The sequence below is a fragment of the Podarcis pityusensis genome, assembly GCF_964106645.2.
Source record: "Podarcis pityusensis genome assembly, chromosome: 6".
NCBI classification, from domain to species: domain Eukaryota; kingdom Metazoa; phylum Chordata; class Lepidosauria; order Squamata; family Lacertidae; genus Podarcis; species Podarcis pityusensis.
Window position 1 is genome coordinate 77,015,819 of NC_138030.1, and position 112,033 is coordinate 77,127,851.

At 42.7% G+C, this 112,033-nt stretch overlaps 2 protein-coding genes across 8 annotated transcripts; both read right to left on the reverse strand.

Moving 5' to 3' along the window:
* Positions 1-9,170: 9,170 nt before the first annotated feature.
* On the reverse strand, positions 9,171-104,541 carry CDC14A (cell division cycle 14A). Of its 7 annotated transcripts, none has more exons than XM_081008650.1 (16): positions 104,309-104,536; positions 103,669-103,759; positions 92,717-92,792; positions 90,854-90,946; positions 85,855-85,934; positions 75,658-75,724; positions 73,414-73,476; positions 70,981-71,068; positions 68,561-68,791; positions 66,796-66,934; positions 62,122-62,284; positions 60,550-60,665; positions 59,678-59,725; positions 56,143-56,274; positions 55,214-55,538; positions 9,171-9,347 (listed from the first exon to the last, which is right to left on the reverse strand). In XM_081008650.1, exons 1-16 carry the CDS (start codon positions 104,421-104,423, stop codon positions 9,315-9,317), a joined length of 1,860 nt encoding a protein of 619 aa, XP_080864776.1. In that variant the 5' UTR covers positions 104,424-104,536; the 3' UTR covers positions 9,171-9,314. The 7 variants fall into 7 exon arrangements, with proteins under 7 accessions (XP_080864776.1, XP_080864779.1, XP_080864778.1 ...); XM_081008653.1 differs by lacking the exon at positions 104,309-104,536 and adding an exon at positions 103,942-104,240; XM_081008651.1 differs by lacking the exon at positions 9,171-9,347 and adding an exon at positions 48,155-50,378 and having other exon boundaries at positions 104,309-104,535.
* On the reverse strand, positions 35,555-41,890 carry GPR88 (G protein-coupled receptor 88). Its single transcript, XM_081008764.1, has 2 exons — positions 41,269-41,890; positions 35,555-40,760 (listed from the first exon to the last, which is right to left on the reverse strand). The coding sequence occupies exon 2, from the start codon at positions 39,757-39,759 to the stop codon at positions 38,644-38,646; it is 1,116 nt and encodes a 371-aa protein (XP_080864890.1). The 5' UTR covers positions 39,760-40,760; positions 41,269-41,890; the 3' UTR covers positions 35,555-38,643.
* Positions 104,542-112,033: the final 7,492 nt, after the last annotated feature.

Sequence of the window (112,033 nt, forward strand, 5' to 3'; positions counted from 1 at the left end):
TAGCCAACTGCCCTCCTTGCGGAGAGCTGTGTATTTGTGCCTGCAGCATGATGCTGTAATAAAAGGACTAGAAATCTTTCAACCACTCGTTAATTCTTATCTGTGAAGTTACCAAAGGGAGGGAAGGACTCTCCACACCTGACACTGTGGCCCTCATGTGTGTGGGGTGTGTGTGTGAAGAGGCAAAGAGGTGGTGGTGGTGGGGAAGGCCCGAGTGAGAGGGTCCTCCATCGAGGAGCCCAGCCATGTCCTGATTTTCACCTTTCCTTGAAACAGTGGTTCTTCTTTGGATGAAACGAAACCTTATCTATGAGCTGTAACAAGAAAAAATGACAACCAGAAAAAAGGAAAGTAAGGAAATGCGCTGTTGTTGTTGGCACCAAATGCACGTTGTGGAAATCCCAAATTTAAAATGTGAAAATGGGCATGAATCTCGTTAACAATGCTCTCTCTAATATCAGACCTTCTGTCCGCATCCTGTTTTCAAATAAACTTGGCTAGCAGAAACGTCGTTTCAAGCAAAAGAAGTCTTTGAGAGGAAAACATTTAATGGGTTTAGATGCCTTCACCTCCATTTCTTCTGTTCCAGCCCTTTGACTTCCATAAATCTATCACTAAAGCGCTATAATGGCATCAATGACATGTTGCAGAATACACTTGCACAAATACACCAGCCTGGAGCAACCTGAAGTTAACCACTAGCTTAGATGTGTATCTGATTTGTATAAAATAAAAACCCTCTTATGTCACTCAAAGTACAATTTGGCTGAAAACCAGGGTCTTGAGAGCACATTGATGCATTGAGAAATTTTCATAGGTAAGGGATTAAATGAGTCACTTCGCTCAATTGAAATATTCTTCAAAATCATGCAGCACCCAGCCAGACAGCGTATGCCAGGATTTCACACGCACATCACATTATTTTAAAAAGAAAACTTGCTTCTTTATCTCCAAAGAGCACTCACTCTGCGCTCTGATAGAGGGTGACACAGTCATGCAAAACATTTTCCTTCAAATATGTATATCTGAATACAAGGACTGCCGTCTTTGATGCCCAGCCAAACCAGCCTCTTGAAAGGGAAGCTCAATCTCAGCAGCTCATGTCGCCATTCACTTGGCTTGTCTGCAAGATGGGGCTGCGTATATTTCTTATCAGGCTACGAGCTGCTCATACTTGAACACATTTCTGCCTCTTTTGCTATGTACACTAAAGGGAACCGATCCTAAAAATACTCTTTCCAGATAAAAGTACCTGTAAGAAGAACTGTTGGACAGTGGGAGAGTCTACCAACAGAGATTATTGAGTTCCCAAGGCTGGAATTCTATGCAGAAGCACTTGGGAATTTTGCTTTTATTCATTTATTATGGCATTTATTTCCCAACTTTTCTGCAGAGAGCTTGGGGTGGCGTCTGCCCTTCTTGCCCCCTCCATTCTTATTCTCATAACGACCCTGTGAGGTGGGCTAGGCTGAGAGGGAGTGACTGGCCCAAGGTCACCCAGCTGAGTGGGGATTTGAACCTTGGTCTCCGAGGTGCAACACTCTAACCATTACACCACACTGCCCTAGTAGGGATAAACATTCACTTCCAATCAAACATTGTCCATCTTGATCACTGAGTTCTTCTGATGGGACACTTTGGGTGGTCCCCAGTGGCCCTGAGTTTTGGCTGGCCTTCGCCAGGGACCAGTTGTTGCTGCTGCTGTTATGTATTGAATATATATCCTTCTCTTTCTTCCAAAGGAGGCCAAGGCACCAAGCAAACCCATACTTAAAAAACATTGAAAAGCCTTCTAAAATAGTTAAACATTCTAAAAACAGCTACAGTTCAACAACAACAACAACATGTGCCCTCTGGAACGCCATGCCAGTGGGAGTCTGCCGGAAGACATCCCTGCTTTCTCTAGGGGTCTTTTAAAAACTGTACCTATGGCTTCGAATGACGACCTTTTCATCAACAGGTTTACTGGCACGCTACTGATGTTTTTCTTGATATTCTTGCAGCGCTGTGTGTTTTTATGCTGTACACCACCTAGTGATATTTTCTATGAAAGTGCCATTTATAAATATTTAAACAAACAGTCAAACAAAGAAATGTTCTTTAAAATCTCTGCGGCAGGTATTTTCGATGGAACAGGCCCAATTGCGGGGGCACTGTGTTCTCGACAAAATGATTTCGATTAAAACCTCGGCTCTTTGGTCTAAAATTGTAAGATGGTTTTCTTTCTGGCTGCTTGCTCAAAAATCATAGCCTCCATTTCACAGAATTTAGCTGGACCATCAAATCATCACTATTATTATTATTATTATTATTATCATTATTATTATTACCACATTAATTGCAAGTTCTTAGATATTCCTGCCAGGTAAGAACTTGGGCCCTTACTGTCTGCCAAGGCATAGAGGGTTTTCAAAGGGCTAAATAAATTTCCCTTGCAAATGAAACATTCTTAGCATTAATAAGTTGGAACAGCAAAGTCCGCAGGCCTACGAAGATGGGGGTGATTTGCAAACGTCAAAGCTGATGTTTGGATTATCCAAGGGATCAAATATTTCATATCATGTGACTAAGACAAAATATCATGTTATTACTAGCTAGCTGCCCACCAAATGATGGGAATTTGTAAGGAAATGTAGCCATAGGCTACTACCACATGGGAGGTGGGTTAACGCCAGCATAAACATCCTTTTCCTGTCCTCTCCTGTGTTTGGGCTGGCTTTCATTCCCCCGTGAATACAGCATTTGGGGCCTTTGAGTTTAGAGAAAATGCGAGCAAGAGGAGACACGATGGAAGCATGTAAAATTATGCATGGTGAAAGTGATGGTGGCTGAGTTATTAACCTAACATGAGCAGGGAGATGGGCAAAGAACAAAGCAGTTTGCCCTGAATAGCAGAGGGGTGTGAGCTCCTACGTACTCTAGTGAAGTAGGAGATAAAAGGGCAGCGTTTTTAGGATAGCAGTTGGTAGCGATTTGCTGGCAAAAACTGCAACAGGCTGCAGAAAGAAATCAGAGAGCATGGCTGATTTCTGTTTTGGATCCAATCGTGTTGTGCCTATGGGAGAAGTAAGAGACCTTACTGGAGTGTATGGCCGTGAACCCCTCCACATCACATGCTCAGGTTGCATATATGTGTAAATAAACCATACATCCTAAAGACACCACAGTCTCCGCTTTGCCTCATTCTCAAAGGGCAAGTGCCTTGATCCCTGGATCTCGTACTGCTGTGGAGATTAGGGTGGTGTGGAATAATATTTAAGGATTCTTAGCCACGCTAGCTTATAGACCAGGCTTCCTCAAACTCGGCCCTCCAGATGTTTTTGGCCTACAACTCCATGATCCCAGCTAGCAGGACCAGTGGTCAGGGATGATGGGAATCGTAGTCTCAAAACATCTGGAGGGCCGAGTTTGAGGAAGCCTGTTCTAGACCAATCCTTAGGCATATATTGGATGGGAGATTTCACTTCGTATTTCAACATCACCCACCATCACTTCTAAACATTTGTAGGGGGCATTTTGTTTTTCCAAATTCTGCACCGTGTCATGCATTCTTCTCACCGGAGTTGCTTTCAGAATCGAATTATCACGCAGGGCACACACAGAACAGAGGCAGGATGTCCAAGCAAAACAGACAAGAGGAGATGCTGCAACTATAAATTACCAACCGAATTACTGACATCCACAAGATTTCCATTGTTATCTTTCCTCTTACCATCAGATCACTGACCTTCCTCGCTTCGTTTGACTTCTTTGTTTTGCATTTTCATCTTGACCATTATTTTGACCCATGTGCTGCCATGGCAAAGGTAAATAGCCCTCGAAGGAAGCCCTCATCCTCCTGTTGTCCCTGCAGATTTCCTCCAAGGGCTGTTGAAAAGAACATTGGTGCGCTGACTTGGCTGGAGTTGGCTGTCTGGATAAAAGTGTGCACTCAAATTGGTGTTAGTTGGCTTTGGGGTGAGAGAAACCCCGGCTCTTATGCTGGAAGATATTTTCATTCGTCAGCAAGACCACTTTATGATCCAGTATCCTGCCTATGACAATGCTGAGCACCTGGTGCCATTTCAGGAGGAAAGCGATGGCCCTGAAGATTGGGTTTTGTCTGTTATTTTAAGCTATGCACGTCTTTCTCTTCCACAAAGTCCAAGGGAGTTTTAGGGACTTTCTTTAAGCTAGCCACCTTCCAACTCTTGTGGGGCATTTTGGGGGTAGGAAAAGAAGGGTCATCCACACTCCTGGGACTTCCATAATCATCCTTTTCCCAGTCCAAGCAAACAACAATAGCCACATTTGTCTTCTTAGGGTGTTTGTGTATGCGTATTTGCCACTTCAGGACCGCAACATCAACTGATGAATTGCCATGTGAAACAGGAAGTGCACTTTAAGCACCACCAACAAGACTCTCTGTCACTTCCAATGAAGGCCCAATATTTTATGGCACATAGGTGTATAAATTGCCTGTAAGAGACTGAGCGTATTCTGGTGTACAGACCCAAAAACCATTCTCTGCTCCAGGAAAAGTTGGGAGTGCAAAGGTCTGATCTTAAAACTTGAAGATACCTATAGATATTGGTATACAGTGGTACCTCAGGTGACAGATGCTTCAGGTTACAGACTCCTCTAACCCAGAAATAGTACCTTGAGTTAAGAACTTTGCTTCAGGAAGAGAACAGAAATCGTGCTCTGGCGGTGTGGTGGCAGCGGGAGGCCCCATTAGCTAAAGTGGTACCTCAGGTTAAGAACAGTTTCAGGTTAAGAATGGACCTCCGGAACGAATTAAGTTCTTAACCAGAGGTACCATTTTACTATACTATACTATACTATACTATACTATACTATACTATACTATACTATACTCAGTGCTTTTTTTTCTATTAAAAATGTTTAAGAGTACTCTCATTTATATTGAAATACTGCCCTTCAATGAGGCCAAATTTGGATTCGCAAAATGTTTAGGGGTATGCGTACACCTGCATCCCCCCTGAAAAAAGCACTGACTAGACTAGAGTAGACTATCAGACTCATACCCAGTGCTTCTTGGGAATTCTAGGAAACAAAAGAAATCAGTGCAGTTTTGAAAGGTTCAGTCCAGTTGTACCCAGACATGGATGGAAACAATATTCTTGATTTCAGGAACCATAATGCAGGTAGTAGCTTTATTGACTGTACCACAACAGATTATGAGTGAGAAGAATGCTTCGCTGTGTTCACCAACAAACAAAGGCAAAGCTGGTTTTGGACTACAACTCCCATCTTCCCTAGCTATCAGCATCAGTGGCCAGGGATGATGGGAATTGTAGTACCAAAAAAACAGTTGGCGACCCAAGTTTGGGAAACCCTGATGTAAGTTAAGCTCTCATGGGAAATGGATGCTATTAAAGAGAGAGAAACCTTTGCTCATTAGTCTGTTTGGATTATTTCATATTTTCTAAGATGCTGAGCCTGTGCTGGGCAGCACAAGACATTGTATGGATATTTTTGGATGTAACTTTGATGCTTATGTTCTGTTTTTGAAGGCTTCTGCAAGTAAAAGTTTGAATAGTACTTTTATGGGCCTGGACAACAATTTCTTCCAAAAGGAGTCAGTTCTTACGCTTCCAGTCGCTTCAAACTGCACAATATTAATATCTGCAACACAGAATGCTGTTGCTTCTTCCTCTGTGAGAGTGGGCAGGTCTCTTCCCAAATCAATCAAGAGATAATCCCAGGAACAGTCATTTGTTAAGAATGATGGGAAATGGAAGTGTCTAAACTACAAGTTGCCAAGATAAAGTTACCATGACTGTTAAAAGGACAGAACTGTGCTTCGAATGGGTGGCCTGGGTGGGACTTGATGAAAGTTATTTCTGAACTATTAACCAGCAATCTGACAAAAGATAAAAGGTTTGGCCGCCACCATAACAAGAAAACTGAAATGACTCACAGCTGCATATTTCCCAATGGGAAGGCAATTAAACAGATTAACAATGCACAGGGTGATTCACTGTTTGCAATAAATATATTAGGAAAACAAGGAGACAAGAGCTGTCTTAGGCTGTGTACACATGCCTGTTTACTTTGGCTCCAATGTGCTCCTACATCTGAAGTTAGAAGCCAAATACCTATCTCCTTAGCCACAATCTATAAATATCTATCCTGGAGCGAAAAGGTTATAAACCCCTGCCTCGTGTGACAGATGCAAAAGAAGCTCCAAGCATGAGCAATTTTAATGTAGCTGTAAAGCAGGGTATTACTGCAAGACAGGCTCTGGCAGATTGAGTGGACGCGACCCAAAATGAGTCCAATGGTCAAGAAGGTGGTCTCTGCACGTGTTGTGGAGGGAAGTGAGGGCCAGATAAGGCTTGTCAATCTGGGAAGGTAGCCCATTGGGAAGAAGGAAAACACAGACCTTAAATCTCTGCTGCCTTCCTACAGTGGTACCTTGGTTCTCGAATGGCTTTGTTGTCAAACAAATTGGCTCCCAAATGCCGCAATCCCGGAAGTAAGTACTCCGGTTTGTGAACATTTTCTGGAAGCCAAACGTCCAACGTGGCTTCCACTTGAGTGCAGGAAGCGTCTGCAACTGATCGGAAGCCGAGCCTTGGTTTTCGAACAGTTTCGGAAGTCAAACTGACCCCCAGAACAGATTAAGTTCGAGAACCAAGGTACCACTGTATACTCATTTGTAAGAAAGGCTTTGGGAGCAAACCCCGAGGAAAACCCTGAACCCACTGCCTTGCGGGACATATTTGGGAGCAGAAATTGGGTCCTCCCTTAAAGAGGGCACGTATTATGGTGAGGCCTGGGCAACCGACACCCTGTGTTGTGGGTGGGTACAATTGGTAAGCCACAACACCCGATTGGTGGGTCCCTCAAAGGTGGGTATAATTTGGCCAATGGGACGCAGTCCAAAAGGTTCAAGGGACCTATTTATGCCCATGCACATGACCCAGAGCTTCCTCTTTTGGCGCATGCATTCAGAACACCCGACCACCTCTCCCTACTTTTAGGTCTTTTGTGCTTGACCTTGCTATGCCGTCGTGTGTCGTCTGTCGTTGGGACAGGGGCACGGCAGAAATTTCCCCCACTTGGCTGATTGGCTGTTGCCATTTGGGTTTTGCCTGCCGCATAGCAAATCATCACAACTTGGTAAGGTTGTGGACAGGCTCTGGTTCAGGTGATTGGGATGGGAGAACGCTCTCGGCATCCCTATGTGAAGGGTATTCCGTTAAAGGAATCCAGGGACTCGATGGTTTGGTCAACCCTTGAGAGGGGGTTGTGCCCGTGCCTGAGTCCAGGGGGACATTTGGGTGGCAAAGTTAGCGCGCTCCCAGCTTTCCAATTATCCAGGTGTTCACCCTTGGCTTACCTATGCTGGTGCCCTGGGTCAGCACTACCTGTGTGGCAGGAAGCTAGTCGAACCAGAGCCTATGCAACCAGTCTCTTTCTGCAATCAATAAAGTTGTGGCCTCAATTCAAAAACCAAATCAAAATTTAGGTCAAGTGTGAATTTATTTAGGGGGGAGGTTTCTGGGTCTGAACACGCAAAAGGCGACGGAGTAAACACGACACAAATCTAGAGCGGTGTCCTTAAGATGGTTGGATGGCGCCTTGAACACCTCTTTCTGGCAACTCCTGCAGCCAAGCTGGTGACAAACATATTGCTCTGCTTTCATTTAGACCACATCAGTGAGGCCAAGAGGTCTTGTTGTCTGGGCAGCCCAGGACAGTGGCAGACTTTGGGCTTCCAAATTCCAGTGGTGCCCTGTGCAAGGCCAAAATTCGGTGCCCCCCGCCTCTCGCTTTTCATTCTAAGTCATTGCTGGGGTGCCCCTGCCGCGCTTTCTTGGCTCGATGCCTAGTGTGGCCAAACAACTTGTGCTCCCCTAAATCTACCTCTACCCAGGACCTCCAAACACACTGCCCAGGCTTGTGCCCTGAATATTTTTTTTTCTAATGGTGCACTCTTCCATTGTCTCTTGAGACAGAAGGGTGCCAACAAAAGGGGACAGGAGGAGCTCCATCCATGGCAAGAATGTCACCTGCCCAAAAAATGGAAAGAAGAAGAAGTCCTGACAAAAGAAGAAAGGATACAAAAACTTATGGAATACACAGAAATGGTGAAACTTACCGTACCAGAAAAATAAGAAATCAAGATAACAAACATTTTTAAATATAAAAGAATGGAAATGGTTTATTGAATATTTGCAAACAAATCGTAAACAGAACATTGGCAGGATGATTGCCATAACCTCCAGTTTTATAAGCGTATATATTTAAAGTAGACGAATAAATGAGTAAGTTAAGTTAATTTGGAATATGCAGAAAATATAAAAAATAAATTTAAGGGACCACAGAAAGAGGGCAAAGGAAGTAGAGTTTCGAAATGTAAAAATGATTGTAAAATTATTGAAATGTATAAAATTGAAAATCGTAAATATATACTTTTTTTAAAAGAGTCCCACCCTCCTCCAGTGCCCACCTTCCAGTGCCCCCTGCCAGTTCAAGGCAGTGCTATACTGATTGAGGAATGCTTTTACAGAGTAATCTTCTTTATGTCTTCTCGGAGGCCCTCCAGACTGGCATTTATTTCGTGGGTGTGTTCTGTAATACGTCACTGATGCAATAATAGTGAATTAGAGGTGGATTTATACTGGACCTTCGGCATATCATCCTTACTGCATTATGGGATCATTTGTGGTATGAAAAGTTAAAGGATCTCAGTGTGAAGTTTAGGGACGTGCACTGATAGGAAACGAAGCACTATGTCTGCCCCCAAGCTGCAAACAGTGTGGGAAAAGGTGGTAGATCCACCTCAGATACCATCATGAGCACAAATAATTCACCACAAGCTCACTGCAAAAATGACGTTCTGGGAAAGGGTTCACAGCAGCAAGTCTCACTGATACAGTGGTACCTCAGGTTAAGTACTTAATTTGTTCCGGAGGTCCGTACTTAACCTGAAACTGTTCTTACCCTTAAGCACCACTTTAGCCGGAGCCCGATTTCTGTTCTCATCCTGAAGCAAAGTTCTTAACCTGAGGTACTATTTCTGGGTTAGTGGAGTCTGTAACCTGAAGCATATGTAACCTGAATCGTATGTAACCTGAGGTACCACTGTAAATTGATGAGATTCAGGACTGCGGCCTGACTCTCCGTTATTTAAAAGGAAGCCGATTCAATGCGCTAGGTTTGTTTTCAGATTTAATTTAATGAAATTTAGTCTTCTGCTTTCGTACAGGTTCCTGTCCCCACTAACTGCAGCAGTCCGAGTCTCTCCTCTCTTCTGAACTGTCTCTCATCTTGTAATCTTCGGCAGCGTCCCGTTATTCTTTTCAAGTTGGGTGGCACTCTTCATTCCAACCATCCTAAGGTGGGGAGAAAAAGATGTAATCATTGCCCTCTGCACACACAATGGACATAAAATGTGACCAATGGCCAAAATAATGCACTAACTGCAGGTGTCCTGCCTCCTTCCAGCTTGCATGTCCTACTGCTAATAACCAGTGCCAGATTTGTGTATAAGCTAAACAAGCTATAGCTTAGGGCTCCACTCTCTTGGGGGCCCTAAAGAAATTTAAAGGGGAAAAAACTTGATGTACATTTCCAAAATACAGTGGTACCTCAGGTTAAGAACTGGAGGACTGTTCTTAACCTGAGGTACCACTTTAGTTAATGGGGCCTCCTGCTGCCACCGCACAATTTCTGTTCTCATCCTGAAGCAAAGTTCTTAACCCGAAGTACTATTTCTGGGTTAGCGGAGTCTGTAACCTGAAGCATCTGTAACCTGAAGTGTCTGTAACCCGAGGTATCACTGTATAAGATCAAAAACAAATAAAATAAAACCTACATACAACAACAGTGATTTGTGTTGTGTAGGCTCCTATGATGTACCGTACATATTTTGTTATGTGCAAATGGCTTTAGATACCTATTAGGTCCATTAATTACCATATAGCATATATTCAACACAAAAAATAGTGACAATTTGTTGTTGACAAAGAACAGCTGGACATATAAAGGGCCCCATTACCTTCAGTAGCTTAAAAGGTAAAGGTAAAGGACCCCTGATAGTTAAGTCCAGTCGCAGACGACTCGGGTTGTGGCGTCATCTCGCTTTACACGCCGAGGGAGCCGGCGTTTGTCTGCAGAAAGTTTTTCTGGGTCATGTGGCCAGCATGACTAAGCCGCTTCTGGCAAAACCAGAGCAGCGCACGGAAACGCTGTTTACCTTCCCGCCGGAGCGGTACCTATTTATCTACTTGCACTTTGACATGCTTTCAAACTGCTAGGTTGGCAGGAGCAGGGACCGAGCAACAGGAGCTCACCCCGTCGCGGGGATTCAAACTGCTGACCTTCTGATCAGCAAGCCCAAGAGGCTCAGTGGTTTAGACCACTTAGCTTAGGGCCTCATCAAACCTAAATCTGGCCCTGTCAATAACATGCCAAGTTTGGAAGATGGGGAATACAATACAAAGGCGGATTCTCTTTTGACATTATATAAAAGCTATTTACGGGGAGGATGGGGGCAAATCTCTGAAATACGATGTGAACCCCACCAGTGGCAGATTTGCCATAAAGTACTTGCATTATTCCTGTGCATGTATATTAGACCAGAATAATACTTAGGTTCCAATTCTATACCCACTTACCTGGGAGCAAGTCCTATTGAAGTCAATGTGACTTACTTCTGAGTAGATTTGCACAGGATTGTGCTGTTACAGTGTTGCTGTTTTTCAATGATTCTCTCACACACAAGCTCAGTAAATCTTTGCAAACCCTATTTTAAAAACCCTGTGTTACATATTTTTAATCCTGAATTGCATGTGGGAGGCTCATGTTGGGAGCTAGCCGCTGAAGTGAAATCTAAAATGGAGATTTCACCCCTCACAGCTTATTCTCCTGGCGATAATGTTTCTGTCTTCCTTAACAACACCCAGGGTCTGGAGCAGTCATTTATTTATTTTTTCTTTTATACTAAGAAATTATCAGTTTGAAATTTCCCAAAAGGAAGCTGTCGCAAGTGACTGTCATTTCTTGGCTGGGCTGCAACGTTTACTGATACTCCCCTGGGCAGCTTTTCATCTTACAGGATGCATGGTTCTTTTTTTAAAGCATGTATTTCCAATACCAAGAACCTGGCAACATTACAAAAAAACAAATCTGTGTCACCTTTAATATTCTTGTGTTGACCTCTCAGATCTTGAACAATAGAGGATAGACTACATTCACTTCTGATCAACACTGGCGGCTGCCTATTATGGGGTGGGGTTCATCTTTTCCTAAATGTTTATGGTTCAATTATCAGAAGTACTGAAAGCCTCCTTATTGATTAGAAGGGGCAAATTAGTTAAGATCTTCTCGTTAAACTGCTGATTTACCATTTATTAGCACCTGGGTTTTCTAGAACAGAAGACACCTATCACAGCAGGCAGGGACACAGCGCTCTGGATAACCTGTTTTATTCAGCATTTGTCTGGATCTGCCTGCACAAAATTACACTGTCATTAGGCCTACGCCCAGCTGTTATTGCGCAATTTATTCTGATTTGTTTAGGGGGCAGTTATATGGCAACAAGCATTCGTCCTGATCTGCTTGCAGGGTGCTTACACCTCTTCCCGGTAAGAATTTATTTATTACTGATTTCTAAAAATATTTATATACCAGTGCATCATAAAACATGTATCACAGCGGTTTACAAGAATATGAAAAAAACACACAAAAGCAAACAATAAAATCATGAAAAGCTAAAAGCAAGTTAAAAGTAAAAAGAAACCAAAAGCTCCATAGTATAATTATGCAAATCTATGAAGGACTTCCTTTTCTGTCTCTCCTGGATCTTCTAACATTCAGCTTTATTGACTGGCCCTGGCTTCTAATTTTATGAGAATAATAGAGAATCACAGAATAGGAATGGACCCTGAGGATCAACAAGGGTTTCCCAAACTTTGGCCTCCAGCTGTTTTTGTACTACAGTTCCCATCATCCCTGATTACTGACCCTGCTAGCTGGGGATAATGGGAGTTGTAGTCCAAAAACAGCTGGAGACCTAAGTTTGGGAAACTCCCTGCAATGCAGGAATATGCAGCTGTCCCTTATGGGGATCAAACCTACAACCTTGGCATGATCAACACCATGTTCTAACTGAGCTATTCCTGAGAGAGGGAGAATAACAGAATCTGGAATTTCTTTTTGTTAAATTTTGTTTAACGCTTGTTTAAATTTCATTCCATAACTGCACAAAACGATATTTACACAAAATGCAAACGTTAAATTACATAATTCACTAATGACACATCCAGTATGTTCCTACCAACACTTTTTACATTCTCTCAAGAGATGAAAATGATTCCTTTCTCTTTCACGTAATCCTTTCTCTTTCATTTATGGTTTGCAATCGGGGCCAACTCCAGCTTCCTCCTCTGAATGGGAAATCATTCAAGGAGTCAGGCATAAGTTTAGAAGTTGACTCATTTCAATGTACATGAGCCTCTGATCAGCAACATGAAGAGATAGCCTTTGAAGAATGGGGCTGAGTCATGCGTGATATTAGTCACAAAGGCTGAGATGGGGGTGGGGAATCTATGTGAGCTGAAAACAAGGATTTGGGTGGAATTTTTTTTTAAAAGCACCTTTGAGAGAGGAGACGTTGATACCATATCACATTACCACAGTTTGAATTTGAAAGAAAAAGTAGGCTTAGTAACTTTGACTGTTATTATATACTCCAGGCTTCCTCAACCTCGGCCCTCCAGATGTTTTTGGCCTACAACTCCCATGATCCCTAGCTAGCAGTACCAGTGGTCACGGATGATGGGAATTGTAGTCTCAAAACATCTGGAGGGCCGAGATTGAGGAAGCCTGATATACTGTATTTTTCGCTCTATAAAACACACCAGACCACAAGACGCACCTAGTTTTTGGAGGAGGAAAACAAAAAAAAAAATATTCTGAATCTCAGAAGCCAGAACAGCAAGAGCGATTGCTGCGCAGTGAAAGCAGCAATCCCTCTTGCTGTTCTGGCTTCTGTGATAGCTGTGCCCCCTGCATTCGCTCCATAAGACGCACACACATTTCCCCTTACTTTTTAGGAGTGAGTCTTATAGAGCAAAAAATACGGTACTCTGTTCTCTCTCTCTTTCTCTTTCAAATGACTTAGATTTGATTATGGCTTTATTATTATTTATTAAATTCGTATACTGTCCTTCAACCAAAGATCTCAGGGTGGTTCACAACATAAAAATACAATAAAAGAAACACAAAACACATAATAAATATAAGAACAAAAGCAAACTAATAATCCCGCTCCCCAACACATTTAAAAGGATTTCAGGTGTTAATCGGCCAAAGATCTGGTTGAAGAGGAACGTTTTTGCCGGGCGCCTAAAGATGTATAATGAAGGCACCAGTTGAACATTCCTGGGAAGGGCATTCCATAAACAGGGAGCCACCACAGAAAAGGCCCTTTCTCGTGTTGCCACCCTCCGGATCTCGCATGGAGGAGGCACACAAAGGAGGACTTCAAATGATGAGGGCAGAATCTGGGTCCTTGAGGTATTGCGGTCCTAAGCCATTTATCTGATTTGTTTCCTTTTGCCTGTCAGCCACACTGAGAGCATTTATTTATTTATTTATTTATTTATCAGTCAATCATCTTGTGTACCAACCTTCATTGCAAAGCAATAACTTTTGCTTTTGGGCAGCATAGACAGCTTGTAAATAAATGATGGAAATAAATGTGTTTTCTAAAATTTCTTTTGCTTTGACTTTACCATGTCAAATGATGCTGTTAGCCACCTAGGGTGTTATGCGTGGAAATGGAGCATCTAAATTTAATAAATACACGAAAGAGAGAGGGAATCTCTCCGATACCTAATGATGAAACACAAATATTAATCTGGCGGTAATCCTAAACACACTAATAAATATAGCTAGCCTATTGAGTTTGATGAAACTTCTGAGTAAACATGCTTAGAACTGCACTTATTATATAGTACATAGAACAGATTCCAAACTGGCTCTGTAAATTTAGACCTGACAGCGAGGAATAATGGTCAAGAAAACATATGAGCCCTGGTCTAAGAAGAAAGGCAGGGTATGAATTTAAAAATAAAATATAGTGGATCTGACTCAGAACAAATCAGCTTCCTGTGTCCTTTTGCTGGACCAGGACTACAGTCAGTTTCTATGTTTTTTGGCTGACTTTTAGCAATTCACTGACTCTCTCTCTAACCCACCTCTTGTAAAGATAAAATTGGGGAATGGTCTATATGTGTACTTTCCTCTCATCCTTTAGTGGAAGGGCTTAATAAAAATATGATAATTAACTTTTAAAAATGTGTTTGTATGCATACTGTTAGTGGGGGAAACATTGTCCTTAACAGTAGGAGAATAATTTATTTTCTGGTACAGCTGCCTTCAAGGAAGGAAATCCTAGGACCATTAGGCTTTCCTTGTACATAGTGCATACTTTACTGAACATATGGCATAAACTGAAAAGAGCTGAAAATAAACCGGTGCAACTTGCAAAAGACCTATGGCTCAGTGCACTGACATTCTTTATTTCACCGTTAGTAGAAAACATTTGCCAAACTGTTCAGAAAAAAACATGCCGTGTTTGTATTATGATGGAACGCTTCGTTTTCAGTATGGACACGATCCAAGCTAAGCACCTTTAACGTTCCAATGATTTCAATGGGAAATATATTAAAACATGGACTTAATTCTTCCACTGAGGGCAACGGTGCTTAATAGTGATATATATGAGGATGGAGGAACCTTGCAGGAAGAATGGGATATAAATGTGATTTTAATGTGAGGTGTGCCTATGAAAATATTCAGGCACTAATAGTAAACATACTTTCAGCCCCATATAGTAGCTTATTTCTTTTACATTGTCTATAACGGCGTTATTTTTTTGGGTGTCATGTTATCCAGGGCTGGGCAATGTTCCCAAAATCAACATGACACAGGAACAGTGGAATTTCCCAGCCTTTTGTGCTGGTAGCCATCTTAATACAAAATATTTTTAAGCTCCTGTTTACTTAGATATTTTTTGAATGGTCTACGAAGCCGTGGAAATACCCTAGCCTAGCAAAAAAGAGGAAATGCGAAGGCGTAAACCTGATCTTTAAAAGTGGGAAAGAAAATTTCAACTCCTTTGCAGAACTGTTTATTTGAATTCACTGAATGTTTATTGAAGCCTTTCTTTAACCAGCTTTTATTTTGATCCAATCTCTCTGCTGCTAGCAATACTCCCTTTCTCCAAAGGTCCCCCACTGTGGAGCTAAGGCTTGGACTTTTGCCTCAGTTCGGTTTTTAGATACACAATAGGAAAGGGAAAAGAAAGGGGATTTTCCCTCCTTTTCTTTTCAGTCTGCTGAGTAAACATTCATCAGCAGGAATTCGGCAGGAAACACGGGAGCTCTGGGGTTTTGCGGGGTCACCTGGCTCTGAACATCTAGCACCTCTGAACATAGATAATAAATCATAGAATTGTGGGGTTGGAAGGGACGACAAGAGCCATCTAGTCCAACCCCCCTGTCATGCAGAAATGTTTTGCCCAGTGTGGGGCTCAAACCTACGACCCTAAGGTTAAGTTGGGCTCACGCTCTACCGACTGAGCTATCTGGGTGGGCAATCTCATGCTGGTGTGCTGCTGCTTATATCAGCTCAGCCGTTTGGTGTGTTGGCAATGCTGATAATCCAACCCAGGAGCTGAATGAATTGCCAGATCGCTCGCTCATAGAAAGAAAAAGGGGAAACCCAAAAGGAGCCATAAAATGGGAGAGGAAGAGAAGAAGAGTTTGGATTTGATATCCCGCCTTTCACTCCCCTTAAGGAGTCTCAAAGTGGCTGACATTCTCCTTTCCCTTCCTCGTCCACAACAAACACTCTGTGAGGTGAGTGGGGCTGAGAGACTTCAGAGAAGAGTGACTAGCCTAAGGTCACCCAGCAGATGCATGTGGACAACAGATTACGAGTCTACCGCTCTTAACCACTACACCACACTGGAGGTTTACCGAGAGGTCCTCAAGGGTCTCTCTGAAGATATGCGCCCCAGAGTCAGGCAGCAGAGGCTGTTTCTAGATGCTGAGCGCATGATCCAGGAGAAGCCAAGCGCTTTGGTTTCCATAGAAGAGTTAAGCCAAGCATCACCTCTCTCCCACAATCCTATGTGCATGTTATGTACTGAGTTGAACAGGATCCAAAATGCAGCAGTCTGATTGGTCCTAGAACAATAGGATCCAAAAGGCAGCAGTCTGATTGGTCCTAGAACAATAGGATTCAGAACGCAGCAGTCTGATTGGTCCTAGAACAATGCAGCAGTATGATTGGTCCGCAGGAGCCACCCAATGCAGCTCCAGGTGGAAGTGAATCCACAACCTGATTGGCCTACAGGAGAATCCCAGAATTAGCCAATCACGTGCAGCCCATTGTGTAAATAATGTATATAAAGCAGATATTTGGGGGAAACTTCCATTCCTCCTCACCACTATGAGCTGAATAAAGAGCATGAAATCCACTCTCGACTGAGTATATTTCAGTGCACTTTCCAAGAAGTAAGGCTCACCAAACTCAGTTCAGTTCCATTTGGACAGCTTTTCCAGAAGGTTAGGTTGAGAGGGTGACTGGCCCAAGGTCACCCAGTGAGCTTCATTTCATGGCTGAGTGGGGATTCGAACGCAGCTCTCCCAGGTCCCAGTCCAACACTCGAACCATTATGCCACACGGGCTCATGCTACGCAGCAGTGACTCAGCCAACTAAGCAACACAGCCCAACCATGGCCTCAGCTACTGACTCCAACTCCCATCATCCCTGACAACAGACCATGCTGACTGGGGCAGATGGTAGTTGTAGTCCAACAGCACTGGGAGGGCACAGGGTTGGCTAACCCTGACATGCTGGTGCCACGCTAGTTTTGCTGCATGGCATGATCACCTTGCAATCATTCCACTCTCCCTCCATAAACCCACACAAGATTCCATCAGGTTAGGGGAAACTGCTGCAGTTGCTAATTTTAAAGGCTGGGAAGCAGGGAAGGATAGGAGAAGGGGCTCAGATCTGAAGATAGAGGCTGGGGGAAGAAGCTTTTTTTATTTTAAATGTTTTAAAATATATATGGAATTTGCCATTAGTTCATCAGCGCCATCTAGTGCCACATTTGTATAATGCACTTAAAACATTATATTTGCAGCTGCATAGCTGAGTCCACAATTTGGGAATCCAAAGTCAGCACTACTGCATGTGGCACAAGTACTTCCTAAAAAAACAAACCCAAAGTTAACGCACCTGGGAAAATAGCCAGTAAGCCATATTTTATTATAGGTCAGAGCAGTTAAGGAAGATGCAAAAGGAACTTGTTTTATGAGTGGCAGCAACTGTGGAAGAAGTGAGGAGGACAGAGTGTGCACCGATGTTATTTCCTGGAAATAGGTATCAGATTTAACAAGGAAATCTTTGCATCCCTCATCACTAAATGCTGGCAGCGTCTCTTGTTTGTCTAAGGCTCAGGGAATTGTGTGTCTCCAGCCACCATGCTAGATTTAACTTGAGCCATATAGCATAAGAATGCATAGTTTATAAATATCATGGTTTTATATATATATATATATATATATATATATATATATATATATATATATATATAAAAACTCTTCCTCAAACTTCTGCACAGCAGTATCTTGGAAAGGATCCAAGGTGCTTGAGAACAGCGGGCGAGCCTAGCCTGATATGAGTTCTGCATTATTTTTTCAAGTGCTTAGTTGACAACAATTTAAATAGAAGCTTGCTCTTTGGGTCAAATAAGAACTTGGCATACAGCAAGACCAGATATTCTGCACTGAGAAGGAACTAAATAAAGGAATCACACAACACCAGGAAGATTGGATTTTGCCACAGTCAGGGCTGACACCAGACATCAGGGGACTAGTAGTAGTAGTAGTAACAACAACAACAACAACAACAGAAGATGATGATGATGATGAAGAAGAAGAAGAAGAAGAAGAAGAAGAAGAGGAAGTATTCTGTCCATCTGACTGGTTTGCCCCAGTCACTCTGGGCGGCTTCTAGCAGAATATAAAAGAGCAAATGATACATCAGACATCAAAAACTTCCCGATACAGGGCTACCTTCAGATGTCTACAGAAGTTGCATAACTGGTTATTTGTTGGACATCTGAGCAGGCCCTCTGCCTGGTTCCCTGCAACTTCGCTTCTCGCAGTGAGGGAACCTCCAGAAGGTCCACCCTCAGAGATGCTCCTTCAGATATATAGGGCCACAGCCGTTTAGGGTTACAAAGGTCAGAGCAGTGCTCCCAATGAGACGCCACCCCAACCCACGCCCCTCCACCAGTGCTGGCCCATCTTGTTTCACCACCTGAGGCACAATAAGAATGGCTCCCCTGCCCCACCACTGCACCCCTCCCCACTCCCACTGTTTGCTCCACCACTTCCACCACAACTGGAATGTGTCCCTCTCTTGTAAACTTGAGAAGGGGGCATCAAGAGAAGGGGCTTTCCGCAAGGCCTTCCACTTGTCTTCCCCGCCTCTGGAATGGCACAGAAACTCAGTAAGAATTTCGGACGTCGTTCCGGTAATCCGACGTTTCGTTGCTAAAGAACTTAGTCATCAACCTCCTTCAGGTTTAACAAACTGAAGGACATTGTTATGTACTGAAGTTCTCACCCTGGGCCAGCAGGGGGATACTGTAGATAGTTATGCAAATGACGGATCGAAAGTGACGTTCAGTGATTGGATAGTTTGTATGCAAATGAAGGATTGAAAGTGACGTTCAGTGATTGGATAGTTTTAGAAAATGGCAACAGTTACATTGTTCTGGAGCTCTATATAAGCAGGCTGACTGAGCTCCTCAGTCAGTTCTGTTCCAGCTTACAAATAAAGAGCTGCTTTGGAAGAATCGCTGTGTCGTCTGCTATGTCTACCCACAACTTAACAGACATCATCCTCTTTCTATGCTCCCCTGATGGAAACATGCAGATGGGGACAGATATACCCCTGCTTACAGTCCTTTACATACTGTTTTATCTTGCATATTATTTACTACAAAACTCGATGACTAAGATCTTTAGCGACAAAACGTCAGATTACCGGAACGACGTCCAAGCACTGAACCACTGGTATATCACAAGTGGATTCTTTATTACTGCGTTTGCAATTGTTCAAGATAAAATCTATTTTTGAAAGAGAAGAAATGAGCACTGAACCACTGGTGTATTACAAGCAAACTCTTTATTTACTGTGTTTGCTATTGTTTAAGATAAAACTGATTTGGGAAGGAAACTACTTTTGCCATTTTTAATGGATATTTATCGTTTGTTTACAGATAGCTGCCTTGGTGATATTATCTTGTGCCGATTGCAGTAGTCATCGTATCCCCACCCTGTTCATTGTTTTATTGTTAGGAGCCAGCAAGGGTCAGAATTGATGGTGGGCTCCCGGCATGCGATTTGCTGAACCGCACACCTGCCATATATAACGCAAACTGGGAGGAAGCTGCAATTTCCCTGTATAGGAAAGTTTTTAATGTTTGATGTTTTATTGTGTTTTTAATATTTTGTTGGGAGCCCAGCAAAATCATCATCACCAACAATAATAAACTGTATTAAAATAATAATTTTTCTATAAAAATATATAATATATAATAATGAAACTAATTATAATATAAGTATAATATTGCATCTGTTTCTGCCCTAAATTCAGCTGGGTGCAAAATAAGTCCTGAACGTATTGTTGTAGGTACTGCCTACTCAAATGTCAAGAGATCCAGCGGCAGATGGGGCAGACTAGGAAGAACTTGATGCCGCGGAGAGCTGTTTGACAGTGGAACGGTCTCCCTTGGGAGGTGGTGGACTCTCCTTCCTTGGAGGTTTTTAAGCAGAGGTTGGATGGCCATCTGTCATGGATGCTTTAGCTGAGACTCCTGCATTGCAGGGGGGTTGGTCTAGGGTTTCCATACGTCCAGAATTTCCCAGACATAGCCAGGATTCTGCCATCGTTAGCAGTTTCCGGGCGGGAATCTGGATGTATGGCAGCCCATGTCAGCAGTGTAGATCTTGGCGATTTCCCATTAAAAATACTGTATTTTTTGCTCTATAGGACGCACCTGACCATAGGACGCACCTTGTTTTAGAGGGGGAGAACAAGAAAAAAAATTCTCCCCCTCTCTGCGCAGCGCCCCTTCAGCGAGGCGGCAGGAGAAACAGAGCCCCTTCCATTTCTCCTCCCGCTTAGCTGAAGGGGCGCTGCGCCTTAGCTGAAGGGGCACCTACCCTTCAGCGAAAGGAATCCGAAGCCTCTGGAGTGCAGCAGGAGCTCCCATTGCACTCCAGAGGCTTCAGGCGGCTATCCCTGAAGCCTGGAGAGAGAGAGGGGTCGGTGCGCACCGACCCCTCTCGCTCTCCAGGCTTCAGCGAAAGCAACGCGAAGCCTCCAGAGCGCGGCGGGAGCGCTCCCACTGCGCTTTGGAGGCTTTGCATTGCTGTCGCTGAAGCCAAGGATCCTGCATTCGCTCCATAAGACGCACACACATTTCCCCTTAATTTTTGGAGGGGAAAATGTGCGTCTTATAGAGCAAAAAATACGGTAGCTGAAAAATGTTTTGTTTTGTTTTGTTTAGATTTGGGAGGGAAAGCTCAACAACTTTGGGCAAAACTAAGAGAAGCTCAACAACTTTTCTCCCCCCAGCAAAAAAAAAAGAGCTCAGCAACTTTGCCCAATAAAGCTCAACAACTTTTGTGTCCGGATTTTCACTTTTTGAAAGATGGCAACCCTAGGTTGGACCAATTGACCCAACTCTATGATTCTATGATAGGGTGCCTGGATTCGAAGCCGGAGGATGCAGCTATCCCTTTACATCTTTTGACACTTCTTTGCCTTTGGGGGCCAAAGGAGATAAAGCAGTTGCAGTATATAGGCCCTTCTCTCTCGGGCCCATTGCACAAGGGCTAGACTCCAGGCATGTCACACAGCAAGCGAGGGAGTTGGCAAGGACTGAGCAAGACAAGGTGTGGCTGCTTTATTTCCTCCCACATCAGGAGATTCAGTTACTTAGGGACAGCTTTCAGACTACGCTGAAAGCAAAGGGGGAAATAAGCAGGATGTTCAGGAGTCAGGAAGTCAGGGCTTCAGTGTTCTGCGTGTTGCTTAACATCCCTCACTATGATTAGCAGAAACACACACACACACGCACACACACACGGAAATATCCTTAGTTCACAAGGTCAACCTGTCTTGCCAAATTAGGGCTTCTTTGGCACAGGGTTTTGTAAAGAGATTTCATTCTCTTTAAGCTCAGAGCATACATGGTTTGTGGCCATTTCCTGGAGCCGTTAGCTTTCAATGAAGGCAGGGGTCTGTGACCTCTGCAGATCCAGGGACATATTTATCGAAGGAAAAAAACCTAAGAAACTGTTGTGCGCACCACAAAATACCCATTTCACCAACAGGGAGAAAATGGCAATGTTCAGAACGGTTTCCCCTCAACCCAGACCCAGGCAGAACACCGATAAAAATAAAATGCACAGGGTTGGTGGGTGGAATCAGACAACATCCCGCCAAAATCAAGCAACAAACAACTCCACACCCAAAGCCATTTTAAAAAAGGGGGGGGGTGCAAGACAGAAGGATGGCATCTGACATGGATGCTTTGGCCTAGATTCCAGCATTGCAGAGGGTTGAATAGATACCGTATTTTTAGCTCTATAACACGCACCCGACCATAACACGCACGTAGTTTTTAGAGGAGGAAAACAAGAAAAAAATATTCTAAACAAAACAGTGGATGTATGATTTTTGTGGTTCATGCTGTGGCCACAGACATGTGATCTGACAGTGAGTTTGGAGTAGCCCAATGCAAAAATCCTGAGGATCCATGTGGATCCGTGCTTTGTAACCACGTTTTAAGTGGGGAGGGAAGGAAAAGCACTCAAGGGACAAGGAGCACGCGTGGGGTGTGTGGAGAAGGATGCTGCTAATAATGCAGGAGAGGGGTTTAAGGGGAGAAGGAGCACGCGTGGGGTGTGTGGAGAAGGATGCTGCTAATAATGCAGGAGAGGGGTTTAAGGGGAGAAGGAGCACGCGTGGGGTGTGTGGAGAAGGATGCTGCTAATAATGCAGGAGAGGGGTTTAAGGGGAGAAGGAACACGCATGGGGTGTGTGGAGAAGCATGCTGCTAATAATGAAGAAGAGGGGTATAAGGGGAGAAGGCTCCTCTCCTCTCCCACTTTGCTACTTTAAAGCAAGCAGGATCTGCTTTTCTCCCTCCCCCCCCCTTAGCGAGCTGAAAATCTTTCCTGCTATTTCCAGCAAAGCGGGAGAAGAGCCTCTGAGTGGGGAGGAGAGAGGGACAGAGAGCCTGCTTGCTTTAAAGGAACCAACCGGACAGGAGCCACTTACACTCGTGTAAGCGGCTCCTCTCCTCTCCCGCTTTGCCCCTTTAAAGAAGCAGGCTCTCTGTCCCTCTCTCCTCCCCACTCAGCGGCTCTTCTCCCGCTTTGCTGTTTCAAAGCGAGCCACGGAGGAGGGAAGGAAGGGGAACCATGGATCCTCTGCTCACGACTGCAGCAGATCCCCCCCGCCACCCGTAGGCATTCCCTCCATAACACGCACAGACATTTCCCCTTACTTTCTAGGAGGAAAAAAGTGAGTGTTATGGTGCAAAATATACGGTAATCCTTGGGACCCCTTCTATAGGGCCTCAACAGATGCCATGGTCTGAAAGCACCATGGTACCCAGGGGCATATTTGGGACCCCAGATGTAGGAGTTGATTATCTCAGTTTGAAAAATCCCCCACAGGATAACATTGCTGGCATTATTCACAATTTCTGGGACCATGGGAACTCATTAAACTTCAATCCCAGGGACCTGTAAACTAATCTCTCCCACTCTGAGTGGGAAAATCCCTACTGATTTCCATCTCTTCTACTTTAAATCCTGTTCTTTTAAGTGCAGCCATTGTTCTGGTTACTTTAATCTTAGCAGGGATTTCCAGTGCAATGTTATATTCCCAAATAAGGTAGGAATCTGCTTGTTTTGGCTACTCAAAACTACAGGAGGTGTTTGGAGATGACTGACTGAATCTCCAGTCTAAATCTTTGTAAAAAGCAGGGGCAGGAAGGCCTGATGAGGACTGAGACTACAATGCTGGGAGAATTTTGTGGGGACCATTTTCCTGAAGAAAACCACCCCTCTGCAGCTGCTATTTGCCCTGTTAAGGGGCAGCGTACAATACAAACATGAAAGTTTTCCTCCATTGCCATAAAGTGACCCTAATCTTCCCATAGATACTTTCCCCAGACTTTTAAAGGCAAAAGAGATACACATCCATAGTTTTTCTTTTAGTATGGCTCTCAGCTCAGCTCTCTGCCGGTTAATGAAGGTAAAGTCTGAGCTTAGATTTAGGGCCTCGCAGGTAGTTGTTGTTGTTTAGTCGTTTAGTCGTGTCCGACTCTTCGTGACCCCATGGACCAGAGCATGTCAGGCACTCCTGTCTTCCACTGCCTCCCGCAGTTTGGTCAGACTCATGTTTGTAGCTTTAAGAACACCGTCCAACCATCTCGTCCTCTGTCGTCCCCTTCTCCTTGTGCCCTCAATCTTTCCCAACATCAGGGTCTTTTCCAGGGAGTCTTCTCTTCTCATGAGGTGGCCAAAGTATTGGAGCCTCAGCTTCATGATCTGTCCTTCCAGTGAGCACTCAGGGCTAATTTCCTTCAGAATGGATATGTTTGATCTTAGAATCATAGAATCATAGAATCATAGAATCATAGAGCTGGAAGAGACCACAAGGGCCATCGAGTTCAACCCTCTGCCAAGCAGGAAACACCATCAGAGCACTCCTGACATCTTCTTGCAGTCCATGGGACTCTCAAGAGTCTCCTCCAGCACCATAATTCAAAAGCATCAATTCTTCGGCGATCAGCCTTCTTGATGGTCCAGCTCTCACTTCCATACATCACTACTGGGAAAACCATGGCTTTAACTATACGGACCTTTGTTGGCAAGGTGATGTCTCTGCTTTTTAAGATACTGTCTAAGTTTGCCATCGCCTTTCTCCCAAGGAGCAGGCGTCTTTTAATTTCGTGACTGCTGTCACCATCTGCAGTGATCATGGAGCCCAAGAAAGTAAAATCTCTCACTACCTCCATTTCTTCCCCTTCTATTTGCCAGGAGATGATGGGACTAGTGGCCATGATCTTCATTTTTTTGATGTTGAGCTTCAGACCACATTTTGCGCTCTCCTCTTCCACCCTCATTAAAAGGTTCTTTAATTCCTCCTCACTTTCTGCCATCAATGTTGTGTCATCTGCATATCTGAGGTTGTTGATATTTCTTCCGGCAATGTTAATTCCAGCTTGGGATTCATCCAGCCCAGCCTTTCGCATGATGAATTCTGCATATAAGTTAAATAAGCAGGGAGACAACATACAGCCTTGCCGTACTCCTTTCCCAATTTTGAACCAATCAGTTGTTCCATATCCAGTTCTAACTGTAGCTTCTTGTCCCACATAGAGATTTCTCAGGAGACAGATGAGGTGATCCGGCACTCCCATTTCTTTAAGAACTTGCCATAGTTTGCTGTGGTCGACACAGTCAAAGGCTTTTGCATAGTCAATGAAGCAGAAGCAGATGTCTTTCTGGAACTCTCTAACTTTCTCCATAATCCAGCGCATGTTTGTAATTTGGTCTCTGGTTCCTCTGCCCCTTCGAAATCCAGCTTGCACTTCTGGGAGTTCTCGGTCCACATACTGCTTAAGCCTGCCTTGAAGAATTTTAAGCATAACCTTGCTAGTGTGTGAAATGAGTGCAATTGTGCGGTAGTTGGAGCATTCTTTGGCACTGCCCTTCTTTAGGATTGGGATGTAGACTGATCTTCTCCAATCCTCTGGCCACTGCTGAGTTTTCCAAACTTGCTGGCATATTGAGTGTAGCACCTTAACAGCATCATCTTTTAAAATTTTAAATAGTTCAGCTGGAATACCATCACTTCCACTGGCCTTGTTATTTGCAATGCTTTCTAAGGCCCATTTGACTTCACTCTCCAGGATGTCTGGCTCAAGGTCAGCAACCACACTACCTGGGGGGTACGAGACATCCATATCTTTCTGGTATAATTCCTCTGTGTATTCTTGCCACCTCTTCTTGATGCCTTCTGCTTCTGTTAGGTCCTTACCACTTTTGTCTTTTATTATGGTAATCTTTGTACGAAATGTTCATTTCATATCTCCAATTTTCTTAAACAGATCTCTGGTTTTTCCCATTCTATTGTTTTCCTCTATTTCTTTGCATTGCTTGTTTAAGAAGGCCTTCTTGTCTCTCCTTGCTATTCTTTGGAAATCTGCATTCAATTTCCTGTATCTTTCACTATCTCCCTCGTACTTTGCTTGCCTTCTCTCCCCCGCTATTTGTAAGGCCTCGTTGGACAGCCACTTTGCTTTCTTGCATTTCCTTTTCGTTGGGACGGTTTTAGTTGCTGCCTCCTGTATAATGTTACGAGCCTCTATCCATAGTTCTTCAGGCACTCTGTCTGCCAAATCTAAATCCTTAAACCTGTTCCTCACTTCCACTGTGTATTCATAAGGGATTTGACTTAGATTGTATCTTACCGGCCCAGTGGTTTTTCCTACTTTCTTCAGTTTAAGCTTGAATTTTGCTATAAGAAGCTGATGATCTGAGCCGCAGTCAGCTCCAGGTCTTGTTTTTGCTGACTGTATAGAGCTTCTCCATCTTGGGCTGCAGAGAATATAATCAATCTGATTTCGATGCTGCCCATCTGGTGATGTCCATGTGTAGAGTCGTCTCTTGTGTTGTTGGAAAAGAGTGTTTGTGATGACCAGCTTGTTCTCTTGGCAGAACTCTATTAGCCTTTGCCCTACTTCATTTTGAACTCCAAGGCCAAACTTGCCAGTTGTTCCTTTTATCTCTTGACTCCCTACTTTAGCATTCCAATCCCCTATAATGAGAAGAACATCCTTCTTTGGTGTCATTTCTATAAGGTGTTGTAAGTCTTCATAGAATTGGTCAATTTCAGTTTCTTCAGCACCAGTGGTTGGTGCATAAACTTGGATTACTGTGATGTTAAAAGGTCTGCCTTGGATTCGTATTGAGATCATTCTATCATTTTTGAGATTGCATCCCAGTACAGCTTTCGCCACTCTTTTGTTGACTATGAGGGCCACTCCATTTCTTTTACGGGATTCTTGCCCACAGTAGTAGATATGATAGTCATCTGAACTGAATTCGCCCATTCCCGTCCACTTTAGTTCACTGATGCCCAGGATGTCAATATTTATTCTTGCCATCTCATTTTTGACCACATCCAACTTACCAAGGTTCATGGTTCTTACATTCCAGGTTCCTATGCAATATTTTTCTTTACAGCATTGGACTTTCCTTTCACTTCCAGGCATATCCGCAACTGAGCGTCCTTTCGGCTTTGGCCCAGCCGCTTCATCAGCTCTGAATCTACTTGTACTTGTCCTCTGCTCTTCCTCAGTAGCATGTTGGACGCCTTCCGACCTGAGGGGCTCATTTTCCAGCGTCATAACTTTTATATGCCTGTTGCCTTTGTCCATGGAGTTTTCTTGGCAGGGATACTGGAGTGGCTTGCCGGTTCCTGCTCCAGGTGGATCACGTTTGGTCAAAACTCTCCACTATGACCTGTCCATCTTGGGTGGCCCTGCACGGCATAGCTCATAGCTTCTCTGAGCTATTCAAGCCCCTTTGCCATGGCAAGGCAGTGATCCATGATCACACATCCATAGTGTTTCCTTTAGTTTGGCTCTCAGCTCAGCTCTCTGCCAGTTAATGAAGGTAAAGTCTGAGCTTAGATTTAGGGCCTCACAGGTAGTATTTGCTAGCAATGGCTATGTCAAAAAACTACAGAAGAAAATAATATAGATTGGCCTGCACAACTTGTGAGTCCACCAGCCCCAAAGCAGCCAACCGTCCACATAACATGGCCTTCTAGGTGCATGACAGCATCCCTGGTTTTTTGTTTGTTTGTTTTTCAATTCCCAACAGGCAGCAAAACAAGGTGACTTCTAGATCCATGGTTGGTCAGGTGTGCTTGGTTTGGTGAGGAGGAGTCTTATAACTTGTGCAGACCTATCAGAAATCGTTGAAGAAAACTAAACGGACAGGCTTATACCCTGCAAGTGTCCCAGAAAAACTGGAACATCCCGTTCCCACGAGAGCATGGTGGCCATTTGGGGCACCATGATCTCACACCAAGATTTCGCCCTGAAACAGCGCTACTTTCAGGGCCGCGATCTCACACCACGCCTCAAACTGTGTGTATTTGGGGCATGTCTTTTTGGCTCTGTGATCTTGTGCGGGTCATGTGACCCGCATGGGAGCACCAACAGGAAGACATGCATCCTGGTTTTGGGACACAAAATGTTGGCGCGTATGCAGTCTGCTTGTCCTCTTCCTTGTCTGTCTTTTTTTGGAGGAGGCAAAGTTGTTGAGCCGAAAAATCAACACTTTTGATAAAGGATGCCCTAGGCCTGGATTTTCACGGACACTTTAGCCGCTATTTGATACTTTCAACCGGACGCCATTTCGACAGACTAATTCTGACAACTCTATCAGAATTCTCAAAGCCAGAAAGATTATCGACCATGCCTTCTATTTCAGTTTGTATTTATTTAGCCCCACTGCTGGAGCAGCAGCCAATGTTTCATCCATAAGCACATGTCTGTTCAAAGTTCACAGAAGTTTCCTCTTCCCTCCTCTCCTGTGCAGCCAAGCTGTACCTCCTATCCTAAGGGTCAAGGGCCCCTCCTGGGCAATGTAGGATGGGCTGCAAGAGGCTTCTGCAGGAGCAGAGAATCACCTAGTATTGGATTGGGTGAAGACTGATTTGGGGGCAATTCCCTCTTCGCCCAGCAGCCCACTGTACCTTGTTCCACACTGTCCAGTAGACCACACTGAGAAGTTTTCAATGGGCTGCAAGAGGCAGGAGGGGAACAAAACATTTCTTCCTTGAACATCTTTAACATAACTCATTTAAGGTTTCAAGCATGTGTCTCTTATAGCTCAGCTCACTCATGCCTAAGCATAAAAGGTAAAGGGACCCCTGACCATTAGGTCCAGTCGTGGCCGACTCTGGGGTTGCGGCGCTCATCTCGCTTTATTGGCTGAGGGAGCTGGCGTACAGCTTCTGGGTCTTGTGGCCAGCATGACTAAGCCGCTTCTGGCGAACCAGAGCAGTGCACGGAAACGGCGTTTACCTTCCCGCCGGAGCGGTACCTATTTATCTACTTGCACTTTGACGTGCTTTCAAACTGCTAGGTTGGCAGGAGCAGGAACCGAGCAACGGAAGCTCAACCCGTCGCGGGGATTCAAACTGCCGACCTCCTGATCGGCAAGTCCTAGGCTCTGTGGTTTAACCCACAGCGCCACCCGCGTCCCTATGCCTAAGCATAATTCATAGTAAATAAGATCTTGTGGTGCTTTAAAGACTAAGGGTTGAATCAAGACCAAGTTAACTGAATCCACAGTGCAAATATCCATAGGGCAAGTTAAAGGTAAAGGTACCCCTGCCCGTACGGGCCAGTCGTGTCCGACTCTAGGGTTGTGCGCCCATCTCACTTAAGAGGCCGAGGGCCAGCGCTGCCCAGAGACACTTCCAGGTCACGTGGCCAGCGTGACGAAGCTGCTCTGGCGAGCACACGGAAACGCCGTTTACCTTCCCGCTATAATGCAGTACCTATTTATCTACTTGCACTTAGGGGTGCTTTTGAACTGCTAGGTGGGCAGGAGCTGGGACCGAAAGACGGGAGCTCACCCCGCCGCGGGGATTCGAACCGCCGACCATACGATCGGCAAGTCTTAGGCACTGAGGTTTTACCCACAGCGCCACCCGCGTCCCCATAGGGCAAGTTAGTCGTGGCTTAATTTAAATCCCACTGATTTAAATTAACTCAGTTGCAGAAATTTACTGTGGCCTAAACTTTCAAAGAGTAAAACCGGTGCAGCAAATCTGTGGTCTTCCACCAGCAACCATTGGTCCCAGCAACCCTGGCCAATGGTCATGGATGTATTGCGTGTGTGGCTTTGTGCGTTAAGATGTGCCTGTTTGTTTGTCTGTTCTAAAAAAAGAACAGAGAAAGCAACCTCCAGAAAAATGCCAGAGACACATGACTACTCAATTTCAATGTAGCCAACCTGCTAGGCGGAATCTGCCTGAAGAACAGCACCATCTAGCTTCACTCCTTATGGATGTTGAGAAAAAGCCTCCATTGGCTCAAAGATATTTCGATCACTTAGAACTGGTTCCTATGTAAAGGGATGGGGTTATTTACTTTTTCCACTACCCAAGATCGTGTAGAGAGCACAAGGAGCTGATGGAAGGGACAAGGGCACAATCACGAGAGAACTCAGAAAAATGGGCAGGGAGTGGCAAGATGTGTTTATCGCATTTTGAAGGAAGCAAATAATACACACATTAGCGTAACTGGATTTTTAGCAGAGGAGTGTTCAAGCAAAGGCGGGAATTCATTGCCTTTCTATGTTACGCCTTGTTTCGTGTGAAAATTTAAAAACCAATTTGCAGGCTATTTTTGCTTTCAGGCAAGGGTAAAATGAAAAATCCCATGTTGGGTGAAAGCCAAGCAGCTTGTGCCTCTCTAGCCCAACTCTATGGTGTAGAGCAGACACTCTGGCCTTATCGCATTGCCCCATAATGGAAAGGATTGGATTCTGCTATCCATTGCTGCCACTACGCGAATGCAATTCATTTCTCTCTAGGCCTGTCAGTAAATGGCAGGAGTATCGGCCACCAGCCGGGTTTAGGCAGCCTAGAATCGTAGGTTATATATTAGTGGATTATCTTCCATAAAATGAAGTATAAGCCTTCTGTGTATTAACAAAAGCATCTATGATTCACATGCTACCTGAGGCCTCTACTGTACAATGAATGTGTCACCAAAGGTTCCTTCTTTGCCTCTGTTCCTCCTTACTTTTCTTTCTCATCATGTTCCTGCTGCTACTAAGCAAGCCCCGAAACCTAGTAAACTCTTATTTCTGTTCACCGTCAGCCTTCTGATGTCACGGCGGGTCTTTGTTACCCTTTTGAATGAGTCAGAAGCCCACACGCCATGCTTCCTTCCTTTCATGTCATAAAAGTTCCTAGCAAGCCTCAGGCTACAGAATTTAGCTACATGGAGAAAATGGGAAAACCAGATTCAATGCTGCATTTCCGAGGTCAATGGGCAACTTTGGGCAAAAGGACTGTAACAATTTTTGACATACACACTTTTGATCGTGCAGGATGCTTGAATGGTTCGCTGTATCGAAGCAAAAATGAGGGGAGGAGGAAATAAACGACCCCATCTGCCACCTCAGAAATGATGTTGTGCTGCAGAAATGGTGCCTATTCTAAGATTGGGTGAATCTGTTCGTTTCAGTTTCTCCCCGTTTCTAATTTTTCCAGCCTGAAATTCAGTTCACCGCATTTTCACACCAGTCTGAGTTCAGCATTTGAGTTCAAAAAATTGCAAAGCAATTTTCCCCAATATAATGCATGTTATGGTACACTTTACCCAGTATATGCATTTTTGTAAATGGCCTTTTTTTTTTTTGTAAAAGAAGCCTGCTTCCCTCAGGTCCACTCTCCAAAACCATGTCCCCCAGGCTGCTACGGACTGGCTAGTTTGAATATCAGGTTTGGCGAAGGGTGTTAAGCGGCCATTTTGTACACATTGTTTGGAGAACTGCAAAATCTGGAGAAGTGCAAATTTCAAAGAATGGCTGTGTCAGTTCACATATTCTGTGAGCCACCCTGAGATCTTATGATGAAAGGCAGTATATAAATCTGATAAAATCGATTAATAAATAAAATATTGTTCCGAAAGTGCAAATTAAGTAGATCTTCAAAGGCAAACTCAATAGAATTTCTCCCCATCTGTCATGTGTTCATATCACCATATACAACACGTGGCATATCAACACTGCATGACTATGCAAACTGGGTAAATGGAAAAGCATTGCGCTTGAGTGGACATTATGGTCTCGGTTGATAAGCAGCAAATTGTGTTGAACCATGGTTATGAATGTGCCTCTCCCCACTATGGGGGTCCCTGCGCAACTCAGACAAGCTATACCATGGCTTGCCATGTCATCTGAGCCCAAACCATAGTTCGTTTGTTTCAAACAAGTGATTGCCTATGATACAGACATAAACTTTTCTGGCTTGCCACTTGTGGCTTGTTCGAAACAAACAAACATGTCTTCGTCTAGGTTCAGATGAGCTGAGAAGCCATAATTTGGCTTATTTGAGTCATATGCGCATCACGCATCTGAGACAGGGAGAAAAGCTGTTCAGCACTCATCTCGCTTTCAGGCCGAAGGAACTGGTGTTTATCCGCAGACAGCTTTCCGGGTCATGTGTCCAGCATGACTAAACCACTTCTGGCACAATGGAACGCTGTGACAGAAGCCAGAGTGCATGAAAACGCTGCTTACCTTCCCGCTGCAGCAGTACCTATTTATCTACATGCACTTTGACATGTTTTCGAACTGCTAGGCTGGCAGGAGCTGGGACAGCAATGGGAGCTCACCCCGTCGCAGGGATTCGAACCGCCAACCATCTGATTGGCAAGTCCAAGAAGCTCAGTGGTTTAGACCACAGCGCCACCCGTGTCGGCAGGGTAGCAGTATGTTCACAATTAAACCATGGTTTAAGATAAACTGGAGTTTATAGTGACCTGGGAACCAGGCCATTGGATTCATGCAAACAAGTTATCACATAATGTTACCATCAACATGGAATAATGGAGCCGCAGTATCAGAAAAAAATGGCTTCCCACTCTGGTTCCCACCACGGCTAGGGCTGCCCCAAAATTCAACACACATCAGTTTCAATAGTTCCTGGAATGTCTGTGGGTATTAGACAAAACTGGAAATGCATGATGTATAACTACTTAACAGAGGACGAGAGCTGTCACGACTCCACTAAATATCGAGTTCTGAGCAGATGCTTGGTTGTTTACTGCCAACTTTGAAGTACGGTTACAGCTTGACATTGAAAACGGGTGAGATTTTGTTCAGGTTTCCATTTGTTTGTTTCTTTTAAAGTGCACATTCTTTAAAAGCAGCCTCCAAGAAAAAGGATGGCATTTTATAGAAAAAAATTTAAAGGCGCTCTCTCTCTCTCTCTCTCTCTCTCTCTCTCTCTCTCTCTCTCTCTCTACTTTGATTCCCAAATCCTTTTAGATGCTGTGCTGTGAAGAACAGGGACAGGAAAGGAAAACCTTTAGATGTACTGTACATTTCCCAAGGCAAGGTGAAGAATGCAGCGCCCCCAACTCTATCTGCATCTGGAGTTGCCTCCAGACTGTCAATGTTTTGCAGGAGGGATTCAGTTGCATACTGGAAATTTAAGTTTGCGCACTTGAAATGCTCTGGCGCAACAAATCAACTTCAAAAGAAGCAACACATTTCTTTTGCAGTTAGGAAAGTGACAGGGAACTATAGACTAAAAAAATGTGGGCTAACCAACCAATTATAGTCATACCTCGGAAGTCGAACAGAATCTGTTCCGGAAGTCCGTTTGACTTCCAAAACCAAGTCGCGGCTTCCGATTGGCTGCAGGAAACTCCTGCAGCCAATCGGAAGCCGCGGAACCAACATCAGGCGTTTGGGTTCCAAAGAACGTTCGCAAACCGGAACACTCACTTCTGGGTTTGCGGCCTTCAGGAATCAAAATGTTCGACTTGCAAGGTGTTTGGGATCCAAGGTACGACTGTAATGGGAAAGTGCAAAACTTCCATGCAAGCAAATCAAGATGAGTAGCCATGGTCATGTAAATACCACCCCAAAACAAATCAGAATGATTGCTCTATATAGACTGCACACAATCTAACCTCTGTGCAAGCTTTATGCAAGAAAATCTGGATGGATGCTCAAGAAAGTCACCTGGAGAAGCTTGGAAGCACCTCTTTCTGATTTATGTCAAAGTAACAGGCTATTAAAAGGCAATCATGGATATCAACACCTTTGAATATAGGTGTTGCCTCACTTACATGGCGGTTATGTTGCCCACCCCATAAATGAAATTGTGTAAAGTGGGGAGCACCCTCTGAAAAGCCTCTGAACACCCCTTTCCCCCTGCTCACTCTTTGTGCCTCTCTACAGTTCCTCTTGTACCACTGCTTACCTTGAGGGAAAACTGCTCTTTAGTGCTCAGTCGGAGCAAACGGCAATTCGGGTTTCCAATGGATTGCCGTCTGTTCCAATTTATCACTAAAGACTGGGTTTTCCCTGGGAAAGGAGCAGGACAACGGGAGAACCACTCACCCCTGTGCCTAGAAAGTGTGGATCAAGCAGAATATTTCTGAATATTTGCCTGTCCTACGCTCCATGCAACCTTAAAAAGCACCCAGAGATCCCGAGTCTCCAAATACTTTATTTGAGTGCCATGGTTTTTGAAATTGCTCTGAGATTAAGTTGGCAATTAGGTTGGAACGGCAATGCAGTAGAATGAAATGTATTAATTGCAAAATTTAGTGTTATCACTGCAATATTGCAACACAAGACAGGGTTCTCCCAAGCCTTGAAGAATCTGTGCTTCTCTGTGAAAAAAGGCAAACATTTTCAAAGGATAATATTCTTTTGAGCTATAGGGAATCTGACAACGGGGCAACATATCTCTGTGCCCACACTATGGCCAAAAGACTGATACTGCTATGTTGGGACAATAAATGTACAGCTCCATTTATTCAATGGACTCAAGGCCTGACTGCAGTTTCCACATAGAAGCGGATTGCTTATAGATGGAGACTTTTCATGACCAAGTATAATGAAATTTGGAACTCATTTATATAAAATACAGTAGGTTGAGGGGGGAGGGGGGAAATGAGAGTTATATAAGTGCATTAGAAATAATAATACATCTATTTGGATAATATCAATATTAAAGGTAATGTTAAAGGGACCCCTGACCATTAGGTCCAGTCGTGACCGACTCTGGCGTTGTGGCACTCATCTTGCTTTATTGGCCGAGGGAGCCGGCGTACAGCTTCCGGGTCATGTGGCCGGCATGACTAAGCCACTTCTGGCGAACCAGAGCAGCGCACGGAAACGCCGTTTACCTTCCCGCCGGAGCTATACCTATTTATCTACTTGCACTTTGACGTGCTTTTGAACTGCTAGGTTGGCAGGAGCAGGGACCGAGCAACGGGAGCTCACCCCGTCCCGGGGATTCGAACCACCGACCTTCTGATCGGCAAGCCCTAGGCTCTGTGGTTTAACCCACAGCGCCACCCGCTTCCCTAATATCAATATTAGGTAAGTATATATGGAATTCTAACTGTTATGGTGATATATTGTGCCCTAAAAACAAATAAAAAATAAATATGAAAACAATATATTAAAAAGCATTTTGACGACTGAAGTATATCCTATAACTGCTTTGCTTAATCACAAAGCTGGACCCTCCCAAATCCTTCCCACGGAAAGCATGGGAGCACAGCCTTGTACCCAGAGCATTAATTCTACCTTTTAGATCTGCTGCTGCAGCACAAACAATGACATGTGTTCAGTACTAGCTCACATCGTGCCCCCTTGGAGGCTTAACTTAGCAGCCTACCCACTGTCAGCTGTCATCAGCCTCTGCATTCTGGGGAGAGAGAGAGCAACGTTCAAGCGGGCTGGAAAATTCCATATTAGGAAAGATGAAACCTGCTTTTGTTCATAGGTAGAGCTGGTAAATCTGTACCTGTATAAATAGTTCTCCCACGTTATTCAACGAGATTGTTCACTGAGTCATAGGATGCAAGGGGCCAGATGGCCATCCCATCTTGGCTCAGTGCCGGGAAAAATGTTCTGTAGAAACCTGCACCAACGTATTCTATTAGGAGTAGGTAAAGGGATGTGGGTGGCGTTGTGGTCTAAACCACTGAGCCTCTTGGGCTTGCCGATCAGAAGGTCGGCAGTTTGAATCCCTGCGACGGGGTGCGCTCCCATTGCTGTGTCCCAGCTCCTGCCAACCTACCAGTTCGAAAGCACACCAGTGCAAGTAGATAAATAGGTACCGCTGTGGCGGGAAGGTAAATGGTGTTTCCGTGCACTCTGGTTTCTGTCACAGTGTTCCGTTGCGCCAGAAGAGCCAGTGTGGTGTAGTGGTTAAGAGCAGTGGACTCGTAATCTGGTGAACTAGGTTTGATTCCCCGCTCCTCCACATGCAGCTGCTGGGTGACCTTGGGCCAGTCACACTTCTTTGAAGTCTCTCAGCCCCACTCAACTCACAGAGTGTTTGTTGTGGGGGACGAAGGGAAAGGAGAATGTTAGCCGCTTTGAGACTCCTTCGGGTAGTGATAAAGCGGGATATCAAATCCAAACTCTTCTTCAGTCATGCTGGCCACATGACCCGGAAAGCTGTCTGTGGACAAACACTGGCTCCCTGAAAGGGAGATGAGCACCGCAACCCCATAGTCGCCTTTGACTGGACTTAACCGTCCAGGGGTCCTTTACCTGTTTACCTTTATTAAGAGTAGGCAATGCTGTGCTCTCCAGGTGTGGTTGGAGTACAACTCTCATTATCTTTGGTCTTTGGCCATGCTGGCTTGGGGCTGGCGGGAGCTGGAGTCCAGGAACATCTGGAGAACTTCATGTTAGCTACCACAACCAATGTAATGTAGACCAAGTTTGGTCAACGTTCATAGACTCAGCCAGAAGCCGCTCTGTTCTCTCTCTCCTGTGATCCAGGGACCAAGAGTGTATTGGCCACACAGCTCCATTCCTTCTAAGATCTCCACAAGAAAGCTAGCTAGCAGTAGGGGTTTCATCATTACTACAGCATAGGCATATTTGTGCAAGCCTGGGACTGTAACATTACAGCAGCCTTCCCCAACATGGTGGTTTCTCAATGGTTTGGATGCCCAACTCCCATCAGCCCTCGCCAGCATGGTCAGGAATAGTGAGTGCTGAAGTCTGGCAATGTTTTGGGTCAACAGCTTCAGGATATGGCAGTGCTTTAGTTTTCCTGCCCATTAAAAAACGGCTGCCGTTCCATAAAATGGCTGGAAGTGAATGACTGCATTCAGGGACATCAGGGATGAGGAAAGAGTCCATTTTGATTTTTCTCTTTCTCATTTTTTTCAATCTTGAGCAGTTCTCCACATTTCTTTTCTTTTTAGTCTTTTAAAAATATCATTTTTATTGGATTTTGTATGATTTTTACAAAGCTAAACATGAAAACATATTAGTTTGTGATTTTTTTTTTAAAAAGTCGTCATGAAAATTCACCCACGTTCTTAGAGGAATTTCTCCTAACACAAGTTTCGTATGCAATTTTATTTAATATATATACCTTTTCTGGCAAGTCCCTCTAATGTAATGATTTGGGAAGGAGATATGCCATTGTCATCAATATATGCATCTTTACGTACATTTCTCCATAATATATGCATTTTAGTACACATTATTTGCCTGGGTAACACCACTGGAGAATTCAGAGAAGTGCTTTGGTCCACTTATTGTACTGGGAAGGGTGAACGAGGGAAGCTTCGCCTTTAAATGCAAATTAGACTGAACCCCCCACCCACCCAATTCCTAGGGTTGAACCACCGCCCATGAGACTGGGAACCTTTACTTCCACTGATGGGGTCCTAGGAGAGATCCTCCTATCCTATGAACAGAACCTCTCTGTTCACTGTTGCCTTTTCCTCATGCCCTAAGGGCACCTGTCACACACACGCAAACCCTTTCAAGAGGTAGGTTAAGCTTGTAGGGGTGCGTTCAACGCTAGCCATCCTCAGCCAACCCATTGAAGTTAATAGGCATGACTCACTTCAGTTTGTTGATTCCAGTTGGGTCTATCCTAAGTAGAGTCGGATACAACCCAAAATGGCTACTTGCCCACAGGTTGCCCAGTGAGCTGTTTGGTTGGAGAATTTAGGCCCTCACAGCAGCTGCCTTAACTCCCCCCTCTGTGCTCTCTGCCGTCGTTTCTCATCATGGGGAGTTCTCAACCCTAAAAAGGGGAGATATTTGCCCTAGCTCACTTGCTTTGGATAATTATGAACTGAAGGGCAGATTACTTCTGCCTTGGGTGTGCCCCCCAAAAAAGCCCACCGTTCGTAAACCAAGCAGAAAGACAGCACCAGCGTACTTGTAAAAAACATCCCCAAATAATCATGGGAACTGTAGTTTGCCTCTCACAGAACTACATAGCCCAGCATCCTTAAGAAACCACAGTTCCCAGAAGTCTTTGGGGTGGGGGATGTATCTGCTGCATTAATGCCCAAGATTCTCTAAGGAGTGAAGCCTTGTCTGCCTCTGGTGATAGGTTTTCAATGGCTCAAACGGAGAGTCTTTCCCTCTGTTTTCCAAAATCTTTCAGATAGATCCTTTGCACCTTATCTGTGGCCACCGTGCGCTCTTTATCCATCGGCTAAGGCAATCTCTCCTTTACAAGCCAGTCTCCTCCGTTGGTAGTTTGTAAAAGCCAATAAGGAATGCAAAACATTCAGGCGAAACAGTGAACACATGGAGAGGCCAAAAATTGAGGTATATAATCAGATCTTTTCATCCGCTTGACTGCACTGAGTTTTTTCTGAAAAGCTCCACAAAGTGTGAAAGAGATTTGATACAAATATATACATTTTAAAGCTGACAAGTGTCTGTGCATTATTTTATTTTTTAAAAGCCTCTCCGTAGGGAGTGGAGTACCGTGCAGTTCAGTGAGTCATTTGGTGGGTGCTTCCAGATGGCTGCTTATTATGGGATTGCCGCTCTTCGTGCATGCAGCCTCAGTTGTATCCTCCTCCCCGCCCCCGGCCATGCCCTGTTTAATCCAGACTTCCCATTTCTGGGGGGGGGGGGGAATCTAATAAGGGAGTTCTAGACTGTTGCTATTTTCAGATGGGATTTCGTCCCGTCCAGGCAAATTCAGGTTGTACCATTAAAAATGGATATTGAGCAACTAAACCACTTGCTCTCCCAAAGGGAACTTTTTTTGCCATGAGGAAAGTGGCACCAGAAAGTTTGGCGTGACACTTGCCCAGCATGAGGTCACTTGACCTCACTGCAAACCAATCAGAATGGACGTGCAATAAATAGCTAGCATCATCTAACCTCCCTGTGGACTTTGTGCAAACGAATCAATGTAAATGATGGCAAAGCAGGTTATCTGGAAGCAACCTCTGTAAAGGACAACATCCCCACCTGCTGACAATGGCCCACATGCGATACCTGAGTCCAGGGGTCGGCAACCTAAGGCCCATGGGTCACAAGCGGCCCATGGGGGTCGTTTAATCGGCCCATGGACCCCCACCACCCACTTGGGAACCCCTGCCGCCTGCTTGGTCAGCTCCCGTGCGCCACGCTAAACTGGCGCAGAGCAGAGCAGGGACTGCCTTCCATGATGCTGGCCGGCTTCCCATTGGCTGCAGGAAGCTCCTGCAGCCAATGGGAAGCTGCGCACCCCTCCTCCGCACAGGAAGGAGTGCCGGAAATAGCATTTGAGCGTGCATGCACACGCGCACACACACACACACACACACTCCGGCCCACCGCGGCGTCTGAGGGACCGTGAACCGGCCCAAGCCACAAAAACTTTGCTGACCCCTGCCTGAGTCCAAGGCTAATGTCTCCCAACACCTTTTCACCTAAGAGCGTGCAGATTTAGGGGGGGGGGTATCAGTGAAGCACTAAGCTGCCTAGACTTTCCACCTTGGTCCCCAGCTGCGATGGCTCCTGAGAGGGAAGAGACACTGTAGGGAGGGCAGTAGTGGCCGCTGCGGCAGCTACCGCCACCGCCGGGTTTTCCCCTCCAGGTAGCACTAAGCGGGCACAGCGGCGGAACTCCTCGTTCTTCCACGTATAGAGCAGCGGGTTGAAGGCAGAGAGAGAGCAGAAGAGCAGCCAACTGGCGATCTGCAGCCCCCGGGGCATGGGCCAGAAGAAAAAGCCCAGCAAGCTGACCCACACCAGAGGCTGTGTGGCCAGGAGGAACGCGAGACAGAGGAGCAAGACGGAGATGCTGCTCAGGCGCCGGGCCCGGCGGGGAGCCGCCGGGGCTGCTGGGAAGGGGAGCTGCTGGAGCAGGTGAAAGTTGAGGACGCTGACGCGCTTGACACTGCCCCTCACCCTCCTGACAATCCCCATGTAGCAGTAGAGCAGGAGGACTGTCTGGCTGAGGACAGCCAGGGCTACCAGAAGGCCCATGTAGTTCGAGCTCTTGGTACTGGTGCCATTTCCAGACTCCTGCCGGCTGGGTTGCCACATCTGCAGTCCTGGGGGGATGGAGGCGAGGAGGAGGGCCAGCCCCCAGGACAAGCTGATCATCCAGGCCGTGTGCTTCCTCTGGTAAACAGCCTGGTACGTGATGGGCGGCTTGGTGATGAGGACATAGCGATTGAGGGCCACCAGCAGGTGGGAGAGCAGTGAGACGATGAGCCCAAGGCCCACCAGCCCAGCACGGAGCAAGCGGTACCCTTCTGACCGCACTGTTGGGGACCCGGAAGGGAGCAGTCCCTGCACCGCTTCTTGCGGCATCCAAAGGCCACAGACACTGAGGTCCGCAACGCAACCGTTGACAATGAAAGCGTTGCTGGTGGTGCGTAGTTTCCTGAAGGTGAAGACCAGGTAGATGACCATGATGTTGGATATGGTCCCGTAGATGGCTAGCAGCAAGTAGAAGAGAGACAAAGAGATCCTCGTCCCCAGGGAGTCTTCTTCACAAAGCAGCTGTTGCAAGGATCTATAGCTCCAGGAGGAGGAGGAGGAAGAAGAGGAGAAGGAGATATTGGGCATTGTGTGGCACACAAATGAGGCTCTCCAGACCAACCTCAGCACTGCTCAGTTCTGGAGAAGGCTAAGCTGAGCCAGGAAGAAATCCAGGAAAATCTCCTAGACCAGGCAGAACACAGCAGGAGCCAAAGCAGATCGTCAGAAAAGTACCAAACATACATGACGTCCCAGAATGTAGACGGTGATCTCCAAAACAGGCAAAGAGCAAGACTGGATCCCATGGAAAAACACCAACTTCTCAGATCGTGACAGGTCTCCAGAGTCAGTTGTTGGCAGAGGTGAAAGAAGGGATACGTGAGTCTTCTTCACCGTATTTCTACACAGAGGAGGCTGCAAGTATGCCAGATCACAATAGAAGAAGCTTGCCGATGGATCCAAGGCTGGTGTTTGCAAGCCAGGCAAGCAGAAGGAAGACGAAATCCAGAGCTTGCCTCCAAATCTCCATGACTGCAGCAAAGTTAGATTCTCCTGGTCGAGTGCAGCCAGCAACGAGTACCCAAAGACAGGCAGGCGAGCGAGGAAGCAAGCAAGGCAGAAAAAAAGAAGCCTCAGCTGTGGAAATACCAGGAGTCCCAGCACCCTCTGGGCAATGGCCTCAAGAGCAACAGCAGCTCATCTGAAGACCTGGAGCATCTTCTCTCGCTTTACAGCATGCACACTGTATTATCAGCCTGGGGAAATTCGGCGCTTCTCATCTTTATGAATTATTCAGCAGGTTTCAGGCTTGCGAGAGCAGGAGAGAGGGAGAGGGAGGGGAGGGGGAAAAGAAAAAGAAAGAACCCAGCTTGCACTGAAAAGCCTGCAATTACAGAGACAGATCTCTCTCCCCCTGCCTCCATCGCCACCCACTGGAGTTCTCAAATCACACCCCTCTGGTCTCTTCCTGGACCTCTCCTGTAGCACTGATTTCCAGGATGGAGAAGAAATTCCTTTGCTCACATCTACTTCCATTTCCTCCGACTCCCCTCCGTGAGGATGTGGTTGGTTTATTTCCTCCTTTTCCCCTTTTTTAAAAAAATAAAAAAAATCTAATTTTAGATCAAATCTTTAGTTGCAATATGGGGAGGGAAAAACCACGCTCTTGCTTAAAACATTCTGCTCCTTGGCAACACAGTCTTCATCATATTACTGTGCCGATTCTCTAGTGTATTTTTGCCATAGGGTTCCCCCACCTCCGGAAACCTGTCCTTGCGAACGCAAAGCATCGTGGCAACGGAGCTGAGAAAGGTACAAAATAGGAGGGATGCAGTACATGGCTTTTCCTAAGAGAGGGAGGGGGCAGGTGCTGTCCTTATATTGAAAGCTGTCGATTAACACGCAAAAAGTGATCTCCCTGCCTGAAAATGCCCAAGGTGGGTGCACCAAAATGCCCCAATCCAACAAGGTGGAAGTTTCCCATGGGCTTGGTCTGGGGGGCGGGGGATGGACAGCTGCTCCCCCTCAATCAAGTAAATAAATAAACAAAATACTTAACTAAAAGTAGGAATGATCACAATATTTGAAAGCACTCACAGAGGTCACTTGGATGATGTCGTGGCGCGTTCGAGAGATGCAACCGACAGAGCGATAGGCGTGGCTTCCGCAAACCGACCAATCGCATCGCAGGTAGCTCAGCTTCTGGAAGCTTCTCATCGTTCCTGGCCTTCTCTCCTGAGAGTACGCCCCTGCGAGGCCTGTCTAGAAACGACTGGAAATTCCCCACAGGCTATTTATACTGCGGAGAGCCCTCAGGCCCCAGTCAACGATGTTATTGTTATTATTTTTATTTAATTCCGTAGTTTTGAAACCACTGAAGATTTTGACAGGTTTTCCCCCGAGAGCTTGAGGTCAACAGAAAGTCATTTAAAACAACTGTTGGGGAGACGTTTCATTCCGAATCTGCTAGATGGAGCCAGACGGAGCATGATGACAAGTGGGTGCCCCCCCAACATAAATCCTGCTACGCCCAAGAAGTTGTCTACTAGGCTTGTAGCTGATGCAAATTCCAGACACCTTATACTTTCTGGATGTGTGTTTCAATGCACCTGGGGAGATACATACCTATTCAGAGACTGTACGGAGGACAAAATGGCCACTGGGGTCACCTTTCAAAGCCAGATCTACCCAATCCGCAGTTTCTGAAATGCAGGCACCCCCCACTTACGCGCAGCCGACTTGTGCGCAACCGCACATGCATGCGCTGCCAGGAAATAATTAAATAAATAGAACGGTACCAGGAATTACATCCAAAAAACGAAGATCATGGCCACTGGGCCCATCACCTCCTGGCAAATAGAAGGGGAAGAAATGGAGGCAGTGAGAGATTTTACCTTCTTGGGCTCCATGATCACTGCAGATGGGGACAGCAGTCACAAAATTAAAAGACGCCTGCTTCTTGGGAGAAAAGCAATGACAAACCTAGACAGCATCTTAAAAAGCAGAGACATCACCTTGCCAACAAAGGTCCGTATAGTTAAAGCTATGGTTTTCCCAGTAGTGATGTATGGAAGTGAGAGCTGGACCATAAAGAAGGCTGATCGCCAAAGAATTGATGCTTTAGAATTATGGTGTTGGAGGAGACTCTTGAGAGTCCCATGGACTGCAAGAAGATCAAACCTATCCATTCTGAAGGAAATCAGCCCTGAGTGCTCACTGGAAGGACAGATCCTGAAGCTGAGGCTCCAGTACTTTGGCCATCTCATGAGAAGAGAAGACTCCCTGGAAAAGACCCTGATGTTGGGAAAGATGGAGGGCACAAGGAGAAGGGGACAACAGAGGACGAGATGGTTGGATAGTGTTCTCGAAGCTACCAGCATGAGTTTGACCAAACTGCGGGAGGCAGTGGAAGACAGGAGTGCCTGGCGTGCTCTGGTCCATGGGGTCATGAAGAGTCAGACATGACTAAACGACTAAACAACAACAAACCAGGAAGTGGAAGGAGAGCTCTGGAGAACTCCTCAGAGGCTGGAGAAGATGTCAGCGAGGGCGGATGAAGCCCCAAAGAGACCTGAGGTACAGTGGGGCTTTGTTTAGGCTGCTCAGCTCCCCGTCTAGCAGCTGACACTCGGGGGAGCGCAGCAGTAGCTGCACAGATGCTTTACTGTGCATCATCCAGCCTCCAGCCGGCCCCAGAGCTTCGGCTCAAGTTGGAGAGGGAGTTGTGTGGAGAGAGAGCTGGACAGCAGGAAGAAACAGGTGTTTTGAGGCTTTTAAGAGGTTTTTTAGAGGGTGCTCCCCACTTTATGCGAGTTCACTTATGTGTATGGGCTCCCGGAATGTAACCCCCCACATAAATTGGGGGGGGGGGACACCTGTAATACTAAAACTGAAGCACAGCCATCCGCATTCATCCAAAAATAATAATAAATGATGCAGTTCTCCAACCAAGTACGGTTTACAAAAATGCATATTTGTAAGGTAAAAAAATACGCATAAATATGAATATATTGGAGAAAATAACATTCAAAAATGTGTTCTTTTAGGAGGAATTGCTTGCAAAAATCTGGACTCTGTAAGTCAAAGCTGCATACAAAAATGTGCTTATTGGGATAAATTGACAACAACATGCGGAAGAATTTTCACGAGGATTGCAAATTGCTGCAGAAATGTGGAGAACTGGATTTAAGATTTGAGAAGAATTGGGAACAGAGAGGGCTGAAATTGCTCTGTCTCTAATTCACAGTTACCAACACTGATTTACAACTGGATTAAAACCAAATCCTCTCTTCCCTTTCTTTCTTTCTTTCTTTCTTTCTTTCTTTCTTTCTTTCTTTTGGGTGGGGGGAGGCACAACTCATAACGCTGGTTCTTCATTGTGATGCTCCCATTATGGAAGGCCCTTCCAAGGGAGGCTCATCTATAGCGACCTGCTGCTCTTTTGCTCCCAGGCAAAGAATATGTATCCATTTGACCAGACAGAACGTGAACCCACTGGTAAGGTTTTGTCAACTCTGATTTTTTTTTTTTTAAATGCTGCTGTTCTGTTTTGTGCATATTTTACTGAGATTTTCTATTGCTCTTTTTTCCCCTTTTGCTATTCCCTCGTATGCCACTGTCATAAATAAACAAAATTATTTATTAAACTTAAAAAGACTGTACAGCTAATACAAACTTGCATCAATGGAAGGACAGCATTTTGAAAGAAAAAAAATTATTAAATAAATTAACAAAATAGTGGATAAGAATGAAATATCCCAAGAAGCAGCATTCTAAAACCAAGGCATTTTCATTCATTCATCTTCTCTTTATCTATCTATGGACAGATTTTGTGAACACTTCTGTATATTTTTGAGGACCGGCTCACACATGCAATAATAATAATAATAATAATAATAATAATAATAATAATAATAATATAATATGTATACCCCGCCCACCTAGCTAGGTTTCCCCAGTACTCTGGGTTCCCCCAGCAATGCACATCACTTGAGAACTCTATATTTGACGTCTTGCAGCATATGCAAAGCTTTGTCTGTACACACCATACATTTAAAACACATTTAAAGCACCCACCCAAGTCACTCTGGGAAGTGTAGTTCAACCCCCCCCCCGGGCTACGATTCCAAGCACACTTAACAAAAGGCAGTTCCCAGTATTTTTTTGGGGGGGGGGATGTGCTTTAAATATATTATATCAATGCAGCCTATATGAAGATCACATGCAGTAAACTGAAGCGATAAAATCTAAAGGCAGCTAAGCAGGCCATACCAGTTCAGATAGCAGGTGGGTACATACTCTTTTTCATCATCATCATCATTTTGTTATTTGTACCCCGTGCATCTGGCTGGGTTGCTCCAGCCACTATGGGTGGCGTCTAGCATATACAAAAACATAATTAAACATTAAAAACTTCCCTACACAGGGCTGCCTTCAGATGCCTGTATACTCCTGTGTGTTAAACAAGCAAACAAAATCCAAAATTGCAAAGTTGAAAACCTCTAGTACAACAGCAAGGTAGGTTTATCTCGCAGCCTTCTCTCTACCAGAAAGCAGGTTGCTTTTGTTAGAATCTTTTTTTAAAAATGCGATCCATCCCCATCTGCTGTAGATTCCCTACAAACAATCCTGTATCTGGGGGTAGGGGGGGGCATTGGAGGAGAGGAAAAAAACACTCCGCACATGCTTAAAGAAGCGCTTGCTCTGTATTACCTCACCTGTTTCAGCTACTCAAAGCATGGGAACGGCAATTTCTTCTCTCCCCCCCCCCCCGGCTTTTGGAGTTGAAAGCCACCTCCTGACGCCCCCACACTGCACTGGAATGAGGAGCATGGTTCGAACCCGCCTCTCTAAGCCAGCTCTCTTGTTCAGGCTCCTCAAGTCTGTTACTTCAAAAAGGCGGGCACAACTGCTTGATTTGTTGAGACATTTTTTTTCCTGCTGGGCCGCCTTGGAAAGATATCGAGAGCCGCAATGAGTGCAAAAGCACAGCCGCCATTGAAACTGTGAAGTGCTAGCTTGGCAATGGCAGTCTGACGTGCTACTCCCGCCACCTCTTCTTCCGTAACTTCCCCTTCCCAAGATGCCAGCCTGCACTTGGAACAAAAGACAAAACCTCGCAGAGCAATTCCTGTTCTCTGCATGTTAAAAAAAGAGAAGTGTTCCCTTTCTTAAGAGATCACTTTCAGAAAGGGTAAGAAATGCAGTTAGCAGTCATTGAAAGGCTGTGGCGCTGGGAACGTCTCGTCTTAAAGCCAGATGAGCAGCTGTCAGTCAGTGTGGACAATACTGAGATATATGCATCAGTGGTCTGACTCAGTAAGGTCATTTAGGCAGTGTGCAATCAGGTTTGTTTTTTTGGGAGGGGGTGGTGGAAATGGCATGATTATAGTATTAAATTTATATACCGTATCTTTTGCTCTGTAAGACGTGCTTTTCCCCTCCTAAAAAGTAAGGGGAAATGTGTGTGCATCTTAGGGAGCGAATGCATGCTTTGGGCGGCTATCCCTGAAGCCAGGAGAGCAAGAGGGATTGGTGCGCACCGATCCCTCTGGCTCTCCTGGCTTCAGGGATAGCCGCCCGAAGCCTCCTGAGAGCAGCGGGAGCACTCCCGCTGTGCTCCAGAGGCTTTGCATTGCTTTCGCTGAAGCCAGGAGAGCAAGAGGGATCGATCCCTCTTGCTCTCCTGTCTTCGCTGGAGAGCCGCTGCGCCACTTTCCCTCTCTGCGCAGCACCTCTTCAGCAAAGCAGGAGGAGAAACAGAGCCCTATCCGTTTCTCTTCCCACTTTGCTGGAGAGGCGCTGAGCAGAGAGGGAGAGAACTTTTTTTTCTTGTTCTCCTCCTCTAAAACTAGGTGCGTCTTATGATCGAGTGCCTCTTATATGGTCTTATATGCGTCTTGTATGGCTGAAAAATACAGTGCGTCTTGTGTGGTGCGTCTTATACGGTCGGAAAATATGGTACTGCCTTTCCTCTGAGGATCACAGTGCGGTATACAGTGGTACCTCAGGTTAAGTACTTAATTCGTTCCGGAGGTCCGTACTTAACCTGAAACTGTTCTTAACCTGAAGCATCACTTTAGCTAATGGGGGCCTCCTGCTGCTGCTGCGCTGCTAGAGCACGATTTCTGTTCTCATCCTGAAGCAAAGTTCTTAACCTGAAGCACTATTTCTGGGTTAGCGGAGTCTGTAACCTGAAGCGTATGTAACCTGAAGCGTATGTAACCTGAAGTACCATTGTACAGCGTAAAAACACTGTCATGTCACTCCAGCACATACTGCAGTTGTATGTACAGCCTCACATACCTTAGTAGATTCAAGCGGAAATCACACCAAACAAGGGAGCGACCCAGCACCAGAGACCACAAGCTCTAGTTTCTCCTGCTTCTTGCTGGATATGCCACAAGGAATTTGTGATCCCTCTGTGTGCCATTTATGGCACCTATGCTGTCAGCTGGCCACATAGGGGAGAACTGCTAAACCCAGAGATTGAAACGCCTAAATCTAGATGGTCCAACATGCAGCCCCACCCCCGAGGCCTTTTGGGGCAGCTCTCTGCAGCATTTGACACTGCCCCCAGCCCTCACGCTACCTTCCTCCTGGGAAGGCTTGGACAGGGTCTGAGAGTCTTCTGGCCTCCTTCCTCAAGACTGGATGAATTTGTTCCGAAAAGGTAATCCGAGAAGGATTGGCTGTTCATGAAACGACTTGCAGTGAAACATCTATGGAAGGATCGACATTACAGAGACCTCTTCTCAGAAAAATTGCATCCTTTTATTAGATGCATGAATAGCGCTAAACTGCAAGAAAATGTCAGGCGAGAAATCATTTCAGTGGTATAAAATGTTTTACAGGGAAAGAAAAAATGGGACTTAATTTTCACTAGAAAATGCAAAGCAGATGCTTTTAGGAGAATATCTACACCCACACCCACACAGCTCAGTGTGTTGAGAAAGCAAAAAGGACCGAGTAGAAGCAGTAAAGAGGCTTCAAGCTGCTCTCTGGGTACCCACATCATCGGGGTAAGGTAAGCCATAATATGGCTTGCCATATACTGTCATGCGAACCGGGATGCTATGAGCAGACTGAAATGGCAAGGCATTGTTTGGGAATTCCATATAAACGTGCATATACACTACAAAATGTTGCTTTTGTTCTGATTGATGTCTGTTCCGCTTCAGCAGTAAAAAGTGGAAGTGGAAATGTGTGGGAACTTCTAAAATTTCTTTATTAATTTCAGGCCAGATAGCTATTCCCCAGGCCTTGCTTATACAGTGGTACCTCGGGTTAAGTACTTAATTTGCTCCGGAGGTCTGTTCTTAACCTGAAACTGTTCTTAACCTGAAGCACCACTTTAGCTAATGGAGCCTCCTGCTGCCGCTGCACCGCTGGAGCACGATTTCTGTTCTCATCCTGAAGCAGAGTTCTTAACCTGAAGCACTATTTCTGGGTTAGTGGAGTTGGCAACCTGAAGCGTATGTAACCTGAGGTACCACTGTACAGGGTTTTCTTATTCTCTATGAAGAAACACTCTCCACTTGCTCATGGCTAGCCTCCTGGAAGGTCTGCTGAATACCTTCCAGCTAACAGAGCAAGGGGACACCTTTGTACGTGATGCTAACATGTTTTTTTAGCACAGCAAGATTGAGAGGATGGTTTAAAACAAATGTGAATGCCTTAGGAGAGATGTTGACCACGGTTGGGAAGAAATAAGCTGGCCTCAATTGCAAGACCAGGAACAGGAAGACTGCGAGGGGTCCCTAAGACAAGGTTGCCACCAGAACAAGAAAGACCAGCATTCAAGAAATGAGCAGCGAGAGGAGTGGGTAGCTGCAAGAGCGAAAGAATCCACATTGACAGCTATTGTGAAGGAAGGCTTGAATTTGAGGGAAGGAGGTTTTAGATTCTAGGGGATCCTCAAAATACATTTCACAAAACTGAAGTATTGGGTGCACCAGCACTTGATTAAAACAAAGAAATTAAGTTGTGCATAATTTTTACTTTTATTATCTATTAGCGTTTATTATTTCTACATTGCAAAAATAGTACATCTTTCTAGTAACATAAGCTAGTAACAAAATACATGTCAAACTTTATAGAGGTAGAATTACCTTAGAATCTGCCTATCGCTTACTCATATACAGTACATTTTATGTACATATGATAAAAAAATATTGAATTCAGTGATTAAACCAGCTTCAGTCAAGAAGAATTTATCCATCATAATTAGGACTATTTCCCTTCAAAATAATGATTTATTTTTAAAAAAAATCTCATTAGTAATTATCTCTCCTTGATAGGACCAAAAAATACATTCCTGGGGCGGTGGCCTGGTTTAGACAACCGTATCTTGGTTTAAATAAGAGAACTGGAAAACTATAGTTACCAGGTTTGCAACAAGCCGGGAAATTAAATCAACTTCAAACCTTGATTTAATATCCCAATTTCTTCTGAAACTATTGCTCATAAATTTTCTGGTTTGGCTGAAATAGGAAATTATGGTTAGAGGTTTCTGGGTTTGATTGTTTGCCCTGTGAAGAGATGAGCGATGGGGCTGCATATGAATGCAAAAGTTTTGTTCTTATCTTGGCCAATTAGGCTGAGATGTGATTGTTTGAACATGACCAAGGAGTGCAGAGGTTTCTTCTTCACATAATATGAATTGTAAGTGAAATAAACGTTACCATTTCACTTTCACAATTACTGCACTCTGAGCGACACTGACAATACTGCAGTTATTTCAGAACTAATTTTGAAGGGTTATGGTGAAGACCTACAATAGCATTGTTTGAAATAGTTCCGTGATTAAATTGAACTGGGAAAGAGACATGAGCGAAAAGCAACAGCATTTACCGGTATAGTAAGTAGGACAGCATGACTGAACATGGAAGGAGTAAAACACAAAGAGGGGCATAGTTTTAACAGTGAATCTGCAATCCATAGTGAAAACGTGCAACTCCTGCCTCCATGTCTAAATATGCAGCGACAAAATCTTTGCAACTATTACAAATTCAGACAGTACATGTCTTCTGTGCTATGCACACTTTGCTCACTATACATAGATGGATATTTCATCCTGGCTTTGCATTCTGATACAGTACAGTTTCTAGAACTGAATTATACAGAAAAGGAAAATACAGAAAGGCAAGGCTCTAAAGAACAGAACGTCTTTGCAGAACAAACTACTGGGCTGAAAATGTTAACAAGGTAACATACTAATTATTTATTTAAAAATTACTTTCCCTTTCCATGGAAAAGACACTTAATTAAGGATGCTAGAACAGGCCTGCTTCATAGGCATTCTATATCCCTTTGAAAAAATGTCCATTTCAAACATTAGCATTTTCAAAGCCAAAGCAATGAGGCTGATATTAACTTTCTTCCCACTATTAAAAATTATTTGTAATACTGTAGCCACAGTGCATGAAAATAAAATCAGCAAGCAGCTCTGTTCGCAACGGCCAGGTTCAAGAGATATGAACAGGAGGCTTCCAAATAGGCACATAGATTTTTTAGTTCCCCTCTTCTGACACCTTGTTGCATGCTGCAGAAGTTGAAGGGCCCTCTGAGATGCAGCAACCCACAAGGCTGAGGTGGGGGCAGGCTGCCCCTTATCAGCAAACCCATTCCCCTCCAGGTGTACACAGCAGTGGTTTTCACCCATTGCTTCCTCTGGGTGCTGGCTAATGTTTGAAATGTAAAACAAGACATTTAAAAATACACACAGTTTTGGAGGGATTAAAAAAGTGAAGCTTAAATCAAAATATAGCCTATGTTTACACAATTTATAGATATTTATATACACACAAAATATTTTCCTCAATATATATTTATATATATTTATATATATATATATACTTATATACACACATTATAATAACACTGTTATCGAGAACCATAATTACAAATATATTGCTAAAATCCATTAGAAATATTCTCCATTTTAAAATCTTGCATCTATACACAAAATTGTACTAGTCGTAAGTTTTAACTTCAGTGCGTTCGTAGTAGTCACTAACTGAAGTCTCTAGGTAATTCAGAGATTTTGGTGTCTTTAGCTCTAATCGTGTGTGAAGAGGTCTCGTCCCCTTGGGCTGGTTGTTTTCCCCTCAATATTGCTCTTCTTGAAGAGAACCGAATTTTAAGAATTGTCCAGCTTTCACCGAAGCAACAAGGCTTTAGTACTGAACATATTCAGACTGAAGGGACTGTGCAGGTGAGAAACAAAAACTAGTGTTAAGATTCAGTTAAGAGACACAGTGAGGTTCGATTAACAATCAACTTTTCCATATCAAACAAGCATGTCATTATGATTATTTTTGTTCTAAAAACAAAACAAAAACACTGACTAGAGAGATCTGGGGCATGGCCAGGAAGCAAAGTTAATACACTCACACTATGAGAAATCCAGTACAAATGGACATCTGGAGGAGTAAAAGGGAAATGGTAAAATCAGGTTTCCCAAATGTCTGCTAGCTGCGGCACACCCCTATTTAAAATGGGAGGCACGCTCGGGCCTTTACAACCAGGCAAGTTTACATTTAGAGCCGTGCTTCCCAAACTTAGGTCTCCACCTGTTTTTGGACTACAAATCAGATCATCCTAGTTAGCTGGACCAGTGGTCAGGGATGATGGGAATTGTAGTTCAGTATCCAAGTTTGGGAAACACCAATTTGGAGTGTGAAAGAGGGAGAATTACCCGCCCTCAGAGGAATCTACTTCCTGGTGTTTCTCTGCAAGAGTCTCTGATCTGGCCTTTCCTCCTTTATATCAGGAAGGAGGCGACCCCAGTAGAGAGACTCATGCAGACACACAAGGGACATTCTTCCTTGAGGACGCTAATTTTGATGTGGTTTTGTATCAGCTGCAGCCATGCAGAGACAGCAAAAATTAACAGTAAGATTGGGCTGGAAAAGCACTTCAGCTAATAGGACCTTTTAAATAAGGACTCTTTCCTGTAATGTATAGTGTGTCCCACAAAAACCAACGGAACTACTATAGCAAACTTCTTTTATGTTATGGTAATTAAAGATGAATGTTAAATTATGAGGAATAGAAATGTGTTTTTCTTTTTTCTTTTTGGCAGCTGACGAATCTTCAGAGACCCACTTTGTTCCACAGTACTCCACGTTTTCATTGTTGCTACCAATTAAGAATTCTCGCTGCCTTTTGCATTAAGTGCTTTAAAACAAAAGGCGCAGTCATAATCACCTCTAAAATTCATCTCCGTAAAGAAAGTGGCAAGATGAAATTGCAGTAATTTGTAGTTTAATCGCATTCACTTTAGCTTCAACAATGAAAAACGCCCTTCAGGTTTTAACTTTGTTCAGGAAGTGAGCGTAGCATGGCTAACTTGTGTTGAAATAGCAGCACACTTTAAAGCACAATGAAACATTTTAGCTATACATCTTAGAAAAGGGGAAGGAGCAGTAGGAAGTACAAATGAGAATGAATAGTACTGCAAGCAGCAAAGATGGATGGGGGAGAAAGTTAGCAGAGTTAAGAGCAAGCCATAAAATTGCATTCCGTAGTTAGTGTATATTGCATGCCGGTATTTGTATTAACAAAGCCCTGTGAACGCTGAGAAGAGAAAGTGGATTTCAAAGGGCCACTTTTGAAACCCTGCTCATTCTTGCAACTGGCACAAATATTATCCACGACACTGCTCATCGTTTGTCCCAAACCTAAGCTCACTTACCTGGCAGTAAGCTCCAGTGAAGTCAATGGGACTTACCTCCAGGTAAATATGTTAGAAGAAACCCTTCCAGCCACATGCCAGCTAAGACAGATAACACCGAAAAGACCTCGTTCAATTGCAGGAGTAACTTTACTAAGACATCTAAGCAGGGAGAAAGCTGTACGCAAGCCTCTGCAGGTTTATAATGGTCCATAGGTCAGTGTAGTAAGTGTCAACTATAAGAACTGTCAACTATCAATACTCGCATCCTGCTGCTCTACTGCTTCTCCCATCATTGTGTTTACTTGTTTGAATAACATTTCTGGATTAAGGTAAAAACAAAAACCCTTACACAGTAGAATATGCTCCATGTTATCAGAACAAGCCCAGATTCTTCTCTCCATTTGGTTATGCATGTGTGTATGCACCTATATAAAGAGACATGCTCCCCATCGTTCAGTAGTAATCAAAGCCGCTGGTGGAAAGTCGTATCTGTTATCACAGAAATGGCTGCTGGCAGGCTGCGTGCTGAACCCATGTAAATAACCACGTGAAGAAAATGTGCAGACACTCAATGTTTGAACCAGCCTTGACTTGTGCTGCGTATTCACAGCGCTGAAGCCAGTCTCTGCCCATTTGACAGAAGAAAAAACGAACATAGCAATACACCCAACGTGTAAATTTCTGAATACGGCACAAGCAATGAAGAATTAAAATGTCAAAGTTTTGCTTTGTGGTTTCTGTATTGGGGAAGATTTTTCTATTTTGGAACTCAAAATGCCCATCTTGCCTTCCTTATCTTCTTTGTAGCAATAATAATAAAAAAAACTTTCTACAGTGGAGCCTCAGGTTACATTGCCTCCGGCTTATGTCACCCTTGGCTTGAGACCGGCGCAAACCCGGAAGTACCGGAACGGGTTACTTCCAGGTTCGCGCCGTTTGCACATGTGCAGAAGCGCTAAATCACGCACACGCGCAGACGTGACGCTTTGGGTTGCATTGTTTTCGGGCTGTGGTGGGGCCTCCGGAACGGATCCCTGCCGTAACCCAAGGTTCCACTGTATATGCTTTTGAGATTTTTCAGAGACTTTCATAAGGATGAGCTAAGCCAGCTTTTACTCAGATGAAGGGAGCAAAAAAGGATACAGACCCCAGGAGGACTCAATTTTTGGCAGTGTATTTGTTGCATCTACACTTTCCCTCCAAATAACTTTGCTATTTCCAAGTCTAAGTGACGTTGATTAGAAGTATAGCAAGGCACTTATGATTAAAATCAACGTTTTGACACAGTACATTTGTTTTTGACTTTCTTGCCAACAGGTGCAGGCCCTAAACTGCTTCTCTAATGTTGTATTTTCCTAAAGTGTGTGCCATTCTGCCATCATGCTATCAAGCAGGCTGCTATGTACAGTCAGAACTAATCTAATCTTATGTCTGCAGATCCCCCAATATGAAATGTAATCTACCTATTATAGCCCGCTGTGCAACAAAAGGGAAGAGCTATTAAGATACATTCCTGGCTATATAATCAATTTGCATTAAACAAGAGATGTTTCTGAGCAAGATAAATAAAAGCCAAGAACTGTCATTAAATATAAAAAGCAATATGTATGGCCTACAGCCCAATTCAGTATTAAATGCATTCAGTATGGCCTGCAGCCCAATTCAAACCTATCTCTTCCCCCTCCCCATCCAATTCTTAACTTTCTTTTGTCTCAATCTGCACTTAGTGGCAGACAGAGAGTGGAGGATGAATGTACCTAACAGGGCTACCATGATTTTGAGTAGCCACAACTGTATTGTTTTTCAGTAACATGGCAGCTATAGAGACCCTACCAGATTTCTTTGCACACCATTATTCATGGGAATCATACTGTAAGTAAACTGTGACAAATTAGTTGTCCGATCCACTCTTGTTTGTTAAGAATCACTGGCAATGCATATATCAGCTCTCATCCTTTGCACAAAAGGATGCAATATATATATATATATATATATATATATATATATATATATTCCCTTCCACCTTTCTACCAAACTCAAACATTCAGGAGATTTAGCACAAGCCTCTGCTACAGAATAATATTCCAAAATGTAATTTAGAACACCTGCAGCTTAAGGTAGTATATGCCAGGAAAAAAGCACTGAGAAATGGTCTGCTTCAGCCATGGTGCCTTCCTTTTATAACACCTTAAAACTGCTGACATTTTAGGGTGTTTTATACAATGTTCTGACACAAGAAACTAAATTAAAAACAAATGCACTTTTTTATATTAAACTGCCACAGACACTTCTTGCAATAAACTTCTGGGATTACAATATTATTTCCAAAGAGAAAAAAATTACAGGTTTTTTATCCCTAAGTGAAGCAAGACGCTGGATGCTCTCAAGAGCACCGTCACAAATTTTCAGGAACAAATTAATATGAAGAAACCCAATTCTCAGTTCTGGGAAGCAGGTTTCCACACTAACCTCAAATGACCTTTATGACAGATAATTCATGCCAAAGCAGCTGAAGGTGCTGGTTTTGGCTTCAGATACTGCGGTATTCACTAATAGTCGCAATAATTCTGCAGCCTGATCCTAGGCACTGCTGGGCTGGACCATTAAACAGTATTCAAAGAAGTCAAGGGGGGAGTTAAAGAAAGGGTTTTAAAAATAAAAATAAAAATTGCAGCACATACAATTTGAGGTAGATTATGGAATGTAAAAGAAACACATATTGGCTTTTCTTTCTGAAACCTTCAAAAATATAATGAAAGTATGTCAAATACTATACATTAATAGTATGTACTTAAGTTATCTGCACATTTCATTCACACATAGGAAAAAGGCACCATAAAGATGAAAAGTTTTAGAAGATATAAAAATAGGGAAGCTTGTTTTTAGGGCAAGTAAAAGACTTCCATTGTTTTAGTCCATTACATCGTTTTACAAATTGGGCCGATTCTTTTATAATGGTGAGAACGCTACGCCCTATTTAACTTTGTTTATGCTACCTTTAAATACATCTAATGACTCAGGAAGACCTCACACTGTCAGGTGAGGTTCAGGTTTTCAGAGTTTTACTATGAATGATTTGAAATGGATAGATTAATGCAAGAATGATACACTCATGGAAGACGTTAGAGAGTTAAAAGAATCTGCTTTTTAGAGCAAACGTTGAAGAAGCAGAAGTACAGAGCAGCTTATCGGTTTGGCTTAGAGGAAATGGCAAAGGTGAAAAGATCTGCATGTCCTAGGTAAGAAAAAAAGACCAGAAACAGAGATCTAGAATGGTTAGAAACCCTTTTGAGAGAGAGAGAGCTCAGGCTTAAGGGAGATTCTGCCGGGTTCCTGGGAGGGCTGCTTTGGCTGTGAACTTACAGGAATTGAGCGACTCAGGTATCTTGCCGGAGAAGCAGCGAGCCCCGTAAAGGATCTGTAGGTGCTGTACTCGTCTGTCAGGACGCTGGGAGAATTGGCATAGCTGTTGAGGTTGGTAGCGCTACTGCCGCTCCTGTTGTACATGTTGTTGTTCTGCTCATGGTAATTTCTGGCAGGCAGGTGCGCGCTGCCATTCAAGTGACTGCAGATTTGGTTTACAGAATAACCTGTCCTAGAGGACGATGATGTCAATTTGCTCTCGGCATCATCTGAAGCGGCATACAGGTTCCCTAGAGAACTGGCTAGCCTGGAGTTTATGGAAATGCTGAACGGAAAACACATGCGGGGTAAAAACACACACACACACAAAATGTACATAACGTGATGGTTAATGCAAGGCATATTTATAAAAGGTACTAAGGGGGAGGAAACAACAAAAGAACCTTTGTCACAAAATTAAGTGATGGTGATACACAGCTTCATTCTCTCCTGTAAGGCAAGTGATGAAGCAACCATCAAAAAGGCCTGGAATTGTAAGTGAAGACCATCCCCAAAGCCATGCGTAAGAGATGACCATGGATATTTGGAATTTCCAAGCTCCTGGCTGATTCATTTGCCATTTATCTATTTCTTGGTTCTATAAACAGCTGAAAAGTGCTGGGTGGGGGGGGGGGACTCTGTAGAAACCCCTGCATGTGGATATTTTAATACAGGGCCCTCTCAGTATCACAGCCACAGTTGCATTAGTACTCAAGGCCACTTGTTCAGACTATCAGACTAATTTACCACAATCAGGAGTCCAATCACAAAGACCAAGATGCGAATCTATGAAACTGAGATCCATTTCCCCCTCCAAAAAAACTTGATATTGCCCTTCCTTTATACCTCCCCACCCCGCAAAGGAAAAGATAGACTAGAGTAAGGCATACCTTTTAAAATTTGGGCTTGAGGAGGAGTGAGAACTTCTGCTTATTCTCTTCGCTGCAGGTGATGTAGCAGCGGCCACTTTGGAGGACTTCAAAGGAGATACAGATCCCTGAGAGATAGATGCGGTATTCAGTCTAAAAGAAGAAAAAGAAGAACAACAAAAGTATGTTTTAATCATTTAGACAGAAGCATCTCGCATCTCTAACATTTTGAGAAACGCAATCTTAATACTTAGGCTACCTATTGGTAGGATTGAAACTACTGAGGACGTCATCTGGGGATTTGGGATATAGTGACCCCAGTATATTGATAAGATGCAGATTATCTTTTCCCAGAGTTCCATCAAATCCCAGGGAGGCAGTGGAAACACCACTCTAGTCGTCTGAGGTTAGCGATGGTCAGCAAACAAACAAACTAGCCTGGTGAGATGGAAACACTGAAGACTGTTATATGCATGCCTATTCATGCAAAGTGCTGTGCCCTGAATACTCAGGTCTCCAGTCTGGATGTACTCTTAGATGCTGTGCATTTTTGGATGTCTGGGTGGCAACAGTGACCAGAAATGAATTTCACCAGCTTTGTGTGACTGGCAAGCCATGACATCAAAATGGTAAGAGTGGTAATGAGCTCTCCATGAGGCTGCCTTTAAGATGGCTTGGAAACTACAGATGGGTTTCACAGAATGAAGCTGCCAGGATGTTAATGTGGGCAGATTGCTGGTTCTTACCTACTATCTTCCTAGAGAAGTCTGGCTTGCTCTTGCTCTTTTCAGAGCCAGAAAAAAGAGGTACTTTTCTGGTGGGCATTTGATGCTGCCTAGCCACCAGGTTTCAATTGTGCGGCACTTGCTGTTATTCACCTGAGTTTCCGCTGTGCTTTCACATTTTTTTTAACACTGTTTATTTTATTGTTTCAATTTTTTATGCAAAATTGTAATTTTCCCCAGTGCTTTTGTTGAATTGAAAAAAAGGGGGGTATAAAATATTTCTATACAGAAATAAAACAAAAATAAACTTTTTGGGATGAAGGGGCACACAGAATTCATGTAGCATGCATCCATGGAAATTCAACCCCATCCCTAATTTTCAGGATGTTGGGTTTTTTCATTATCTAACTGTAAAGGAAACTGCTCACAGAGATAATCTGAATCATGAAGAGCCACCCAAGTGAATACAGTGGTGCCCCGCAAGACCAATGCCTCGCAAGACGAAAAACTCGCTAGACGAAAGGGTTTTCCGTTTTTTGAGCTGCTTCGCAAGACGAATTTCCCTATGGGCTTGCTTCGCAAGACGAAAACGTCTTGCAAGTTTGTTTCCTTTTTCGTAAAACCATTAATACCCGGGGTGCATTGCTTGAAGAGGTGCAGTTGCGACTTGACTTCGAGGAGCAACTCATAGCACGCGGTGTGGTAGCCTTTTTTGCGGTTTTTGAAGACTTTGGTGATTTTTGAAGCTTTTCCAAAACTTCTTTTGCAGCCATTTGGTAAGTTAAACTTTTAAAACTTTTTTGGGGGTTTTTGGATTTTGGGTTGGGGTGTTTGGAATTCAAGGACTTGGTGTTGGGGAGGGGTTTGCAAGAATCTGGAAGCTTGTGTGTTTTTTTCTGAATTTTTATGATTTTCTGTGACCATTGGGCCACTCTGCTGTTTTTTAAAAAAAAAATCTGGATTTGAATTTCTGTGTGGTGGGTGGCTGGGGGAACAGTTGAGGAGGGGTTTGCAAGAATCTGGAAGCTTGTGTGGTTTTTTTCTGAATATTTATGATTTTCTGTGACCATTGGGCCACTCTGCTGTTTTTTTAAAAAAATTCTGGATTTGAATTTCTGTGTGGTGGTTGGCTGGGGGAACAGTTGAGGAGGGGTTTGCAAGAATCTGGAAGCTTGTGTGGTTTTTTCTGAATGTTTATGATTTTCTGTGACCATTGGGCCACTCTGCTGTTTTTTTTAAAAAAATTCTGGATTTGAATTTCTGTGTGGTGGGTGGCTGGGGGAACAGTTGAGGAGGGGGTTCTTCAGCAAGAAGCAAAGAGTGGAAGAGGAACCTTCTTCGAGTTGTCCCCCAGAGTTTTAGAAAATGTACTGTACACTTTGTTGATTTTTAAATGTTTTTCTGTCATGTTTAGAAACTTAATTTATTGTTCCTTCAATTTTTGTAATGCTCTTTACAGTATGTGTGACTTTAAAGAGCACTTAGTAAACTCTTGTTGTACCAAATTTGGCTTTGTTTGGACTTTTTTTGACCATAGGAACGCATTAATTGAATTTCAATGCATTCCTATAGGATTTCGTGCTTCGCAAGACGAAAAATTCGCTAGACGAAAAAACTCGCAGAACGAATTAATTTCGTCTTGCGAGGCACCACTGTATATTACAATGTATGGAGCAGGCTTCAGAGCTGGGGTGGGAAACCTCTGGCATTCCAGATGTTGCTGCATTCCCAACTCTCAGCCCCAGCCAGCATGGCCAGGGATCAGGGATACTGTGGTACCTCGGGTTAAGAACTTAATTCGTTCTGGAGGTCTGTTCTTAACCTGAAACTGTTCTCCCCCCCCCCCTTTTATTGATTTTCCCAAAAAGTTTTTTTGACAAACAAACAAACAAACATAAATCTCAACCGTATTTAAGCCAAACTTAATAACATTGTTAAGTGACTTCCTCGTATCCCCCTGATTGGATTTCATTGTATATCATTTTAAGAGTTTTCCAAAACCAATATTCTTATAAAATTAACTTCATCACTTAACATCTTTCTTTCTTTACAATTCAACATTAAACATATTAATTCATCACATTAACCTGAAACTGTTCTTAACCAGAAGCACCACTTTAGCTAATGGGGCCTCCTGCTGCCACTGTGCTGCCGCTGCACGATTTCTGTTCTCATCCTGAAGCAAAGTTCTTAACCCGAGGTAATATTTCTGGGTTAGCGGAGTCTGTAACCTGAAGCGTATGTAACCCGAGGTACCACTGTAATGGGAATTGTATTCCAGTAATAAGTGGAGGGCCACGGATTAGCGAACCCTGCTTTAGAGATTTGGTTTCAATTACCACATCACTGCAAAGACTCACATTCAGAAGTCCACACTTATCTGTGTGGAGGAATGCATTTAAAGCCATTAAGCAGATGAGTCAGGGCAGCTTTCTGAATACACATTTTGCTCGCTGGAATGATGCTCAAAGTCACTTTCAGTGTGGGATAATTTTAAGAGAACGAAAAGTTTATATACATATTTACTTGTGAGTCAGACACAAGAATGGATAAGCGACATTCCCGACATTTAACATACCCACGGCAGGCTCACAAGGAGAAGTAGGTATAAAATATGTCCCACTACAAAAGGCTGTTAACGGGAGCGAATTCCAACAACAGTTCTCTGAGCAAGAATCGTGTTATGAGAAGCGGCTCTAACACACACAACTTACAGGGACAATCACTTTTAAGTGAGAGGGCGAGGGAGAAACGGGACGTTTCAAGATCTGCCAAAAAGTCAGTGAAAATATAATCCAAATTGCTTCTCTGTGAACTATGGAAATAAGTACCTGAAAGGCTGGGACCTGGATCTGGAGTGCAGTTTCATATCCTCAAGCCTAGAAAATCAATGGCATTTTAAATCAAACGTATTCCCACTATACAGCCAAACCTAAAATCCTTAAAATATATACAGTATAACTAATTAAAGAACCAACAAGAATACTACATATTGATGAAATAGGAGTTTACTAATATACAAAGTACCAGGCTGTTCACCACATTTCTCTCTCAATCCGGAAACTGATTCCCAAAAAGGAAAGGAAATGAAAAACAATTTTACCCATGCTCAGGAAGATTGGGATCTTGTCCAATGTCCCTGAGGAGGGAGCTCAACAGGGCATGTGTCTGCACTAAGAAGGCCCTCAATCTCATGCTGTACCCCTCAGATAGTGACCACCCAAAGCAGGGCCTCCTTCAACAGTCTTAAGGCACAGAGAGCCACATTCGGAAGGAAGACACAGCCTTTCATGGACAAGGTCCGAGGTTCAGTCCCTGGCATCTCAAGTAAAAACAAAAGGATCAGGTAGCAGGTGATTAGACGCCTCTTCCTGAATCCTAGATAGATGTTGCAGAGTAAGAATGTGGGTGGGCCACATTCATACACGAAGTTACATTTCTTCAGGTAACTCAGAATCTGACTTCTATGAAATGTTTTAAGCCTCTTTTCCCATTAAAACTAACATCTTTAGACAAAGAGCTGTCCCCTGCCTCTTGCCCCACGTCCTGGGAATGTTGTTGTCAAAGTCTAGATAGGCGTCGTTGTCCAAAGTAACAAATCTTTTAGTGCCAGACCTGTGAAATTAGGTGTTTTAAAGTATTGGTGGAATACCACCTGCTAATCTAGATAGCTCCCCGAACATGAGAACTGTGAATGGGTCACCTAAGAGTTCCCGTTGTAGCTGAACGTGGCTGCCTCCGAAGTTTTAAGGCACGAAGTTTGTCCCCCTGTGTCATGCCATTCTTGATTTCCTGCTCTGAAGTGTCTTCCAATTCATTCTGGAAAATAGGTACAGTTCAACAAAATTAAGGAGATTCAAAATAGGATTGTGTTTTTTTGTTTTACTTTACCTGGGGCCCAATCCTTTGAAGGCAATTTACCTTTCCTTCTTCTGCCATATTGTTTTGGGCCCATTATCAACTACACAGATAACCCACAGGCTCAAGTTGCCATTTCCCACAAAGCCCTCCCAGGGTGCGCTGTCCACAACAGAGATATTTCACACATAAGCAGCTGAGTGCATCTTATCTAACAGGTTGGAATTTAAAAGTTGATGACCAGTGGTTTGAGAGGAGATATTCTAGCTCAGGCACAGTCAAACTCAGCTCTCCAGATGTTTTGGGACTACAATTCCCATCATCCCTGACCACTGGTCCTGTTAGCTAGGGATCACGGGAGTTGTAGTCCCAAAATATCTGGAGGGCCGAGTTTGCCTATGCCTGCTCTAGCTCAAATTATAAAAGCAAAGCTACACGTGCCCTCAGGCAACTTTGGATTTATCCTGTTCCAGGTTCTAAGATGGACAAAGGCCAAAAGCACAATGTAGTGCCGTCACGTCAGTTAGCACAAGCAAGGTTGGACATAAGGTTGCCACATCCGCATTTTGCTTTCTCTCCATTCCAACATACCTTGCGTTGTTGGGGGGGGGGGGCATTAGCTTGCAATTAACCTGAATGCCAACCAATGTGCTAACACTGAAACACATTTGGACAATCGTTCCTGGCTTCATAAGTTGTAGTTCCCAAGCTGGGGCCAGGTGCTCTTCCATGCTGGCTTCACAATGAACATCTTGGCTTGTATTCCAGTTATGACTGAGCCTGGAAACTTGAACTTACTGTCAGTGAGAGACCAGGATATAATGTGAGGGCACTGAAGGTGGTATCTAATGTTTGCCATACTCAGAGTAGACCTGTTGAAATAGTTTGGGTCTGTTAATCCCAATGAGCCTACTCTGAGTAAAGCTTTGTTGGCTGCAATCCTTAGCATATATATCATGGAGTAACATAATAGTTAAGAGGCCTACTCCAGGATGTAGTTTGGGGAAAGAATGCTGGGACCCATGACACTTGGGCTGCTGGGGTCCTCAGGAAACTGTTGTCTCCCACACTATTTCATTTCAATATGAGGGCACCGGAGAGGTCAGTTGGGGATTTACGGTTAATTGTCAGTGTACACTGATGATGTTCATCTATTCTAAGAACTAGTCTTAGACATGCTCTCTCTCAGTCTTCTTGCACATACCTCCCCCGGTGTACTATAGCAATAATAATACTCAACAGTTTTTACAGGAGTAAAATATATGAAGTTATTTGAGAACCTGTGAAGTGCTTTGAACACACAAGAGTGAGATAGATGGATAAAAGACATATATCAAGCATTATTATATTTCAAAAACTACTCCATTGCAGATTTTCTACTTGGGATATTAAGGAGATAATTCCAGTGAAATTTTACCTCTACATATTTATCCAAATTACTTTCTATTTTATTCAAAGTCCCACTGATGGAAATGTCATCCAAGCCAGACAGAATTCTGCTCATGCTGTCTTCATCTACTAATCTTGGTTTCTGTTTGGATCGGAAGAGGTCACCTTGGAGCCATAACATCGACTGCTTTCTATTTAACAGTGAAAAAAGGGCAAAATTAGTTCCAGCAAAATGCATGTCAGAGTCACAGTATAAACAACTATTAATTTCTAAAAATATTTAAGACTTCTTTGCAGAGTAGCCCCAGGGTAGAGTACAGTAAAATAGGACTTTCAACTTGGTTACACATACTGTAGCATTGGAAATCATTCATTATAGTATACATAACTTTATTTTAAATAATTTTATCTGGAAGTCTCTTTTGGGTGTTCTTGCTTTTTCAGACGTTTGATTGGGAAAGTTTATCATAACCAGGAAAAAAAATCAATTCTAATATACTGCATTACAAAATTGTGAAAATTTTATTTTATTGTGTTGTTAAATGTTCATTTTAAATAAGCTTTTAAATATTTTCATGAAATGAACTGATGAAAATATAAATATGTTCAATTGATGCACATATAAACAGGATGCATCTAAAAAAAGTAGTTACTTTGTGTGACCATTGCCTTTTTCTTCACTTATGAAAAATAATGTAGCTGGGTGTTGCTGGTTGTTTTTTTTAACTTTGTTATGCTAAATTTTACTGATTTCCTCCACAAGCAATTTCCCCCCCTGCAGTTTTGCTTAGTAGAACGAAGTGTGACAACTCTGGAAGTGAGCCAAAAGAAATAGCATTATCCACATACTTTGACTCAGAGAAAAGCTCCCACAGGGAGGTTACATAACTGGTGAATAGGTCAGGATTAGAAAGATGGGGTGGGGGGGGAGTTATTTCTGCTTAGAGTGAGGAAGTCGATATCCAGTATAATTAAGTGTGATCTGAGATTATACTGCTGATGATGAAAGCCATTAACTCTTGAAATAACATGCTGGGAATCTGTGTCACATATGAACAAAGATTAAGAGGTGAAATATATGTTATCCTTTCTCCTAAGTATCAAGGAAGCTTTTGTTTCTCCTTTAGATTATCTTATTCATACATTGCAAAGTGCATGTGAACAACTGTTTACAATTATTTCCCAGCATTTATTTGTTAGGAGGCTAACTGTCCAGAAGTAACGCTTGGAGTATTTTGGGCAACTGAAAAACACAATCTAAAAGAACAGAGACCCTGAACAGTTCAAGCTCCTTTGCACCCTGCTTCTGCAATGACATCCTTTTTACTCTAAACAGCACAGTTCTTACAGGGAAGGTTAGGACTCCAGTCTAGCAATTTGCATGTTCATTGATGAGCTTCGATATCAACACAGAGCTTCATGCAAGGAAAGAATTTTGTGTTCTTCTCAGATGTACAGGACACAATTGAAAAAAAGAATGCAAGGAAGTTTTCTTGACACTAATGAGAAAACATGGGTTCTTCACCTGGACCTGAACATTATTGTTCAGGCTTTCCTACTGAAAACTAAAATATGTTCTAGCAGGTTTCAAATGCTTTCGAGTGCTATTCTTCTGTCTCACATAGGGATCCAGGGACTGCAAAGGTGAGAAAGTTATCACTACAAAAAGAACTGGGACTCAATGCGTTTAACCTTTTAAATCCCAAAGTTAGGGAATATGTGCCTTTTGGAACAGCCAGGAATACAGAACTCCCTGTGTCAAAAGCATTATTTTCTATAAACTACAAAACAGTGGCAGTATGAATTAGGAGCATCGTTCACTGTTGTTTTATGATGTTTGTTCTAGATAGTTATTTGTGTCAAAGCATTAAAAACGGAACTTTTTTTTAATAAAAAAACCTCCCTGAAAAGAGCCAAAATTCCAACAGTGAATCATCGCTTTGTGAGAAAGCAACTTTTGTTCATCTCTGGCATTTAAACTTGCGACCTTTAGCAAAGAGGATAAACTCTGAAACCTCTTTCTCAGACGATTTGCCAATGTGCTCATGTGGTCATTCTCGGATGTTAAAACGCCTACATTATGTCTTGCTAATATCAATATGCCCTCAGCTTTCCTAGCTCTGCACCTTTCAGTAACCAGTACATTTCCGAGCACAATTCAAAGTGTTGGTGCTGACCTTTAAAGCCCTAAACAGCACTCGGCACAGTATACCTGAAGGAGAGTCTCCACTGGACACTGAAGTCCAGCTCCAAGGGCCTTCTGGCGGTTCCCTGCCTGCGAGAAGTGAAGTTACAGGGAATCGGGCAGAGGGCCTTCTCGGTAGTGGCGCCCACCTTGTGGAACGCCCTCCCATCAGATGTCAAGGAGATAAAGAACAATCTGACTTTTAGAAGACATCTGAAGGCAGCCCTGTTTAGGGAGGTTTTTAATGTTTGATCTTTTATCGTATTTTTAATCTTCTGTTCGAAGCCACCCAGAGTGGCTGGGGAAACCCAGCAAGATGGGCGGAGTATTAATAATGATAATAATTTGTTGTTGTTGTTGTTGTTGTTGTTATATAATCAGAGGTGGGATTAATCCTGTCAGATAACTGGATACCACATAACAATATCTAGCATATTCTGCTTAATTACTGTTGGGCTGTAAATAGTGACTTATTCCCAGGGGAAATGGCCATAAAAATGCTGGTGGTAAACTTTTCTCAGCCAAAGGGCTGCTTCATCCCCTCATGGGCAAACTTCTGGGGCTACATACCAGTGATATGCGGGGCCAGATGTAAAGGTGGGCAGATCAATGGATGTGACTCTTTCCTTTTGTACAACAGGTTACATTCCAGCCATGTGAAAGTTGGAGGTTGACATATACCTAGACTACCAAAGTCTCCTTCCTCCTTTCTGGGCAAGCAAGGGAAATGATCACAGTTCAAGGACACATTCCAGCCAGGCAAATGTACCGGGGGCAAGAGAAGAGTCCAGAGGGCCAAACTGAGAGAGTCAAGGAATGGCCACATTTGGCCTGGGGTTGCCCACCGTCACATTAAGCTGCATCTTGCAAATGAGTGCCTAGCTAATGTAGGGGGCCTATATATGCATTAGTCAAGTGAAGCAGATTCAAGACAAGGCTAAGATAATTGTCAACGGTTCCATGAATGGGAGGTGGGGCTGAAAAGTCCTCTCACAGCTAATCAGTTGTTGTAACAAGGTTACACAGACTAGGAATGGGAGGCAACGCCATTACATCTTCCAATTGCGCTGTCTGTGCAAGCCAGACGGAATGATACCCCCTTCTCCGCCCTCCATGTACTCTTATGGCGGTTCTCCCAATTCCACAGATCCAATTTCAGGGAGCATATGGGGAGGGGAGGGAGGGAGGGAGGGAGGGAGCCCCATGGAGCAAGCAGAAGTTGTTGTGCAGGGTTCAGCCCTTGGAGCTAGTTAGGTGAGTCCTACCCCTTATGTATGGGGCCGCAGGGCAAGAGACTCGTCATAGAGGACAAGTTCAGATTGTTTCTCAACTTTAAGCTAGAGCGAGTGAGAGAGGGGCTTCAGGTGACTGCGCCACCCCCAGAAATGCAACCTCAATGCCACTGATGCCACAGAGAAGGGTAAGGGGACATTCCATATACATACAAATTAGTTTTCTTTGGAGAGTTAGAGACTGTGTAGCACCTATTTATTTAAAAGATGTGTAGATTACCCTTCGGAAAACAAAATGCAGCATGCAGCATTAAAACACGAATACATTTTTTAAAAAAATATAGCTCTGTGTTAACCTTTACCCTTGGGCGATGCATTGCAGTGTGTGTGTGTTTTAGCATGTGTGGGTTTCATCAGTAATGTGGCATGTATGTGTGAGGGATAAATACAATGATGGAGAATGTGTGGCATGGAATCAGAACCTTGCTGACACATTTCCCTGACCAGCTACAATATTTAGCGCCACTACGACTTCATTACCAAATGCATCACTATCACAACTACAAATCCCCTAAGGCAACTCAGATGGCCAATCTATCATCTGAAGTGGGTAGCCCTACTACTTCTTGTTGGTTTTCTTTTCTATGGGTACTACGGCTTGAGTGCATCCAGAAAATATATTTTAGATCTTTCCTCCCTCTTCAAGAACACATAGGAGAAAAGGGCCAGTATTCCACTTTGAAAGAAGTTACGTGCATTCATGACAGAATTGTAAGTACATCCTGATACCTTAATTCATACAATTCATACGAATTGTAGAGTTGGAAGGGACCATGAGGGTCATGTAGTCCAACCCCCTGCAATGCATGAATCTTTTGCCCGATGCGGGACTCGAACCCATGACCCGAAGATTAAGAGTCTCATGTTCTACCGACTGAGCTGTCTGTGGTTATCAACAAAGATATCACATTACAAATGCACACAAAATACTGACTCACTATGCTCAGCCAAAAAGTCACGCAGGAGGATTAAAGTACTTTACAACTTCTTAACCCATGCCCTGAAGCTACAATAGCCATCATACTCTGCGTAACACAATAAATCGGAGCTGTAATAAATTAGAGTACAGAGCAGGAATCGTACTCGCAATTTCAGCCGAGAGAATTCTAAGAAAGTCACTGAATAATCTGGCATTCATGCAGCAGACTTGCTAAGCTCTACAGAGAGGGGAAAGTGTCTGGTGTGGAACAGCAAATTATATGATTAACAGAGGTGTCATACTTACTCTTCAAGGAAGTGCTGCTGGGGTCCAATAATAGAACCTGGCCTGCACATTCGTATCCAGGCAATGGCTTCAGAATGTGTGAATCTATAGTGCTTCATTATATAACAGGCTATCAGTGTTCCTGTTCTTCCTAGCCCAGCTACAGTGAGAACATGGGGTGGGAAAGAGACATAAAATTGATGTTAGGTACAGAACTACACGCGTTTAAGAATATCAACGAATTCCTCTAAATGTGTGATATTTCATAAAACTTGTTTCCTTGTACCATGTGCTAATGTTTTACAAAAGAACATTACTGAAGTCTATTTTAAACATCAGGAATCCATCGTAGTACAAACATCCTGCTAGATCCCACAGAGCCCTGCTAATTCCTGTCTTAACCTCCACTGCCCTTTCTATTCCTGCTCTGGGTAAATCTACTGAACAAAGGTATACTGCTTTGCTGCGCAAGTCAAACTGAAGGCGTATGCAAAAAGTGAAACTATATGTGATGTTTGCCACAGAGGCGTCACACAAAAAGGTATTACCTTGTCAAGGTCTCCCTTCCCTTTTAATGGGAAAGACCATTTATTTACATGGTGTGAAGATTTTGGGACATGGGAGTATTTCTGTCACACATCATTAGCTGCCACTACTGTGGCTGCTCATAGCTGGAGGATGCCACAGTACAGGGTGACACTGAATCTGCATTTATTCCGCTACATTTCTGATTCATTCTCAGTGTACCTCCATCCTAAGCATTCTTTTTTTTTTTTTAATGGTTTATTAGAGCTGCCCCACCCCATCCCACCCCAAACATGTTTAGTGCAAGATTTACTAGGATTTCAGCACCTAATGAAAAAGCCACCAACACAGCTGATCTTCATCGCCTCAGCTAGCAGTTTATGATTTCCTGGGGATGCATTTATATCCAGAATGTGTTTTTTAGGGTTGTGAATTCAGGATCATGAGAATTGCACAGGCACATGCTGCAATGAAGAAGCCAAGGTAATCTTCAGCTAACAGAGCACTGCAACAATTGGTGTCCAGTGCTGTTACCTCTCCAGGTACTTTCATTAGCTTAGTATATGGCTCCTGTGAAATGTATTTTATTAGTTTTAACCCTGGTCAGCCTGAGAGGCTGAGACAGAAATAGTTTTGTTCTGGAATAGTTTGTTCCAGTTCAAAAGAAACACTGATATTTTCCCTTCAGAAGACAGTAGGGAAAATGAATCTCTAGGATGGTTGTGGGCCCAAGAACAGAAGCTGACTGGCTTTTTAAAAGAAAATGAACAAAAGCCAAAAAAGCACCTTGCCCTCTGCTTTCAGCTAATTAATAAGAAAGAAGGAGCACAGAGAGAGGAAAGGGCAACACTATACTTTTACATCCCTGCTTTCCAAATAAAAATCGTTTCAGCTGAGCAGAGCACAGCACACCATAGACAAATGGCGAAATTTATCACTGCTATCCCAACAGCATAAGAACAGTAATTTCTATGTCTACAAGATAATTTTTAAAAATATTGAAAAGACACGCTTCACTAAAAAGAGAGGCAATAGCATCACTCAGTGGAATAAAATAGGGTCTGCATTAAAAACAGTGGGAACCATTATGAAATTTCTGCTCAAAATCACAATCGAAGCTTTTCATAATTTAGACTATTTTACCCAACACAGCATTTTTAAAATTAAGATCGGAGGATGCTATTTTCAAACCTGGTTATTTATTCCTCTTCGTGCCAGAATACAATACCACTGAATTGCTTTTCCTTTTGGAAGAACTCACCTTTACAATGCACAGCTATGGCACCTTCTGCTTCCTCAGAGATGGTCAAGAACTGCTGCAATATACTGTCACTCGGCGTGCTTCCGTCTATGAAGAACAGGTCGTAGTGGTCAAACCCACCATCTGTGAAACGCTTTGCCTCATAAATCTTCTTGTTGAGTCTTATGACAGTTGTTATGTTGTGCTTCCTGAAATATGGGAAATAGGCTTCCGGTGCGTGGAGAGGGTAGCCTGTAACATGAAGAGCGAGAATGCCTGGCTGTTTGTATACGACCTCCAAAAACTTCCTAGTGGTACAGACAACAACTACAACACCAGACTTTAAACACTTATTGTTTAAAAATGAACATTACTAATGTAATCAGCATAGTGTAAAAAGAAAGCAAACGTTACTAAGAAAATATGTGCAAATATACAAAGTTGAGTGGCCTAAAATTGTAGTCAATAAACTTTCAGTCACAGAACCTTTGTCTGCACAACGCATTAAACCAAATATAGCTTAGTGAGACTGTGCAAATGTTCACTGCTTTGGTCTTTCCTTGGAGATAGATATACGTAGATATAGATATATAGATATAATCTGCTGTGTTGCCATAGTCAAGGTTGCCCTAGCATGTTGGTGTTATGCACTCTCACCTAACTATGAGGTGTAGCCATGAACAAATCTTGGTTTATAGCTCATGGTTGGTGTGTAGACAGCCATGAGTCTTTGCTCAGATGTCATGCTAAGCCAAACCTTGGCCTATCTTCATGAAGCAGAAAATACCGAGGAGGAGCAAAGAATCTACAAGCTCATTCCTGGGAGCCTGCACAGTATTGCTAAGCCTGTAACAGTGACATGTGAACAAGGAACAAACTAATGATATTAGCTAACGTTGCAAGAAGCTGAACAACTAACAGGGTAGAAGAATGAGTGCAAAAACCCCTTCTTCAATTAGATGTAGACCAGAATGCAGCATTCTTGCATCTTCCTCATCACCATGAAAATGACTTGATTAAAGCAAGCATTAACACAAAACTCTCCAGGTATCTGTATATTAGAGTAGAACATTTACAGCTGTGTGGGATACAACAACTAATGTATTTTCTATTTCTTCCCTCAGCTAACTCAGCAAGTCAGCAACACATTGAAATATGCATGCTCTTCCTTTCTGTGCTGCCCCCCACAGTTTCCTTTTTATATAGCTTTTGAAGATATGCTTTATAGTTCAGTAGCTACCAAACTGATAAGAGCTATGGCTTGTTTAAAGAAAGCAGAACAAATTTAAGGCTAGATACAAGAGTCTGAGATACAAGAATATCCTAGGGCAATTCTTAATAGCAAGATGTTCCCTGTGCTTAAATCGGGCATCAAAAGGAAAACGATTTACAACAAAAAAAGTGCCCAGCCACTTGAGTTTGGATTTTTGCTTTTTTTGCTTTTAGGAATAAAACATTCATTCTGAACAGGAGAATAGAAAACCAGCATATTGGTCTAAAAGAAGTGAGTATTATTTTAGCCAGTACAGTATCTAAAACAGGGAATAATGCCACTGTATAGGTTTCACTCTAGATTAGAATCATAGGGTATGTATTCATGAAGTCCTCAGTCTGCCATACTGTATGCCTGGACTCCACTGGCAGAGACCTCATAGGAAGGCCGATCATTCTGCCCCAGAATCTGCCTCATTGGCAATAAAGAATTCATATTTTATGTAGCGTGTTCAAACATAACCTTAGGAATCCTTACAACTATCTAAGTCCATTATCTAGGTATTATAGATGCTGGGCTAGTCCCTCCAACCGTCCTGCCTTCATTTTCAACTCTTATGTTTAATAGTCCTCATAGGCAGTGCCTGTCTTCTCCCCAGATGTTAGCTTTGTAGGTCGTTTTTAATTAAACTTGTAGTTCATGCAAATTGCCAGTTTTAAGAATGAAAGAAGGAAGGTTCATCGTCTTCCCCACTTATAAGCTATTTTCATCTAAAGATAATTATATTTTTTTAAAAAATGCAGACATGAAACAATGTTCATTTGGCCTCTATGGGTACTTCCAGACAACAGCTCAATAGCACAAATGGGTCTCTGGCAACAGGTTGGGTTTTTAAAAAACGTATTTGATCTTCCACAGAAAAGGTTAAATAAGGAGGGTCAATACTGATACTAACGGCAGCATGTAGTTGCTGTAAAAAGCTTGTGCACATGAGCTTACATTAAACACCCATTTGGACGCACCCTTGTAGCTTTTTAACACATCCACACAACTATTGTTTCCACAAACAGCATGGTGTTCTCCAAAGGGGTGCATACAATGTTCCTGTGCATACAGCAAGGTCACAATATCTACTTTTCACACATGTGAATCAATGGATCACAGTCAATTTACTAGTCATGCAAAATACAGACAATTCTACAAAAAAAAGACAGGGAAAAACAGATACCATTTTCTATTTTGGTCTTTGGATGTGGTCCACTAAATGCCAAAAATTTCCCCGGGACGATCCAGTTGAAGTCACCATTTTCAACTCGCTAGTGAAAACAAAAGCAGAGACTTAGAAAAATATTTATCTTCACAATAGTTTTTGAACAACATCCTCTTCTGCAAAGCTTTTGAAAATTCATTTGTTGTCTGCTCATAAGAGAGAGCTGTATTGACATTGTACAGTTTACCTGCTTGCAATATCTACTTGGAAAGATTTGTCAGTTTGCTCAAATTTTACCCAAAGCACTTCTTCCAGGACCAAAGAAGTGTATCAATCTCTTTTCCTCCAGTTAAGAGCGGCAATTGAAGTCTGTGACATGATTAAGACTTTCAAAACTAATCTTTAAGGGAAGACAAATTAAGGCCAATTAGCTTTGTTTTGTTTTTTTAATGTGGTAAATACAAGCTTCTTGCCAACTATCACTTTCATGCTTCAGCCTCTTATTATGCCAAGTGTGAAGCAGAGATGAAGATGAGGTGTGTGTCAGCTGAAGTCATCAGGTAGGATACAAATGGAACAAGCATGCTGGATACCGTTCATCCCCAATAGCTTCCATTTTAAACCTAGATGTTGAGAGTACCACAATAATGTATGAAAGCCACTTCATGTTCCTTTTTAAAGTGCACACTTAATAAAATCTTAATTTTACAGGTATACTTGCAACAGAGACAGGGTTGGCTGTGGTAGTTCACTGCTGTGTATTTTGTAAAACACTCCTCTATTTTACATACACACAAACAGAATTCCAAGGTCATCAATAGGCCTAGGCATATTTAATTGGGTGCAGACGGCAGATTTAAGGGAAGTGAGTAACAGGGTCCAGGATCCAAGGAACTGCATGTGGAACTAGGTTCATGAGCCCACTGTGGCTTTAAGACTTGCTTTTCTAGCAACTGCAAGCACCTATGCTGAATAGCAAGTTATTTTTGAAAGAGAGGATGTCATAGGGCATGCAAAATTAAAAAGAATTCCAGAACTCAGCTAGGTGTGTCCAAGCCCCCTCTTGTAAGGCCTTAAGCAGCTCTTTTGTTTTAGTGTTATTATGCATTTTTGTATTCTCATTTTTTATTTTTCTGTTGCTAACCGCCCTGAGATCTTCAGCTGAAGAGCGGCACACACATTTTATAATTATTATTATTAATTCTTTAGATCCTGGCCAGTGTGTTTGCTTAGATACAGCATGAAGCTAAATCTCTGTAAGCATTAAAAATAAGTGACACTGTCATTCTTAGCAATTTGTATTGAGATGAAATGAAGGCAGCAAATTTTAAATGAAAAAGTTTATATAGAAAGGATTCAAAATTAATTTTTTTTGAAGGACAAGAGGTGGTGCTTCTGGAAGCATCAGGTTTTTTTAAAAAAACTTAACCCCAAAGTTAATATTTAACAAGTAGTGCAAGCATTTCACAATACGACCATTGGTTAATCCACCTACCTACTCTTCCTGTTGGAAAAACTTGACCAGACATGTTCTAAATACACATTCTCAAGTACGCTCTTCAAACAACAATGTTTCAGACTTAGAACACATAAAATACTGTGCAAGGCAAATAGAAGTGACATTACTTGCCCAGTAATATGACGCAGCAGTAAACTTGAGGCATGCAATAGCCATTACTCACGACTCCACAAGCTAAAAACCAGGTAGACATAAGTAGCATTTAACACTGGTCAACTACCCTAAGAATACATTTCCCTCTTCGGATTAAGTGAAGAGAAAACGAGAAGAGGAGGAGTCCCCCCCCCCCCTTTATATTGAGAATTCATTTTTTTAAAGGATGGCATTTGCACAGTACCATGCAATAGAGACCCTCTAATTCAGGAGTGGGCAACCTAAGGCCCGGGGGCCAGATGCGGCCCAATCACCTTCTAAATCTGGCCCGGGGACAGTCCAGGAATCAGCATGTTTTTACATGAGTAGAATGTGTGCTTTTATTTAAAATGCATCTCTGGGTTATTTGTGGGGCCTGCCTGGTGTTTTTACATGAGTAGAATGTGTGCTTTTATTTAAAATGCATCTCGGGGTTATTTGTGGGGCATAGGAATTCGTTCACCCCCCCCCAAAAAAAATTGTCCGGCCCACCACATGGTCTGAGGGACGGTGGACCAGCCCAAGGCTGAAAAAGGTTGCTGACCCCTGCTCTAATCAAATTATAGGTGGATCATGCCATGGCACTCAGCAGCCTTTCACTTCTTTGTATTTGCTCTTTTACTGAAAAAGAAGTGCATCAATAACTGGAAGGTAATTGGGAAAGAAAGCAGCAACGCACCAATTATGCGGCACCTACAATTTAGGAAAAACCCAAGCTTCGCCACAAAGCAGAACTAGGTGTGCTTAATAAGTGCATGCTGAAACTCAGGCAAACTATTCAGTTCAGAAGACGCACAAACCTCATAATGCTCATACTCATCTGCATCAAATGTCTTGAAGTCAATAAATCCATGCTGTAAGGCCTAGAAAGCAAAAAAAGTCAAGTTCACAGGCAACCACCCAAAGGACATTTTGAACCATTTAAATCTGAATGAGCACCAAGCTGGTCAAATATATGGGGCAAAAGGAAGGCAGTTTTCATAGGATTTTTTCTTGGGGTTTTTTATGAGTCTCCCTTGTCTCCTCTATTACTTGCCTTAGCTACTGAACCTTTAAACTGTAGCAATTAGGTTAAACAGATTTATCTCTGGGGTTCAAATAGTAAAGCAAGAAATGAAAATATGTGTCTACGCATTTGATCCATCTCTAAGGACACTAATCGGAATAATCTATTGTCTCCATGTTCCCAATTTTGTTGAACTGTAATATACTTTCTGGTTGTAAGACATACCATCCTCTCCAAACGATCTGGAATTAATCTACACAAACTGTAGATAGTATTGTTAAAAACATTCTGTTCCTGATACTAATACAGTGGTACCTCGGTTTAAGACAGTCCTGTTAATTAACTATTTGATTTACAAACTCCGCAAAACTGGAAGTAGTGTCCTGGTTTGCGAACTTTACCTCGGTCTAAGAATGGTGGAAGGGCACTGGCTGCGGGAAGCCTCATTAGGGAAAGCACACCTCAGTTTAAGAACAGTTTCGGTTTAATAAAGGACTTCCGGAACGTATTAAGTGCGTAAACCATGGTACCACTGCACACAAATTAAATATCTAGCAATTTAGTTTCAAAAGAACAAACACAAATCAAATAGTTCAGTATGATAATAATAATAATAATAATAATAATTTATTATTTCTACCCCACCCATCTGGCTAGGTTTCCTCTGACACTCTGGGCAGCTTCCAACAAAAGATTAAAAATACATTAAAACATCAGTCATTAAAAACTTTCCTAAACAGGGTTGCCTTCAGATGTATTCTAAAAGTCAGATAGTTGTTTATCTCTTTGACATCTGATGGGAGGGCATTCCACAGGGCGGGCGCCACCACCGAGTAGGCCCTCTGCCTGGTTCCCTGTAACTTTGCTTCTCGCAGTAAAGGAACCTCCAGAAGGCCCTCAGAGCTGGACCTCAGTGTCCGGGCAGAACAATGGGGGGTGGAGATGCTCCTTTGGGTATACTGGGCCGAGGCCATTTAGAGCTTTAAAGGTCAACACCAACACTTTGAATTGTGCTTGGAAACGTACTGGGTATCTATGGTATGGTAAATATACAAGAGCTGCTTACAAAACATTATTTAGATCTAAATGATGTGGAGAAGCAGCATTACCAGATATTATTTTTTTATCATTATACTTTTAAAAAGGCAATGATAAGGCTGTTGGTTTCTGTTGGATAACATTAGAAGCACAGAGCGGGATGAGCTGAAAATGCATTTTAGTTAATTTATTCTGGTTTCCGAAAATCAGAAACATTGGGCCCTATACTTGGAGAGACAGCTGAAATTACACTGAATGTATGGTATATATTAAAAGCTTAAATGCAGGGAGCAATCCTAACTCCCAGTCAAGAGAGCACTGGGGCTGAATGGAGTTGTGGAGCCACCACTGTATATAAAGCCTTGCCACTCATGCCATCCCGAGCAGTGGTGGTTGTGATGCGGCAGTTATTTTACCTAAAAAGGATAACAGTTCTGATATAACCCGCCCGAAACTGACTTCCTGGGAGTTGCTGGGAGGGAAGGGAGGAAGGAAGCAAAAACCTGAGACACTGTCACGTGTATGGATGCCACATCTAATGTCAGAGTGGGTTAATATAGCAGCTGATAATATAGCAGGGCTAGCTGATATAGCAGTTTTGTCGCTTTGTCCAATGAGGGCATCCACTATAGGTCACTACAAAAAAATCTGCTAAAACTGAATAGTGCACCTGTCAGCAGTTCAGAGCTCTAGCAGTTTGAAAGCACACCAGTGCAAGTAGATAAATAGATACCACTGCGGTGGAAGGTAAACGGTGTTTCCGTGCACTCTGGTTTCCGTCACGGTGTTCCATTGAGCCAGAAGCTGCTTAGTCATGCTGGCCACATGACTCGGAAAGCTGTCTGTGGACAAATGCCAGTTCCCTCGGCCTGAAGAAAAATGAGCGCCACACCCCATAGTTGCCTTTGACTGGATTTTAACCATCCAGGTGTCCTTTACCTTTTTACCTGCATGTGCCTTAGGATACGATTTCTCTTTCAAATGCATTTTGTGACGTTACCTTTTTTATTCCTTGTAGACAATCCAGAATAGTTAGATTATATGTACTGTTCCCAAATGAGGCATCCCTACGAAAAGAGAAATATCAGCATATTCCAGATAAATACAAAAACATCCACCTATCATACCCCATTTTAGTAAATGGCAATATTTTAAATTTCTGAAATTTGAACCTCAGCATGAAGGTTACACATGAAAACACTTCTACACACAATTCTCCGCAATTTATTGATGGTAAGTTCATCTAAAATGTTAATAGGATGAACTCAAATAGAAACTAATTGATTTTTATTATTGATTATTAGCTACATGTATACTTTGTATACCATGTATACAAGGAAGCATACATGTTTCTCCTGCATTGCACTCAACTTTACCGTAACATCAACCCTATGAGGTAGGCCAGCCTGAGAGAGAGAGACTGGCCGAAGGTCATCCAGTGAGCTTCATGGCAGAGTGGGGATATGAACCTTGGTCCCCTGGCCTCAGTCGGGCACCTTAGTCATTGCACTTCTGGCTACTTAAATATAATTCACGCTTCTGGAATTAGTCCTACAGACACCTTTCAAGTGTATTTTACTGCTACTATTTTAAATCACAGTTCCCTCCAGAGACTGAATGGAACATGATGCAAAAGAAAGCTGAAGGCAGAAAGAAGAGAAGGTAAATGATGCTCTCCCAAACCAGCTTTTCAGACTATTATATTCACTATATGTTCCCGGATTAAGAAATAGGTTTTGTTTGTTTGTTTGTTTCATAAGATTCTATGAAGCCTCACACATATATGAGATTACTCAAAATCGGCACTATACATAGCACACAGGACTAGTATTTCAAATTACAATTAAGATGATAGTTCTCCGCTTCTCTATGTATACTTCACCACTCCTCGGCATTTAAAATACTTATGTAAAAAAAAAAGGGAGTATAACACTGAAGACAAAAATGGAGCATAAAAATAATTTGAAACAATATCCTCCTAAATGTTTGGCAATTCTACTTAAAATGGATACTCCACAGACTTTGCTTGGACTATTTTCACCTCATTTAAATAGATATTAATAAATCTAGGGTGGTCACCACAATTGGGAAATTAGAACTACAATGTAGATAGCAGTTTTGGCTGTGCTTCACCGGATCAGCACAAATAGCTGGGAGAATAATTCACTTTCAAGTCTAATTTCAATACTCTGCAGTTTTCCATTATAAGTATTCTTAGATATGTCTTAATGTGCACCCACACCTCTGACCTCTAAGAGGGCTATTTGCATCTTCTCCCTGACACACATATATTACTAACTGCTACAAAAGAAGAAGCGATAGGAACCAAGTTAAAGAGAAACCTTGCCCGTGCACTGCAGAATGATCTTTCATCCACTGACAATACTATTTAATGAGTTTTTGTAATACTGTATTTAGAATATGTATGGCATTTATCTGGAAAGTCTATTCACAGAAGCAGCAGAAGCAAGACTTTTGCTAATGCACCATATGCTGGCTACTGAAACTTAGTCCGTACATAATGCTTGCCTGAAACGTTTGCGTGGGAAAAGTCAAACTGACGACATGACCTCCTGAGCTTTGAGAATCCAAATCTAAATATAGATTCCTGTTTAATCATTCATCAGTCAGCGACGCTTTACTGTGTTTTGGACAGTCTAGCCAGGGCTAGTTAAAGAAGAAAAAAGGCTAGATACTTGATAAGAAACCAGTATTAGTCTGAAAGCCTATTATTATAATTATTATTATCGTACAAAGAACCTAACATTTTCTAAGACAGGGATGGTCTGTAAAAGATAATCTAACAGATAAAATAACAAATGGAAAAAAGGATGGTGAGGGAAAGGAAGGCAAGTATCGGAGCAACTGCTTATTCACTCCAATGAAATTAACAGGCCTCAAGTTAGACATGGACATTGATTTCAATAGGCCTACTCTCAGGGATTTAGGTTTGATGAGGCCCTGAGCTACTGAAGGTAATGGGGCCCTTTCTATGTCCAGCTGTCCTTTGTCAACAACAAATTGTCGCTGTTTTTTGTGTTGAATATATGCTATATGGTAATTTATGGACCTAATAGGTATCTAAAGCCATTTGGACATAACAAAATAGGAACCTGCACAACACAAAACACTGTTGCTGTATGTAGGTTTTATTTGCTTTTTTATCTTATATTTTGGAAATGAACAGGTTTTTTTCCTTTCATTTTTTGGGGGAGCCCCCAAGAGAGTGGGGCCCTAAGCTATAGCTTGCTTAGCTTATACGTAAATCTGGCACTGTCTACTCTGAGTAAATGTTAATTGAATGCAACTTGGGGGCAGTCTTCCAGAGTGACTGTGGGTGCCTTGGCTGGTGGCAGAAGCCAAAGTATGTCTCCCTTTGGTTTAGCAGTCCTAGGGCAAGTGGCAGCTAAAGGAGTGTGTTTGTTCTTTGTGGAGTGGAGGGGAATAAGGAAATTCCCTGCCGCACATTCTCTGGCCGATGAACAGGCTTATGTTTTCCCCTTTAGTTGCCATAATACAGCTAAGGCAAGCAATGCTAAAAGAATTAAGAAGTATTTTAACCACATTAGCTAATGGAGGATGTTGTAAAGGTAGCTTCAAGGGAACCTGAATTTGCAATAGGCAATGATTGGATGTTTAATGCAAAATCTGAATGCCAGATGTGCAAGGAATCCCAGATGTGTGAAGGCAGGCTGCAATTACTCTCAAGAAGGAAAAGCATAAAGTGCAAATTCTCTGATGCACTCTGCAAGGCCGACATAAAAAGCGTTACTTGATTAATCACGAGTTTTAATCAGATCTGCGTATGAATAATACAACTCTCGGGGGGGGGGGGATGGCTGTGTTCAGACAATTGTGTACCAGCTTCTTAAGCTGCTATATAACAACCATCAAGTCAGCTGTCTTGGCAGGAAATGCCCTGTCCTGGACATGGTCAACTGATCTGCTCCTGGAGCTGATGGGATTTGGAGGCAAAGGGTGATTCCAGGAATGGTCTCCTCTTTATCAAGGGCAAGACTGCCAGAACCACCACTAACATCAGCGAGAAGTTGCTGCTATTATAGACAACCAGATTAATTTATAATTATTATTATTCACACTCAGGCCTTTATACAATAAAGCCACAAAGCAACTTGATAATCATTTGTCAATTGTACCGAAGCCATTTCTTGAAAGTATGCCGTCCTATTAATCATTTGATTTTTTAAAAAGATACAATTGATTTTTTTCCATTTTCTTTTTTACTAAACATGGCAGCTCTAGGGCCAAAGCTGAGCCTTCTAGAGTACCAGCTTCCAGATCTGCAACAACGTTGACCTTGAAATCAAACTCTGGATAGGTAATTTGTGTTTTAATTTGTTTTTCTAGTTTATTGCTGGTTTTAGTATTTTAATTTGTTTTATATTCTTGCTGTTAATTGTTAGTAAATTTATCTTTTTATAAACCGCTTTAAGGATTTTTACATTTAAGAGGTGTATAAAGTTTATAAAACAAAGTAAACAATAGTTATTCAATGTGAATACTCCTCACATCACATTTTAACACAAGTGTGTGCAAAAGAGAATACCTTCTATATTTTTTATATGATAATTTCTATTGGAATGTAATAAACCCAAGTGTTTAAAGGCTTCAGCTGCTGCTGTTTGATCACTATCATGTTTTGCTCTTCCGCTTAATTGCGTGGTCCACTCAGTTCAGCATCCTGAGGACCTGTCAGCTTTCACTGAAAAAAGCAAATTTCTGGGGCTTATAACTGCAAAGACAGGCAATGGCTGGAGAAACATCACACCCCAACGGATAGGGTAAGAACAAACAGTCTCCTGTTTTCTATGAGTAAGGGTGGGAAACAGACCTGTGTGTATTTTCAAGGTTTAAAACCCAGCAGAATCCAGCTTCTCTTGGCATATGATGTATCATCCTTGGTGCTGAATTTCAGCTTTAGAGAACAGTATATACAAAGGCCCTAGCCCCAGGCCGACTGGTATATTATGGCAACAGTGCTCCCACAAGCACAAGCCCTGACTCTGTGCAAGGTGCTACTAAGATTGCTGCAGATTCTGTGCCTAGGTAGAGGAAAGTGAAGTGGAAAAGGGGAATTTTCTTCCTGAAAGCTGTTTTTTCTAGAAACCTCGTACCACCTTTACACTTTCTTTCAGCCGTTCCATTCCCACTTGCATGTAAATACTGGCTTTATCCCTCTGTGTACAATAAGCCCTTTATTCACGATGTCTGATTACAAGACACCTAATACTGCTGCACAGATACCAAGTCCATGTTTTATATTGTAGTGAGAGATCTTATCCTTTGTGGGTAAATCCTTATTCCCACTGACAACTTATTCTCCTGAAGAAAGACTGAACATATATTCAAGATTTCAGACACTACAAACCTATAAGCCGGGGGTAGAGAACTTCAGGCCTGACTTCACATCTTATTCCTTCCTTCTTTTTACCTGGCTAGAATGTGTCATTGAGCCCCGAAAACAACTTCTGTTTGCCTCAAAGAATAGAGTGAGGGTAGTCTACCATAACAAAGGTAATATTTACATTTACTGCTCCACTCATTTTTGTCTCTGCTCCATCCACCACCGGCATGCAGCCTTGGAAGGGAACACGGCCCTCTGCTTGAAAAAGGGTTCCCCAGCATGGCTATAAGCTATCATTCACTTGGTATGTACAGAATTTATTTTTCCAGCAACTGGTATTCAGAAGCATGCTGTCTCCAAGCGTGGAGGCAAAGCGTAGCCATTGTGGTTAGCAGCTACTGATAGCCTTCTCCTCCGTCAATTTGTCTCGCCCTCTTTTAAACCCATCCCAGCTGGTAGCCAAAACTGCCTCTTGTAGGAGCAAATCCCATAGTTGATGGGCTGTGTGAAAAAAGCGCTTGTCCCAAATCTTCCAACATTCAGCTTCATTGGATGTCCCCAAGTTCTAGCGCATGGGTAGGCAAACTAAGGCCGGGGGGGCCGGATCTGGCCCAATCGCCTTCTCAATCCGACCCGCGGACGGTCTGGGAATCAGCGTTTTTTACATGAGTAGAATGTGCCCTTTTATTTAAAATGCATCTCTGGGTTATTTGTGGGGCCTGCCTGGTATTTTTACATGAGTAGAATGTGTGCTTTTATTTAAAATGTATCTCTGGGCTACTTGTGGGGCATAGGAACTCATTCCCCGCCCCCAAAAAAAGAAATATAGTCCAGCCCCCCACAAGGTCTGAGGGACAGTGGACTGGCCCCCTGCTGCAAAAGTTTGCTGACCCCCGTTCTAGCATTAAGAGAAGAGGGGGAAAACTGCTTTCTCCATCTCGTGTGTAATTTTACACCCTTCTGTTGTGTCACTATTTCTTGCCTTTTCTCAAGAGTAAGTAATGAACATCTGGGGGGGGGGGATAAATAAAAGTTATGCAGGGAAGGTCCTGTTTCGGTGGAATTATCTTTATAGCAGTCAGTGCCCCCCCCCCCCCGCATATTGGTGTGTGTGACACTATGGGAGGAGTTTTAGCAATTCTACCAAGAAGCTGGATGGCCCTGATTTTAAACACTGAAAGAGCCACATAACACCATAAAAAAAACAAAGGTAGTCTTGTTGTTTCTAGAAGCTTTCCTATCAAAAATTTACCTACCAATACTAATGCAATGGTTTTTCGAAAGGAAGCTTTCAGAAAGACTTGTCTTTATTTTCCTTTGCATAGGAATCCAGCAAGTTCAGGCAAGCCCAGAAAGCCTTTGCCATATACTATTAACAAAGCTGTGGCAACACCATATATCCCTTCCACAGCAGCAACTGTCACTATAGACTACCCTTGCAAACAAATGCTTTCACGTGCCAAACATTCTCTAATGCTGCACACCATTTGTGTATAGTGATCTTTTAAAGTATGTGCTTTACTAAACTCTTGCAATGGAGTCAGCCTTAAATATTCCCCGTCCTACTTTTGAAAGAAATGCACCTACCAATGCCAAGTTTCAAGTGAACCGTCATTCCTCTCTTTTATAAAAATTAGTGTCTATAAAGAGAGATGCAAAACTTACCAGCACATATATTTTTTATCCAGGAATCACAGGGTAAAGTGTCAGTCCCAATAAAACCAATGACCATACCCTAGATCTGTGGTTCACAAACTGTGGGCCACCAGTGGTTTGCGAGCTTTATTCAGGTAGCCAATAGTATGTGGATTTGTGAATGAAGATGGAAGGCTGCACATCCACTGCACTGAATACTCATATTGAGTGTTAATTATATTCTTACTGCGTCTTTTATTTCTTAGGTTGTATTGTATTTACAATTCAAATTCTATGGAATTACAAATGCCATAGCAAGCAGAGAAACCATTAAGTGGTTCACTAAGACCCCAAATGGTGGTGGTGGTGGGTTTGGAATAAAATAAAAATAAAGTTATGGCATTTCACCAAACATTTAAGAAAATAATTGAGTGTATTCGACTAGGTTTTACTCAGAGAAATTAATGAATGTTACAAAATTAGATCCATTAATTTCAATGGGTCTACTCTGAGTAAAGTTTAGTTCAATACTACCCATAATTTCACTCAAGTTTTAAACACCAGACCCCACCCCCCAACTCATTGATTTGCATGTGCATAACTGCTTTAGGTTGGTGCTAAGACAAGCTCTACCAGAAACCGCCAGTCCAGCCAGCTTCTCTATGTGGAATTGGAAGTGGGGGGCCATCTTGTCCTTTGCTTTAGGCAGCAAACTGCACTGGGTTAGCCATGGATAGCGTAGACATAACATTCTAGATATACTTTAACATGATGAAGCAATGCTCTCTTGCCTGCTGTTAAAGTTGACCAGACTGGTGGGTACCAGGGACTTCCCAGTGGTGGTCCCACACCTGTGCAATTGCTGTGAACTCTGTGGGTCCCCTCTTGTGGCCTTTAAGGAGATTCAAAGATTTCTATATGCCACCAAGCCTTTTATTGACAATTATATCTGTCACTCTTTCTATTCAAATGCCCCTCGCTGTATTATTACGATACTCCATTGTTGTATTGTTTTTGACATTTTAATTGTAAACTACCTTGTGAGAGTTTGCCTTAAAGAGGCAGAGTGGAAATAACTAAAATCAAGAGTTTTCTGAATGAGTGGAAATGACTGCCTTTGGAAGACACCCATGGTTTCCAATTGGAACAGGAAGGACAGCTGCGTGTACACCTATTCCCGATACAGCTTGGTCCTTTTCTGCTCTCAATGTTTACTCAGCTGTTGTAGCCTGGGCCGGCCACAGGTGATTGTATCTGGCACCACTGGAATGCAAAGAGGCAGAGACAAGGGAGCACTGGGGAGATTCGGCTGAACCTCCCCTTATTGCAGTCTACTGGCAGTCTCAGTCACTTGCATAGAAAGCAATTCGCTTGTGGCAGACTCTCCTCAGTGGTTTGTATTGCCTAATGAAGGGGCAAAGGCTAAGCAGAAAAACTGGAGGTATGCACTTCCATATATGAAAACTCTATAAAACAAAATATTGAGCATTATAAAATGGGTACCACTGCCTATTGTGAAAGAATGCAGTCGTATTTCACTGCAACAGATCCTTTGGGAAGCTAGGTGGTCTGGCATTGATAAAGTGATTTGACTAAAAACCTAATGTTAAGTGCCCTCAATGCAATATTAATCCCTTCAGCCAGCATTAACTTCTCCCCTGTCTTTCCACCATGCACAGAGGTTGGAACCTGGCTGTGTGGTATATATGATCTAGCTGAATACTGATATTTCAGCAGTCTTTTGCCTCTACAGTCCTAAAATGAAATGATGTCTGAATTTCTAAGCAGATTAAGATTTTCCAGGTCATTGAGCTAAATGAAACCAGATCTATTTGAATGAAAACTAATACTACATATTTCAAGAGACTCGATCGTGCAATGATTGTCTCCTGGTGCCTACGAGGTGCAGAAAACAGACTGAGAGTAGGTCTTCTCAGTAGCAGCATATGGATTGTAGAATTCATTATCTCAAGATACCCAGCAATCTGATTCACTTTAGATAATCAGGCATCGGGTCTAGATATCCTCCTAGAATTGGTTCTGGTTTTTGATTATTGATTCTAGGCCCAGGAGTACTTTATGATTGTTTGGTTATTTCAGTATTGGCTTTGTTTTTAATTATGTGATTTGTAAGCTGTTCTTAATGCTCCTTGAAGCACAAGAGACAGGCATGTTGCCTTATAAACAAAATTACAAGAAACATCCCCATTAAATAGATATCACAATGTAAAAATCTCCTAAAAGTGTCTTATAATGGCATCCCATAACTGGTCCTTCTTGGATCACTAGACTGAAAAATCCTGGTATCCACAGTCATTTAAACTGGGTATTCCCTACAGGGGAACACAATTAAGAGACTGTGCATGTTGGAGATGTGCTTCCTGTCCCTTCTCAGGTAGATTTCAGAGGGGAAAACAAGCAGTTTGTGTCAAACGCTTTACAATTGGCACTGGGAGGCCTATAATGAATAAGCAGGCTCCAGGAGAAAAGTAACTAAGCACCACAAGTCAGTTCTGCTCTCAACTAAAAAAACAAGTAAATAACTAAACAGTGTATGTGTTAGAACTACCATGTTCCATGCACTGACCCCACCAAGTCAGCATACACAGTAGCTATGTAGGCTTCAAAATAGCATTGCTATCATTGATAAGTTGCTCTTGCTTTAAATATTTGATGCCTACAGCTCAGAATACATTCCTGGCAGCTATCTAAACTCCAGGTATTACAAATAGCTTCTGTGCTGAGAAAGCTTTGATGCTTGGCACCCAGCCAGCTTCTTTAAGCAGCTAAATCAGCAGCAATTTTGCCCTAATGAAAACGACTGTCAGGAAACGCCAGCCTTATGTACCTATCCTTGAACTCTTTCCTACATTTTCAGGCAGAAGGTAGAAAGTCATTCTGATAATGACAAAGGAACGGCTTCTGTCACTATCTACCTAACGGTCAAACTTAATTCATTGGCATCTGTGACTCACATCTGTCTCAATAAGGCTCCAAGGCTGTGGCAGACACGTCAAGCCCATGCTGGACCTACATTTTTTATTTAACTAGATCTAAACCTAACTCTCTAGGTTTTGCGGTGAAGTGCAAATCAGTTCCTCAGAAGTTACAAGCCCATAATACAAGCCTGGAGACATAGCCTCTTAAATCTGGTTGAAAAGAAGACATGCATATTTAATATGCAGAAATGTACCAAATGACACAGTAAAGAACACAAAAGCGAAAGTTTAGCTAATTTTTATCAATGAAGCCAAAACCATTCAAGTAATATTAATCATTGAATTTATTTGTCGTTTTCTACCAGAAAAGTCTCAAAGTGAGTTACAACAATAGCATTCATGCAACCACAAATATGTATGATGTGTAAAATCAACAACACACTAAAACCGATGATCCACAATCACCAAAACCAAGCAAAAATGCCCTTCCCTCACACAACACAAGGATTCCAACTGAGATAGCCACAAGAACCCCAACAATATTAGGATCCAAATGCCTGGGAGGATTAAAAAACAACAACACATTTTTAACTGGTGCCCAAAATCTGTCAAAATTGGTGCTAGCAGAGCTTCCACAAATATAGGGCTGCCACCCCAAAGGTCTGTGCTGGAAATCTTCCAGAGATTTGTTATTGGGAGGTGGTAATGTGGTGTGTGGGAGAAGGAATGCAGTAGGGAGCCAGAAAAAAAAAAATTAGAGCATGTACAGCTCTTTGGACCTTTGGTGGGTAGCAAGAGAAAGGAGCAGAAAGCAGTTAGAAAAACAGGTCCAAAAATGAAGCAAGAGAAATGTAGACTAAAGAGAGTATCATGGTGCCCAAAAGAAGCTACACAACATCATTCATGTATCATGGTAATTTAAATGCTAGGCAGCGACTGCAACACAATATGCCAGCCTCAAACACCTATTTAGAAGCTTTGAAGCTAATCTGTTTAATTTGTAACTACAGCTGGCATAATGTAATGGCTAAGAGGCTGAGCAATGAATCAGGAAGTGCCTGGGTTGACTCTCACCTCTGCCACAAACTCACTAGGAGGCTGCAGGCAAACCACTGTCTTTTAGGCTCCCCCTGCAAATGTGGGGGATAAAAAATACAGACTTATCTTATAGGGTTGTTGTTAAGGATTGCGACTAGATAATGCATTACACATGGAAGTGCTAGGCAAATGTTAGATATTATTACTGCGGCAGCCATACCTAAATGGAAGATATGGTGGATTAGATCCGGATAAAAGTATTCGGTAAGCTTCTTCTGGTGTTTTCTTTAAGGAGATTACCTGCAAAAGAAAACCAACATGAGCAACACACTGTCTTAGAAAAGCTAAAATGGTATTTGAAGTGGTACGATATATTTTCTCAAAACAAGACCTTAATGTGAATTGGATGAAACCTGCCATTCTTTAGCATCTGCTACACAGCCTTAGAAGGAGTATTTTCATGCTTCAATCGGTCAGAAAAATGCTAATAGGTTGTATACAATGCTGTTGCTCAGCAGACAGTGAGAACAGGGAGGGAAGCAGTTTTCACAGATGTCCCCTTCCCCTGATCTGCTGCAGAAGATTTGGAAAGGGCTGTAGCAGGGAGGAGAATTGCCCAAAATATATTCCCTCACCTTTCTACCGACGTGATTCTTACCATTAGCTAAGCAACATGGTTGGATACCATCCATTATTCTTAATGTAGATATGCTCATCTCATGTTTGATAGAAGCTTGCAATTTGCTTTCCAATAAATCATGTTTTAGGGTATGTTTTTGTATGAGTGGGATTGCATTATGAGACCATTTCAGGAAACTCCACCCAGTTTGCTGCAACATCCTGAGTTCACTGTTATACTGTTATACTGACGAGAACACATCCACTGAAGCCACAGAAACGATTAGTTCCTCTGACTTCTGTGGTTATGTTCGAGTCAGTATTCTTCTCCTGACTCTCTTATAATAAAGCACTCCTATTCCCATTCAGTACGCTTCTTGGAAATCAAATTACTTCCTTCTCTTTTGTAGTAGTGAAGATGTAGGTCATGACGGCTTACAGAAGTAAGCAGTAGAAAAAAAGGGGGGAAAGTGCTAATAAACTTATGAATGAAATCTGTCTTTATAAAAGATCGCCTTACCCACTCAACTGCATCAATTGTCAGAACTGGCACTACTACAGGTGCTATTCTGCATTTGTAAGAACTCTTTCATTCAGTGTGGCAGTGCCTACACTTTCTAATTCCCTGCCTACTGAGAGCAAGCAGGTGCCTTCACTGTATTCCTTTTGACACTTGTTAAAAACCAATATGCTTAGAAATTTGAGGTCATTTTAATCTGTTTTAGTATCTTAACTTCTGTATGTTTTAAAGTATGGCTGTGCTTTTTTCTTGATTTTACTGTTTTATCTTTTGTAAGCTGCTTTGAGGTTGTTGTTTTTTTTACCATCAAGCGGCATATAAATTTTAATGAAAGAATAAATTACTAACAAATATAGACAACTGTGTCCTTTATCAAAACTTACCGTATTTTTTGCTCTATAAGACTCACTTTTTCCCTCCTAAAATGTAAGGGGAAATGTGTGTGCGTCTTATGGAGCGAATGCAGGCTGCGCAGCTATCCCAGAAGCCAGAACAGCAAGAGGGATTGCTGCTTTCACTGCGCAGTGATCCCTCTTGCTGTTCTGGCTTCTGAGATTCAGAATATTTTTTTTTTCTTGTTTTCCTCCTCCAAAAACTAGGTGCGTCTTGTGGTCTGGTGCGTCTTATAGAGCGAAAAATACGGTACATTATGTTTTCATTGCTAACAGTAGTAGATAATAGCGTGATTCAAGGAAACCTTTCTAGGACTGTTTTGCAAACCATATTTTCATTCTCTCAGTTTCCTGAAAAGTTGTTTCTAAAGAGTGAACTATTCCATGATTAGGATGCTGCATAGGCACATTTCAAGGGAATTTTAAACTACATTCTGCAAATTCTGAGCCGGTAGAGTAAATGCTCAGTAGCACATGCAAAATCATTTCAGGCTTTCTGTTATTTCACACACCAGTGGCTGCTAAACAGTTCCTTGCTAAAGCTGATGACGTTATACCAGGAGTTCTACTGAAATTAACAAAAGTATCCTGGGAGAATTATAGAGCTGCATTTAAGGCAGCCTGGAAAAAAATACTCTACACAGTATGATTACTTTCCACTGTAAACAGTATGAGTCCCAGATTCAACCAGATGTGCTCTATGCCACCAGGACATGATACTGGTTTCATGAGTGATTTGTTTCACACAATGGTAGAGTCAAATGTTAACTAGACCTCGCTAGGTAGAACTAGGAGCACAGTTTGCTAACAGTGTGGAGGAAATGGGGGGAAAGAATGGGGCTCCCACCTTGCATTTTGAGCAACACTCAAGGCAGCATTATAAATAAAGCAAGCTGAGAGGGAAATATGTGTTCCTGGGAACTGGGTTCAACGGAAAATACGTAAGTCACATTGTGTGGCTGTTTATAGTACACAGCTACCAGTGGAAGTTCTATTCTAGAATTTAATCTAGTGTTTGCCTATTCTCATTTTACACATTAATATTTTAGCATTACGGCAGTAAAAAAGCAAACCTCTAAACTAACCATGTTCAGAATGTCATGTATTAGACTACACAAACATCAGGAAACATTGTTTTTCAAAACAGCAGCATTATGCATAAACCTAGCACATGAAAGGCGAGATAAATGAATGGAAAATGTTGGCTGCATGCAAGTTTAGGACTAGTAATTCAACTGAAGGTTATTTTGGCAAGAGAGGAGAGACTCTCATTCTATTTTCCTTCAAAGAGCAGCCTACTATCCTAAGAAGCATACTGTGCAAAGCAGGACTGACCCACTTCTGGCACTACCTGTCTCACCTTTAAGCTTCATTTGCACCCACACCTGGGAAACAGCAATTAGATGAGGCTATGATGTGCCTAGTATCAACCCCTGCAGAATCCTTACCCCCACAACTGGAGATACAGATTGCGTCTCCATCCCTAATCCTTGTTAAAACGTCATGAACAACGCACACCTGACTCCTCTGCAGGAAAGTATACCAGACCATTAGAGTTTGTCCATGCTAAAAAGGGATGCAACAGTGGCACTCTTAACTCAACCATTAATGTTATTAATTTAGCCAGTCATACACAAGCCAGGCAGACGTGTCTGTCCTAGCTGAATAATCGCTCTTCTGCTCCACTTTGTGTGTGTGTGTGCAGTTCTACATTAACCTGGCTGTTTGTTTCTGCTATCTATGGCACAAGGAGTGCTGTGGGAGGGCAGAGCCAAAGGGAAGCATGCTCTGAGCTCTGCCAAGGCTTCTCAGGATGAACATAATTGCAAGGGACAGGTAAGCCTAGCCCCATCTATCAATCAGAGAAGCAGAAGCTACAGGAAACTTGTTTCCGTCCTCCTTGCCATAAAGAACTGTGCACCAATGCCTGTTTTCCTCTTCATTCCTTATTCCTTCTGCACTGTGTCTCTTAGATAATTCCTATCTGCAGTCAAACAATCTAAGTGCTGTACAGAGCTTGGACATTTCTACATGCTTTATAAGTTACTATTAAAAGGAATATTTCTACCACAATTCACTGTTTGCAGTACTTTTGCTGCACTATCTTCTCAACACTAATTATTCTGCATGATCACGCCTGTTGCAATAGCAACCAGGTTTATTTATTTATTTAAACACAGAAGGCTTCCATTGTCAGATCCAGGATGAGGTTGTCAGCAAGAAGTATAATCTCAACCGTGCAGAATATAATGCCAATACAGCCTTAGAAACAATTCCAACATTATAGCCAGAAAGGATGACAAATGGGGCACCACATTCATCATGGCATCGTTGAATTACAGAACAGGAAACACAAATCCCCCAGGCCACATTCTACAGACCATCATCCTTGGACCCCCTTGAGTCATACCGTACGGAACTATTTGGGCCTGCTGAAGAATTTCCATATAGAAGCACAGAACAAATGTATAGACACATCCAAAAAGATTGGGTTCAAGTCCTACTGCCCAAGGAGGGCTGATAGGCACAAGAATGTAATTTAAAGCTAACTCCCTTTCAATGGCTACGAGTCGAAACACAGTAGCTGTGGCAATTGCTCCTTTCCTTCTTGTGAAGCACTGGTCCTTTGTTGATTTCATTTCCAGGTCAACACCATCCCCATATGACTATTGTTTGGTGTTTCTCATCACACATATGAAGTTAAAGCAAATGTTATGCTCCTCTAGAAAAAGCTCAACTAGTTCATTTGTTTGTCTCTTGCTCAGTTGCTCCACAAAGGGCCCATTTGTTTCCATTACTCCATACAGGAAGATTATGACATATGACGTACTTATTCGAGTTCATATTCCCAAAGTAATGTTGATGATCTCAGTAGAGATAATATTTCTTTTTTCTTTTTGGCACAGGTATTTATTTACACACCGTTTCCCTATACAGGAGACCCATTTCTAAACAGCATAAATCCAAAACATAACTTACTGTCATTTAGCCAAAAGAGCATTATTTTAAGACGTACTGCTACAAAACTTGCTTACCTATACAGATAAATAACCTACAACATTTTATATGCATGCTTCAAATCATCATCATCATCATCATCATCTCAAGCTTCCTAAATAAAACCAACACAAACTTTGCCATCTTGCCTCACCAGCACAGCTGTAGATCTTTTAAAAAACATAATTTACAAAGCGCCCTTTAACAAAGGAGAGGTCAAAACTGTGCGCACAGCTCAACATGAAAGCAGCAGGGCAGTCTCTCCTGCTAGTTCCCTTGAATCCAAGAAGAATGAATAAGGGAAAAAGTCCCTGCAGTAGACTGAACCCCCTGGGACCAATCGTAGAGTCTGGATTCCCAGTCCAAGGAAGATATTGAAAGGAAATTGGACACAAGAATGAACAATGCTGTATTATGTGAACACAGTGTAGCACTAAATGTAACTATCTTTTTTACCTCCTTTCCCTGCTTAAGACCAGAAGCAGGAAAGGGAGCAACAGAAGAGACAAAGGTTCAGCAGAATGGGGAAATCTCTCCTACTGTTTAAATACTGGACTAGATTGTAGAAGAATTATAACAAAAGGACAGTGATACTAGCATTTATAGTATCTGTACTTAGCCAGAAACATATAGGTCAGCAAGTCCCTGCAAGAGAGCGAGCGAGACAGACAGACTTATCGAGTGATACTTACTGCATATGCACCTATCAAAAATGCGGCATTTGCTCGTTTCCGCTGGTCAAAGCTGGTATAATATACTATTTTCTTTCTTGAAAGACTGAATGACTGTTTAAAAAGGGGGAAAAAGTATGAAGGGATGGTTAGCACAGAACCACAAATTTAAGCGAATGAAATACTGGCAGCTAAGTAATACCAGTTTAGCTTTGTGTGTCTTGGCAGTTCTTTCAAATCACCTCACTCCCTGGTCAAGTGCTCCTCAACTAAGGATGGGAGAATACATTTATTTGGTTCGCATTAAAACTTAATTTTGCATTTTCCGAACTAAAATGTGAACTAAAACACATTTAATCTTTTGAAATCTGTACTTCTCTGAATTTTCTTATGTAGATCCCCAAAAGGTACACACAAAATGCAAATATTAGGAGAAATGTGCACAAAAATCCTCACAAGATTTTATGCAGACTAAAAATAAATAAAAATCACAAACTGCTGCATGAATGGGACAAACTTAGGATCGGAAAAGGAAAAAACAGGGGGAAACAAAACTGACAGATTCATCTATCCCTAGACAATCACAATATGCCTGCAAATTGGCCACTTGTCTTTCTTACTTTTCTTCTGCAGCCTCTTTCTGAGATGGTCTGGATATTACATCAGCCACAGGTGATGGCATTCCTGTGGCTAACTTCCCATCTCCTGTGCTCATCTTCTAATAAAACCTACTGAATGACTGCCCTGCCTAAATTCTAGTAGACAATACGCCTGAGGAACTGGGACACCAAAATAACCTCTTTAAGACATCTGGAACAAACAGTCTCCTCATGTATTCACTCAGCAACAACAATAAAGACAGAGGGAATGCTTACAAGACAGTGACACCTTTGAATGAAAAGTCCAGAACATGTAAATCAATCACCAGGCTCCATTCTTAGCTTGCTGCTTACTGTGCAGAAACACCAGTAATATCAAATGTTAAATCTCTCACATGAATAGGGGTTAGAGAACAATGAACCAGTGACTTGTTTTCTACTCTTGGGCTCAGCACTGGGATGAAGCATCTTAAAGAAGAGTGATCTATTACGACATAGGCCATGTGGATCACGGTTCAAGATAGCTTATGCCTTAAGAAAATTTTTAACTTATCGCATTGAGATAACGGCCTATTTCACACCCACCAGAGAAACAAAACAGAATCCTAGCGCACACTGCTCAAATCGCACCCATCCCTTTCTTGTTTGGCAACCGTTGTGTTATCTTCAAACTAGCAACTCATGGTTTGCTTCTCTTCAAACACACAGCTAGAACAAAGCCAGGAACAAACCATGGTATATTATTTGCTTGCTCTTGTGGTTTGGAGGGGAAAAACAGACCACAAGCACTGATTTGCATGTAATTGTGAGTCAACACTCTGGCTGGTTTCTTCTTAATGCAGCAAAGGAAGAGAGATGGCTGCAATTTGAACAGCATGCACCAGCATACATGCTTGTTCCCTACAAGCTATGGTTTGTTTCACCCTGGCTCACCTTTATATGTGAATCAAGCCACTGCATGAATTTCTATGAAATATAATCATTTTCAAACTATTTTTCCTCCAACAAAGTTTCAGATCATCTTGTGAGTTAACTGGAAGAATATCGTTAATATATGTGGTATATATTTTAGATGTCATGGAACTGCATAAACAAATCCATAGTCTAATTTTCATATGGCGCATAAATTGTCATTTTTTTTATTCAGAGAGAGAAAAACACAATCTTACTGTAAATTCAGCAATTCTGTTAATTATCATAAATGGCTGTTAATAATAACAGTTGGTTAAATTTTAGCAAAAACAAACAAACAAACAATATTTAGAAGAAAATACAATGTTCTTACCTTTAATTTCTTGTTTAGTTTACAGCAGAATCGATGTACCAGAGCCACATTTAAAGGTCCAAAATCTGCATAAAAACTAGAAGAAATATATACCAATGGTCAAAAAACTTGTACTTTAGTCCTTTTGCTGTTGTCAAATATTTCACTATTTGAAGACTCTCCCTTCCTAGCAACATCTCCACTGAAACCTAGAGGCACAGTATGTAGCAGCAGAGCACAATTAACACTTGGTTCTACTGTGTAAGGGCAGGTGAGACAATGAGATTACAGTAAAAGGTGATGTTTGCTCCACACGGATAAGTTGAAGGACTACCTTTGATTATATTCAATGGCCATGTCTGATCAACATACAGACAGTTAACAATCTTCCAGGGGTGCCATATAGTTTTTCTGGCTGATTTAAGTGCAGCTGTTCAGAAATCAGAAACATCACCATCTTGATTTGTCAGGAGATAAGGAAAAATATGTATACTCTGCTCCTTCAGAAAAAATTTTAACTGCAAATGTAATCCTGCATTTGCTAATTTTGTAGCCGTACTTACACTAATAAATTGATAGAATCTCACACTTGTCCCATTATTATTATTAGTAGTAGTAGTATTGAAAACTCAGTAAATGTTAATTACCGAAATGTAGGGGCAGAACAACACTTTTAGGTCAAAAAAAAAAAAGAACTCCAAATGGAGTGAAATAATTAAAATATAAGAGACAATAAGCTGCTGCTGCTAATGTACTGTAAAGAGTCCAGGAGGCTGTGATCACCTTCCAGAAATAAAGATGAGGCATTACTGTTGTAAAAGAGGGATAGAACCTGAGCTGATTCACAAACCAAGTGTCATGCTTCCAAGAGCCCTTAGTAACTGTTGCCAGCCCATAATACACACATATAGGATAGGCCCATTCAGGTTAAAGAGTAGAAAAGCAGCACTTTGTAGACTGGGGGAAAGTATGCACTTGAGCAGTTTGAGTAAGTATTCCATTAATTAACATTTTATTAGTAGTCCTGTTTTCAGAATCCAATTACTTTGTCTCACAAGATTTGTATACCTATGACGCCATCAGGTATTTGACAAAACAAAGCTAATGTCAGATATAGTCCCACAGCTCTGTGATGTTGGAAGGTGCAGCTAAGTTTTCATTTTCTGGAGACAGACACATTAAGCTAAAGCATGCCACTTTGGTGTTGATGGGACTCGCTAGCTTAAAAGAGGTACTTGGCTCTGTATGGCATTTTGATAAATGAATTAAGAGTCTTTCACAGATAAGCTGTATGATGTAGCTCACTGTCAGGTACAGTAACTTTTGCAACTGTTGCAGAGGTCAGCAAACCTTTTCAGCAGGGGGCCGGTCCACTGTCCCTCAGACCTTGTGGGGGACTGGACTACTTTTTTTGTGGGGGAAATGAATGAATTCCTATGCCCCACAAATAACCCAGTGATGCATTTTAAATAAAAGGACACATTCTACTCCTGTAAAAACACGCTGATTCCCGGACCGTCCGTGGGCCAGATTTAGAAGGCGGTTGGGCTGGATCCGGCCCCTGGGCCTTAGTTTGCCTACCCATGGTTTATAGTCTCTCTGCTGATTGAACACCTAAAAGATCCAGCATCTTCAAAGCGCGTTTGAGATGGATGTTAAGATTTCAGAAGGAGCAAAGGAGTTTACTTGCCAAGCACAAGGAGTTAAGGTTCTTATGAGGTTCCTCCATTTGAAACAGATACAGACCAGCTAGAGAATGTGCTGCCCATGTAAGCCTATTGTGCATTAACCAGTCAAGTGTGATATGCCAAGCCTAGATCTGCTTGCAAAGAACAGAACAAGAGCTAGCATTCTTCTTGAAGAATAAGCCAATGACAAGTTCCCAACTCATTAATTAGTTACCAGTCTGACTAAATCAGCCCTGTGGCTGCAGATCATTCCCCTCTACTTTACTTTTCCCCATATTTATTACAAGATAAGCAGTAAAAATAGGGCAAAGACATTTATTTAAGACATGTATGTCAACTTAACATGAATAATCGCTTTCAATACACTGGGCTTAAGGGAAAAGAATAGCTGGCCTATTCAGCTTTTTATTTTCATGAGACAGTATAAAAGCACATTCATTTTCCTGGGCATGACATGTTTTGATGTTTAATCATAAAATATTTAATTGGACTTGGCAGAGCTGGAGTGTTAATAGTTGGCATTTGAGACATGGCAGTTATGGTACAAACTTGAACTCAAAAGTTATCAAAGCAACGTGGCTACAAAGAAAGGCAGCTGCTGCTGCTGATTGCTACATTTATAGGAAGCAGGAAGTTGCCTAAATCTCTGTAGATCTCGTAAGGCTTAGTTGTTAAAGTTAGATCTTTCTTTCATGTGAAAAAACCTGAAGAGGATTCAGGGGAGCCAATTCAATTCCTGAAAATAGGTGGCAGGATGGGGAGGAAGCTATACCTATTTTAAAAATATAAGTGCTCATATATATTTCACAATGGTATTCAGTAATTTTAAGACAGTGGTATTAGATGCAATGAAACATCAGTTAACAGTTTTTTGTTTTTGTTTTTTTAAAAAGCAGACTTGCACAGAAAACAGTAACCCGGTGATTTCTGGAAAAGAAGGTTTTAGGTCCTAATCCTATGCATGTGAATTCAAAAGTGCTACTCGGATTATAGGACAACAGCCTTAACCTGCCTTCAGAAAGAGGAGAAGGGAACAACATGCTGTACTCAGATGTTTCAGGTACTGAATTGACAGCCAGTGTAGTCAACATGAAATATGTGATACTGCAGATATCTCACAATAGGGGATTAACAATGTAAATCCATGCTTGCCAACAAATGGGAAACTGCATTTTGCAAACATCTTCAATACCTGCCCCAGTATGGAACACTTTCTGCAAGTCAAAATACGATTGATTGGTCCGTTGATCCAACAGACAGGAATAGCCAAGATGACGATGACAAATGTACTACATTAATAGCACTACAGAAGAACCTTTATGATGGGCAAGGCCACCTTCTGATACCATCACACATTAAAAATTGCTTATGTTGCATGACTGAATGGGCCTTAATGGTGGTTCAAATACTCATAATGATATTGCATGGGCATGGCATTAGGGAACTTTGAACCAAAAATAGTGACATATACTTTTCCATCATCCTTCTGCACCTAGAACAGAAGCTCAGCATGATTCTGAGATTTAAAAAAACGCACAAATCAGGAAGACAGCCAAAAGAAAGGTGGCTTAAATTTTCTTCACACTGATTAGTTCTTTCCTTACTGTATTGCTTCCCGCATAATTCTCTCAGGAATAGCCTTCTCAAATGAATTCTCCAGAGAGTTTCCTTTTTGAATAATAGGGAGAAAATCTGTTAATTGTTGATGGCATGGGGATAAATGCACTACATAGGAAGTTTCTATTTGCGTTAGCAGATCAGAAAATTCCACTGTAGAACATGTCATACCATGTGTCAGGGACCACTTATGTTAAAATGTCTTTCTAAACTGGTTGTATCTTTGTATTTTTGTGATGAAAATGGTTTCTAACAAATAAACGCAACTGACCAACTGACTACTTGATTAGTTGACATAAATTTGATTAAAAGAATTTTTAGATTTCTAGGTCCCCACTGGGGTGGGGATCCCCGCACAAACTGGCACCTGCATGGGGGTGCCTGGTTGCGTTCCCTCAGAATTTTGTGCCCAGGGCGATGCCCCCCCTGCCCCCCCCACTACACCACTGCCTGTACATATATACTCTGATGTCTGAGAAGCCTTCCAGGCAGAGACTGAAGTATGCTAAGACCACTCTCCACTCTAATCCTGCTAGGAACCAAAATGCAGATGTACTCTAAAGTATGTTTTGATCAGCATTGCTAAGGAAAGACAAGTGATGCCCAGTGAATGGTCCAGTGGGAAACAGTCACAGCACTATCATTAGCAAAACACTGCCATGGCTCTCAAGCAAAGTAATTCAGTTTTAAAATAGTAACATCCATTAAAGTGAAAGAAAGAATTAATTAAAACATGGTAAGTGTCATTAAAGACAGTCAAATTCTTTAAGGAACTGGAGCAATTTATAAAACAACTATAAAGTTCAATTGAAAGTTATACCACTATTTTTAATTTTTTTTAAAAAGGCTAGACCGGCCAAGAGATGTTGCTTGATAGCAATGACAGAATCAAGAAGACTAAAGCGCAAGGCAGATCCATTAAACAGAGGAAAAGTTGCTCAAATGAAAAAAAAGGTCATATATACTAGCAAGCCGAATATAAATTGTTACGGCAAGACAAGTACCAGTTCTTTCAGAGAGTGTGTGACCCCATCAATAACAGGCCAATCTCCCACAATGCCTTCATCTTCTCAGGGTTCATACTCAGTTTACTGGCCTTCACCCAGTCCACGGAGACAATGGTACAGATCATGTACAGCCCCTCCCAACTTAAATGTTACGAGACTTTGCCCCAAAGCTCCTAAGGACCACTCCCAACAGCTTCATATAGATGTCGGAGGCAAATCATGCCCTACAGCACACCAAAGTGCAAGGATCATGGGACAAAAAACAAATTTACGGAGGATAAGGTTATTTGTGGTTACTAGCTATGATGGCTATGTTCACTGTTGGAGACAGTATGCCTCTGAAAACTGGTTGTAGGGAATCATGAATGGTACTACACCCTGGATCTACTTGTGGGCTTCCCAAACGCATTTGATTGGTTTCAATGAGAATGGGATGTTGAACTAGATGGGCCTTTGGCCTGATTCATCAGGACTGTTCTTAAATCTGGAAAGAGGGGTTTTTTTTAACATATGCTGAAACACTGAAGAGTAGGACATTTTTTTTAGGTTTTTGGTGTTGTTATTTTTTAAGATGGCTAAAGGGCATTTGTGGAGGAATTAGACAAGATTTTACTCATAGTACCAGAACTTGGAGGTCATCCATTGTAGTTGCCTTGGCAGTCAACTGAGGACACGAGAAGAGAAAATAGTTCTTTAAACAAAGCATAATTAATGTAGGGAAAGTCCTTAGCACAAGTTGGGGCAATGGCCCCTAACTTAAATAGTTCTAATAAAGCACTGGACAAATTCACTGAGAAGTAGGTCTATTAGCTTTGACAGCTGAGCAGAAGCTTTATGAATGCCAACAGCATACCCCTTATTACAAGGTTCTGGAGGCATCAATATGGGATGACTGCTGCTCTCATTTACTTGGAAACTTCCCAGAAGCCTCTGGTTGGCCGCTGGTCAGCATTCTTAGCTAGCCTTTTGGTATGATCCCGCAGTAAAGCTCTTGTAGCATGCAATCATTCTGATTAGGCAGCTGACAGTAGTGACCATGCAGTGGTACATTTTTCAGAAGAAAGCCGCAAAGGGATGATTTTTTGTTTTTTTGGATGGAGATGCTTCAGTTACGCATGTTTTAGTATGCAAAGTCTTTTGAACAGCAGTTGCCACATATCAATTATACCAAGACTGGTAGGCCACCCAGTATAAAACAAAACCAGCTGACCTCCCAATAATTGGAGAGTGAATCTAAATCCCTGTGACTAGGGAAGATTCCAAACCCCTGAACTGTGGTTCAAGCGGGTAAAGCAAGTAGGACTACAGAGCAAGATTAACCCTAGACACAAATTTCTGGTTGAAAACATAAAACGAGATTTATTAAAGAAACCAGTGTTTATTGGCTTTAAAGCATTTTTAAAGATGGGAAAAAATACACTGTTATCTTAAGCGCTATCTAGTTTCCTGATGCTCTTGTGTCAGGCAGCATCAGCCTGAGTTAAAAATCCTAGTTCAGCTTTAGGGAGGAAATGGAGTATAGCGCACTTTGCAAACAAAATAAGACAAAGAGCAAGGCCTTTCCTCTCCCATAGTACCTGAAACTTTCCTAGAACAGTGTCGATATTAGTCTTCAAAAGATCACTGACTAACTGAACTTTACATCAATTGTAATGGAGCTAGAATTTGGCAGGGGGGTACAAATCTGCAGAGAAATCAAGATAAATCTAAAAAGCAGATTCTGAAAGAGAAGATAAGTCTTCTTGAGCAAGAAAGCTATGTCACTATGGCTTTAGGTCCCAAATGAAGTCCAGGGTTCTTCATTTCTTGCAATAAGCAGTTCATATGAGTGCACAACCTACAGAATCCCTCCTGATGCTAGGTTTAAAATGAGCTACTTCAAATAAGAGCTTCTTTTGTTGTACCAGAGGCAGGTAATTTGTTGTACAAAACAGAGTATTTTAAAATATCCCTTAAAAGTATTGATCATCAACTGAATTATTATGATTACAATACAATTATTCTTAAGAGCTGTAGGCTTTAAGTGACGTTATGTGGCCAAACAACAAAAGCCCCTATTTTTCACATGACTAAGAAATGAATTTTTTTAGTCTTCCTGGTGGTTTAAGTATAATTAAAGCTATATAAAAGTGAACAGGGAATGTAGGTCATCTGGAATAGGAATATACATTAGTGAAATTCTTTAAATGTTGGAAACTTCAGCTAATGGATCAGTATAGCAATACAGGCATACTGTACAGAGGAATTTTATAAACCAAAAATGCTGCTGAAAGACTTCTGGATTTGCAGGCAAGGTATTATGGGGCAATTACTAATTTGATTGTTTCAATGAGCCAACCAAAGCAATCCCTCCCCACTACTGAACTTTGTGTGCCTTTGGCAAGAAGATTATCAGTTGTTATATTTCATCTAGAACCATGTAAATTTAAGGTTCTCAGCCCCTAATGGGCCTAGGTTTCAAGCTCTTGTTGCATAATTTTGAAGGTCTGGAAAGCATACTTTGCCTCACTGGAAATGTCTTTTGAATGGCCCTAATTGTTCATCTGTTGTAACATTATTATGCTGCAAACAGCATTGTGGAAGATTGTGGGTAAACATATTCCACAGGTCACACCGAGGAGGAAGCTCCTCTCTGACCCTGGTAGTCCAGGGCTGAAGCCAGACAACAATTCCAAAGACTTTATTTATCCTTTTGGTGGAAAGCCAGTGACATCATGCCCTTGATGGTAATTCGATTTGTAATGTGAATTTGATTTGAGAACCTCCATTTTGTAAAGACATTTCTGTGAAAAAAGTGACCAGTTAAAAGTCCTTGACTGAGAATGGGCATTAAGTCTTGCTGCATACTGGATTAAGGGTGATGGCTACTTGCAACCTTAGCAACTGCAATTGGAACACCCAAAGTTGTATTGCTAAGTTTTGGGCAATATGATAACTACAATGGTACCTCTGGTTACAGATCGTCAGGTTACAGATGTTTCAGGTTACAGACTCCGCTAACCCAGAAATAGTACCTCAGGTTAAGAACTTTGCTTCAGGATGAGAACAGAAATTGTGCGGCGGTGGCGGGAGGCCCCATTGGCTAAAGTGGTACCTCAGGTTAAGAACGGACCTCCAGAACGAATTAAGTTCTTAACCCGAGGCACCACTGTATGGGTAATATCCAATGGTGGTTTTGTGCAGGGAGCACTTCCATTTCCATCAATCCCTCCTAACACTTGCAGCTTTTATGCACATTCTATGATTCTGTGATCCCATACTGTCCCAAAGAATCCCTGAATTCCAAGTAGATGTTAAGAGTGTGGATGGCATTGGGGAGATAGATAATCAGTATGAGCCCTGCCTTTCACAGTAAGTGCATATGCTAATGCAAAGCCACCATAGGATATAATCTATTAAAAAATATTTTGCTGGTTCATAAGGTAGGTGAAGAGGAAATGTTGCAAAAATCAAGTTCAGAAAGGAGTTTTGTAAATCTGTAGGGTACTACTGATCCCCAGCACAGTTTGTGGAAATGTCTGGGCAAGTGAGTGTGTTGTCGATTATGAAAATAGATAAAAGATAAAAGTATTTTCACCTTCTATGGTCACCTTTCTCACATGAAATAAACAGAGCAGGTCATATGCTAACCACCTGTAGACATGGCAAATAGCTAATCTATTAATAGCATTTGACAGGAACACTTTGACTCTGTCATGTGTGTAGGGGTGGTGGTGTTTTAATTCATTCATGGAGTTGAATTGACTCCAAAAGCCTTAAGGGTAAATATCAATTTTTCACCTAATGATGGGCTTGGAGTGTATCAGACAGAAGCATTAAGACTGCAGTCCTATCTGCACTAACCTGTAAGTAAACTTCACAATGGGAATTACTTCTGAATAAGCATGTACAGTGGTACCTCGGATTACAGACGCTTCAGGTTACAGACTTTGCTAACCCAGAAATAGTACCTTGGGTTAAGAACTCTGCTTCAGGATGAGAACAGAAATTGTGCGGCGGCAGCAGCAGGAGGCCCCATTAGCTAAACTGGTACCTCAGGCTACGAACGGCTTCAGGTTAAGAACAGACCTCCAGAACGAATTAAGTTCTTAACCCGAGGTACCACTGTATAGGATTGTGCTGTAAACAGGGTGGTCTATTTCAGTGGGTTGACTCCAATTATGACAGTCAGATACCACCCTATGGGTTGTATTCAGCAAAGCGCAAAGGAGATAGTCCTGTTGGGCAACCAGAAATGCTTACGCTGACAGAACTATCTCCCCTCTCTTCTCACTGTGTGTTGTTCTGGGGGTTCTCCAGAGCAGATGGGGGGGGGTAAAGTCGCTGGGGAAGGAGGATTCAGAAGTCCTGTAGCACAAGGGGGAATTCCTTGTGCTGACTTCCACTACCACAATTATTTAGTTGAAAAGCGCCTATGTTACTTATAGTATACCAAATTATTCAGGGTAGTTAAAATAAAAAATGATGTGCTCCTCAATGTACTTACCCTATTTTTTGCTCTATAAGACTCACTTTTTCCCTCCTAAAAAGTAAGGGGAAATGTGTGTGCGCCTTATGGAGCGAATGCAGGCTGCGCAGCTATCCCAGAAACCAGAACAGCAAGAGGGATTGCTGCTTTCACTGCGAAGCGATCCCTCTTGCTGTTATGGCTTCTGAGATTCAGAATTTTTTTTTTCTTGTTTTCCTCCTCCAAAAACTAGGTGCGTCTTGTGGTCTGGTGCATCTTATAGAGCGAAAAATACGGTACTTATTTTATGAAGCAACACTTTTTTTTTAAGAAAATGAAACTTTCTGCAATGTTTCCTATCCCACATCACTGAATATCTACGTGCATTTTGCTTCTAGTTTGCAATGCATTAGTCCTGTCAGTCACTACACATTAGCCCTGTCCACTATTCAAAGGATTAATCCTACTTATTTGGACACCTTGGACAGCAGCCCAGGTTACGGCCTACTCCAGAAATCTGTACTACCTTCCTCCTCCTAAACATGTGTTTCCACCTTCCCCTGCATACTCTGCTTCAGGAGCTATGCTGCCACCCATCTTTTTCATCAGGTTTTTTTTAACATTCTTCTTATCCTAAGTCTGTCCAGCAAATGATGTCAATCTGGTTACCCACGGTGTTTTTTTAAGTCTCAGAGAGCAGTGTGCAATTCCTTAAATATTTCTAGAACAGAAGTGTCAGGGCTTATCTGTGACTGGCCAACAAGGATTTGACGCTCCTAAGAAAATGAGAGTGACACAAGTTGTATCAGCATCCCAACAATGAACTTAAAACAAACTTGCCAGCCAATTTAAGCAGGTTCATGAGCCACTTTAGAAAATGAAGAGTGATAAGAATGACAACCAAAGCATTCAGGGATTGTTAACACAACTGCTATGTATATCTACAGCTTGACTGCACTGCTAAATATAGGTCCTTCCAATGTTAAGTCTAATCTGTCTTTCACTAATAAACATTTGTGTAAGGATGCCTAGGACACAATCTATCAGAAGTAAGTCATAACAGTGCAATCCTGTGTCTTCTCAGAGGCAAGTCCTACTGAATTCAAGGGGGCTAACTTCCAGGCATGTTGTATCAGGATTGCAGCCTAAATCTCACTGAAAGCAAAGCAGTATCACTTCTTACAGACTGTACTCTGAAGAGTGCAAAAGTACTTAGGCAATGAATATCACTTATAGAAATCACGAAGGTTTTGAGCCTTCCTTTATTTATTTTATTTCCATTTTATTATGCTGCTACTGACTCAAGCTACTATTATAGTAGAATTATTTAGCAACAACTTTAATGCAAATCCCTCCCTTTCATCTGTAAATTTTCAGTGCCCAAACTCCATGGCTAAATTACATCAGAGACAGAAATTGCTGGGAGGGGGGAAGGCAGTGCTGCAACCAAAGTTGGCAGTGTAAAAAGAAAGATACTATCTTAAAAGCTCTTCTTGTTATTCTCTGAACTCCTGAAGTGCTTGTTTCATCCCAGAAAGTATCAATCAGCAGGCAGAATTAATCACAGTGTACAAAAACACAGTCACAAGAGCAGCTTGATGAAGTAATGATTTTAACAACCATGCTCCAAAGTTCAGTGAACTGAGGTTCACTTACCATAAAACTGAATGACCCATCTTACAGCACATTTAATGCTGCAAACTCAATATATATTCATTGCTAACCACTATCATGCACTTAGCAGATCTGTAGATCAGTAGTGCATCTACAATGTTTTGCTTTTTCATCGAATTGTAGAGAAAATACTTCTAACCCAACATTTGCAGACAGTTACAACCGGCTTCTTCTTTAAGATGTGAATTCGATTTGAGAATAATACTTTACACAGAGACCTATGGCCACAGTAGAATCCATTTTATAAAAAAGCAGGAAACCGGAGGTGGGGTAAGGGGGCGCCCATTTTCTGTTTAAAATTCAACTAAAACTCAATTAAGTCTCAAGGACTGGTTTGATAAAAACAACCAATTGGCCACATATACCGCTAACTTATACAGAAGTATTTCACTTAAGTTTGTTCTCCCCTCTTCCCCCAAGCTTTTCCCAATCACTTGGCGACAAGGGGGGGGGGGGGGCAACAACGCTGAAAACGAAAGCGAGCAGAAAGGCGAAGGAGGAATTTTTAAAAAAACAACAGCGGAAGAGATACGAACTTACTTTTCATAAACAAGCTCCTCATCCGTACAGAAATAGTGCGTGTTTACTGTGCTTCTGGGTCGGTTTCGTAAAGTAGCAAAATATAGTCTGTCTGCAAGAAAAAAGAAAAAGGGAGACCATGAAGTAAGATCTTCAAGTTATACGTCCCGTTGGAACTTGGGTGTTAGTTCAAAGCGGGCAGGGAGAGTCGCTTGTGCCCCCGTAAAAAAATAAGAAAAAAGAAAGAACGAACCCTACGCATTTGATCGGGTTTCACTCCGGAGCAAGCATTACCTGCCACCAAGATCTCGCAGCTGGGCGGCGACGTCTCCGCCTCCTCCATAACTCTCCTTCCCCTCCCGCCGACGGGGGGACCCTTGCCGCCCGCCTCGCGATTTGGGGGGGTTGCAAGGGCTCCCCTCGAAACAGCTTCTCCCGCAGGGACTGAAGGGAGTTTCGCGTTCGCTCCGGGGCGCGCGCCGAACTTCGCCCCGGGGAAAGAGGCGGTTCTCACCCCCGCCCCGGCCAAGGCGCTCCCGGGACAGCGGGGGGGGGGGCAGTTGTTGCGTCGCGCCCCTTTCCTTTATATGACGGGAGGGCGACCCCTACTTGCGGAGGGGAGACCCCTCCTCCTCCTCCTCCGCCGCCGCCGCCGCCTCACCTTTGAGGAACTCCGAGGCTCCCAGCAGCTGCTCGGACGAGGCGGGCGGAGCCGGCTCCATGCGAAAGAGGGCGCGGAGCTGCGTGGCTGCGCGGGAAGGCGCCTCCGAGCTCATGAGTGCCTCCCGGAACGGCGGCGGCTTCTCCGTCGTCGTCTTCGTCTTGGGCGGCAGCGGCGGCGGCGGCCGGACAGCCGCTCGGCCGGACTCAGAGGCGCCAGCAGCAGCAGCGGCGCGGCATGCTGAGGGAACAGGCAGCCGCCGCCACCGCCGCCTGGCTGGCTCTGGACTTGTGCAGCCGCCGCCGCCGCCGCCCGCATGGGATGGGAGGTGCGCGCGCGCGCCTCAAGGAGGCAACCGGCCGGCGAGGCGCTGCTCCGGCGACGGCGGCCACCCCCACCCCCAGCCCCAGCAGCAGCAAGCCGCGAGTGGCGGTGGAAAGGAGCACGGAGCCGGCCTGAGGGGAAGGGAGGAGGGCGCGGGGTGGCGTGGAAGGGGGTTCCTTCGCCGCCGTCCCGCCCTCCGGCGGCTTAAAGGGGCAGCGCGCCGTTACCAAGCAGCCGGCGCCGGCGGTAGCAACCGCGTTACCAGGGCTTTGTTACACGCGCGCGCTTTTACCTCAGGGCTCTTCCCGCCCGGCCGCTTCCGAGCCTCGGGCCTTGCCAAAGGGGGTCGGCGGTCTGTGAGGCCGCTCCTTCTTTCCACTTTAGACCGAAAACCCCTCCAAAAGTCGGCGGGCCGAGGCACCGGGCCTACGCGAGTTTAGTCAGAGGCCGCCTCGTTCAGTGTGTTGTTGTTGTTGTGGGGATCGGGCGCAACCTTCACTCCGGAGTCGGTCCCCGCCGTTCAGTGCAACTAATGCCGTCCGCCCTCAAATTAATGATTACTTAGTTAAACATGTTAAGTTAAATTAACTGAAAACAGCTTGCAGATACTTAATTGGCTTAGGATTTTATTTAAGTGATGAATTAATATGTTTAATTTCATAATGTGAAGATCTAAGGATGTTAATGTAAGTTAAAAAAATTTAAGAACTGTGATTTGGAAAACCGTTAAAAGGATATGCAATGAAATTCAACCAAGGGGAAGCGAGGAAGTCACTTAACAATGTTAATAAGTGTAATTTTTAATAAGGCTATGATTTATGTATGTTTGTTTGTTTTATGTGTTTGTTTATAATGTTGTGAAAAACCAATTAAAAAAATTTTTTTTGGGGGGGGGAATGCCGTCCCCCCTCAACCATCCCAATCGAGCCTGAAGCTCAGTTGTATTACCAACCAGGTGAGGTTGGCTTCCAGGAAGCAAAGATCCATTCCCGAGGCAAAGCAATGCTTCTTCAATATTGGTATAGAAAAATAGGGGTGGTTGGCTTTTGCTGCCCATCTCTCCAAGGGCTGAGTCCCCCAAGTCCAGGATCGGTCAGAGATGAATGGATGGAGGTCAGAGGGCAGCGAAAGCAAGGCAGATCTTCATTTTTCTGTTGCAACGGAGTTCCCTCCCCTCCTAGCAAGGAGGCAAGAGAGACCCAGAGCAGAGCCCAGAAGAAACATCTCTTTTAAGGGTTTGCATTTTGGCGTGGAGAAGGAGGACATCCCCTCTACAAACGGTCAGAAATTGCATCATGCATAAGGTGGGGTTACTGTGGCTCAGGCAGGCCAAGGGGTGATATTCCTGAGGATTTAGCAAGTTTTACATGGTTCCAGACACAGTTTACACAAAACAGCGTTTCATAAGACAACCAGGATGCCCGTCAGACATCCCTCAATGCAGAGCATCTGGGTAAACCATGACAATACAAAGGAGGTTCATAGATATAGCAGAGGAATCCCTTCAGGAACGTCCCCTGATTGCTACCTGCCTAGTGTTCTCAGGCAAAGGGGAGTAAGGAGGCAGAGGAAATATTTAGAGTCTTTAGAAGAGCCAAGATGGCTTTTGGATTGCTCTCCTGTACTATTGCAGACATGTGGTTTATATACTTATGCATGCATGCTTACTTTGTGCAATTATCAACATTTATTCTACATTTGAGACCTTAGAAGTCCTATAACAACATTCACTTTGTTGGACTGGTCATGTTGTGCGGATTCCTGATTACTGTCTTCCAAAGCAACTACTCTAGTCCGAACTTAAAAATGGAAAGCATAATGCCGATGGGTGACAAAAGAGGTTTAAATAGTCTCTCAAGGCGAACGTAAAAAAATGTAGTATAATCACCGACAATTGGGAAACACTGGCCTATGAGCGCTCCAATTGGAGAACAGCCTTTATCAAAGGCATCGTGGACTTTGAAGGTGCTCGAACTCAGGACGAAAGGGAGAAATGTGCTAAGAGGAAGGCATGTTTGGCAGACCCTCACCGTGATCAACTCCCATCTGGAAACCAATGTCCCCACTGTTGAAGGACGTATGGAAGGAATAATTGGCCTCCACAGTCACTTACACACTATTGTTAAGACCATGTTCATGGAAGACAATCTTACTCAGCTACGAAGGATTGCCGAAGAAGAAGAAGCAGCAGCAGCAGCTTCCAGGAAAACGCTTGTGGCTGCAAAGGGTAAAGGAAAGGGGGTCATGAGCTTGTGAATATGTTCACTTAGAAGCAAGTCTCATTTAAAACACAAAATAAATACATAAAACAATTGCCCTAGATTAATGGTGGGAAGACAAAAGACTGGGTTTCTCAACCCCTGTCAAGGCATGTTTGGCATTTATATAGCACATTTCAGGCAATCCAGAGCTCCTACTGTAATACCTTACGAAGTAGGCTATTGAGACAGACAAATAGGAGCTGGTTTAAGGGGATTGGGTGAGTTTGCGGCCAAGGTGACATTTTTAACAGGGACTTTCCATCTCAGTTACAGCAAAACCATGTTCTAGGCATGATTAACGTAGACACAAGTTTCACTTTGATCAGTGGGCTTTTTACCAACATAAGCAAATAGCCATGACCATTTCTTTAATGTGTAAATCTGAGACTGTACAAGGCAATTCTGCATGTTTCTTCAGAAGTCGATTCCTGGATTCCGTGGGCCTTACTCCCACACAATTCTGTTTAGGATTACAGCCTTGGCCTCATAAGAATCTTGTTAATCAGATTTAACCCATACTGAAGTAACAGTAGCTTCCTCTGTACATGAGCTTCATTACCAACACATACACACCCTCAGGATCACAAAAAATAAACCACCTGTTTCTGTGTCCACATTCAGAACTAAAGAGCAAGGAAAGCTACTCAGCCAACATAAGGTAAAGGGACCTCTGACCATTAGGTCTAGTCATGTCTGACTGGGGTTGCGGCACTCATCTCGCTTTATTAGCCAAGAGAGCCGGTGTACAGCTTCCAGGTCATGTGGCCAGCATGACTAAGCTGCTTCTGGCAAACCAGAGCAGCGCACGGAAACGCCATTTACCTTCCCGCTGGAGCGGTACCTATTTATCTACTTGCACTTTGGTGTGCTTTCGAACTGCTAGGTTGGCAGGAGCAGGGACCGAGCAATGGGAGCTCACCCCGTCGTGGGGATTCGAACCACCCACCTTCTGATTGGCAAGTCCTAGTACAACAAAAAAGCAATTCCCTGTTGGCTCTACCTGTAGGCTGTAACAGACGATGATACCCATCTGTTCTGTGCCATTATTTCATGTGACACCTTTTACAATCCCATTAAAGCTGCAGAACATTACCCAATATATGTAAAGCAGAGCAGGAAGTGCTAAGGTGCAAGAAGCTACTGTCAAAAACAAGTGTAGTGAGAAAGGATCAGCTCCTATAAAATGTGTTTACGTGAAGAGAAGCTTGAACCATTTCACATGGTCTGGACTTTGCACATAACTCAGAATTTGCTGAATTCATAGCTTCAGTAACCCATGATAATAACCTTAGCGGATGGCACTCTTACAGCTAGTGTGTCCTCAAATGGTGGGAACAAAACTGGGATTGTCTACCTTGAGACTATAGTACTTGTTGCTTCACACCACAATGGTGGTTATAAAGAGACTGATGAGCAAATGTGAAAGGGCTTCCTCCGCTCCCCTTTCCCTGCCACTGTCTAGGAAATAATGAAAAGGGGGAGCCCAGGGCAGGCATTCGGAGTGGACTCTCCGCAGCTGCCCAAGAATGCCAGCCTTGCTGATGCATCTGTTTTCTCATTAGAAGAGGGGTTGTAGCTTTGATAGAAGCATGAAAGACATAGCAAGTGCAAAGAGAATGTCTGATAGAGTCCTATAACTCGTTATGAACATGAAAACAAGTGCTGCAGAGCAGCTAACACATGATAATAATAATAATAATAATAATAATAATAATAATAATAATAATGGTATTGGTGTTCTTTAGTCTCAGGTATGTGAAGATGTGCTTTGGGTTCTGGCCATTGGGTAGTGTGAGGAGTTTTTTCACATAAAGAATTAGACCATCTTGCACAGACATGTTCACAAACACTGGAGTTTGTACTGTATATGCAAATCCTCCATGTAAACCGCTATATATATATATTTGGCACTTCCAGTTTTCATTTGTTAGTTACAACGTACAGTCACAACCTTGGCCTCATCTGCCCCATATGTTTATATATGGGTGGTTCCATAGTTAATTCACTTTTTGGTATATAGTTGCAGTGGTTAAAGTGTTAAAAATAGAGGATTTCTAGCTGACCCAAAAAGCTTGTCGTGTCTCAGCACTCAGCAGCTTGATGTGCAAATAAATGTCAATAAGAGACATTTTCCATAGTGTGGGGATAAGTGACATTTGCAGGTGAAGTTGTCCAAAGCAGTGCTATGGTGGGAGGTTGCAAATGTGACTAACCTGTTAAAAACTGGATAAGGAAGTAGTTCTAAAGTTACTGAGAAAATAAAACCTAGGATATGCTAGCTATCCTGCATATATAATAATAAATGATACAATCTTATGAATGCCCCCCTTTCTCATCCTGCGTAGCCTTCCCAGACACATTAATATTTTCCTGAAAATAAATAACAGCCAGAAGTGTTATTGATACAACGGCAAAGCTAGGAAAGATCCCCAACCAGTGCTATAGGAAGGTACTGAGACCTTGGATGTTGTGACCAGGTGAGAGTTTGTGCAAACATTAAAAAATAGGGAATTGCCATTATAAAATGACCAGAACCTCACCTTACTCTTTGGGCTCCCGGACTCTTGGGACCACAATGACAGTTAGAAACTAGAAGGAACTAACCTGTTCCTTATAACCCCACCCCCAAATTAAGGACAGCCTATCGTTCACAAGTACCGGGCTTCCATTGGATCTGATTGGCCTGTGAATCGGGCTCAGGTGAAAAAACCCTCCCACCATATCAAGTCTACTCCAGGCAGAAGTACATGACTCTCGCAACGCATCAGGCTACGCCAGTGAAAATCCAGCTCAGGGTGTCCCAAACTTGGGTTGCCAGCTGATTTGGGACTACAATTCCCATCATCACTGGCCACTGGTCCTGCTAGGGGTGATGGGAGTTGTAGTCCGAAAACAGCGGGAGACCCAAGTTTGGGAAATCCTGGTCCAGCTAGTTGTGGATTACTGTTAGGAAAGCCTTTGCATTGCTTGTTTATCTGTTACTTGCAGTCTTTCGATGCTTTCCCATGTCTAGTAGAGATGAGTGGGGGGAAAGCATCGAAAGACTGCAAGTAACAGATAAACAAGCAATGCAACAGTAAGGTTGGTAGTACAATAGCTTTGTAAACGAGCATTTTGGTTTCCATGCGAACGTCCTTGTCCTCACTCTGCACTTCAATTGGGAGAAAGCTGCATTCGCTGAGTGGCATTGGTGTCGGCCCTTGTGGAAGACGCCTGTGTGTGAATTTGTTTTGTGTGTGTAGATCAGTGCACACTGACCAACACATAGCATTTGCAGCATAATCCTACAACTATGCATATATCTTCTCACACTTCAGCTATGCCCTCTGTAGTGTTGGTGACATTTAGTATAAAAACTCCTAAGCACGACATCTGCTGGTCAAATGGAAAAAAATTCAGCAAAGGAGTCGTCATATCAGATGAAGAACCAGGAACTTGTTTTCTGGCAGGTCAAAAATAGCGACAGCTGTTTAAGTAGTGGGCCACAGGAAATCATTCTACCTCCATTATTTTCATACCTAAATATGGGTCAACGGGATTACACAGGAAAACATTTCCCTGGACTTATGAAAGAGGCTATGCCACATTCTCCTGTTCCCGCCTTTGGGATTATGCCCAACTCATTCACTGAGCTCAAGAAATGCTCAGTCTCAACAACTTAATCCGCTGTGTGTGTCATTTAATTGGTGTAAAAGATTGCAGCTGAGGATCAAGCATCCAAGTTCCATCCTTATAAGTAAGGCAAACAAGCTCTGCTCTTTAATTATAGGTAAAAGGGATTCCTTATAACCCCATCTACAGTATGCATATAAAGCAGAAATCATACCGCTTTAAATAGGCCTGACTTTCCCCAATGTATCCTGGGAGTTGTAGTTTGTTAAGGGTGCAAAGTGTTGTTAGGAGAACCCTATTCCCCTCCTAAAGCTACAATTTCCAGATTTCTTGGGAGGGGTTGATTGTCAAACCACTCTAGAAACTTCAGCTTTGCGAGGGAATGGGTGTCTCCTAACAACTCTCAGCACCTTTAACAAACTACAACTCCCAGGATTCTTTGGGGAAAGCCATGCTTGTTTAAAGTGGCACGATAGTGCTTTAAATGTATTGTGCAAATGCGTCCTTTGTTTATTTGAATTGGCATACTTCCTTCCTCTGCAGAGTTTAAACCAGTGGCTTACAATGTAATCCTATACATGCCTACTCAAAAGTAAGTCCGATTGAGTTTGGGGGTGGGGGGCTTACTCCTCAATATGGGTATAGGACTGCAGCCTTATAATGTTGTAAAGCAGATTCGTCAGAGCGCACAACCCATCAAAGCTATCTGCTGAACGTCATAGCGGGTCTGGCCTTTTAACTGGGATTTTCCACGTCCATAACTCACATTCAAACTATACTTCCCTAGCTGTGGTTGTTCAGTGGTAAAGGAAATGCACTATTTTAAGAGAGTGCCTCTTGCTGCTCTGCAAGAGCTGCTGACGACAGTACTAATGCAGGCATATTGTAGAAGGTACCAGAAAACCGTGGCAAGAGCTGAAAGGGTGAACTCTACCTGAAATATGCATGGGAGCTCACTACAGTATTCTGTTTTGGAAGGCTATCCAATGAATCTGGCTGCATTAAATGTCTCCTGGGGATGAAACAGCTTTTTAACGATCTCTGGAAAAATCCAAGCAGTGAATGTCAGATTGTCCTTGTCAGGAAATATCTTGGCCAGTTCATCAATGCATCTCATCTCACAGGTTTGGAGCTAAGCCTTGATTGAACATAACATATCTGCCAGCTAAGGTGAGATCAATCCACGTGTCTATGTAGCTGTGTATGGCCCTGGACCAATTGTTTTCATTTATGAATAGTCTATCTTGCCTTCCCATATGTTTGAAGTGATGTGTGTGTGTGTGTGTGTGTGTGTGTGTAAATTAGCATCCCAATGGTGGGAATGTTGGAATAAGCATGGGGGTGTACAGTGCTATACATACTCGAGAACGATTGCACTTTACTTTTAAGTTATCTTGCACAATCTTTCAAAACTAGGGTTCACTGATTTCTGATCAGGTTGCACAGCTGCAACCCTATGCACATTTATTTGGAAGTAAGCCCTCCTTGTAAGGGACCCGGGTGGCGCTGTGGGTTAAACCACAGAGCC

Coding starts and splice junctions, on each gene's coding strand:
- GPR88 (XM_081008764.1), bottom strand. CDS start 39,759: ATGCCCAATATCTCCTTCTCCTCTTCTTCCTCCTCCTCCTCCTGGAGC.
- CDC14A (XM_081008650.1), bottom strand. CDS start 104,423: ATGAGCTCGGAGGCGCCTTCCCGCGCAGCCACGCAGCTCCGCGCCCTC. Junction 92,793..103,668: donor GAGGAGCTTGTTTATGAAAA/GTAAGTTCGTAT, acceptor TATTTCTTCTAG/TTTTTATGCAGATTTTGGAC. Junction 73,477..75,657: donor GTCTACAAGGAATAAAAAAG/GTAACGTCACAA, acceptor TTTGCTTTCTAG/GCCTTACAGCATGGATTTAT.